Here is a 140,523-nt window from a genome sequence, read left to right on the forward strand (position 1 = left end):
ACATTGGGTTCAATGTGCCTGCACCAACCAAACTGTTTGAAACGGTGAAATACTTGCGCCAAGCTTGGACGGTGGGGTGAAGCCCCCACCTTAGCACAACAGCTCCAAATCCACGTTCGCACCTACAAAGTCCCCCGTGAATCGAGCTCCTGCCGCTGGCTGTACCAGTGGGGGAAGACAGTGAGAAGCAAATCCACAAAAACAACCTAGAACGAGGAGTGACTTTGTACTGAAGAAAGAAAGATCAGAGTATTTTCTAAATGGTGGGAAGCTAGGAACTGTGGAAGAGCAGAGAGATTTAGGGGTTCCAAGTGCAGGAATCAGTCAAAGCTGGTGGACAGGTTATAAAAAAACTAAAAAGGCTAATGGAATGTTGGCCTTTTTCTCAAGAGCGTTGGAATACAAAGGGGTGGAAGTGATGTTACTGTTGTACTGAGCTCTGGTCAGACCCCACCTGGAGTCACTGTGTTCAGTTCTGGGCCCCACACCTCAGGAAGGCTATAGTGGCCTTGGAGGGGGGGCAGCGCAGATTCACCAGAATGATACCGGGGCTAAAAGGGTTAAATTATGAGGCTGCATAGACTAGGCGTGTATTCCCTTGAGTATAGAAGGTTAAGGAGTGATCGAATTGAGGTGTTTGAGATGATTAAAGGATTTGACAGGGTAGATGGAGAGAAACTATCTGGTGGGGGGAGTCCAGAACAAGGGGGCATTACCTTAAAATTAGAGCCAGGCCTTTCAGGGGTGATGGAAATCTGGAAATCGCTCCCCCCAAAAAGCTGTTGAGGCTGGGGATCAATTGAAAATGCCAAAATTGAGATTGATAGATTTTTGTTGGGCAAGGGGCATTAAGGGTTACGGAACCAAGTCAGGTAAATGGAATTAAGATACAGATCGGCCATGATCTAATTGAATGGCGGGACAGGCTCGAGGGGCTGAGTGGCCTCCTCCTGTTCCGATGGACCACTCACCAGTTTAACAGTGAGGGAGTGCCAAACGCCCTGGGAGCAGGAGCCTGGCCAGAGACTTGGGTTTTCTTTTGATCTGAAGGATAGAGAGAAAAAAACTTAAGGAATAGAACATGATTCACTCTTACTGACATAAATAACATTTTCACATCTTCTCATTAGTCAACACAAGTTCCAATAAATATGAATGAAAATATATCTCACTTTATTTTCTGAGGAAGAACAAAATTCAATGCATCATCTCAAATTTGATTGGATTCATTTCAAATATATTGTGCTTTCCAGTTATTGGTGTCCAAGGACTATTGCCCATCACTGGATTTAGAACAGTCCTTTCTACACTACATTCAGAGGCCGAGATCTCAACTTCCACTGCTTAACTCATCTAATTCTTCCCACCTTTTCTTTTAAGAAAACACTAGCTTTGTTTCTGTACTTCACTGATCAGAGAGAACCTCAAAAGGACCTAACAAAAATAATGCAGTACCTCATCCACTCTTCATAGCTGTGGGCACTGCCTGCACTGTAGAATCTTGGGTTGACCTGCGGAGGACTGCTTGTCATTTTCCTGGGATCTCAAATCAGAGTCAAGCCACTCAGGAGAGAAGATAGGAAACAGTAGATGCTAGCTCAGTTAATAATTTTGCATCTGAGATGGATAGACTTTTGCTGGCCAAGGATATTAAGGGATGTGGAGCCAAGACAGGTAAATGGAGTTAGGATACAGACCAGCCACAATCTCACTGAATGGCGGAACAGGCTCAAGGGGCTGATTGGCCTCCTCCTGTTCCTATGATCCCCCCTCGTCCATGATAGTTTCTTCACTCACGCAGCTCAATTGCATCTGTGTTGCTGTCTTCTGAATGTTAGCAGTTGGTGCGACTTGTCAAGAGGTCCCATGTTGCCTCACAACAGGTCTCCTCACTGCAAGCTCTTGTTCTTAGTAGCATCGTGCCAAGCTTGGAGGAGGGAATGGGACGGAGCTGAATGCACCCTGCAAGGAGACTGTCTACCAACCTCCTCAATCAGGAAATGTAGTGCATTCATAAAGAGACCCAGAGAAAACATTGAAGAATTGGGAGCTTGGGTTAAAGTGGAAAGTAACCATTTTTGAGATGGAGGTTTTGAATCTTGGACTTTCTAATGCATTTTGTTACTGCCCTGAAAAGTCTAATGATGTCTTGTCAAGTTGACACAGAGACTTGTTCCTCTCCTTCACTCACCCTTCCTCCCAAACTGCTACCCATCTTCACTGAGGAGCTGAAGGTCAGTCTGCACAAAGGCAGCTCCTCAGGCAGTATGAAGGGGGGGTCCCACAATCAGTTCATCAGGGACTGCAGCACTCTATAATGCGACAGGTGCACGTAGTTTCCATCCCTCCCTCTGACTCTGTTCGGTTATGAACTGGCCCCAATACTTAACGCTATATTCAAAGACTTTCTGCGAGCACAGTACATGAAGAGGAGTCAAAATATTATATACAGAATCAATAGACCTTCAGGGAAATTGTTGTCAAAGCAAACAAAAAGGTCATCAAATTCACAAGACAGAGACGGAGATCAAATGTAATATTTGTAACATGATGGAAGTGTACATCTTCCGGCTTACCGCCTTGCTCAAAGAACAACAGAAACTTTTTGTATATATAAAGATACTTCTCCTTTAAATAATAAACACATATTACAATGTACAGTAGCAATCTTGAAGTCTAGGTTCTTCAGAATGCCTGAACTTGTTTTCGTGCGCCACCATTACAGAGGGAAAATATCGCATCTTAAAGTAAAATATTAAACTAAAAATTGGAAAAATCCTCACTCCTTCACCAAGGGGTGTGCGTGTTTAGTTCTAATGGTTGGAATGGGGTGTGCAGACAACAACAAATTCCACTCCCAACTTGACTTCATTTATTGTACAAACCAGCCTTACTTTTCTCTTTAGCCCAATGTCTTTCCCAACAAACCAGCCTCCCCCTTCCCAATCGACATCAATGCCATGACAACAGGCAAGTCTATTGTTAAACTTAACGGGGGCTCCGACCTCACATTGGACACTGATCCTGACCGCAGAGTGTGGTATCCTGGCCTGATCGCTAATGTGTTCAAGGCCACAGCGCGTCTAAGCCCAAGGGAAAAACAAATCTGTTGGACACTTTGGGATAGAGATACTGCTCGGTTGCGCTGTGTACTTCGGCGCAATTTGCCCAAAATCGGCGTAACCAGCGCAAAAGAGCGCGTAATTTTAAGCGCAAATTACGTTCGGTGTAGATCGAGTTTCTGTGCTCTTTTGCGCCGGTGTAAAAAAATCATCCCTTGAAGCTGGCCCCGCCTACAATACAGGCCACGCCCCCAGATCGAATTAATCGCCGCGGCGAGTTTCCGCTAATTGCGCTCGTTTGCGGGCCTTCGAGGAGGCTGTAAAAATTAAGCCGGTTGTTTTGGGAACAAGGACACTTATAGGCACCTTTTAGAAGCTTTTCGTATGTAATTTTTTAATTCATTTACTAAGAAACTGACTGCTGTACCCCAATGTAACGAGCAAATGGTTCTGTATATTTTTTTAAAGTAATTTTCAATATTTAAAAATGGGGTTAATCACAGGTGGTGGCTTAAAAATGCTCATTTTTGGTGATAAACCTATTTCCAGCTGCATTAATCAAACGGCACCAGGTTACCGCTCTTAAATATATCAAGGAATACTTTTCAAAAGCTAATTTTTTTTTTAAATTGGGTTTTAAAACGCTGCCCGATCACGCTGGTTCATGGCAGATTTTGCATTCGGCGATATGCAAATGCGTTTGAACGGAAACTCGAGAAGAAAAAAAAAACGGCGCAATTTGCGCCCAGGTCGCTCAGTGGAAACTCTACCCTTGTAGGTCAAATTGGAAATCTTCACCGGGGCTTCAGGAAGGAGTGGGGAGCCTTGCACGCACAGAGCATATGAAGGTTGCACGCTAACAAACCGCGAGGATCTGAGGAAATTCGTACCATAACGCAACTTAAAATGGAGGAACCCCACAGACAGAAAAGGTTTGATTGTCTTAAGACCCGGGAAGTCTATCACCCTTTGGTAGATGAAGAATGTTTCTCCTTGTTGATTGAGTAAAGCTACACTTTAGGCAGATACTGTCTCTCTTTTTCGATAAACGTTTGCAGTGAGCGATGGGAGAAAGCCAGCTTCCCCAATGGCAGTCTTTTAGAGACCAGAGCTAACAATCTCGATCTGCAGCTGTCTGTGCGGTCAGTGCCGGTCCTTAGTTGCTGTAAGCCTGTAAAAGTCAAGTACAAGACGTTAGATCTGGGGAGGATACGCCTCAATAGAGTATGTTTCAACACCCAAATTTGCCCATTGTTTATAAAAATGGTCCCATTCTTATAGACTGGCAATGAGCGCTCCATGCAAAGTGATAACCCAGCGAGGACTCAATATAGACTGGGCCGGTGATTTCTGTATGGGGAACCCGCCCCCCAGGACCCTTCCCCCATCCCCAACAAATGCTACACTCTTAGTGACCTCTGTCCTAATGTAAAGAAGACAGCAGCAGCTACTCAAAAGAAAACACTGTGGCGGATCGCCACCTAAACGGGCGCAATCCACTTTTCCGTCCATGGACAATAAATCGGGCACCTTGCCTTTAAGAAGCATGCTGCCTTTAAGGCATGACAAAGGAGCGGGCGTCGCCCTCAGTGTGTACACAAAAGCGCGGGCGTCGCCCCATTCTGGTTTCGGTTTTAGCAGAGAGACGAGCTGGGGCAGCCATCTCTCAAGAGAATGTAATAAAAAGCCATGTGTTCCTCAGATCGGTTCGGCCTCCATTCGTGTTCCGCGGCAGCCTCAACATTGGTGACCCCGACGCTCAGAACGTATTCCGAGCACTGCAATGGCGGACACGAACGCAGTTTCTGTGAAACTGCTGGAGTTTTGGGAAAACCAGCCCGAAGCCTGGTTCCTCCAAGCTGAGTCCCGATTCCGGCTGCGACACATCACCACAGATGGGACGAAGTATGACTACCTCGTCGCATCACTCGGTAGCTCCACAGTCACGAAGGTCTGGATAGCGCTGCAGAACTCACCAGAGGAGGGCATGTATGCACATCTTAAGGCCGCGCTCCTTAAAAAATTTACGACCTCGACATACCAGAGAAACTGCCGCCTCCTCGACCTTCCAGGCCTCGGTGACGCCTCACCGTCAGACCTCCTCTCCCACATGCTCTCACTCACCGACGAGAGCCCACCCGGGTCCCTCTTCCGCACGCTGTTCATCCGCCAGCTACCTCCCAACATCCGCCCAGCGATTGTGGCGTCCGGCCTCACGGACCTAGAAGCCCTGGCTGACGAGGCCGACAAGCTGCTGTCCGCTCACTCCAGCCACGACGTCGCTCCGGACCTGGCAGCCACAGCCTGGGCTGCCCCTCACCGGCCACCACGCGGCCATAAGGCCCAGCCACGGGGCCCACGGGGCCTTCGCGCCCCACAAACCCGGGCTACTGTTACTACCACGCACGGTTCGGCGCCAGGGCACAACGGTGCACACCTCCCTGCTCCTTCAAGTCCGCCCCTGTACCAGCCCCCGCGAAAGCCGTGGGCCACGCGGGCTCCCTGCTGTACGTCACGGATGACAAAACCGGCCGCCGGTTCCTGTGCGACACTGGAGCTCAGCACAGCATCAGCCAGGCCTCCGCCCTCGACATCCAAAAGGGCGAACGAGGACAGGCGCTGGCTGCCGCTAACGGCTCGGACATCCGGACGTACGGCACCCGCACAGTCACCCTCGACCTCGCTGGTCGCCGCTACCGATGGGAGTTCATCACTGCCAAGGTACTCTCCCCTCTCATCGGCGCAGATTTCCTGTGCGCCCACGGCCTACTGGTAGACATCCCTCGACACCGCCTCGTGGACATGAACACCATGTCCCCCATCCTGGGCGCCATGGCCCCCCGTCAACCCGCCGACATGGCATCACAGTGCCACGCCCGGGCCACGGATGACTACTCGGCACTCCTGGCCGAATTCCCAGCCCTCACCAACCCGACCTTCTCCGCGGAGGTCGCCAAACACGGGGTGGAACACTTCATCCCCACCACAGGCCCCCCAGTGTACGCCCACGCCCGCAGGCTGGACCCGGCCAAACTGGAGATCGCGTGGACCGAGTTTGCCACTATGGAACAGTTCGGCATCATCCGCCGCTCCAACAGTCCCTGGGCCTCCCCACTCCACATCGCCCCCAAACCAGGCGGGGGTTGGCGCCCCTGCAGGGATTACCGCCGCCTCAACGACGCCACCACCCCTGATCGGTACCCCGTGCCGCACATTCAGGACTTCTCGGCTGGACTGGCCGGCCGCTCAGTCTTTTCCAAAGTCGACCTGGTGTGCGGCTACCACCAAGTCCCCGTCCACCCCGCGGACGTCCCCAAGACGGCCGTAATCACCCCCTTCGGGCTTTTTGAGTTCCTGCGGATGCCCTTCGGCCTCAAAAACGTGGCCCAGGCATTCCAACGGCTCATGGACTCGGTCCTTCGGGACCTGAAGTTCCTGTTCGTCTACCTGGACGACATCCTGGTAGCCAGTTCCTCCAAGCAGGAACACCTCGAACACCTTTGCATCCTGCTCGGGCGCCTCAGCGACCACGGGCTCATCCTCAGCCCAGCCAAGTGCCAGTTCGGCCTGGACAAGATCGACTTCCTCGGCCACCACATCCCCCATGCTGGGGCCATTCCCCTGCCCACCAAGGTGCAGGCCGTCCAGCAATTTCCCCGCCCCACCACCATCAAAGGACTCCAGGAGTTCCTCGGGATGGTGAATTTCTACAACCGCTTCATCCCCAAAGCGGCGTCCCTCATGAGGCCCATGTATGAAGCCCTCCGGGGCAGGAGCGGCAAGATGGTGGTCGAATGGACGGCAGACGTATCAGCCGCCTTCAACTCCACCAAGATCGCGCTCGCCGACGCCACCCTGCTCGCGCACCCACGGCCCAATGCCAGAGTAGCGCTCACCACGGACGCCTCCGACCACGCGGTCGGTGCCGTGTACGAGCAGTGGGTCGATGGCGCCTGGCAACCACTTGCCTTCTTCAGCCGCCAACTACGCCCCCTGGAGGTCAAGTACAGCACCTTCGACCGTGAGCTCCTCGCGCTGTACCTGGCGGGCCGCCATTTTCGGTTTTTGCTGGAGGGCCACCCCTTCACTGCGTTTGTCGACCACAAACCCCTGACATTCGCAATGGCAAAGACAACCGACCCCTGGTCCGCCAGGCAGCAGCGCCAGCTCGCGGCAGTGTCCGAGTTCACCACGGACATCCAACACGTCTCCGGCCGAGACAACGTGGTAGCCGACTGCCTCTCCTGCCCCGCCATCCACGCCGCACACCTGGCAGTCGACTACGCTCAACTCGCAGCAGACCAGCTCACGGACCCTGATCTGCTCTCCGCACCTACCAACCTACCAGGGCTTTGCCTGGCCGATGTCGCCTGCGGCCCGACCGCAGTCACGGTCAAGTGCGACATATCCCTATCTCAACCTCGGCCCGTCGTCCCTGCGTCCTGGCGCCACCGGGCATTCGAGATTCTCCACAACCTCTCCCACCCCGGCGCCCGCGCAGCCATCAAATTGGTAGCCAACCGCTTTGTCTGGCGCGGCCTTCGCAAGGATGTGCGTACTTGGGCCAACTCCTGCCTAGCCTGCCAACGGGCCAAGGTGCAGCAACACACGAAAGCACCCCTCGAGGAGTTCACCGTCCCTTCACGTAGATTCGACCACATCCACGTGGACATCGTCGGGCCCCTGCCACCGTCGCAAGGCCACACGCACTTGCTGACGATCGTCGACCGCACCACGTGCTGGCCCGAGGCAATTCCACTGACCTCTACCACCACCGCCGACATTGCCACAGCCTTCGTCAGCACCTGGGTTGCACGGTTCGGCGTCCCCTCCGACATGACGTCGGACAGAGGTCCGCAATTTACCTCTGAACTCTGGACCGCCATCGCACGCAATCTCGGGGTGACCATTCACCGCACCACAGCGTACCACCCCCAAGCCAATGGACTGTGTGACCGGTTCCACAGATCCTTGAAGGCATCTCTTCGAGCCAGCCTCCAGGACGGCGCCTGGACCGACCGACTCCCGTGGGTCCTCCTCGGCCTGCGCTCCGCGGTTAAAGAAGACCTTCATGCATCGGCAGCAGAGCTCGTGTAGGGCGAGCCGCTGTGTGTACCCGGCGAGTTCCTGCGCACCGCCACGACACCCTGGTCAGCCGACCAGCAACGCCACGACTTCACCTCACCGGCGCTACATTTCGCCACGGTGCCCATTGCCCGGCACGGCGAATCCACCTCACACGTCCCGCTAAGCCTGCACCAGGCACGGTTCATTTTCGTCCGGCACGACGCCCACCGCGGACCTCTTCAACCCCCGTACGACGGGCCCTACAAAGTGCTACAGGCGGGGGACAAATTTTTCGCCCTACAAGTGGGCGATGTGGTAAACCACTTTTATCGTTCACTATCGTTACACTATGGTTATCACTGTTTATATCGTTACACTATGGTTATCACTGTTTACACTGTTGTATCACTACACAAGGTCACCTCTTGTCACGCTGTTATACCTGGGCTGACCACAGCTGACTCCGCCCATGGCTCCGCCTGCTTGCCCAGGTATAAAGGTGGTCGACTGGCTGGTATTCCTCCTTGTTGGATCCGATCACCCATGAGGGTGGGCTCTGTTATTTAGCCAATAAAAACCTATAGTTACTAACTTAACTCGTCGCTTTTCATGAACTGAATTGATAGGTATATCAATTTTATTGGCTAAATTTTGAAATGTACACAACGGAGCAGCCAAACGACCAGTCAGACGTACAGCCTCAGCCAAACGGCCATCTACAACAGCCCCAGCAGCCGGCCTGGCTACGAGCCCTCCGGCCGCCGTACCTGGATCTAAACCCACAGGCTGCGAATTCAGCCCTCGACTTCGAACACTGGCTGAGCTGCTTCGAAGCCTACCTGGGAGAATCCGGCATGCCTCCGGCATCCAAACTAAGAGTTCTGACCGCTCAGGTGAGCCCTAAAGTATTTGCACTCATCCGGGACATTGCCACATACGAGGACGCCCTCAACCTGCTAAAAGAACAGTATCGGAGCCCTGTAAACTCAATGTACGCCAGGCATCTCCTAAGATCCCGCTCGCAACAGCCAGGAGAGTCGGTTGATGATTTCTTACGGGCGCTGCAAATACTCGGCAGGGACTGTGACTTTAAAGCCGTAACAGCTGCAGAACATACAGATGGAAACATCCGAGATGCCTTCGTGAAAGGCCTTCGGTCAGACTACTCACGGCAAAGACTGCTGGAATCAAAGGACCTCGACCTGAAAACAGCTGCTACCCTCGCTCGCTCCTTGGAAGTGGCCCATCGGGACCTCGAGGCGTACTCCAGGTACTGTGCTGCACGACCCTGGGACTCGGGCCCGACATCGGCCGCAATACCCCTCGCACCGCCGCCTCTGGGACCTACCACAGCGTCGGTGTCCCGGAACCGATCGGGACCGCCACCCCCGGTACCGGCTGCGACATCGGAGCCCCGCGATCGGGCCGCCGGCTGCTTCTTCTGTGGCCAGGCGAAACACCCGAGGGCGCGCTGCCCTGCAAGAAACGCGACCTGCTACGACTGCCACAAGAAAGGCCACTTCGCGAAGGCCTGCAGGGGGAAAGCCACAGACGCCAGCAGTGCCTCATGTGAGTTGTGGGAGCGGCCATCTTCTCCGCCATTTTATTCAACGTCGTGGGCGCCGCCATTTTGTTCACCACACTCAACCGCCACCTTGTCTCCAGACCCGACCACCGCCTCACCCGCAGACTACAGCAGCTCGCTCAGCCATACACTGGCCTCCGTCACACTTGACCAAGCTCGCCCGCATCACCTGTCCAAGTCCATGATGGACATCAAAGTAAACGGCCACGCCACGACCTGCCTGTTCGACAGCGGAAGCACAGAGAGTTTCATCCATCCAGACATGGTGAGCCACTACTCCCTCACTGTCCGGCCAACACGCAACCGGATCTCGATGGCGTCGAGGTCCCATTCTATAGACATCAGCGGCTACTGTGTTGTGACCCTGTCGGTTAGGGGCACGGAGTATAAAAATTTTAAACTTCTCGTCCTGCCCCAGCTCTGCGCTGCCGTCCTACTAGGGCTGGATTTCCAATCCCACCTTCAAAGTGTCACTTTGGCATACGGTGGACCCCTCCCCCCACTCACAGTCGACAACCAGCAGCCTTTAAACCGCCCACCGCGTACCACCTGTGGCCTATCCACCCTCAAGGTCCCGCCCCCCCTCCCTGTTCGCTAACCTCACCCGCGACTGTAAACCCGTCGCTACCAAGAGCAGGCGGTACAGCGCCGGGGACAGAGCTTTTATTAGCTCTGAGGTGCAGCGTCTCCTGAAGGAGGGCATCATCGAGAGGAGCAACAGCCCCTGGCGTGCCCAGGTCGTAGTCGTTAAGACCGGCAATAAAAACCGCCTGGTCATCGACTACAGCCAAACCATAAACCGGTACACCCAGCTGGACGCATACCCCCTTCCCCGCATATCTGATATGGTCAATCAGATTGCACAGTACCGGGTATTCTCTACCATCGACCTTAAGTCGGCCTATCACCAACTCCCTATCCGCCCTGAGGACCGCCAGTATACTGCCTTCGAGGCGAATGGCCGCCTCTACCACTTCCTTAGGGTTCCCTTCGGCGTCACCAACAGGGTTTCGGTCTTCCAAAGGGAGATGGACCGGATGGTTGACCAGAACGGGCTGCATGCCACGTTCCCTTATCTAGATAACGTCACCATCTGCGGCCGCGGCCGGCAGGACCATGATGTTAATCTGGAGAGATTCCTCCGTACGGCCCAACGGCTGACCCTCACCTACAATAAGGAGAAATGTGTGTTTAACACCTCGCGTCTTGCCATCCTCGGCTACGTAGTAGAGAACGGAGTCATCGGCCCCGACCCCGAAAGAATGCGCCCCCTCATGGAGCTTCCCCTCCCCCACTGTCCAAAGGCGCTGAAGAGAACCCTGGGGCTCTTCGCCTACTATGCCCAATGGGTGCCCAATTATGCGGACAAAGCCAGACCCCTCATGAAGTCCACCTCCTTCCCCCTGACGGCAGAAGCATGCGCAGCCTTCTCCCTCATAAAGGGAGACATTGCTAAGGCCACAATGCACGCGGTGGATGAGTCTATCCCTTTCCAAGTGGAGAGCGATGCATCCGACTTCGCCCTAGCTGCAACCCTTAACCAGGCGGGGAGACCTGTGGCCTTCTTCTCAAGGACCCTCCAGGGCCCTGAGATCCGACACTCTTCGGTCGAGAAGGAGGCCCAGGCGATCGTGGAGGCAGTACGACGCTGGAGGCATTACCTGGCAGGCAAACGATTTACCCTCCTCACCGACCAGCGTTCGGTCGCTTTTATGTTTAATAACAAGCTGAGGGGCAAAATCAAGAACGACAAGATCTTGAGGTGGAGAATCGAGCTCTCCACCTATGATTATGATATCTTGTACCGGCCTGGTAAACTGAACGAACCCCCAGATGCTCTATCACGAAGTACATGCGCCAACGCGCAAATTGATAGACTGCAGACCCTCCACAACGACCTCTACCACCCCGGGGTCACCAGACTTTACCACTTCATTAAGGCCCGCAACCTGCCCTACTCCATCGAGGAGGTCAGGACCATGACCAGGAACTGCCAAACCTGTGCCGAATGCAAACCGCATTTCTTTAGGCCAGACAGAGCAAGCCTGATCAAGGCCACCCGCCCCTTCGAGCGCTTGAGCATCGATTTTAAGGGGCCCCTCCCGTCCTCTGACCGTAATGTGTACTTCCTCAACATTATTGATGAGTACTCCCGTTTCCCCTTTGCCTTGCCCTGCCCAGACATGACCAGTACCACGGTCATCAAATGCCTGAACGACCTCTTCGTCTTGTTCGGGTTCCCGAACTATATACACAGCGACCGGGGCTCATCCTTCATGAGCGAGGAACTTCGCCAGTTCCTACTAGCGAGAGGTATTGCTGCAAGCAGGACCACCAGCTACAACCCCCGAGGGAACGGCCAGGTGGAAAGAGAGAACGCGACTGTCTGGAAGGCCGTTCTCTTAGCCTTAAAGTCTAAGGGCTTCCCAACCTCTCGCTGGCAGGAAGTCCTCCCGGCAGCGCTGCATTCCATCCGGTCACTGCTTTGCACTGCCATTAACGCCACCCCCCATGAACGAATGTTTGTCTTCCCCAGGAAGTCGACTACGGGAACCTCGCTACCAACATGGCTGACTTCTCCGGGGCCCGTCTTGCTGCGAAAGCACGTGAGGGCCCATAAAATGGACCCCCTGGTAGAGAGGGTGGACCTCCTGCACGCCAACCCCCAGTACGCCTATGTGGCATACCCAGACGGGCAGGAGGACACAGTTTCCTTACGAGACCTCGCACCCTCGGGCACCCCTGAGACACCACCGTTACCCCCCACCACCCCCCCAAATCCAGCCCAGGTAGACGGCATGCCGGAACCCCACGAGCCTTCGCCGACCACGCAGACACCAGCATTAACATCGGATACTGCACCACCGCCGCCGCTGCTGCGCCGATCAGAAAGGCTTACGAGGCCTCCAGACAGACTGACATACCCGAACTGGTAGTACACTTCACCCCGCCGGACTCAAATTTAAACAAGGGGTGAATGTGGTAAACCACTTTTATCGTTCACTATCGTTACACTATGGTTATCACTGTTTATATCGTTACACTATGGTTATCACTGTTTACACTGTTGTATCACTACACAAGGTCACCTCTTGTCACGCTGTTATACCTGGGCTGACCACAGCTGACTCCGCCCATGGCTCCGCCTGCTTGCCCAGGTATAAAGGTGGTCGACTGGCTGGTATTCCTCCTTGTTGGATCCGATCACCCACGAGGGTGGGCTCTGTTATTTAGCCAATAAAAACCTATAGTTACTAACTTAACTCGTCGCTTTTCATGAACTGAATTGATAGGTATATCAGGCGACAGGACTGAAAAAGTGTCGGTTGACCGACTCAAGCCAGCACACTCGGAGCCCGGTGAGCAGGTCCCAGTAGCTCATCCACTGCCATGCGGCCGACCTGCCCTCAAGCCAGTACACCCGGCTGCTCCACGCCCGGCCGTTCCACGTCCACCGGCGTCCTACAAGAGCCGCTCCGGCCAGCCCATCAGACCGCCGCACCGTCTCGTCCACACCTCCTAAGCGGATTCTGGGGGGAGCTGTGTGGCGGATCGCCACCTAAATGGGCGCAATCCACTTTTCCGTCCGTGGACAATAAATCGGGCACCTTGCCTTTAAGAAGCATGCTGCCTTTAAGGCATGACAAAGGAGCGGGCGTCGCCCTCAGTGTGTACACAAAAGCGCGGGCGTCGCCCCATTCTGTTTCGGTTTTAGCAGAGAGAAGAGCTGGGGCAGCCATCTCTCAAGAGAATGTAATAAAAAGCCATGTGTTCCTCAGATCGGTTCGGCCTCCATTCGTGTTCCGCGGCAGCCTCAACAACACAGTTCTATTACATCAGAAAATTCAGCGACGGAAATAATGTACCAATAATCCCCGATTTTCACCACTCCACCATTGGCGGCCGTGCCTTCAACTGCTAAGGCCCCAAGCTCTGGAATTCCCCCCCTAAACCTCACCACCTCTCTAACTCTCCTCCTTTGAGACGCTCCTTAAAATCTACCTCTTTGACCAAGCCTTTGGTCACCTGTCCTAATGTCTCCTTATGTGGCTCGGTGTTAATATTTGTCTGATAATCGCTCCTGTGAAGCACCTCAGGGTGTTTTATTACATTAAAGGCGCTATATAAATGCAAGCTGTTATTGTAAGTCAACAGATGGAAAAACAGAGCAATCAGATGGCCTCATGACCTCCTGGGTTCCCCTCATGAACTCCCGAGGGTCCAGGGACCCCCGTTTGAAATCCTCTGGTCTAAGCATGTGTTTGTCCATTGACTGCATCGACCCTTTCCTTCCACAGCCTTTCACGGTCGATGACCACTATATGACCTTCACCTGCTTGCAGAATCAACATTACAGATGGCAGGCTAGCCTCACCTATATAGTGTTAAAGATCTTTGGTGTGCACGCACTCCCTTTCACCGCAATATTAGGTCACACTTTTATGTCAAGGTTTAACATTAAAACTGCCCATGCAAACATTTAGAATGGATTTTTTTTGTTGGGTAAGGGTATTAAGGGATATGGAACCAAGGCGGGTAGACGGAGTTAAGATACAGATCATCCATGATCTCATTGAATGGTGGAACAGGCTCGAGGGGCTGAATGGCCTCCTCCTGTTCCTCTGTAAATCCTGCAAGCAAATAGTTGCCTGTAATGCGGTAGTTGCAGGGTCTGGCTTAGAGGTTGCAGGGTGGCATGAGTTTCTGAAGTCTCCCAACTCCGGTAAATGTAAAAAAAAAAGTTATATCCCTCAACTGAATGTAGGCAATACACTGGCAATTTACTCACCACTGCTAGTATTGTATAGTCATTGAAAGAGAGGTAAAAATAAATGCTTCTCTTCTTCTTAGGCAGTCCTTCGGAACCGAGGTTGACTTGCTTCCACGTTAAAAATGAGTTCTCAGGTGACTGATGAGTCCAATGCGGGACCTACAGTCCCTGTCACAGGTGGGGCAGACGGTGGTTGAAGGGGCGGGTGAGTGGGGTGCTTGAGTTGATGTGCGCTCCTTGCCCTGCCTGCGCTTGGCTTCCGCTTGCTCCCGGCAAAGAGACTCGAGGTGTTCGGCGCCTTCCCGGATGCTTCTCCTCCACTTCGTGCAGTCTTGGACAGGGATTCCCAGGTGTCGGTGGGGATGTTGCACTTTTTCAAGGAGGCTTTGAGGGTGTCCTTGAAGCGTTTCCTCTGCCCACCTGGGGCTCTCTTGCCGTGTCGGAGCGCCGAGTAGAGTGCTTGTTTTGGGAGTCTCGTATCGGGCATGCGGACAATGTGACCCGTCCATCGGAGCTGATCGAGCGTGGTCAAAGCTTCGATGCTGGGGATGTTGGCCTGAGCAAGAACACTGACGTTGGTGCGCCTATCCTGCCAATGGATTTGCAGGATCTTGCGGAGGCAGCGTTGGTGGTACCTCTCCAGTGCTTTGAGGTGCCTGCTGCACATGGTCCATGTCTCTGAGGCATACAGCAGAGCGGGTATCACTGCTGCTCTGTAGACCATGAGCTTACTGCCGGGTCTGAGGTCCTGGTCTTCAAACACTCTCTTCCTCAGGTGACCGAAGGCTGCACTAGCACACTGAAGGCAGTGTTGGATTTCGTCATCGACATCCACCCCTGTTGACAGTGGGCTCCCGAGGTATGGAAAGTGGTCCACATTGTCCAAGGCCTTGTCGTGGATTTTGATAATCGGGGGGCAGTACTGTGTGGCGGGGGCAGTTTGTTAGAGGACCTTTGTCTTACGGATGTTTAGTGTAAGGCCCATGCTTCGTACGCTTCGGTGAAGGTGTTGATGATGGTTTGGAGTTCGACCTCCGAGTGAGCGCAGACGCAATCATCGTCTGCATACTGTAATTCGATGACAGAGGATGGGACGACCTTGGATCTGGACTGGAGGCGACGGAGGTTGAACAGTTTCCCGTTTGTTCTGTAAATTAGCTCCACTCCAGCGGGGAGCTTACTGAGGGTGAGATGGAGCATTGCAGCAAGGAAGATCGAGAAGAGCGTTGGTGCAATGACACAGCCTTGCTTGACCCCGGTTCGTACGTGAATTGGGTCTGTGGTTGGTCAGGATCATGGCTTGCATGTGGTCATGAAGCATGGTGACAAATTTTTGAGGGCAGCCGAATTTGAGGAGGACACTCCATAATCTCTCACGGTTGAGTGTCGAAGGCCTTTGTGAGATTAAAGAAGGCCATGTACAGCGGTTGGTGCTGTTCCCTGCATTTATATAGTGCCTTACACGTCATAGAAATATATCAAATTACTTCACACAGTACAATCATTGACACATAAGTAAATATGGTAGTCATTGTGTGACAAGGAGATGAATGCTTTATTGTGTTGCAATTTGACTCGGCAAAAATGTTGACCAGGGCACCAGGAGAACTTCCTCTTATTCAAATAGTGCCGTGCAATCCCAAACAACCACTGGGACGGCTTTACCCGTCTCAGCCGTAGTGTCAGCCGTGCTATGTCTCAGCACACTCGCCTCGGAGTCAGAAGGTTGTTGGTTCATAGTCCCACTCCAGGGACTTGAGCACAAAAATCCTGGCTGACACTCCCAGTGCCGTGCTCAGGGAGCGCCGCACTGTCGGAGGGGCCGTACTGAGGGAGTGCTGCACTGTCGGAGGTGTCGTCTTTCGGATGAGACGTTAAGCCGAGGCCCCGTCTGCCCTCTCAGGTGGATGTAAAAGATCCCATGGCACTATTTTGAGGAAGAGCAGGGGGAGTTCTCCCCGGTGTCCTGGGGCCAATATTTATCCCGCAATCAACATCACTAAAACAGATTATCTGGTCATTATCACATGGCTGTTTGTGGGAGCTTGCTGTGCATTTCCCTACATTACAACAGTGACTACACTTCAAAAAGTACTTCATTGGCTGTGAAGTGCATTGGGTCATAAAAGGCGCTATAAAAATGCAACTCTTTCTTTCTCATGGCAGGTCAATGCTGCTCTCCCTCGGCACGACACTGAAATTAAGTCCTTTAAATGCACATCGTGTAGGTACAGTCACAACAAGAGACTCCAGAGCAAGAACCCTTAAAGGGCTGTCCCCACTCCCAGTTCTTATAGGCATGAGCTCATCCAAAACTCTGCTGCCCGTGTCCTAACTCGCACCAAGTCCCGTTCACCCATCACCCCTTGTGCTCGCTGACCTACACTGGCTCCCGGTCCGGCAACGCCTCGATTAAAAAAATTCTCATCCTTGTGTTCAAATCCCTCCATGGCTCGCCCCTCCCTATCTCTGTAACCCCCCTCCAGCCCTACAACCCCTCTGAAATCTCCGCGCTCCTCCGATTCTGGCCTCTTGCGCATTCCCCGATTTTCTTCATCCCACCACTGTCTGATAACGCTCCTGTGAAGCACCTTGGGACATTTTACTGCGCTAACCAGGTGCTATATAAATGCAAGTTGTCGTTGTTAGGATTGTCCTTGTCGCAAAATATTTCCCCCAGTCACCATGGAAACGAGGGCCATTGTTACCTCCATTTGTGTGAAGATCCAGTCGGTGAGTTGATTCACCTGGGCGTAAACCCCTGGTTTGTATATCCGAGCACAGCCAATCCCCCAGCTGGTAACTCCTGCCAGGTACCAGGTACCAGATACTTCGCAAACAAGAGGCCCGCCACTGTCACCCTAGGGTTTAAAGAGAACAGTTTTGCAGTGAGTCTAAAGCTGGTTGGAGCACCGACCATGGTCCCTGCGCAAAGCCTTGGCGTTTGCTTTCAATGTATCGGTCATTTCTTCTCTGTGGAGGTGACGGGAAGATTAATCTTGTGCTCGAATCGTGGGATGCGAGTATTCAGACTGGTACAGTGGGGTAAATGCCATGAGACCACACACACACAGAGAATTGGTGCGGAGTGCCGTTTGTGTAACTCACAGTGTTCCTGACTTTCCTGGCCATCAAAATTAAACACTGGAAAAATCAGGAGTACCACAAATTGGGCGCAACCACCTGATTGGATGATCCAAGCTCCCACTGAGTGAGCCTCGGGCTTGGGCCTGGAGCCTTGATAAATTTACCCCAGGTCTTGTACTCAGTGTCTGCAAAGAAGTGTCAGTCTTGGCACAGTGGGTCCTTTCTGTTGAAACGTATAAAATTCTAACAGGACTGGACAGACTGGATGTAGGAAGGATGTTCCCGATGGCCGGGGAGTCCAGAACCAGGGGTCACAGTCTAAGGATAAGGGGTAAGCCATTTAGGACAGAAATGAGGAGGAATTTCTTCACCCAGAGAGTGGTGAACCTGTGGAATTATCTACCACAGAAGGCAGTAGAGGCCAATTCATTAAATATATTCAAGAAACAGTTGGATATATTTCTTAAGGCTAAAGGGATCAAGGGATATGGGGAGAAAGCAGGGACAGGGTACTGAATTTGGAAGATCAGCCATGATCACATTGAATGGCGGAGCAGGCTCGAGGGGCCGAATGGCCTACTCCTGCTCCTATCTTCTATGTTTCTATGTTTCTCACCTCTGAGTCAGATGGTTGTGGGTTTCGAGTCGCAGTCCAGGAGACTTGAGCATAAAATCTAGGCTGGCACTGCAGTGCCAGTGCTGAGGGAGTGCCGCACTGTCGGGTGCCATCTTTTGGATTAGACGTAAAACCGAGGCCCTGCCAAAGTGCCCTCTGCCACTCCCTCTGCAATGATACACGGTTTACCATTTCACGGTGCGCCCATCTCTGTGAATGAGATCACCGACTTGCAGCCCAGTTCTGCCCGCGCCCATTGCAATTAGGCCGAGGCAGTCTCCAGACTCAATTCATTTGGGGCTTTTATTGCCAATGGGAGAGACCTTTAGCCCATCAAGCTGATCCGTATTCCGATCTGGGGTACCAGGGGTTGACAGGATGGATCTGCTGGTTTCTGACTGTTACGCACCTGACAGGAATCGACTCCTCCGGCGAGTTTGCCGGCACAGATCATGTGCTGTGTTATTTTTCCATTGTAAACGCTTCTGTGGTTGCAGGTTGTGCTGCTGATTATGCGAACAGAAGCTTCTAGAAGGATGTCGGAGGCCGAAGCTGAAACACATTGCAGAAAGAGTTACGCTCAGGATGTCATGATGGGGGTGACTAGCAATGCTCCCTGTGGGCTGCACTATGTTCTGCGCGGCCTGTTTCTGTCAAAATGCGCGGATCCTTTACATTTCTGCGCACAAGCGGTATTTCCAGCGCAAGAGCGTGTGAGCGGCCTGCGCGGGACCTTGCGGTTTACTGCGCGGCCTCGCATTAGCGCAGTTTCGAGGGAACGTCGGTCACTGGCCAGCCCTGAATGTGAAGCGGACAGGCCAGTTTCTGGAGTGAGCTGTCCAGCGATTTCTGAAAATTAAACCAGACGCCAAAAGAACTGACACTTAACAACAACAACAACTTGTATTTATACAGCGCCTTTAACGTCCCAGGGCGCGTCACGGGAGCGATTATCAAACAAAATTTGACACCGAGCCACAGAAGGAGATGGTAGGATAGGTGACCAAAAGCTTGGTCAAAGAGGTAGGTTTTAAGGAGCGTCTTAAAGGAGGAAAGTTAGAGGGGCAGAGAGGTTTAGGGAGGATATTCCAGAGCTTAGGGCCCAGGCAGCTGAAGGCACGGCCGCCAATGGTGGAGCAATTAAAATCGGGGATGCGCACGAGGCCAGATCTGGGAGGGTTGTGGGGCTGGAGGTGAAACCCCATCCCGTCGCCCTTTAGTTTGATGTTGTTTTATTACTAAGATTCTCAATGCAATTTTTAACAGTGAAGTGAGACTGATGCCATTGAGAAGACCGAGAAGCTTCAATTACTGGCCAGAAATCAAGGGAAGATTTTGTACAACGAAAATTTCAGTTCTTTGTCAGATTAAAGGCTCAATCTAACGGGAATGCCAAGAGGTTGCTGCAACCCCCACAGAAAACACAACACTTCCTGGTGCAATGGCAGGGGCCCACAGACGTTCTAACAATGTTTTGAGGAGATAATTTTAAAAAACAAGTCGCATTACTTGTAAAAAATGTAGCTGTTTGTATCAAACCAAACTCCACTTGAGGGTGAACAATGTTTGCCTTGTGGAATGAAAGTTGCTGTGTTCCAAATTACTCGTGCCAAGTGGAAGAGATTGGTCTTGTGCGAGTCCCAGCAATGGGATAACAGGGCAGGGTAAATCGGGCTCCCCGATCCTTTGGCCCACCGGCAGTCATACTCTGACTTACTTGCACCTTCCTTGGTGAGACCGAATCCCGTAATCCAACAGGCCGTCCCCTGTGGGAATTGCTGGTCATAGCTCGGCAAACAGGCAGGTCTGACTTTATCTGGAAAAAATGTAAAGTCGGTCACTGCAAGAAATGCCAAAGTGATTTCACACAAACACACACACACCCTCACACACATACTCACTCACACACTCACTCACACACTCACACACTCACTCACACACACCCTCACACACATACTCACTCACTCACTCACTCACACACACTCACCGTCACACACACCCTCACTCACACACTCACTCACTCACTCACTCACGCACACACTCACACACACCCTCACACACTCACTCACACACATACTCACTCACTCACTCACACACACCCTCACACACATACTCACTCACACACACACTCACACACACTCACTCACACACTTACTCACACACTCACTCACACACTCACACTTACTCACACACTCACATACTCACTCACACACTCACAGTTTCACACTCACTCACTCGCACTCACTCACACACTCACATACTCACTCACACACTCACAGTTTCACACTCACTCACACTCACATACTCACTCACACACTCACAGTTTCACACTCACACACACTCACACACAGACACTCACACAATCACACATTCACTCACAATCACTCACACACACACATACACACATTCACTCACACACTCAGTCTCACACACACACACACTGACTCACACACTCACTCACACACAGTCACACACAGTCACACATTCACTCATTCACAGACTCACTCACTCACACTCACTCACACAGTCTCACACTCAGAGTCTCACACACACTCAGTCTCACACATATACTTACACACAAACAGTGGGAGCTTTACTCTGTATCTAACCCGTGCTGTACCTGCCCTGGGAGTGTTTGATGGGACAGTGTAGAGGGAGCTTTACTCTGTATCTAACCCGTGCTGTACCTGCCCTGGGAGTGTTTGACGGGACAGTGTAGAGGGAGCTTTACTCTGTATCTAACCCGTGCTGTACCTGCCCTGGGAGTGTTTGATGGGACAGTGTAGAGGGAGCTTTACTCTGTATCTAACCCGTGCTGTACCTGCCCTGGGAGTGTTTGATGGGACAGTGTAGAGGGAGATTTACTCTGTATCTAACCCGTGCTGTACAAGCCCTGGGAGTGTTTGATGGGACAGTGTAGAGGGAGCTTTACTCTGTATCTAACCCGTGCTGTGCCTGCCCTGGGAGTGTTTGATGGGACAGTGTAGAGGGAGCTTTACTCTGTATCTAACCTGTGCTGTACCTGCCCTGGGAGTGTTTGATGGGGACAGTGTAGAGGGAGCTTTACTCTGTATCTATCCCGTACTGTACCTGCCCTGGGAGTGTTTGATGGGACAGTGTAGAGGGAGCTTTACTCTGTATCTAACCTGTGCTGTACCTGCCCTGGGAGTGTTTGATGGGGACAGCGTAGAGGGAGCTTTACTCTGTATCTAACCCGTGCTGTACCTGCCCTGGGAGTGTTTGATGGGACAGTGTAGAGGGAGCTTTACTCTGTGTCTATCCCGTGCTGTACCTGCCCTGGGAGTGTTTGATGGAACAGTGTAGAGGTAGCTTTACTCTGTATCTAACCCGTGCTGTACTTGAACTGAGATGCTTTGTGACAAACATGGGTACAATATAGAAGGAAGAATCCATTCGCTAGCACCGATACCCCTCATCTTCATGAGCATGAAAAATACTTAGAATTATAAATAACTGTTCCAGTAATCAAATTGATTCAGGGCAGCAATTCGGCATCTTGAAAATGAGCCTTAAGTGGATTGTATCGTGATGCTGGAACTGGGAACGTGTGATGCTGCAGTGTTTTATTGGACCAGGGGCTTAGGAATAATGGTAAAAGATGTGATATTGGTCAGGGCCAAGCAGCCTCAATGGACATTAACCTGTAAACTGCAATGATCTTCTGAGCTTCATCAAAGCAATGTCATAATCATTTGTGTCTGAGCTGTAGCCGGTGTGAGTGATGATTTTCGAGACGGAACTCTTTGTGGCTCCAAAGAGTTGATTTTGAGAAATGAAGCCACTGAACACTTTCCAGTTGTACGGCTTAAAACTATCGTCCCTGGAAGAAAAAGATCAGTTACAGATATGAACGCCTCATTGAAACTTATAAAATTCTAACAGGACTAGACAGACTAGATGCAGGGAGGATGTTCCCGATGGTGGGGGAGTCCAGAACCAGGGGTCACAGTCTAAGGGTAAGGGGTAAGCCATTTAGGACAGAGATGAGGAGGAATTTCTTCACCCAGAGAGTGGTGAACCTGTGGAATTCTCTACCACAGAAGGCAGTTGAGGCCAATTCATTAAATATATTCAAGAAGGAGTTGGATATATTTCTTAAGGCTAAAGGGATCAAGGGATATGGGGAGACGGCAGGGACCGGGCACTGAGTTTGGATGATCAGCCATGATCGCATTGAATGGTGGAGCAGGCTCGAGGGGCCGAATGGCCTACTCCTGCTCCTATCTTCTATGTTTCTATGCCTCGATTTTAACTCCTCCACTGCCTGATTCCTGGCTTGCCCACTCATTTCCCGCCTCGATCTGGCCGACTACAATTGCAGGCAGCAAGGACACCCGTCCCCCAAGCCGATGGGGTCCTCATTGAACCTGCAGATTGGCCGCCGATGATATCATTGGGGTCTGATCCACTATTTTAACCCAAGGCATGAACAGGGGGGATCTGTGATGTCTTCCCCACCAAGCAGACCTTCCAGGAGCTGGATCAAGGGCCGGAAGAGGCCCAGAGGGATAAGTTTGCACAATTTTTTTTTAGTGTTTCCTTGTTGGGGCCAGGAGGTGTTGGGAGGCTCCTCCAGGCCCCACAAGCAAACCATGGACCTCTCCCTTACCGCGGTGTTTCTCAAACTGCAGTCCACGGACCCCTGAGGTCCGCAGAGACTTTTCAGGGAGGTCCGCGGCCGGAGGTCATTTCAAGCCGCCTCCTCGTTATTCTTGCAAATTATTCTCAACAGCTGGGCCCCACCTCCCCGCAGAGGCCCGCAGCTCTCACTCACTTCGCAACGAGCGCTCCCTGCCAGACGACCCGATACCTCTCCCTGGCGCCGCGACCCTGTGCCGTCCTCCCGACACGTGATCAGAGCGCCCGCGGGACCCTTCAAACACGCGCCTGAACGTGTTCACACATGTAATGACATGGTTTGTCACTTGGTTTGGTATGAGCATGCTCCGTTCGCTCTGGCCTAGTAAAGCGGGCACATGGACTAGCAGCTCATCGTGATTGACATGAATCAGTCATTCATGTGGAAATGACTTATGAAATAATACTGGGCGGCCTGCGGGTGGCGCTGTCCAGGGAGAGTATAAATACTCGAGCACGGGCCCAGCTTGCGCAGGACATTCTTTAACAGGAACTAGTGAAGGACACAACTAGACCTCCATGTTGTAAAACAGTTGATTAAAGCTTTGTTTAACGCTTAGACCAAGTGCTTAGTAGTTTTCTTACATCAGTGTCTCTGTCCTTCATTTGTTCTACTCACATATATTACATTTCTGGCATCGAGAAAGTGATCCCAAAGCCATTTTTAGGGATCATGGAAGGACACAGTGTTCAACCTTCGAGTGGAAAAGTTTAAGGTGAATTTGTGACATCTAAACTGAATTTTTGCCATGCTTTACTGTTAATGCTCGTACAGAATCGTCTGTGAGTCACCTTCACTTGTATGTATACACAGCAACAGCGGCCTTGATTCTCACAGGTACTGTACACAGGTAGTGTGCTGAGTCACTGTTCGACGGGATCGGGACAATCATGGCCGCGCCTACGGGATTCATCGGATGCCTCGGCACGTGTGACTGAGCTCGCGAACCATTCAGTTCTTACATTGAGCGGATGGAGATGTTTTTTAAGGCGAATAACATTATTGAGACCGAAGGTGCAGATGAGAATGTTCAAGCTCAAAATAAAGTAATACGTGAACGGAAGAAAGCAATTTTTCTAATGGAGATCGGGCCAGATGTCTACAGAATGTTGACAAACCTACTCGCGCCAGAGAAAGCGAAAGATGTGTCTTTTGAAGACATTGTCGAGAAACTCGAGGACCATTTCGACCCAAAGCCGTTAGAAATAGCAGAGAGCTATAAGTTTGGTACCAGAACCCAAAACAAAGTGAAACCATCAGTGAGTACATTGTAGCTCTTAAGAACCTGTCTTTCGGCACATTTTTGGATCGTGCATTGCGAGATAAGTTTGTGTGTGGACTGGTGGATGAGCGCACACAGTCCAAGTTACTGAACACTCCGAACCTAACGTTTGACATGGCATGCAAAATTGCCCGATCTATGGAGACGGCGTCTAAGAATGCTAGGGAGCTCCGTCCAACTCAAGTGACGAGTGTAGCTGAGGTCTACAGTCACAAAGCCACCACCGTACCTCAAGCTGTGAGACCGAGTCAAAAACATGTTGGTGAGAGCAGTTCAGTGAATTGTTATCGCTGTAATGGAAATCACTCACCACAGTCCTGCCAATACAGAAATGCAAAGTGTTTCACTGCCAGAAGCAAGACCAAATTTCAACAGCTTGCAGAGCTAGATCGAAAGCAGGAAGCGAGAACCATTCTAGTGGCAATGCAAAGCAGCAACAACAAAAGGGAGGAATTCACAATATTGAAGTGATGTTGAAGAACAAGGGGGGAGAAATTGTGTACCTTAGTGCCTCCCGTTATCGCCTCCGGGGGCGATAACAGGGCGCTAACCACTTACCGCCCGGACGCAGCGAGAAGATCGACTCCCGCGATATTCGGCGGGAGGTTTGCGGCGGCAGTCTGGCGCTGCGCCCCGATCTCCTTCGCCCGAAGATTGTGACGTCATCGCCGTGCGCATCGCCCCGGACCCGAACTTCGGCTCCGCCCCCGCACCAATGCCGGGTGAAAACACCGGCAGCTGCAGGAGGCGTTCATCGGGAGGCCGGGCTGGATCGCGGCTGCCGTCGGGGACCAGGTATGTTTTGCCCTTGCAGAGCCTGCAGCGATGGCCCTTCCCTTTAAGGGAGGGAAGGAGCCTTCCAACGCGGCAGCGCTGCACGGCCCAACACCTACCGCCCCGCCTGCTGCCTGTTGCGCTTGATTTAGCTCACCACTTCCTTCCGGGAGCCCAAAACAGAGGCCTAGAAATTCAGTATAGCCACTTTTGGGGCGCTAAAGTCGGGCGGCCGCTAAAGTTTGCACCCAGCGCAAAGTCGCGCCACCTTCGCCGATATTCAGTCGCATCGCCCCAAGAGGTTGCTGCTGCGCTAAAACAGGTGATGCACGACTATCTTTAGGCGCTAAGCCAGCGGTGCTGAGCGATACCCCCGAGGCCGGGCGCAGCGCAGGTGCGGCGAGTTGTTGATTGACGGCAGACACTCTGGCGCCGGTCAGCTCTTAAAGGGGGAGGGTGGATTTGTTTGCCTGCCACGCCCTGCACACTGCAGCCCTCAACCTAGGCCTGACCACTTCAGCTTCATCTGCACAACGCCCAGGGCTATGGAGAAGGCCAGGGAGAGAGCGCAGCGCTTCAGCGACGGTGACCTGAGGGTGCTGGTTGGCGGAGTGGAGCGCAGGCGCCATGTTCTGTTCCCAGAAGGTGGCAAGAGGCCGCTGCCCAGTGCCTACCGGAAAGCCTGGAGGGAGGTCTCAAACAGGGTGTCTTCCAACAGCGTGGTTGCCAGGACTCCTGTGCAATGCCGGAAAAAGTTCAACGACCTCACTCGGGTTGTCAGGGTGAGTACCCTTTCCAGTGTCCTCCTCATCCCTGCATGTGCACCTCACTTTATGGGCAAAGGGACCTGAAAGCCCTAATGGCCAGCCCTCATCCAGCAGCTATGGGACTGGCATGAAAATCACTTGCACATTCAGCACTTTACACACTGTACAAGCTATTCGACCATGGGAGGCAGTGCAGACAAGATCAGGGCTTCACACTGTCAGGGCCAGTCCACCATGGGAGGCATTGCAGACAAGATCAGGGCTTCACACTGTCAGGGCCAGTCCACCATGGGAGGCAGTGCAGACAAGATCAGGGCTTCACACTGTCAGGGCCAGTCCACCATGGGAGGCATTGCAGACAAGATCAGGGCTTCACACTGTACAAGCTATTCGACCATGGGAGGCAGTGCAGACAAGATCAGGGCTTCACACTGTACTTAGAGGCCGTCCTTTCTCTTGCAGGCCAAGGTGGCGCACAACCGGCAGAAACGAACTGAGACCGGGGGAGGCCGTCCTGACGTCAAAGAGCTCTCCGACCTCGACCAGTGTGTGGAGCGCATTATGGCAGACCGGCTGATTGACCCCGTCACCAGTGGAGATGCCGACCCTGTTCTGGGCACCAATGGTAAGGGCATCACCTTTTTGACCTCTCTCGTTCCACTTGCGCCTCAGATCAGCATCCTTTGCCACTGTCTGACCAATGCAGTGAATGGCAGCACTCATGCCTCCCTCGCTGCCGCCCTGTCCTCACTCTAAAGCTACTCTTGTGCCTTCCTGCTTTCAGATGGTGAATCGCCAGGTGAGGAGGCGGGCCTTCAAGCTGCCACTGTCAGCGCTTCCGAATTAGAGGAGGAGGAAGAGGAAGCCGGCCCATCAGTGCCACCCTCAGCCGCGCCAGCCCATGGCGATGAAGGGGACACGTCTTCCCTGGAGGGGAGCCGGGGGGAAGGGTCGGAGGAGAGTGAAGCTCCGGGGCCCAGCGGCCTGCAGCAACGCGGGAGGGGTGGGGAAGCTCGGCGGACTTCTCCCGAGAGGGTGAGTGCGGCCTCCAGTCCTGCGACGGTCAGCACAGAGGAGGTGCGGCTCCTGGAGGAAATGGCCGTCCAGGCTGAGCGCAGGCACAATGAGCTCATGGCTGCAGTGGCAAGGATGCCTGACTCCATTGAGTCTTTGTCAAGGAGTGTGCAGCAATTTGGAGCAGCACAGGCCAGGAGTCTGGATCAATTCAGTGCAGCACAGGCCAGGAGTCTACAGGACTTCGCGGCAGCACAGGCGGCTTCGAGCCAAGTGCTCAGTCGTGCCGTCCATTCACTGGCTGTTGTCATGCGGACACAGACCAGGGCCACACGGGCACTAACTGCTGCCACGCTCGCTGGATCAGCCAGGCATCGCCAGGGCACTCGCCGTGCAGCAGCAGCCCAGCAGTCTGTTCTTCAGCTGTTTGCTGCGCATGCTGCAGTGCTGGCCCGTGCGAGTGCCACTGTATCAGGCGACCAGCGAGCACCTGCGATCTGTCAGGTTGGCACCATTCCTGCAGCCGACACTGCCACTCCGCCATTGCAGCTGCCACGAGCCGCTGGACAGACTGCTGCCGCCCAAGCAGAGTTGCAGCAGTCAGCAGCCGGCCCCTCGAGGGCCAGAGCTGGTGCAGGCTGACCCCCAAGGGCATCTGCCGTCTCGCCATCTGACCCTCAGCAGCCTTCCCCCAGCCTTGCTGCAGCCACTGGGCTCCCATTGAGGAGGAGCTGCAGGGCGGGCAGGGGCCAGGCAAGGATGCGAAAGGCATCGCCCTTGCAGGGCAAAAAGTAGAAGGTCTGCACAAATGGTTTGTGGTTTTTGTAAGGCCGAGACTGGTGTCTTTCTTTGTTTTTGTAAGGCCGAGACTGGTGCCTTTCTTTGTTTTTGTAAGGCCGAGACTGGTGTCTTTTTTAGTTTTTGTAAGGCCGAGACTGTTAGTTTTGTGTTTTTGGAGGGGGCTTCTCCACATGAGGTTGTAATGTGGGAAGGGCAGAGGTTTGCAATAAATTAATGTTCTTAAATTGCACTGTGCATGGTTTTTTTGTCAAGTCCTGGTTGCCCTGCTCGGCTGAGGGCTTGTGGAGCGGCTACATTCATCTGCTGACATTGGCACAAGCCATTCCCTGAGAGGGGGCCTAGAACCGACGTTCAATAAGCCGGCGACGGGCGGCCCTTGCACTTTCTGCCTCCCTCCTGTGCTGGTCCTCCTCCTCCTCCTCCTCCTCCTCCTCCTCCTCAGGTGGTCCTCCAGTCTCTGGTGGCAGTGGCTGAGTCCTGCGGATAGCCAGGTTGTGCAGCATGCAGCAAACAACCACGAAATGGGAGACTCGCTCCGGCGAATATTGTAGGGCTCCACCGGAACGATCCAGACAGCGGAACCGTTGCTTCAGGACGCCGATTGTTTGCTCTATGATGTTCCTGGTCGCTTGATGGCTGTCGTTGTATCCCTCTTCAGCAGGGGTGCTGGGCGCACGGAGCGGGGTCATCAGCCAGGTACACAAAGGATAGCCTTTGTCCCCGATAAGCCATCCTCGTGGGTGAGGCTGGGCCTGGAACATGTCTGCCACAGAAGTCTGGCGCAGGATGAAGGCATCGTGGCTGCTGCCTGGAAAGTGGGCATTGACAGCTAGGATGAGCTGCCTGTGGTCACACACCAGCTGGACGTTGAGCGAATGGTAGCCCTTCGGGTTGTGGTAATCCTCGGAATTCTCCAGAGGTGCCCGCAAAGCCACATGCGTGCAGTCAATGGCGCCCTGCACCATCGGGAAGCCTGCGAATGCTGCAAAGCCCATTGCACGCTGTTGCTGCTTGGCAAGGGCCATGGAGAAGGAGATGAACTGACGTCTCCTTTTGAAAAGGGCATTGGTCACCTGGCGGATGCAGCAATGCACGGCGAACTGGGAGATGTTGGAAATGTCCCCAGTAGCGGATTGGAAGGAGCCAGTGGCATAGAAGTTGAGAGCCACCGTCACCTTCACTGCCACCGACAGAGACGTCCTGCTCCTCAGCTGTGGCTGCAGATCACCGCCAAGCAGGTGGCAGATCTCTGTGACCACCTCCCTTCGGAATCGCAGCCTCCGAACACACTGCTCGTCAGACATGTTGAGATAGGAGAACTGCTGGCGGTATACCCTGGGTGGGTAAGGCCTCCTTTCCCGACGCCTGTTGCCCCCTCTCCGTCTAGCCAGGGCTGCCACTCTCTCACGGCGTCTGTGAGCCCTTTGGATGCAATGGAGAAAGCCAGCATTTGCACCCATTGCAGCCCCCATAATATGTTAGCAAACAATGATATGTCAATGAAGGCAAAGACAAGTGGAAAGCTGTGGCCTGAAGCCACAAGTACCTGTCCGAGTGTTGAGCCAAAGCAGAAAGCTCTCTACCTTGGTCTCTCTGCAAAGATCCGTCTCTCAAGAAGGAGTGCTGCGAAATGGCAGCCTTTTCTAGTGCAGGAGGAGTGCCCTTTAATTTGCGCCCCTCGCGCCCCGCATCGACTGAGCACCGTTCCACTCTACCAGTCGCTAGGGGCACCAGGCGCACAATGGGGCGTCGCGACTGAATTTCCAGTTTGGGGCGCACAAAGGGCGTTGTACGAGGAAATGACGTCAGGATCTGCGTGCGCAGCTGAGCGCGCGCAAAGACTTTGCGCCGCCGCTAAATCGTGAGTGAAGTTGGGGAGAGGCGCAGATCGCGCTGCGCCCTGCCGCTAGCCGCCTAGCGCCCGACATCTACTCCTCCTAAGGCGCTACCGGCTGGCGCAACCAACTGAATTTCTAGGCCAGAATGTTTTAAAAGTTGAGAAACATTACGCCTGGCACTAATTATTTCAACTTTTAAAATTAAGCGCCCCAATCAGGGCTATAATTAATTTCTCCCATTAGGCATCTACAGTATCTATGCCACTAGTGACAACACCAGCAGTCGTGAGAAAGACTTCTGTACAAAACCCAACGAGCAAATATGTGTATTGACACAGCGGCGGACTGCTCTATCATGAGTAAGGACACATATGAGAATAAGTTTAATCAAATACCAGTTACAAAGAGTACCGTAGAGTTAAAAGCCTACTCTGGAGAAATCCTAGAGACATGTGGACAAATGGAATGTACAGTTCAGCACAATGGCCAGTCAGTAAAGCTGCCTATTATTGTAGCGAGCTACAACAGGCCAACCCTCATGGGCAAAGACTGGTTGAGAAAGTTGAAACGAGACTGGAAAAACATCTTCAGTGTAGATGCTTCAAAGAAGCGACTCAACACAATGCTGAACAAGTACGAAAGCATGTTCTCAGGCAGTTATGAGGACATCACTGGGTACGACGCACATATCCACATCAAGTCCAACGCGATGCCTGTCTATTGTAAGGCAAGGCCGGTCCCCTATACATTGAAAAGTCAGGTGGAGGAAGAGCTAGTGAAGCTCAGAGAGAACGGAGTGCTAGTGAAAACTGACAAAAGTCATATAAAAAAGGGCGAAAACCATATGTGGCTCAAACTTGAGAGGGAGATTATCTCAAACACCCAAGATGTTTACATTTGCGCACTTTATATCCCTCCAATCGATTCCCCGTACTTTAAAGAGGACACCTTCTCCAACATGGAGGGGGAAATTATCCAATACCAGGCCCAGGGGAACGTGTTGATCTGTGGGGACCTCAATTCAAGAACGGGCGAAGAACCAGACTTCACCAATAATCAGGGAAACAATTATGTTTTCGGGAATAACCACTTTGACATCCCTTCCCTTCCATACAGGCATAACTGCGACAAGCAGTCAAATACCAACGGAAAACAGCTACTACAGCTCTGTCGAAACCTGGGTCTGTACATTGTCAATGGTAGGTTCATAGGAGACCTCCTAGGAAGATCGACCTATTGCTCACCTCTTGGCTGCAGCACAGTAGACTATATGATTACAGACTTAGACCCATCCTCTTTCAGAGCATTCACAGTCAAACCACAAACAACACTGTCAGATCACAGTCAAATTACTATGTTCCTCAAAAAGACAGAAACAAACAACATAGAAACACAACCCAGTAAACTGTACAACACCAAAAAATCGTACAGATGGGCCAAAAACGACACGGAAAAATACCAGAAAACAATTAGCAATGCATCAACTCAAGCTCTCTTAGACACCTTTCTGGATAACATATACACTCACAATAAAGAAGGCGTAAACCGGGCAGTTAGTAAACTAAACAATATTTTTGATAATTTGGCAACAAATGCAAACTTGAAAGCTCGCAAGAACAAACCCAAAACAAAAAACTATGAAAAATGGTTTGACCGAGATTGCCATAACATGAGGAAAAAACTTAGAAAAATATCAAACCAAAAACACAGACATCCAGAAAACGAGGAATTACGCCTTACTTATTGTCAGACACTAACACAATACAGAAACACACTCAGAACCAAAAAAGAGCAATATATTAAGAATACACTCAGCTCCATGGAGGAATCCATTGATTCCAATTGTTTCTGGGAAAACTTGAAAACACTACACAAAAAACAACACGACGATTTGGCCATTCAAAATGGGGACACATGGGTAAACCACTTTGAAAAATTATACCAGAAAAAAACACTAAGACCAGAGCAACACCAAATATGCAAAAAACTGGAAAAGCTAGAAATGGCCATAAAAGATAACCAAAACCCGCTGGACGCCATAATAACAGAAAAAGAACTTCTTGAAAAACTCAAGGACCTGCGACCAGGAAAAGCCTGCGGGACAGATGGCATACTAAACGAGATGATTAAACACACAGACAACAAAATGAAACTGGCTATCCTAAAACTCTTCAACTTGGTTCTGAGTGTCGGTTATTTCCCTGATATCTGGAACAAAGGACTCATAACGCCCATATACAAAAGTGGGGACAAAATCGACCCAAACAACTATCGAGGCATCTGTGTAAACAGTAACCTGGGGAAGGTATTCTGTAGCATCATAAACAAAAGACTTATAAACTTCCTTGAGGAGCACAATGTCTTGAGTAAAAGCCAAATTGGATTCCTGCCAAACTATAGAACATCCGATCATATCTTCACCCTACAGACCCTAATTGACAAACACGTTCACAATAACAAAAGCAAAATCTACGCATGCTTTGTAGATTTCCAGAAGGCTTTCGACTCCATCTGGCATGACGGTTTATTCCTGAAACTTATCGAAAGTGGGGTAGGAGGGAAAACATATGATGTAATTAAATCAATGTATACAAACAACAAATGTGCAGTTAAAATTGGAGACAAACAAACAAAATACTTCCCACAGGGGCGGGGGGTGACGCAGGGCTCGCCAATCTCACCGACACTCTTTAATATTTACATAAATGGATTGGCAAAACTACTTGAACAATCTACAGCACCCGGCCTCACCCTATATGAATCCAAGGTTAAATTCCTCCTCTATGCAGACGACCTGGTTCTGCTGTCACCTACTAAAGAGGGGCTACAGCAAAACCTGGACCTGCTGGAGTCGTACTGCCAGACTTGGGCCCTGACAATAAATCCCCAAAAAACCAAAGTCCTTGTGTTCCAGCAAAGATCCAAACATCAGGGACCCAAAATAAATTTCACAGTAGGAACAACCAAAATTGAACAAACCACTAACTACACATACTTGGGCTTAAAAATCAGTTCTACGGGAAACTTCAAACTGGCTGTGAATGAACTGAAAGAGAAAGCAAGAAGGGCTTTCTATGCCATCAAAAAATCAATCCAAATAGAAATCCCAATTAGCATTTGGCTCAAAATTTTCAAATCAGTAATTGAACCAATTGCACTCTATGGCAGTGAGGTATGGGGACCGCTAACTCAACAAGAATTTGCAAAATGGGACAAACACCCAATTGAGATCCTACATGCAGAATTCTGTAAAAGTATCCTCCGGACTCAAAGGAAAACAGTAAACAATGCATGCAGGGCGGAACTAGGCCAATATCCATTAATAATCACTATCCAAAAAAGAGCCACCAAATTTTGGAATCACCTACAGATGAGCAATCCCCAATGCTATCACTACGACGCCCTGAAATGCCAAGAGCTGACCATAAAGAAGAATACCCTCAGTCAACTAGTCCTGGGACTCAGTGAAGTAACTACTAACAATACTAACAATAACCAGCCCCAGGACAGTGACAGGGTAACACAAAGAATTCGACCCAACACAATCGTCGCTAAGCAAAAGGAAAAATATCTGACATATTGGGCAGAAACAACAAAAACCCAAAGCAAACTCAATTGCTACTTGGCCCTAAACAGACAATACAACATAGCTGATTACCTGACCATGGTAAAGGATAACAAACTGAGAAGAACCTTGACAAGGTACAGACTTAGCGAACATAGCCTAGCGATCGAAAAAGGCAGACACAGGCAGACCAGGCTGCCAAGAGAGGACAGGATATGCTCTCACTGCAGTCAGGGAGTGGTGGAGACAGAGATGCACTTCCTCACAGCTTGTGGAAAATATCAGGGCATCAGGGAGAATTTCTACCAAAAATTCTCACAAATATGCCCTGATTTCAGAAATCTGAATGACAACCAAAAACTCCCATTCCTACTGGGAGAGGAGAGAAGCTGTATAACACTGGCGGCGCACTATGTTACAGCTTGCCATGAACAGAGGGACAACCAGTAAACTAAGAAAAAAATATATATAAACAATGCGAATGTATATTTATACACTCAGGGATATACCTGTTTATACACTGTATGAATAGAACTGCGTTTATGTGCTAAACCATAAATGTATTTTGATGCTTTGGCAACATAAGATGTAACTTATCATGCCAATAAAGCGATTTAAATTGTAAAATTGTAAATTGAATGGGCTACCCCAATTGTGGTAGTGCCCAAAGCAGACAAACTGTACGCTTGTCCGGTGACTACAAAGTTACTGTCAACCAAGCAGTTGATGATGAGCAGTACCCGTTACCTACATCACTCTCTGGGTCAAAGGTTTTCTCCAAGCTTGACCCGTTGCACGCTTACACTCAGTTGAATCTTGACGCCATCAACACACACGAGGGACTGTACTCACACACCAAGCTGCCGTATGGTGTAAAATCCTCCCCCAAAATCTTCCAGGCTACGATGGATAAGATTTTGCAAGGAATTCCAAATTGCTTATGTAATCAAGACGATGTGTTGATTGCAACAAACAGCGAGGAAGAAAATCTGGAAGTGTTAGATTTAGTGCTTCAAAGGTTGAATTCCCACAATGTCAAATTGAAAAGGAGCAAATGTGCTTTTGTGCAGCCTGAGGTTGTGTACCTTGGTTTGAAAGTTGATGCAAATGGCTTGCAACCAGTTAAGGCAAAGGTTGATGCTGTCATCAATGCTCCAAAGCCACAGAACGTGTCTGAGTTAAGATCTTTCCTTGGAATGGTCCAGTACTACGCACATTTCATACCCGAGTTAGCGACCATGTTAGATCCATTGCACGAGCTCCTCAAGAAGGATGTCCAGTGGAAGTGGACGAAAGCGCAACAGGAAGCTTATGACACTTGTAAGAGAAGTCTCTCTAGCGATGCTTTACTTGTGCATGACACAGACCGTGAGCTTAAGTTAGCGTGTGATGCTTCTAGCTACGGTGTGCGAGCTGTCATAAGCCACGTAATGGATGACAGCCAAGGGAAACTAATCGCATTCGCATCGTGAACTCTCACAAAGAGCGAAAGAAACTACGTGCAAATTGAAAAGGAAGCACTCGCCATAGTGTTTGGAATCAAGAAATTCCAATAGTTCCTGATCGGCAGAAAGTTTACCCTGATAACCGACCACAAACCGCTCCTAGCAATAGTGGAGCCCAAATCTGCCACCCCTGCAATGGCCGCATCAAGAATGCAACATTGGGCAGTGTTGTTGTCACAATATGACTACACGATTGAATATCGCACTTCAAAGCAAAACGCCTTGTCCATTTGTCCAGGTTGCCACATGAGGACTCTTGTGTTGGGAGTGAAGGTGAGATTTTCACGCTAGGTGCAGTTGACAAAGACTTTCCTGTGAATGCAACTGAGATTACAAAGACTCAAAAGGACTCAGTAATGAAAAGAATGTATGAAAACACCTTGACTGGATGGACTGATCATTGTATGGACACGGAATTGAAACCATTCCATAACCATTGTACTGAATTGTCTTGTGAGCAAGGTTGTATCAAGTGGGGAAACAGAGTGGTGGTACCTACTTTGCTAAGAGATAGAATTCTGGCCGAACTTCATATTGAACATCCAGGGATCGTCAGTATAAAATCAATTGCAAGAAGCTTTGTTTACTGGCCTGGATTGGACAGTGATCTTCAATCACTTGTCAGCAAATGCAGCGTTTGTCAAAATTGCAGAAACAAACCACCCAAACCTCCACAGCGACCCTGGTCATGGCCAAGTAGACCTTTTCAGAGAGTACATGTAGACTTCTGTGAGAAAGCAAATGATTATTTCCTGGTACTTGTAGATAGTCACTCAAAGTGAATTGAAGTGAAACACATGGGTTCAAATACAACACCTGAACGTACCATAGATGAGTTGAGGTCTATCTTCGCATGGCATGGCTTACCTGAAGAGCTTGTTTCTGACAATGGCCCTCAGTTCCGTTCTGCTCTTTTCCAAGAGTTCATGAAATGGAACGGTATCAAACACACTCTCGTTCCACCAAATCACCAAACGGAGCAGCCGAAAGGTCAGTCAGAATAGTGAAAGAAACTCTCAAAAAGCAAGTGTTGCCGGGTTGTTCGGGACTCAGCATGAAGCAACATTTGGCAAATTTCTTGCTGAAGTACAGAACTACTCCGCACACTACAACTGGATATAACCCAGCAGAACTCATGATGAAGAGGAGATTGAGAACACGATTGAGTCTTGTTCAACCAAATTTGGCCTCGAGAGTTGAACAGAAACAGTTGAGTCAGAAACGTTATTATGACAGCAATCGGAAAGAACGCAGTTTCAGACAAAATGAGTGTGCTCGTGTTCTCAGTCCCCCGAGAAAGTCAAGTTCACACAAGATATAGGAGCCATAGTAGAGGTTGGTGGAACCAAGAGATATTTGGTTGAGGTTGGTGACAACATCGAAGTATTCATGTAGATCACCAAAACCTTCTGTAAGGAGATCAGGAAGGCTCCGCAAACCTGTTATTAAACTGGATTGGTAGTACATTTAAAAGAAAAAAAGCCCGGAGGTTTTGTCATGTGGTACGTGTAGTGCTGGGAAAGGTGGGACCATCGCTTTGTTGTATTTGAGAGGGGATTCCGTGCATTTTTTTTTTAAGGGGAAAGCAGTGTAATGTATTATCACATGGTTTGTCACATGGTTTGGTATGAGCATACTCAGTTCGCTCTGGCCTCGTAAAGCAAGCACATGGACCAGCGACTCATCGTGTCTCTGTCCTTCATTTAATCTACCCACATATATTACAACTCAAACACGTACAATCCTACAGAACGTGCCAGTGGGACAGTATGGCGGTGAGCAATGTTTCCTCTCACTTTTTTGGGGGGGCCGCGGGGCCCATTCAAAAAAAAGCGCAAGTGTGGTTTTTTTTGCATTTAAAAGCCGGTGAGCCAGCGGCGCGGGAGCTCCAGAGCGCCATGCGGCCGTGCGGCTCAAAGGGAACACTGGCGGTGAGTCAAGCTTCCAGCAGCAGGTGCGCTGGTCCACGTGCCCGCACTCACCTTGGCCAGCCTGCTGACGGCGTTAAAAATTGTCTGGCACTAAGTGGCTGAGAGTGGCCGTCTGTTGCCATGGATTCCCCAGAATTGGCGTGAGAAGCAGGCACACCCATCTCACTGATCTGTCAGTAAAGCCCTGTTTTCTTTAAAGCATTATTAGAACACTCTTTACATGCCGCACTTTCATATTATGAGTATTATGTGGTAATATAAATTAGATTTGGGGGGGGAGGCCGTGATTACTAATCCATTTGTAAAGGGGTCCTTCAACCAAACAAGTTTGAGACCCACTGCCTTACCCCAGGGCTTCCCCCCACGCCCTACACCCCTGCAGCAACCGGGTTCCCCTCTCGACTATCGCCTGTTCTGCGCTACAGCTGAAGACCAAGTTCATCCCCATCTCTTCAACAAGACCTCAGGCTCTTACTCACTCGAAGAAGCAATGACTTGCAGTGATGACCCAGTCCTGTGAGATGATGGTTCCACCACACACATGCTGTGACTTGTAATGGAGACTAACTTGCCAAGGCCACTTGCCCAGTTGGGCTGGCACTCCACCCACGATTCTCGATGAGGTCTTGATCCTTTTGCCACAGTCTACACGCAAAGAGATTGTATTCAAGGTGACGTTCAAAAAAAGACTGTTTCTGATCTTTGTTACTGGAAATTCTTCCTATGACATCGACAGCCTACAAATAGAAACCAGCTTCCGGACTGACCGGACTAGGTCATTGCAGACAAGAATTTCACACACATCTTTCCAAATTAAAGGAATACTCCAGGACATTGCACATCACACAATGTGGGACACATGTCCCTTCACTATGGCCCTCAGTAGAGTTCCTGTTCATGGTGAGCCTTCATTCACCAACCATCTAGCTTTGGGGTGTTCCCAGTCCAGTATGATTATTGCTTTTGGCTCAGTAGTAATATTGGACCAGCAAAATTAAGAGTCCTATAGAATGTAGAATGATGTGTACCCACAGGCCTGTATTATTGTTACTATCACCCATGTAGTTGGCCCTGTAATATTTCAGAGAAGCATTATTAATATTATATCAATCCAATAACATTATTAGTACAATTGGCCCTGTTGTATTAATAATTTGATTGACCCTGTAGAATTATTAAAACTATTGGTCCAGTAGTATTAACAGCATTAGTGTTTGATGGGACAGTGTAGAGGGAGCTTTACTCTGTATCTAACCCGTGCTGTTCTGCCCTGGGAGTGTTTGATGGGGCAGTGTAGAGGGAGCTTTACTCTGTATCTAACCCGTGCTGTTCTGCCCTGGGAGTGTTTGATGGGGCAGTGTAGAGGGAGCTTTACTCTGTACCTAACTTGTGCTGTACCTGCCCTGGGAGTGTTTGATGGGACAGTGTAGAGGGAGCTTTACTCTGTATCTAACCCGTGCTGTACCTGCCCTGGGAGTGTTTGATGGGACAGTGTAGAGGGAGCTTTACTCTGTATCTAACCCTGTGCTGTACCTGCCCTGGGAATGTTTGGGACAGTGTAGAGGGAGCTTTACTCTGTACCTAACCTGTGCTGTACCTGTCCTGGGAGTGTTTGATGCCGACACTGACTGTCTAAGACTGAAAGAATCCGATTCTCCAGCACTGATATCATTTAATAAACATAATTAAGATACATTTGGTTTGAACAGAATTATTCTTACCAATGCATTTGAGAGAGACGGTATCTTTGGTCGTGCATCGGGAGCTGAAACACAAAGCAGGTCATTACGGATCAGTGTAACATAGGGATAGGTAATTGCAGATCAACGTGACATAGCCTTGGATTTTTGAAGTAAGATGGATCCAGGCCCTCGAATGAAAATGAAGACCCTTCAATGTTTTGTCAGCATCCTAAGGATAATGGCTACATTCAAATTGTGCCAAGATGTCTATGACTCTTTTGACTCTATGGGGGAGAAATTGGGTGAGTAGTGCCACCTGTTAGCGCCTAAAGAGGCAGTCAGTGCCTGTAGCGCCACTGGCTGCGTCTCCCGCGATATTCAGTAGGGGCGCTAATGGTGGTGTTAGGCTTTTGCGCTGCGCTGCCACCGATGACGTCATCGGTGTGCGCAGCGCCCCACTCGTGCCCCGTTCGCGATATTTGGTAGCGAATGCCGCAGTTGCGCCGCTCGCTACCCGCGCCCGGTTCACGGGGCCTTACTGTGCCGGCAGCGGCGCAAGTTAAGGTGGAGGTGCGGGGCGGCCGCTTTTTCGACGGCCGCCTGCCAGCACCTCCGTCTCCGGCCTCCTAACCCCCCCCGCGGCATTGCCGGCTGTTTCCCGAGAGCCCGGCACTTCTCCTTGGTGCCGGGCTCATTTGCCGGCACTCGCAATCGGGGATCGCGCTGTTGCAGGCACCTCCCCCTTAACAGTGGGAGGAAGGCCTGCAGTACCGCAGCATGCCGTGCCGCAGCATGTGGCGCTGCGGCACGTTGCGCTGCGATAATCAGTTTCAGCGCCCTAAGAGGGACGCGGAGCGCCTCGAGCCTCGCCCCGTGTCCCTCGAGCGGCACTGAAACTGAATTTCTGGCGATCGGAATTACTCCGATCGCTGCGCTAAATCCTGCGCTCAGGCGACTTTTGCGCCACTTTGGCGCCCCAACCCAATTTCTAGGCCTATGTCTATCATGAGAAACAATCTGATTACTTGTGCAATCCTACACACAACTTACTCCCCTTCCCTCTGCTCCTCCCCTGCAGACACTGATTCTGCTGGAGTTTAGTTCTATGGGCTGCATTTACCTGCCTCACTCTCGTAGTCAAATTTAATATACCATCGTGGAGAGTGAGGTGAAGGGGCATTGGTGCTGAGCCCAGCCACTGTCTGTTGTCTTCACCTCAACTCCTGCACACACGTTTGGAACTAGAGGCCTCAGAGGTTACCAGGGGGCATAGTTTCAAGGTAAGGGGCGGGAGGTTTAGAGGGGATTTAAGGAAAATCTATTTCACCCAGAGGGTTGTTGGAATCTGGAACTCACTGCCTGAAAGGGTGGTAGAGGCAGAAACCCTCACAACATTCAAGAAGCATTTAGATGAGCACTTGAAACGCCATAGCATACAAGGCTAAGGACCAAGTGCTGGAAAATGGGATTAGAATAGACAGGGCTTGATGGCCGGCGCGGACAAGATGGGCTGAAGGGCCTCTTTCTGTGTTGTATAACTCTATGACACGATGGGCCGAAAGGTCTCTTTCTGTGCTATATAACTCTATGACTCGACTCTCTGAATACAATGCAGAGCGGTAATTGGATCCGAAATTTGCTGGTCTCTGTGGGGCCCAGTCCCACACTGGGCAGTGCTCTCCCGGTCTGTGGGGCTCAGTCCCACACCGGGCGGTCCACTCCTGGTCTGTGGGGCCCAGTCCCACACCAGGCGGTCCACTCCTGGTCTGTGGGGCTCAGTCCCACACCGGGCGGTGTTCTCCTGGTCTGTGGGGCTCAGTCCCACACTGGGCATCCACTCCTGGTCTGTGGGGCTCAGTCCCACACTGGGCGTCCACTCCTGGTCTGTGGGGCTCAGTCCCATACTGGGTGGTCCACTCCTGGTCTGTGGGGCTCAGTCCCACACCGGGCAGTGTTCTCCTGGTCTGTGGGGCTCAGTCCCACACTGGGTGGTCCACTCCTGGTCTGTGGGGCTCAGTTCCACACCGGGCAGTGTTCTCCTGGTCTGTGGGGCCCAGTCCCACACCGGGCGGTGTTCTCCTGGTCTGTGGGGCCCAGTCCCACACCGGGCGGTGTTCTCCCGGTCTGTGGGGCCCAGTCCCACACCGGGCGGTGTTCTCCTGGTCTGTGGGGCCCAGTCCCACACCGGGCGGTGTTCTCCCGGTCTGTGGGGCCCAGTCCCACACCGGGCGGTGTTCTCCTGGTCTCTGTGGGGCTCAGTCCCACACCGGGCGGTGTTCTCCTGGTCTCTGTGGGGCCCAGTCGCACACCGGGTGGTGTTCTCCTGGTCTCTGGGGCTCAGTCCTGTAAAGTCTGTAGGTATTATGGCGAATTAATACACAGACTACAAGAGTAACTTTAACAGGACTTTACTATTCGAAGGTCAGGGCGAATCTGCCCAATAAATCCTGACACAGCACTTATATACCGGTGTGGTCACTGTCGGTATTACAGTATACAGCAGCCAAGATAAAGTAGTGCCACACCTAAAATAGTTCTCTTAAAGGTGGACGGTTACATACAATAGTTCTCTTAAAGGTAGAACAGTTACATACACTACAATCCTCCCTTTTTAGCTTACAACATACTTGTTCCCCATTAACATAACATCATAACATATATACAACTTATGCAAAACAGTTCACAGATTCAGTCTCTCTGGAGGCTTCCTGACTCTGTCCGGATAACGCCTCGGTGGTGTAGTAGTTTTCGGCGGGGTAGTAGGTTCTTCTGGCAAGGTCGATTCGGCTTGAAGGACAGTGTCAGGTTCATCTGATTCCAGTATTACCAGATCGGAGGTAGGTGCTCTGGGTATCTCTGCTTCAACATTAGCCGTGTAAGGTTGTGGAGTAGGTTGGTCCTTTGTGGATAACCCTATGATCTGGTCAACATGGCGCCTTATTATGCTGTCACCAATGTCCACGGTATATATCAGCGGCCCTAGCCTTTTTCCAATAGTTCCAGGCTGCCATTTCTCGGTACGGTAGTCCCGGGCCAAAACTTGTTGACCTATCTGAAAGGATCTAGTTGGCCTTTCATTCATGCCCTGAAATTGCCGGTTCTCTACGTCCCTTCTGACGTTTGGCTTAATCAAATCCAGCCGGCATCTTAGTCTTCTATTGAAAACATCATGGCGGGAGTTTGGTTTGTGACCGCATGTGTTGCATTCCTGTACGCCAACAAGAAGTTATCTACCTTATGTTGTAGGTTGATGTCTTCATTACCCATGGCCTTTATGGCCTTCTTGAAGGTCTGGACAAACCTTTCAGCTAATCCATTGGTGGCGGGATAGTATGGGGCTGACGTGTAGTGCTTGACCCCATTCCTTTTTAAGAACTTCCTGAATTCTTCGGACACAAATTGCGGTCCATTATCAGAACAGGTCTGTTCCGGCAGCCCATTCCTGGCAAATATGGTCCTTAATACTGTGATGGTTTTTTCCGTGGTGGTGGAGGACATCTTTATTACCTCCGGCCACTTGGAGTGTGCATCCACCGCGATTAGAAACATTGAGTCCATAAATGGACCAGCAAAGTCGACGTGTACCCTTTGCCAAGGAGATGAGGGCCACTCCCATGAATGCAGAGGAGCTTGTGGTGGCGCGTTTTGGACCTTCTGGCATCCTAGACAGCTCTTGGTTATTTCTTCGATGTCTCCATCAATACCTGGCCACCACACAAACGCTCTTGCTAGGTTCTTCATTTTCACTCCACCCAGATGCCCGTCGTGAAGCTCCTTTAGCACCTTATGCTGAAGTTTGGGTGGAATCACCACTCTAGATCCACACATCAAGGTTCCTCGGCACACTGACAGCTGTTCTTTTCTTTGCGAAAATGCGGGCAGCGTTGGTTCGCCATGTGCTGGCCATCCCTCCACTGTTAAATCGTAGACTCACGAGAGAGTCGGGTCATTTCTTGTTTCATTTTCGATCATCGAATTTGTTACTGGTAGACATTCCACTATGGATGAGTGGAACATCTCTACCGGGTCCACTGTAGCCGCCTCTTCTACTACTGGCAACGGTAGGCGCGATAACCCATCAGCATTTCCATGCTGTTTGGACCTTTTGTATTCGATGTCATATTGGTGCGCTCCAAGTAACACGGACCACCTCTGTAGCCTTTGCGCTGTCATAGTGGAAACGGCCTTGGTAGGGTTGAATATGGACACCAATGGTTGGTGGTCTGTCAGTAATGTGAACTTCTTGCCCTGCAGGTAATGATTGAATTTCTTTACTCCCCACACAAGGCTGAGGGCCTCCCTATCTATCTGAGCATAATTTCGCTCAGCGGAGGTCAATGATCGGGACGCAAATGCGACTGGCCTTTCCGAGCCATTTGGTAACTTGTGTGAAAGTACTGCTCCAATTCCATAAGGGGAAGCATCACAAGCTAGACGAAGAGGTAACGTTGGGTTGAAATGAGCCAACACTTCCTCAGAGGTAATCAACGCCTTGCTTCTGCGAAAGGCCTTCTTACAGTCCTCGCTCCACTTCCATGGTACGTCTTTCCGCAACAGAGCATTCAGTGGATGCAGCACCGTGGATAGATTTGGCAGAAACTTGTGGTAATAATTAATCAACCCCAGAAACGATCTCAACTGTGATACATTTTCCGGAGCGGGGGCCTTCACGACAGCTTCTATCTTGTCAGGTGACTTGTGCAGCCCCTCTTGGCCAATGACATGACCGCAGTACGAGATCCGTTTCTGGAAGAACTCACATTTCTGGCGATTAACTCGAAGGCCATATTCCTTCAACCTGGTGAGCACCAGTTTCAAATTTGTGAGGTGTTCCTCCTCGTCTTCTCCCGTAATCTGGATATCGACCAAGTAACACTGCGTGCTTGGAATACCCTGTAAGACCTGCTCCATGGCCCTCTGCCAAATTGCTGGAGCCGAAGCTACTCCAAAAACCAGTCTATTATAACGATACAAGCCTCTGTGCGTGTTGATTGTGAGATACTGGCGCGACTCTTCCTCGACTTCCATTTGTAAGTATGCTTGTGCCAGGTCTATCTTGGTGAAGTGTTTCCCGCCAGACAATGAAGCAAAGATATCCTCAATCTGCGGGAGCGGGTATTGTACCGTGTGAAGCACCGGATTAACTGTGATCTTGAAGTCTCCGCAGATGCGGACCTTTCCCGGTCCCCCTGGCTTGTTACTCGACGAAGGCTTCATGACGGGAACAATGGGCGTGGCCCACTCACTCCAGTCCACCTTAGACAGTACCCCTGAACGTTCAAGCTCTTCCAGTTCTGCCTCCACAGCAGGTCGTATCGCGTAAGGTACCGATCTGGCTTTGAAAAATTTTGGGCTTGCATGTTCTGCAATCTTGATTTTTGCTTTAATTCCTCTCAGTGTTCCCAGTCCTTGCTGGAATACCTCTTTAGCTTCGTCCAATATTCTGGACAACCGTTCAGGTTTGACATCTTCCTTTCCGGAATCTACCGTCATTGTGTTTAGTGAATGCCAGTCTATCTTTATTTTCCTGATCCACTCCCGTCCCAGAAGTGGTGGACCTCCCTTGGGCAGCACATACATGTCCATCCCTTGGTGATCTTTGTCCTTGTATCTCACCTTGACTTTTATCTTTCCGATGGGGTATACTTTGTGCCCCGTGTATGTCTGCAATACTATCTCCGTATCCCGTAGGGGAATATGTTTGAATAACTTTTTGTAATCTTGCTTATTCATGACCGTCAACGCCGATCCGGTGTCCACTTCCATCTTCACTTGGACTTTTGCAATCTGTAGTGTGACCCAGATAGTTTGTCGGTCAGCTTCTTTACTCACATTGTGAATCCTCAGACTACCCAGTTCCTTGCTGTTGGAGTCTGAGTCCGAATTCTGTTCATCTGGACTCTTCCCAGTCACCTTATGTACCTTTCTGTACTTCTTCTGCGGTGACTTATTATTGCTGGTCTTCTTTCCTGACCGGCATACCTTAGCTATGTGACCAAGCTTGCCACATTTTCTACATTCCTGGTTTTTAAACCAGCATTGGTTCTGGTCGTGTGTTGTCTTCCCACAACGATAACATTTCGTTGTACCCGAAGTCATTTGATCCACACTGAGTACCGCTGTCTTCCGCTGCATTTCCGCCGTGCCTCTCACTGCGGCTTCGTGCGATGCTGCAATAAGGACAGCCTTATCAAGTGTAAGATCGTTCTCTTCGAGCAGTCGTTTTTGTGTTCCTTCCTTCGACATCCCGCACACGAACTTGTCTCTCAGTGCCTCTGTCAGATTTACCCCAAACTGACAGTATTTTGCTAGCCTACGCAGTTCAACCAGGTACTCCGCGTTGCTTTCCTCTTTTCGTTGCGTTCTCACGTAAAATTTTGATCGTTCTGCTAACATCAGCGGTGCGGGGTTAAAATGATCCTTCAGGACAGCAACAATATTAGCGAAAGACTGATCCGCCGGTTTAGCTGGTGATAGAAGATGCTTCAATAACCCGTATGTCTTCGCACCCATTGAGTTTAGTAAGGTTAGAGCTTTGTCATCATTTGCTATCTTATTGACCTTACAATATATCTCGATGCGTTCTACATACGTGGCCCAATCTTCCACATCGGAATCGAAACCGTTGATGTTACTACGCTTAGGCATCTTCACACTCTTCCTGAGAAACAACAACGAAATATTTCTTTAACTTTTTTTTTTTCAAAATGGCGGTTTCCCGCGCTTGTCTTCTTTCCCCGCCCACTTTCAAAATGGCGGTTTCCCGCTTCTGTCTTCTTCCCCGCCTACTGGCGGCTTCCCGCGTTTCTTCCCCTGGCGGGAGGGGTAAGCTTTTCCCTCGGGCGACGACCGCTGGCTTTCAGGGTTCGCAGCCTGTGCGTCGGCTTCAGTGCGTTCCTTGTTCCCTTTTCTCGGCAGGGCAACCGGCGCTGGGTACAACCCATTGACGGCGAACAGTTTCAGCCGCTGGGCTGGATCTCGCTCAGTCTCCCTCGCTCGGGCTCTGTCTCTCCCGCTCGCTCGGGCTCTGTCTCTCCCTCAGCGGCTTCCAATCGCGCCTCCCAGCCCTCTCGCAGTCCGGTGCTTTCCTCCCCGGCTGCGGCTGAGTTCTCCGTGATTTATTTATTTTTATATCTTCCCGCGCCTTACGATCCTGGTCGCAGCGCTTCGTGGCCTCGGTCGCTGCCCGGCCTTTTTCACTCCAATCGCGCCTCCCAGCCCTCTCGCAGTCCGGTGCTTTCCTCCCCGGCTGCGGCTGAGTTCCCCGCGGTTTATTTATTTTTATATCTTCCCGCGCCTTACGATCCCGGTCGCAGCGCCTCGTGGCCTCGGTAGCTGCCCGGCCTTTTTCGCCGGTCGCGGTCTAGCTGTCTCACGACGCCGTTGCGTCTCCCAGCCCGCTTGTACCGCGGCTTCCGTGCTCCACGCTGCCCCAGTCTCAGCGTCTCTGGGCCCGACTTCTGTCCGGCTCCTTTCCCCCGACCGTGGTCGAGTTCACCGCCCTTATCCTCCATTTATTTTTTTATTTTCCCTTTACTCACAGTCACCGTGGCCGACTTGCTTCTCGTGCTGATCGGCTCACTCACCACCGTGGCAGAAGGGACAATCAGTGCCTGTTGCTGATGGAAGGCTTCGTGTCTGAATTCTTCCTTCTTCCTTGCTCTGCAGACTCGAGTTTTCTCTCAGCAGAACGACGAGGGCGGGTGCCTCTTCGACGCTCGTTAACTGCTTCGGAAGTATTGTTGCCGCAGGGTAAGATCGAACTCGTCGCCACTGTAAGGTCTGTAGGTATTATGGCGAATTAATACACAGACTACAAGAGTAACTTTAACAGGACTTTACTATTCGAAGGTCAGGGCGAATCTGCCCAATAAATCCTGACACAGCACTTATATACCGGTGTGGTCACCGTTGGTATTACAGTATACAGCAGCCAAGATAAAGTAGTGCCACACCTAAAATAGTTCTCTTAAAGGTGCACGGATACATACAATAGTTCTCTTAAAGGTAGAACAGTTACATACACTACAAGTCCCACACTGGTCGGTGCTCTCCTGGTCTCGGTGGGGCCCAGTCCCACACCGGGTGGTCCACTCCTGGTCTGTGGGGCTCAGTCCGACACCGGGCGGTCCACTCCTGGTCTGTGGGGCTCAGTCCCACACTGGGTGGTCCACTCCTGGTCTGTGGGGCTCAGTCCCACACTGGGCGTCCACTCCTGGTCTGTGGGGCTCAGTCCCACACCGGGTGGTCCACTCCTGGTCTGTGGGGCTCAGTCCCACACCAGGCAGTGTTCTCCCGGTCTGTGGGGCCCAGTCCCACACCGGGCGGTGTTCTCCTGGTCTGTGGGGCCCAGTCCCACACCGGGCGGTGTTCTCCCGGTCTGTGGGGCTCAGTCCCACACCGGGTGGTGTTCTCCTGGTCTCTGGGGCTCAGTCCCACACTGGTCGGTGCTCTCCTGGTCTCTGTGGGGCCCAGTCCCACACCGGGCGGTCCACTCCCGGTCTGTGGGGCTCAGTCCCACACCGGGCGGTCCACTCCTGGTCTGTGGGGCCCAGTCCCACACCGGGCGGTCCACTCCTGGTCTGTGGGGCTCAGTCCCACACCGGGCGGTCCACTCCTGATCTGTGGGGCCCAGTCCCACACCGGGCGATCCACTCCTGGTCTGTGGGGCTCAGTCCCACACTGGGCGTCTACTCCTGGTCTGTGGGGCCCAGTCCCATACCAGGCGGTCCACTCCCGGTCTGTGGGGCCCAGTCCCACACCGGGCGGTCCACTCCTGGTCTGTGGGGCTCAGTCCCACACCGGGCGGTCCACTCCTGGTCTGTGGGGCTCAGTCCCACACCGGGCGGTCCACTCCTGGTCTGTGGGGCCCAGTCCCACACTGGGCATCCACTCCTGGTCTGTGGGGCTCAGTCCCACACCGGGCGGTGTTCTCCTGGTCTGTGGGGCTCAGTCCCACACCGGGCGGTCCACTCCCGGTCTGTGGGGCTCAGTCCCACACCGGGCAGTGTTCTCCTGGTCTGTGGGGCCCAGTCCCACACCGGGCGGTGTTCTCCCGGTCTGTGGGGCCCAGTCCCACACTGGGTGGTGCTCTCCCGGTCTCTGTGGGGCCCAGTCCCACACTGGGCGGTCCACTCCTGGTCTGTGGGGCCCAGTCCCACACTGGGTGGTGCTCTCCCGGTCTCTGTGGGGCCCAGTCCCACACTGGGCGTCCACTCCTGGTCTGTGGGGCCCAGTCCCACACTGGGCGGTCCACTCCTGGTCTGTGGGGCTCAGTCCCACACTGGGCGGTCCACTCCCGGTCTGTGAGGCCCAGTCCCACACCGGGCGGTGCTCTCCCGGTCTCTGTGGGGCCCAGTCCCACACTGGGTGGTGCTCTCCCGGTCTCTGTGGGGCCCAGTCCCACACTGGGCGGTCCACTCCTGGTCTGTGGGGCCCAGTCCCACACCGGGCGGTCCACTCCCGGTGTGTGAGGCCCAGTCCCACACCGGGCGGTGCTCTCCCGGTCTCTGTGGGGCTCAGTCCCACACCGGGCGGTGCTCTCCTGGTCTGTTCTGATTCTCATGGAGATAATTTAACTTAATTTAACTTCTTGTGATTACTGATCTGAACTGTTATTTCTTTTAATTTACCCAGTTGTACGTCATTCCTTGATGTAGACAATCCTCTCTCACTGCTCCATGACCCCCAAACCTTGTTTTATTTAACATCTGATAACAAACCTGGTGCTCAGGATACTTTGGATTTTGGTCCCTTGCGCTGTGGTGTTGACGACGAGGCTTGACGACTGATCTCCGGCCATCCTCTCAGTGCGGTACGAACTGTCAAACAATTACACAAGCTGATCATTGCTGGCCTCAGGAGGCAGGACATTGTTGTGTCCCCTGTAAAAGACTCTGTTATTTACAACAACAACAACTTGCATTTATATAGTGTCTTTAACGTAGTAAAACATCCCAAGGTGCTTCACAAGAGCATTATAAAACACAATTTGACACTGAGCCACATAAGGAGATATTCGGACAGACGGCCAAAAGCTTGGTCAAAGAGGTAGTGACGTAAGAAAACTACGAGGCACTTGGTCTGAGTATTAAACAAGGCTTTAATCGACTGTTTTTCAACATGGAGATCTAGTTGTGTCCTTCACTAGTTCCTGTTAAAGGATGCCCTGAGCAAGCTGGGCCCATGCCCGAGTATTTATACTCTCCCTGGACAACGCCACCAGCAGGCCACCCAGTATTTCATAAGTCATTTCCACATGAATGACAAGATTCATGTCAGGTAGGTTTTAAGGAGCATCTTTAAAGGAGGTGGAGCGGCGGAGAGGTTTAGGGAGGGAATTCCAGAGCTTAGGGCCCAGGCAGCTGAAGGCACGGCCGCCAATGGTGTAGCGATGGAAATCGGGGATGCGTAAGAGGGCAGAATTGGAATAACGCAGAGATCTCGGAGGGTTGTGGGGGCTGGAAGAGGTTACAGAGATAGGGAGGGGGGCGAGACCATGGAGGGATTTGAACACAAGGATGAGAATTTTAAAATTGAGGCATTGCCGGACTGGGAGCCAATGTAGGTCAGCGAGGACAGGGGTGATGGGTGAACAGGACTTGGACAATGCAAATATCACCAGTGTTTCAAACGATAAAAGTTGCAAACCTTAATTTCTAGTAACACATGCTCTACTACACCATGTGACTCAGCATTGTCTGACAGAGAGGAAGAAAGGACATACATTCAAAGGTCCCACCTTAGATATCAACCCCTCCTTCTCTCATAGCCCTCAATCCTTTCTTTCTCCAATTGCCTCCTGACTGTATTTATACCATGCAGTTCAAAGTCCTTTCCTGTAAATTATTACACAACTCTATTCACTTTTGGGTGAGGAAGTTGCCGTTGACGTCTCCTCTTTATCCGAACGTCCTTATTTTAACCTGGTGTTTGGAGCCCGTCACTGTAGGGAATGAGATAGTGGTTCATGGAATGTTAACTTTTATAACTAAAGGGGAGGAAGTCTTGCTGCAGCTGTACAAAAGCCTGGTTCGACCATGTCTGAAGTACTGTGTCCGGTTCTGGGCACTGCACCTTAGAAAGGCCTTGGAAGGTTCAAGCCCCACACCAGAGACATGAGCACAAAATCTAGGCTGAGACTCCAGGGAGTGCTGCACTGTCGGAGGTGCCGTCTTTTGGATGAAACTGTAAGCCGAGACCCCCCACCTGCTCTCTCAGGTGGATGTAGAAGATCCCACGGCACTATTTCCAAGAAGAGCAGGGGGAGTTCTCCCCGGTGCCCTGGCCAATATTTATCCTTCAATCAGCATCAGTAAAAACAGATTATCCGGTCATTTATCTCATTGCTGCTTGTGGGATCTGTAAAGTCTGTGGGTTGTATAGCGAAGTAATACACAGACTACAAGAGTAACTTAAACAGGACTTTACTATTCGAAGGTCAGGGCGAATCTGCCCAATAAATTCTGCCACAGCACTTATATACCGGTGTGGTCACCGTCGGTATTACAGTATACAGCAGCCAGGATAAAGTAGTGCCACACCTAAAATAGTTCTCTTAAAGGTGGACGGTTACATACAATAGTTCTCTTAAAGGTAGAACAGTTACATACACTACAATCCTCCCTTTTTAGCTTACAACATACTTATTCCCCATTAAACATAACCTCCTAACATATATCCAACTTTGTTAAAACAGTTCACAGATGTAATCTCTGCGGAAACAGTTCACAGATTCAGTCTCTGCGGGAAACAGTTCATAGATTTAGTCTCTGCGGGAAACAGTTCACAGATTCAATCTCGGTGGATGCGCCTTCCGTGCTTCTTGACTCGGTCCTGACAACGCCTCAGTGGTGCAGCAGTTCCCCGTGGTGTAGTCGGTTCACGTTGCTGGAGTGACTCATCCAATAGTCCTTCACTGGGCTTAACAGCTTGAACTTCCGTCCTTCTGAACCAGCATTGTTGGCTTGTAAAACTTGAGTACCTTGGGAAGTTTTCTACTTCCAAACTGATTTGGCTCCGTTCGCAGGGACCCCGTGCGTGATCTAATAGTGATGATGATGGTCCAGATGATCATCATCTTCTGCTTCGTCTTTTCCTTTTCTGTGGTTCAGATGGTTATCATCTTCTGCTTCGTCTTTTCCTTTTCTGCTTCTTGGAGACTCTCGGGGCTCCATTGTCAGCTGCCAGCTGCCTGCACAGTTCCTCCCGTAGTAGCGCCACCATCTCCCGATGTTCCTTAGACTTTTTGTGATTCATCAAGGTTTCTGCACTTTGGGAGTTTTCATCACAAGCTGGGCAGAACAGGTCCTCGTAATATTCGGTGTCGCTCAACAGGTCATGGTAATATTCGGTGTCGTCCTGAGCTAAGCCAGCGGGAGGATCTTTTATTTCCTCCTTGCCCAGCTGAACGTTAGCCGACTTTTGTTCTAAATCCCGACATCTGTCCTGAAGAGACTTCATCATGCATTCAGCTTCATCCCGCTTTTTCTGGGCTTCCTGCAAGTCTTTTACTAATGACCTCATTTGTAATTTCAATACTTCAACTTCATTTGGAGATTGATTGATCGGACCATTCAATCCCTCTACTGAAGTAGCTGTTTCAGCATTCTGTTGTTCTGCATTGACGTGAGGCAGCGTACTTTCGGCATCCAAGAGCGGCTCTGCTGCAGTCTTCTCAGTCTGTGTTGCCACCTCAGCTATTTCAATAACCTTTGAGAGTTCCGAACCCCTTTTCTTTGAAGATTGAGGCTCGTGTTCAAGTTTTTCCCATTTCAGGGTCTTGTCCCTCAGCCTATGAAGAAGTTGGCTGACTGTTAACTCTTCTGCCATCATCCGTTTCCCATTAGCTGCAGGGCTGTTTATAAACTTGCCCTGGGGCTCCTTTGCTGTTTCTACTTTGCCATCATCCGCAGCCTCCACCATTCGAATTTCCACAAATGAATCGTCCGGTGATGCTGCACCCAACTTCAGTAGGAGCTCGGAAGTCATGTCGACCAAATCAGCCTTTTCTGCCTGCAACCTGCTAACAAGCGCCTTCAGTTGCTGCACATCTTGTTCCACCAGATTAGAGCACGCACCTTCAGAAACCGAATCAGCTTTGATTCGTTTGGCCTCCTCTCGCAGACGGTTTGTGTGCTCCTGCTCCCTTTTCTCCCTCAGCTGCTTCTGTTGTCTTTCCAGATTCTCCCATTCGGTGTCATAGAACTTTTTCATTGCTTTCATCTCTTGTTCGAGGCGGCAACTCAATTGCTCTAATTGCTGTCGTAATTTGAAATAAGTTTGAGTTCGAGCTCGGTGTTCCTCAGTAATGTATATGTCTGTAAACTGAACAGACTCAGAATTCTCTGTCAAACTATGTTGTTGTTGTTCAGTGGAGTTCTGTTCTGAAACTTTGTTCTCCTCTGGAGCATAAGCCTTTATGCACGCCTTCGTTTTTCCAACCTTAGTCAGCAAGTCCATTTTAGCCTTGTCTTTCATACTTGGGCTGGACTTATCGTCATCCGTTTCAGAGTCTGAGCTGATTGTCCGCACCGAGTCCTCACTCGTTATTGCTTTTAGGTAGTGCCATCCCATGTCTATTTTCTTGATCCACTCCCGTCCTAGAAGTGGTGGTCCTCCCTCAGGTAGTACATATAAGTCCATTCCTGGGTGTTCTTTGCCCCTGTCTCTCACCTTGACTCTTATCTTTCCCATGGGGTATACTTTATGCCCCATGTATGTCTGCAATATGAACTTGGTATCTCTCAAGGGTATATGTGAGAATAGCCGGTTGTAATCCCTTCGATTTATGACTGATAGGGCTGATCCAGTGTCCAACTCCATTTTTACTTGGACTCCAGCTATTTTTAGCATGACCCAGATAGTTTGTAGGTCAGCTTCCTTACTCACATTGTGAATTCTCAGACTACCCAGTTCCTGGCCGTTTGGGTCTGAATCCGAATTCGGTTCATCTGAACTCTTCTCAGCCACCTTGTGTACTTTGTTGTACTTTTCCTGTGATGGTTTTCTTTGGTTGTTGGTCTTCTTCCCTGACCGGCATACTTTAGCTATGTGACCCAGTTTGCCACATTTTCTACATTCCTGGTTTTTAAACCAGCATTGGTTCTGATCGTGTGTTGTCTTCCCACAACAATAACATTTCGTTGTACCCGAAGTAATTTGATCCACACTGAGTACCGCTGCCTTGAGCTGCATTTCCGCAGTTCCTTTCGCTGCGGCTTCGTGTGATGCTGCAATAAGAACAGCCCTCTCAAGTGTAAGGTCGTTCTCTTCGAGCAGTCGCTTTTGCGTTCCTTCCTTCAACAACCCGCACACGAACTTGTCTCGCAATGCCTCTGTCAGATTTCCTCCAAACTGGCAGTATTTCGATAATCTACGCAGTTCGGCCAAGTATTCCGCGTTGCTTTCCTCTTTCCGTTGCGTTCTCGCATAAAATTTGAATCGTTCCGCCAACATCAGCGGTGTGGGGTTCAAGTGATCCTTCAGAACAGCAACAATATTATCGAAAGTCTGATCCGCCGGTTTAGCTGGTGATAGAAGATGCTTCAATAACCCGTATGTCTTCGCGCCCATCGAGTTTAGCAAGGTTATAGCTTTATCATCATCTTCTATTTTATTGGCCTCACAATATATCTCGATACGTTCTATGTACGTGGCCCAATCTTCCACCTCGGCATCGAAGTTGTTGATGTTACCATGCTTAGGCATCTTCACTATCTCCCACTATCTTTCTGCGAAACAGGATTTCTCTTTAACTTTTTCTTTTTTTTTTCCAAAAATGGCGGTTTCCCGCGCTTGTCTTCTTCCCCCCTACTGGCAAAATGGCGGTTTTCCGCTCCTGACTTCTTCCTCTGGTGGGAGGGGTAAGCTTTGCCCTCGGGCGACGACCGCTGGTTTACGGGGTTTGTAGCCTGTGCGCCGGCTTCAGTTTATTCTGAAGCGCGCGCTAGAAAAGCCGATCGCGTTCCTTGTTCCCCCCCCCCTTCTTTTCGGCAGGGGCAACCGGCGCTGGGGACAACCAGTTGGCGTCGGACAGATCCAGCTCCTGGTCCTTCACGGCAGCTGCTGCAAGCCGCTGGCCGGAACCTCGCTCGGTCTCTCTCTCGGGCTCTGTCTCTCCCGCTCGCGCGGCTCTCGCTCGCTCTCTCTCGGGCTCTGTCTCTCCCGCTCGCACGGCTCTCCCTCAGCGGCTTTAAACGCCTCTCCCAGACCTCCCGCAGTCCGGTCCTTTCCTCCCCGGCTGCGGCTGATTCTTCGCGGGTTATTTAGTTATTTATTTATTTATTGCCTCCGCGCCTTATGATCCCGGTCGCAGCGCCTCGCGGCCTCGGTAGGTGCCCGGCCTTTTTCGCTCCAATCGCGCCTCCCAGCCCTCTCGCAGTCCGGTGCTTTCCTCCCCGGCTGCGGCTGAGTTCTCCGTGGCTTATTTATGTTTATATCTTCCCGCGCCTTACGATCCCGGTCGCAGCGCCTCGTGGTCGCGGTATTTGTCCGGCCTTTTTCGCCGTCGCGGTCTAGTCGTCTCACGACGCTCCCCAGCCCGCTTGTACCGCGGCTTCTGCTCCACGCTGCTCCAGTCTCAGCGCCTCTGGGCCTGACTTCTGTCCGGCTCCTTTCCCACTCGACCGTGGTCGAGTGCACCGCCCTTATCCTCCGTTTATTTGTTTCTATTTTCCCTTTACTCAGTCACCGTGGCCGTCTTGCTTCTCGTGTTGATCGGCTCACTCACCACTGTGGCAGAAGGGACAATCCGTGCCTGTTGCTGATGGAAGACTTCATGTTTGAAATCTTCCTCCTTTCTTGGTCTGCAGACTCGAGTTTTCTCTCAGCAAAACGACGAGGGCGGGTGCCTCTTCTCGACGCTCGTTTACTTCTTCAGAAGTATTGTTGCCGCAGGGTAAGATCGAACTCGTCGCCACTGTAAAGTCTGTGGGTTGTATAGCGAAGTAATACACAGACTACAAGAGTAACTTAAACAGGACTTTACTATTCGAAGGTCAGGGCGAATCTGCCCAATAAATTCTGCCACAGCACTTATATACCGGTGTGGTCACCGTCAGTATTACAGTATACAGCAGCCAGGATAAAGTAGTGCCACACCTAAAATAGTTCTCTTAAAGGTGGACGGTTACATACAATAGTTCTCTTAAAGGTAGAACAGTTACATACACTACAGGATCCTAACGGTGACTACACTTCAAAAGTACTTCATTGGCTGTAAAGCGCTTTGGGACATTCCGAGGTTGTGAAAGGCGCTATATAAATGCAAGTTCTTTCTTTTCTTTAACATATATTTTGCTCCTACTTTCCCTCCTGAAGACGCTGACTCTCGCTGGGATTACGACCGAATGGCGCCCACCGCCCCTTGTCGTTTTCACGCGTAAACTGACACAGCGGATGTTGGCAGAATACTTGGGCCATGTGAGGGCCCAGGGGTTTCACTGGCCATGTACACGCGGACACTCTTCAGCAGGGGGCCCTGCACAGTGACCAGTTGGGCTTGTTTTCTCTTCCCCGCTCAGTGTTGATTGGCCAATGCAGCAGAGACCAGGACCGAACAATCTACCCACTTTTAAACTACAATTTTGTCAAATAATAAATTTTGTTTTGAGTGGACCTTTGACACACGTACCTCCATTTAAAGACTCTCAACGCTCGTACCTCCTGTACCCCAGTTCCAAGTCCTTAACGCTCCCTTAGCTCCTGTACCCCAGTTCCCAGTCCTTAACCCCCCCATAGCTCCTGTACCCCAGTTCCCAGTCCTTAACCCCACCTTAGCTCCTGTACCCCAGTTCCAGGTCCTTAACTCCCCCCCTTAGCTCCTGTACCCCAGTTCCATGTCCTTAACCCCCCCCTTAGCTCCTGTACCCCAGTTCCATGTCCTTAACCCCCCCTTAGCTCCTGTACCCCAGTTCCATGTCCTTAACCCCCCCCCTTAGCTCCTGTACCCCAGTTCCAAGCCCTTGGCCATCATACCTCTTGTATCCCAGTTGTTGACATGTCTTGACTGCCAAAGATGTGTTCCAGTCCGTGTAACAAACGGGCAACCATCGTTTTGCTTGCCACCCGTAGACCTCCAGCTCTGATATGGCTCCACTGAATCGCACTGGGGAGGGGTTGGGGGTGAAATCAGGTAGCAGTTCATTTATTTAATTTCATTAAAATGTAAGGGCCTAGAAATTCGGTGGGGTTAGCGCCCAATTAGAGGCGTTAGAGGGTCTTGCGCCGGAATTATAGCTGGTAACGAAATTGCGTTGGGCCCTACCATCGGCGTTAGCCGGTAGCGCTGCGCCGGCACCGATGACGTCATCGGTGTGCGCAGCGTCCCGGTTGCCGTGGTAACCCGGCCCCAAGCCCAAATTCAGTTGCGGCCGCCTCGCCCGTGGCAGCCGCAACCAACGATTGTTGAAAGGGATGTTACACACCTTTGCGCCGGCGCATAAAGGTGGAGCGGTGGCCCGCCGCTTTCCCGGCGGCCGCCTGCCCGCACCTCCCTCCCCGGACTCCTCCACCACCCCCCCGCAGCACTGACGTGTGTGGCCCGCGAGCCCGGCTCTTCCCCGAGGTGCCGGGCTCATTTGTCGGGCGAATCGACCGGCCAGCGGTCGGCTGCAGGCAGCTCCTCCTTAACAGAAGGAGGAGGCCTGCAGTACCCCAGCCTGCCGCACCGCCTCGGGTGCCGCAGTGGGGGATTAGCGCCTCAAAACTGCACTGAACGCCCATAGTGAGGCGCAAAAACCCTCCATTAGCGCCCGCCGCCGTCTGGGCCCGGGGCAACCGAATTTTCGTCGGGCGCAGCGGCATTAACGCCGGCGCAAAATTTCGGGCGCTAAAGCCCTGGCGGACCCACAACCGAATTTCTAGGCCAAGGTGTTTGTTGAGTAACTGAGGGTCGAGAGATCTTACCACATCCCAGTTCATCGCTGTTGTCCGTACACTCGCCGATCCCATCGCATCTGGTCACCACGGCCGGGCAGTGACTGTTGAAGCTGCCTGCTGGACTATCCTTCATAAACTTAACTAGCAGGAATAAGCAAAAAAACCTGCTCAATGCACTTGGAGACACACACCTACTCGTGAGATTATACAAAGAACAGGGCTAAAAGGGTTAAATTATGAGGCCAGGTCGCACAGATTAGCCTTGTATTCCCTCGAGTTTAGAAGATTAAGGAGTGACCTAATTGATGTGTTTAAGATGATTAAAGGATTCGATCGGGTCGATAGAGAGAAACTATTTCCTCTGGTGGGGGGAGTCCAGAACAAGGGGGCAGAACCTTAAAATTAGAGCCAGGCCGTTCAGGGGTGATGTCAGGAAACACTTCTTCACACAAGGGGTGGTGGAAATCTGGAACTCGCTCCCCCAAAAGGCTGTTGAGGCTGGGGGTCAATTGAAAATTTCAAGACAAAGATTGATCGGTTTTTGTTAGGTAAGGGATATTCAGGGTTACAGAACCAAGGCGGGAAATGGAGTTAAGATACAGATCAGCCGCGATCTAATTGAATGGCAGAACGGGCTCGAGCGGCTGAATGGCCTCCTCCTGTTCCTATGTTCCTCATTCCCTCTTTACCATTATACCGTGCCAGTCAACAGATTCACCTGTGGGACTGTTGTGAGTTTTCCTGTAGAGTTGAACCTATATATTTTACCCCCACCCCCTTTAGTGACCTTTGCCATCCACCCAGAGTTTCACGTCTCACCAATGGGACTAGGTGCTGTGGTTACTTACAAATGAGCCAAGCTCCAAAGCCCAGCGCAGAAAGGATCACAAACAGGGAGATGACACAACAGTAGGTCTTCTTCTTTGGGCTGCAGGATTGTTCAGGCTTCCTACGTGGAACTGTAAGGAAGGAGGGGAGACACATGAGGACTGTGCACCAAGAACTGACACATCGCTCGAGTCCATTGAACACAAGAGGGGCTGAATCTCCCAGGAGGCTTTCCCGCTTGTCCGACGTACGTGTGACGTAAGAGCCGCGGAAACCTTGGAAAAATGGCGTAAAGTTACGGCAGACAAGAGGGAAAATCGCCAAAGAAGTTCACCTCTAAAGTGTATGGAGGGAAACCGGAAGCTAACAACATTACATTACAGCACAGAAAGAGGCCATTCGGCCCAACTTCTCTGTGCTCTGTGATCCACACGAGCCTCCTCCCACCCTACTTCATCTCACCCCTAGCAACATAACCTTCTATTCTTTTCTCCCTCATGTATCTATCTAGCTTCCCCATAAATGCATCGATACTATTCGCTTCAAACACGCCCTGTGGGAGCGAGTTCCACATTCTCACCACTCCCTGGGTAAATATGTTTCTCCTGAATTCCTTATTGGATTTATTAGTGACTATCTTATATTTATGGCCCCTACAAGTGAAACATCTTCTCTACGTCTACCCTATCGAACACTTTCTTAATTTTAAAGACCTCTATCAGGTCGCCCCCCAGCCTTCTCCTTTCTAGACAACAGGGCCCCAGCCTGTTCAATCATTGCTGATAGTTATAACCTCAGAGTTCCGGTAACATGCCATAGCAACTGAGTGCGTCGTAGAGTCAGTGCCTGTCAATTTTCAATAGTGTAACGTGCAATTAATGCAGCACTCAACTCAATGTGGGGCAACAACGTTGGTTGTGAGTTATAGCGCTACGTCACTCACTGAACACTCTGGGTTTCCCCCTCACACACTCCTGCCCACAGATTACATCACTGAACACCTCGGTGTGCAAATCCCGGTAAAAGGATGCCTCATTCATGAACACACATTTAAAAAGTAAGAATTTATCATGAAATACTCTTTAACTGAAGTTTGATCAAACAGGCCCAGTCTGGAACAAACAGCGGGGGCGCTACAGTCGGTGATGTGTCTGTAGGAGGCGTCCAGGTGCTGTCGAGGTTTAAAGGTATCACTTGTAGAAAAACATTCATGACCAGGGCTGCCAGCTTTTACCTCACTGAGTACAACGCACACTCACGCATGCACTGACACACGCACACACTCACTTACACACGCACACACTCACTTACACATGCACACACTCACATACACACGCACACACTCATAAACACACATGCACACACTCACATACACACGCACACACTCATAAACACACATGCACACACTCACATACACACGCACACACTCATAAACACACAGGCACATACATATCCACACACACAAACACTCATTCACACTCGCACACAAACACTCATATACACAAACTCATCCACTATCAGGCATACACATATTCACACATATATGAACTCATAATCAGGAACACACTTACATTTGTGCACTCGTATATGCACACAATCACTCATACGCATACATGCATTCACATACACTCACGTGCACACACTCGCATACAGATGCACATTCAGTCATGGACACGCAAACACTCACATACAGGAGAACACATTCGCGTAGAGACATGCAACCACACACAAAGATTAGCATACTCACACACACACACTCTCACACACACACAGTCACAGTCACACACACAGTCACACTCACACAGTCACACACACACAGTCACACTCACACAGTCACACACACAGTCACACACGCACACACAGTCACACACACAGTCACACTCACACACAGTCACACACACACTCACACACACACAGTCACACACATGCACAGTCACACTCACACACATAGTCTCACACACACACAGTCACTCACACACACATACACACAGTCACACACACAGTCTCACACACAGTCTCACACACAGTCACACACACAGTCACACACACACAGCCTCACACACAGTCACACAGTCATACACATGCACAGTCACACTCACACACATAGTCTCACACACACAATCACACACACACACGCACACAGTCACACTCACACACCCACACAGTCTCACACACACACACACACACACCCTCACACACAGTCACACACACGCACAGTCACACACATGCACAGTCACACTCACACACATAGTCTCACACACACACAGTCACACACACTCACACACTCACAAGCACCCACACCACCCACACAGACAAACGTACACCAATGTTCCCTGTGAGCTGCGCTTTGTTCTGCGCGGCCTGTTTCTTTTAGTGCGCGGTCCCTTTAAATTTCCGCACCTACGCGGTGATTACAATGGAGAAGCCGGTGAGCGGCCTGTGCGGGATCTTTCCCATTACTGTGCTTAGAGGAAACATTGACGTACACACCCACACACACACAGACTACCGTACTCACGCAGAGGCCGATACGAAATAACCTACCATTACTCTGGGTGATTTGAGTTGGAGGACGCGTTGGGCCTGGAGCAGGAATGTAATACGGTTGGTACTGTCCCGGCCCTGCGCTGGGGTACGGGTGAGCCGGATACTGTCCAACGCTGGAGTACGGCGGGGGGCGGTCTCCTCCTGTGTTGGGATAAGGTGGCTGCGGGTAGTGTCCTTGTGTGCTGCTGTTTGCAGATGGCTGAATGTGCTCTGGCACATAATTTTCATAAATATTCTGAAATGAAAGAAAGGGATTCAACTTTTTAAAAAATATATATTTTTCACTGCCTTCCTACCATCCCCCAGTCTGTGCGAGAGGGATGTGCTGCCCGTATGTGGTGCCTGACATGAATCAACTGCGGGTGGCGCTGTCCAGGGAGAGTATAAATACTCGGGCACGGGCCCAGCTTGCGCAGGACATTCTTAACAGGAACTAGTGAAGGACACAACTAGATCTCCATGTTGTAAAACAGTTGATTAAAGCCTTGTTTAACGCTTAGACCAAGTGCCTTGTAGTTCTCTTACATCAGTGCCCATCGCAATGGTATCTCACACAGCTACAACTTATTGCCCTTTGTAAGGCGTTGATGCTTGGACATAGCCGGGAACGTTTGGGCTGAAAACTCCCCTGCTTTAACCAGCCTGATGAAGAGATGACAAAAACCCTCAAGGAGAAGGTAGCCAAGGCTAGGATACAAAGCCCAGGCCTCTGACTGAGAGGCCAATGATCTAGCTACAAGACCCCAGGGCTACAGTGCTTCTCGGGCCTGTGAACTAGGCCTCAACATCCTAACACTGCTCAAAAAAAAAAACGACTCTTTAAAATCTCCGCCCAAATTGCTCACAATTTTTTGAGGTGAATGGGATGAATGCACATATCTCCCCAAAGGCATACACAATCATGCCGGGTGTTCGCATCAATGGAAACAGAACCTCCAGCAAGAAAAGAGAGAATAATCAATATCCCAATTATGGGGAGTTTCCGAATTCAAAGATTGGAGACCGTTCTGCCAATCTCTCTGGCCTAAGCCCCTTCAAATGGAGCAAAATCTGCTGCCAGATTAAAGTCGTCTTCTTTCGTATGGTGACGTAATAAAACTCACTACACACTTGGTTTGAGTATAAAGCAAGGCTTTAATCAACTTGTTTCAGAACATGGAAGTCTAGTTGTACTTCACTAGTTCCTTGTCTTACAAAATGTCCCTGGCAAGCTGGGGCCGACGCCCGAGTATTTATACTCCTTGGACGGCGCCACCAGCTGGCCGTCCAGCGTTATTTCATAAGTAGTTTCTTGATGATGAGATTTATAACATATGGTAGTAGCAAAAAAAAAACCCGAATCAGATGTCAATATCTAAGACAGATATCCAGGCCAAAGCTTCAGGTGTAACAGCGGGGATATCTTGTAGGCTGCCTGCGAATTTCCTCTGAGGGCAGCGCTCAATAGATTGGGAAAAGGGGACGTGCAACGAGACCTGGGTGTCCTTGTGCACCAGTCGCTGAAGGTAAGCATGCAGGTGCAGCAGGCGGTTAAGAAGGCAAATGGTATGTTGGCCTTCGCAGCGAGAGGGTTCGAGTACAGGAACAAGGATGTCTTGCTGCAGTTGTACAGGGTCTTGGTGAGACCACACCTTGAGTATTATGTGCAGTTTTGGTCGCCTTATCTGAGGAAGGATGTTCTTGCCATGGAGAGAGTGCAGCGAAGATTCACCAGACTGATACCTGGGATGGCAGGAATGACGTATGAGGAGAGATTGGGTCGATTGGGCTTATACTTGCTGGAGTTCAGAAGAATGAGAGGGGATCTCATTGAAACTTATAAAATTCTAACAGGACTGGACAGACTAGATGCAGAAAAGATGTTCCTGATGGCGTGGGAGTCCAGAACCATTGGTCACAGTCTAAGGATAAGGGGTAAGCCATTTAGGACAGAGATGAGGAGGAATTTCTTCACCCAGAGAGTGGTGAACCTGTGGAATTCTCTACCACAGAAGGCAGTTGAGGCCAATTCATTAAATATATTCAAGAAGGAGTTGGATATATTTCTTAAGGCTAAAGGGATCAAGGGATATGGGGAGAAGGCAGGGACAGGGTACTGAATTTGGATGATCAGCCATGATCGCATTGAATGGCGGAGCAGGCTCAAGGGGCCGAATAGCCGACTCCTGCTCCTGTCTTCTATGTTTCTATGTTTCTGTGTTTCTGCGTTTTCTATGTGCTCCAGGGTCTGATTAGGAGCTCCACAGTCGCATGATGGGGATGCTTTATTCTTCCATCTATGGAGAAGGTGGCAGCATCTACCATGACCATTTCTGAGGCGGTTGCTGGTTGGCCACTGTTTGCGAGGAAGGTTTGATCCTACAGGTTGTACGGTGGGCTCCTTGATAAGGAATCCATTTGGGATGTCCAGATTAGAGTCCAAACTTCTTCCATTATCCAGAAACAGAAAATGCCATGACACAATTCTGGGCCTGGTTTGAAGCAGTAAAGTAAAGACCTCACCAAACCTGACACCAAAACCACTCCTTTGGACCCACATGAGAAAATTGAAATGCTAATGTGCCAACGCACTCTTGGCTCTCCGCCCACCTTGCAACCTCTGTAAACTTGAGCTCATCCAAAACTCTGCTGCCCCGTGCCCCAACTTGCACCCAGTCCCGTTCACCCATCACCCCCTGTGCTCACTGCCCCGTGCCCTAACTCACACCCAGTCCCGTTCACCCATCACCCCCTGTGCTCACTGCCTGTGCCCTAACTCGCACCCAGTCCCGTTCACCCATCACCCCCTGTGCTCACTGCCCCGTGTCCTAACTCGCACCCAGTCCCGTTCACCCATTGCCCCCTGTGCTCACTGCCCCGTGCCCCAACTCGCACCCAGTCCCGTTCACCCATCACCCCCTGTGCTCACTGCCTGTGCCCTAACTCGCACCCAGTCCCGTTCACCCATTACCCACTGTGCTCACTGCCCCGTGTCCTAACTCGCACCCAGTCCCGTTCACCCATTGCCCCCTGTGCTCACTGCCCCGTGCCCCAACTCGCACCCAGTCCCGTTCACCCATCACCCCCTGTGCTCACTGCCTGTGCCCTAACTCGCACCCAGTCCCATTCACCCATCACCCCCTGTGCTCACTGCCCCGTGCCCCAACTCGCACCCAGTCCCGTTCACCCATCACCCCCTGTGCTCACTGCCCCGTGCCCCAACTCGCACCCAGTCCCGTTCACCCATCACCCCCTGTGCTCACTGCCCCGTGCCCTAACTCGCACCCAGTCCCATTCACCCATCACCCCCTGTGCTCACTGCCCCGTGTCCTAACTCACACCCAGTCCCGTTCACCCATCACCCCCTGTGCTCACTGCCCCGTGTCCTAACTCGCACCCAGTCCCGTTCACCCATCACCCCCTGTGCTCACTGCCCCGTGTCCTAACTCGCACCCAGTCCCGTTCACCCATCACCCCCTGTGCTCACTGCCCCGTGTCCTAACTCACACCCAGTCCCGTTGACCCATCACCCCCTGTGCTCACTGCCCCGTGTCCTAACTCACACCCAGTCCCGTTCACCCCTCACCCCCTGTGCTCACTGTCCCGTGTCCGAACTCGCACCCAGTCCCGTTCACCCATCACCCCCTGTGCTCACTGCCCCGTGTCCTAACTCACACCCAGACCCGTTCACCCCTCACCCCCTGTGCTCACTGCCCCGTGTCCGAACTCGCACCCAGTCCCGTTCACCCATCACCCCCTGTGCTCACTGCCCCGTGTCTTAACTCTCACCCAGTCCCGTTCACCCATCACCCCCTGTGCTCACTGCCCTGTGCCCCAACTCGCACCCAGTCCCGTTCACCCATCACCCCCTGTGCTCACTGCCCCGTGCCCCAACTCGCACCCAGTCCCGTTCACCCATCGCCCCCTGTGCTCACTGCCTGTGCCCCAACTCGCACCCAGTCCCGTTCACCCATCACCCCCTGTGCTCACTGCCCCGTGCCCCAACTCGCACCCAGTCCCGTTCACCCATCACCCCCTGTGCTCACTGCCCCGTGTCCTAACTCGCACCCAGTCCCGTTCACCCATCACCCCCTGTGCTCACTGCCCCATGTCCTAACTCGCACCCAGTCCCGTTCACCCATCACCCCCTGTGCTCACTGCCCCGTGTCCTAACTCACACCCAGTCCCGTTCACCCATCACCCCCTGTGCTCGCTGCCCCGTGTCCTAACTCACACCCAGTCCCGTTCACCCATCACCCCTGTGCTCACTGCCCCGTGTCCTAACTCACACCCAGCCCCATTCACCCATCACCCCCTGTGCTCACTGCCCCGTGTCCTAACTCGCACCCAGTCCCGTTCACCCATCACCCCCTGTGCTCGCTGCCTGTGCCCTAACTCGCACCCAGTCCCGTTCACCCATCACCCCCTGTGCTCACTGCCCCGTGCCCCAACTCGCACCCAGTCCCGTTCACCCATCACCCCCTGTGCTCGCTGCCTGTGCCCCAACTCGCACCCAGTCCCGTTCACCCATCACCCCCTGTGCTCACTGCCCCGTGTCCTAACTCGCACCCAGTCCCGTTCACCCATCACCCCCTGTGCTCACTGCCCCGTGTCCTAACTCACACCCAGTCCCGTTCACCCATCACCCCCTGTGCTCGCTGCCTGTGCCCTAACTCGCACCCAGTCCCGTTCACCCATCACCCCCTGTGCTCACTGCCCCGTGTCCTAACTCGCACCCAGTCCCGTTCACCCATCACCCCCTGTGCTCACTGCCCCATGTCCTAACTCGCACCCAGTCCCGTTCACCCATCACCCCCTGTGCTCACTGCCCCGTGTCCTAACTCGCACCCAGTCCCGTTCACCCATCACCCCCTGTGCTCGCTGCCCCGTGTCCTAACTCACACCCAGTCCCGTTCACCCATCACCCCCTGTGCACACTGCCCCGTGTCCTAACTCACACCCAGTCCCGTTCACCCATCACCCCCTGTGCTCACTGCCCCATGTCCTAACTCACACCCAGCCCCATTCACCCATCACCCCCTGTGCTCACTGCCCCGTGTCCTAACTCGCACCCAGTCCCGTTCACCCATCACCCCCTGTGCTCACTGCCCCGTGTCCTAACTCACACCCAGTCCCGTTCACCCATCACCCCCTGTGCTCGCTGCCTGTGCCCTAACTCGCACCCAGTCCCGTTCACCCATCACCCCCTGTGCTCACTGCCCCGTGCCCCAACTCGCACCCAGTCCCGTTCACCCATCACCCCCTGTGCTCGCTGCCTGTGCCCCAACTCGCACCCAGTCCCGTTCACCCATCACCCCCTGTGCTCACTGCCCTGTGCCCCAACTCGCACCCAGTCCCGTTCACCCATCACCCCCTGTGCTCACTGCCCCGTGTCCTAACTCGCACCCAGTCCCGTTCACCCATCACCCCCTGTGCTCACTGCCCCGTGTCCTAACTCACACCCAGTCCCGTTCACCCATCACCCCCTGTGCTCACTGCCCCGTGTCCTAACTCACACCCAGTCCCGTTCACCCATCACCCCCTGTGCTCACTGCCCCATGTCCTAACTCACACCCAGTCCCGTTCACCCATCACCCCCTGTGCTCACTGCCCCGTGTCCTAACTCGCACCCAGTCCCGTTCACCCATCACCCCCTGTGCTCACTGCCCCGTGCCCCAACTCGCACCCAGTCCCGTTCACCCATCACCCCCAGTGCTCGCTGCCTGTGCCCCAACTCGCACCCAGTCCCGTTCACCCATCACCCCCTGTGCTCACTGCCCCGTGCCCCAACTCGCACCCAGTCCCGTTCACCCATCACCCCCTGTGCTCGCAGATCTCTGCGCACCACCAATTCTGGCCTCTTGCGCATCCCCTGATTTCCATCGCTCCACCATTGGCGGCCGTGCCTTCAGCTGCCTGGGCCCTGAGCTCTGGAATTCCCTCCCTAAACCTCTCTCTCCTCCTTTAAGACACTCCTTAAAACCTACCCCATCCTAATATCTTCTTATGTGGTTCGGAGTCAAATTTAGTTTGATAACGCTCCCATGAAGCGCCTTGGGAGGTTTTACTAGGTTAAAGGCGCTGTATAAATGCAAGTTGTTGCTGTAATATAGCTCAGCGAGGGCCCCCACTGGCAGGAGCTAGGTGCTGCAGCTTTAGGTTATAAAGCAAATCAATTAATCACCCGCAGGCAATTGATCTCACAAAGTTCTTTAATAGCATCAGAGTTTTGTTGATGAAAAGATTGCTTGATGCAAATCAACACTCAGTTGCTACATACAAGGATTGAGAAATCCACAGATAACTGTAGGCACATTCTGGAAGCTAATTTTGAATTGTTTTGCATGTCAGGATGAGGGATGTTAATGGTGAGGAATAGGACATTGTTCAACATTAACTTCAAGTGCTCGCTGGTCAGGTACAGCATGGGTTACACACCGAAGAAAGGCTCCTCTAAACCCCAAACTTCAAAGGTCGTGCTTTTGTGCCAAGTCCCACTCCAGACACTTGAGCACATAATCCAGGCTGACACTCCCAGTGCAGTACTGAGGGAGCGCCACACAGTCGGCGGGGCAGTACTGAGGGAGCGCCGCACTGTTGGAGGGGCAGTACTGAGGGAGTGCCGCACTGTCGGAGAGGCAGTACTGAGGGAGCGCTGCACTGTCGGAGGGGCAGTACTGAGGGAGCGCTGCACTGTCGGAGGGGCAGTACTGAGGGAGCGCCGCACTGTTGGAGGGGCAGTACTAAGGGAGCGCCGCACTGTCAGAGGGGCAGTACTGAGGGAGCGCCGCACTGTCGGAGGGGCAGCACTGAGGGAGTGCTGCACTGTCAGAGGGGCAGTACTGAGGGAGCGCCGCACTGTCGGAGGGGCAGCACTGAGGGAGTGCTGCACTGTCAGAGGGGCAGTACTGAGGGAGCGCCGCACTGTCAGAGGGGCAGTACTGAGGGAGTGCCGCACCGTCAGAGGGGCAGTACTGAGGGAGCGCCGCACTGTCGAAGGGGCAGTGCTGAGGGAGTGCTGCGCTGTCGGAGGGGCAGTGCTGAGGGAGTGCTGTACTGTCGGAGGGGCAGTACTTAGGGAGCGCCGCACTGTCGGAGGGGCAGCACTGAGGGAGTGCTGCACTGTCAGAGGGGCAGTACTGAGGGAGCGCCGCACTGTCGGAGGGGCAGCACTGAGGGAGTGCTGCACTGTCAGAGGGGCAGTACTGAGGGAGCGCCGCACTGTCGGAGGGGCAGTACTGAGGGAGCGCTGCACTGTTGAAAGTGCCGTCTTGCAAATGAGACGTTAAACCGAGGCCCTGTCTACTCTCTAAGGTGGATCCCATGGCACTATTTCGAAGAAGAGCAGGGGAGTTCTCCCCGGTGTCCTGGCCAATATTTATCCCTCAACCAACATCACTAAAACAGACTAGCTGGCCATTATCGTATTGCTGTTTGTGGGAGCTTGCTGTGCGCAGATTGGCTGCCGTGTTTCCTACATTACAACAGTGACTGCACTTCAAAAAGTACTTCATTGGCTGTAAAGCACTTTGGGTCGTCCCATGGTAGTGTAAGGCGCTATAGAAATGCAGGTCATCCTCTGCTGGTTGGGGACTCTAGGACTGGGGGCATAGTCTAAAAATTAGAGCCAGACCTTTCAGGAGTGAAATTAGGAAACACTTCTACACACAAAGGGTGGTAGAAGTTTGGAACTCTCTTCTGCAAACGGCAATTGATGCTAGATGAATTATGAATTTTAAATCGGAGATCGATAGATTTTTGTTTACCAAAGGTAGTAAGGGATATGTGGCAAAGGCGGGTATGTGGAGTTCGGTCGCAGATTAGCCATGATCTCATTGAATGGCGGAACAGGCGCGAGGGGCTGAATGTTCTTCTGCTCCACTAATATGGCATTTGTCCACACTCCACTCCGCGCCTTTCTGAGCGAGTTTGATTATTTTGTCGGAAGTTGGAGCAACTCTGTGCTGTGGGTTGAGGTCATGTAGGACCCGGAAACCCAGCAGAGAGAGGAGGCTTTCATTCCGTCTATCTGGGCGGGATCTGAACTCAGGTCCCAGGGGTTCAAGACCTGTAATGCACTGCACCCTTGATTGGAATTTTGACAGAAAGGAAATGCTTTTGTTTACACAATATTGATATATCACAGAAATTGGCTACAGGATTTTATTTGACGTGATCACAGAGACATTGAGATTGGACACGGCAGGTGGGAAATTTCTGAGTTAGTCAACAGTTTGAGATCTGTAGGCCCAACGTCAATGAGAAAAAGACCAGGCAGTAAAGAATAAACATACTTTTCACAAAGAAAATCAACAAATGAACTACATGTAATTAACCCTCACCGACAGGTCCTAGACTGACACACTCACACCGACAGACCCTAAACAATCCCAGAGCACTGATTGAATAGCAGGGTAGTTCTCCCGATGTTCTGACCAATATTTCTCCCTCAAACAACACCTCCAGAAACAGATTAACTGGCCATTTATGTCATCGCTTTGCTGCATGATCTGACTGTGGGCAAATTAGCCACAATATTTGCCAAAATAACTTCAGAGTCTTCTAATAATTCCTAGTATGTGACTCACTGTGAGAAGTTATGCTAAACCTGTATCGAACCTTGGTTAGACCACACTTGGAGTACTGCGTGCAGTTCTGGTCGCCATATTATAAAAAGGATACAGAGGCACTGGAGAGGGTGCAGAGAAGATTTACAAGGATGATACCAGAAATGCGAGGGTACACATATCAGGAAAGGATGAACAGGCTGGGTCTCTTTTCCCTTGAAAAGCGAAGGCTGAGGGGTGACCTAATAGAGATCTTTAAAATTATGAAAGGTTTTGATAGAGTGGATACAGAGAGAATGTTTCCACTTGTGGGGAAGAGCATAACTAGAGGCCATCAATATAAGATAATCACCAAAAAATCCAATAGGGAATTCAGAAGAAACCTCTTTACCCAGAGAGTGGTGAGAATGTGGAACTCGCTGCCACAGGGAGTGGTCGAAGCGAATAGTAGAGATGCATTTAAGGGGAGGCTGGACAAACATATGAGGGAGAAGGGAATAGAGGGTTATGCTGATAGTTAGATGAGGAAAGACAGGAGGAGGCTCGAGTGGATTAAACGCCGGCATGGACTGGTTGAGCCGAATGGCCTGTTTCTGTGCTGTATATCCGATGTAGTTCTGTGTAAGGTTTGGTAAGGCACAAGGAAGTCAGAAGGCAGCTCTACAATCCAGCAAAGCTCCAGAGCAAGAGGAGGACGGGAAATGGATATGAATTCATCCGATGACGCAACTGTTACAGTGACTAGTCAACAATGCACAAGCAATGAAAGAGAAAAGAGCATTTAGGGGAGGCAGTAACATTAAGCAGCAAGGTAATGAAGTCATGCCTTAAATCTATGTCCACCTTACCCTCGAGCTACCATGGAAACCAGCAGCCTGGTTTAATTAACTGCAGTTAATACACATCTAATTAAATGCTAGGGGTCAGTGAGATTAAGTTGGAGTTTTCATAAAGGCAAATCCCAGGCCATGCTTTGTAAATCTATGTTTAGTGCCCGCAGGTGATTGGCTACAAACAGACACAAGTATAATATTCATCACACAAGCTGGAGGAACCCAATCAGGTGCACATTACACAGGCAGCATAGGTGACAGTGAGCACAGCACAATAGGAGTCCTGAGTGGCAGCCATGGCTCAGTGGGCAGCACTCTCGCCTCCTGAGGCCAGAAGGTTGTGGGTTCAAGTCCCACTCCAGGAACTTTGAGCACAATAATCCAGGCTGACACTCCCGGTGCAGTGCTGAAGGAGTGCTGCACTGTCAGAGGTGCTGTCGTTTGGATGAAATGATAAACCGAGGTCCCATCCGCTCTCTCTTTTGGACGTAAAAGATCCCGCGGCACTATTTCGAAGAAGGGCAGGGGAGCTCTCCAATATTTATCCTTCATCCAATACGTAAAAAAGATGATCTGGTCATTTATCACATTGCTGTTTGTGGGAGCTTGCTGTGCACAAATTGGCTGCTGCGTTTCCTACATTACAACAGTGCCCACACTTCAAAAAGTACTTCATTGGCTGTAAAGCATTTTGGGACGTCCGGTGGTCGTGAATGGTGCTATAGAAATGCAGGTTTTGCTCTTTAAAAATAAATAACACAAGCAATGGTAATGAGTAATGAATAAATATCATATGAGGGAGAAGGGAATAGCAGGTTACGCTGATAGAGTTAGATGAGGAAAGACGGGAGGAGGCTCGAGTGGATTAAACACCTGCATGGACTGGTTGGGCCGAATGGCCTGTTTCTGTGGCGGATATCCTATGTAACCCTGTATAAATGTCTCTCTCAGTTTTTGAACCATCTTATGGTTTAAAAAAAATCTTCACGAAGACACAAGATAATGCAGATATTACCCACGAATCCGTACAATGATCAGTGGTGTATTGATCGGCTTTGTGTTGTGTATCAGACACTTGCTGTAGCATATTGATCCATTCTATGTACATGAAAGGGAATGTCTGTCCAGGATAGGGTTGTCCAATACATCAGTCCCCAGCCACATGTGGCTAATTGGGATTCTAGATGTAGTTTTGAAAGAGTGGATACAGAGAGAATGTTTCCACTTGTGGGGAAGAGCAAAACTAGAGGCCATCAATATAAGATAGTCACCAAGAAATCAAAGAAGGAATTCAGAAGAAACTTTTTTACCCAGAGAGTGGTGAGAATGTGGAACTCGATACCACAGGGAGTGGTTGAAGCGAATAGTATAGATGCATTGAAGGGGAGGCTAGACAAGCATACGAGGGAGAAGGGAACAGAGGGTTACTCTGATAGATTTAGATGAGGAAAGACGGGAGGAGGCTCGAGTGGAGCATAAACGCCGGCATGGACTGGTGGGGCCGAATGGCCTGTTTCTGTGCCGTATATCCTCTGTAATACTATGGCTAATGGCATTTCTGATCAGTAAATTTAAAAAATGAGTAATTGACACTGTAGTTGCTCATGCGAGCTCAATACTCAAGCTCGCACGGAGTATGCAGGTGAAATTTAACCTTAAATAAACACGGGTGAAGTACATTTACCTGTATTGTGCCCAAGGCGTTTTTTTACTAAAATGAGTGCATGTAGCCAAAACGGGGTTGCAATAAACACACCTGTGGCTAGTCAGCGATTTCTATCTGATAACACTGGCCTAAGTAAGAGCTGGGAGGTGGGAGCCAGTTATTACAGGCTGGGCTTTGATGGTTGTTGCAACAAAGAACTGTTCTGGGTTAGAACTTATGGCAAGTTGGGTGTTTTTGTCAAGTTTCTAGAAAGAAACTGCTTATTGTAAATATCATTGCCCTGGGAGACTGGCAGTCATTTCAAATATTGCTCCTCATACTGTAGGGAACTCACACAAACATAAGAACATAAGAACAAAAGAAATAGGAGCAGGAGTCGGCCATTCGGCCCCTCGAGCCTGCTCTGCCATTCAATAAGATCATGGCTGATCTTCGACCTCAACTCCACTTTCCTGCACTATCCCCATATCCCTTGATTCCCTTAATATCCAAAAATCTATCGATCTCTGTCTTGAATATACTCAACGACTGAGCCTCCACAGCCCTCTGGGGTAGAGAATTCCAAAGTTTCACCACCCTCTGAGTGAAGAAATTTCTCCTCATCTCAGTCCTAAATGGCCGGCTCCTTATTCCGAGACTGTGACCCCTGGTTCTGGACTCCCCAGCCAGGGGAAACATCCTCCCTGCATCTACCCTGTCAAGCCCTGTAAGAATTGTATATGTTTCAATGAGATCAGCTCTCATTCTTCAAAACTCTAGAGAATATAGGCCTCGTCTACTCAATCTCTCCTCATAGGACAATCCCCCCATCCCAGGAACCAGCCTGGTGAACCTTCGCTGCACTCCCTCTATGGCAAGTATATCCTTCCTTAGGTAAGGAGACCAAAACTGTACACAATACTCCAGGTGTGGTCTCACCAGGGCCCTATATAATTGCAGTAAGATGTCTTTACTCTTATACTCAATGACGTAAGAAAACTACGAGGCACTTGGTCTGAGTATTAAACAAGGCTTTAATCAACTGTTTCACAACATGGAGGTCTAGTTGTGTCCTTCACTAGTTCCTGTTAAAGAATGTCCTGAGTAAGCTGGGCCCATGCCCGAGTATTTATACTCTCCCTGGACAGTGCCACCAGCAGGCCGCCCAGTACTTTTACATAGGTCATTTTCACATGCATGACAAGATTTATGTCACTCAAACCCTCTTGTAATAAAGGCCAACATACCATTTGCCTTCCTAATTGCTTGCTGTACCTGCATGTTAACTTTCAGTGATACATGTACAACACCCAAGTCTCTCTGAACAACAATATTTCCCAATCTCTCAACATTAAAAAAATACTCTGCTTTTTTATTTTTCCTACCAAAGTGGATAACTTCACATTTCTCCACATTATATTCCAATTGCCATGTTCTTGCCCACTCACTTAGCCTGTCTATATCCCCTTGAACCTCAAAAAGCTCTAACTGATTCATAAATCCGTGTTGACTCTGCCCAATCCTATTCTTATTTTCTAAGTGCCCTGTTACCACATCCTTAATAATAGATTCTAGCATTTTCCCTACTACTGATGTCAGGCTAACTGGTCTGTAGTTCCCCATTTTCTCTCTCCCTCCTTTCTTAAATAGTGGGATTACATTTGCTACCTTCCAATCCACGGGAACCATTCCAGAACCTATGGAATTTTGGAAAATGACAACCAATGCATCCACTATCTCTATAGCTACCTCTTTCAAAACCTTAGGATGTAGGCCATCAGGTCCTGGGGATTTATCGGCTTTCAGTCCCATTAATTTCTCCAGTACTATTTTTTTACTAATACTCATTTCTTTCAGTTCCTCATTCTCGCTAGACCTTTGGTTCTCCACTATTTCCAGGAAGTTTTTTGTGTCTTCTTCCGTGAAGACAGACACAAAGGGCTAGATTTTCGTGGAGCCGTCAGATGGGGTTTCAGGCGTGTGGGGGGGGGGGAAAGTCGCGAATTTGGGGGTCCCAACACCATCCCGCCCAAAACCCCGCCCCACGGAAGTTTCAGGGGTGGCGGGTACCTGCCCCGCACTGGGACCCGCCGAAACCAGGCGGGAAGGGACTAGTGCCAATTAACTGCCTGTTAACAGGTAGTTAACAGGCAGTTTTGAGCCTGATCCCTATTTTGAGGGGTTTCGTGTGGGATTCCCGACGGCTCCAAACCACGTCAGGTTAGAGCAGGTGGGCCGTCGGGTTGAAGGGGTTGGAGGGGTCGCGATGTTGGCACTCAGGTGAGTGATGGGTGCATGAGTGTAAAGGTAAGTGTGTTTGGTGTGTCTAAAGTGTGTAAAGAACTTTTACTTACCTGTACTTACCTTCACAGCCTTTCTTCCTGTAGCCGTCGGGAGCCCATCACTCAGCCGGTACTTAAAGCTGAACGGCTGCGATCTGTGAAAAGTGACAGCCTTCAGCTTTGAGTGCCGGTGAGAGTTCTAACTGAGTCTGTGCAGAATGACTCATGTCAGAACTCAGACTGTCAGTGTTTCACAGCTTCAAACAGCTGTCAAACACTGATATTTCACCTGTCAAGAATTCTTGGCAGATGAAATTTCAGTCTGTGATGTCACCTGTTGCCGGATGGCCCTTAATTGGCCTGCTGAGTCCGCTGGGCGGGCTCAACAAGGTCAATCAAGGGAAAATCGCGCGGATTGGCCGGACGTCGAAGTAGGCGGGTCAAAAACCCGAAAGGGGAAGTCCCGCCTTCTTCCCGACAGGCTCGGGAAAATCTACCCCAAAGTATTTGTTTAAAATCTCTGCTATTTCCTTATTCCCCATTATAACTTCTCCTGTCTCAGCCTGTAAGGGACCAACATTTACTTTTGCTAATCTTTTCCTTTTCACATACCTATAGAAGCTTTTACAGTCTGTTTTTATGTCTGTCACTAGTTTACTCTCATATTCTGTTTTCTCTTTCTTTATCAATTTCTTGGTCCTCCTTTACTGAATTCGAAAATCCTCCCAATTCTCAGGCTTACTACTCTTTTTGACAAAATGTGTCAGCAGTGGCTCAGTGGGTAGCACTCTCGCCTCTGAGTCGAAACCTGAGCACAAAAATCCAGGCTGACACTCCCAGTGCAGTACTGAGGGAGCGCTGCACTGCCAGAGGGGCAGTACTGAGGGAGCGCCGCACTGTCGGAGGGGCAGTACTGAGGGAGCGCCGCACTGTCGGAGGGGCAGTACTGAGGGAGCGCCGCACTGTCGGAGGGGCAGTACTGAGGGAGCGTCGCACTGTCGGAGGGTCAGTACTGAGGGAGCGCCGCACTGTCGGAGGGGCAGTACTGAGGGAGTGCCGCACTGTCGGAGGGGCAGTACTGAGGGAGTGCTACGCTGTCGGAGGGGCAGTACTGAGGGAGCACTGTACTGTCAGAGGGGCAGCACTGAGGGAGCGCTGCATTGTTGGAGGGCAGTACTGAGGGAGCGCTGCACTGTTGAAGGGGCAGTACTGAGGGAGTGCTGCACTGTCGGAGGGTCAGTACTGAGGGAGTGCTGCAGTGTCAGAGGGGCAGTACTGAGGGAGTGCTACACTGTCGGAGGGGCAGTACTGAGGGAGCGCTGCACTGTCGGAGGGTCAGTACTGAGGGAGTGCTGCACTGTCAGAGGTGCTGTTTTTCAGATGAGATGTTAAACCAAACCCCGTCTGACCTGTCAGGTAAGAGATCCCATTTTTAAGAAGGGATGGGGGAGTTCTCCCCGGTGTCCTGGGGCCAATATTTATCCCTCAACCAACATCACTAAAAACTGATTATCTGGTCATTATCACGATGCTGTTTGTGGGAGCTTACTGTGCATAAATTGGCAGGATTAAGACACTTCAAAAGAACGTCATTGGCTGTAAAAGGCTTTGGGACGTCCTGAGGTCGTGAAAGGTGCAATATAAATGGAAGGCCTTTTTTTTCATTTACAGAAACGGTCACTATAAAGACACTAGGAATGATTAGTTTTCTTTCTGCCCCCACCCCCCCCCCCACCAGCCCCACCGTGCTTGCCTGTTTTAGGGGCGCAAAGCAGAACAAAAGTTGACCCGTTACCCTGGGGCTGCACCGTGTTAGCACCTCTGGTCTCCAGTCAGGATAGGGCTGCTCTGTCACACCTCAAACAGATGTTAGTATTTAAATTATTATATATGTGAGGTCGTTGAGTCATATTCCCCCGAGAGTGAGGGCTTCTTCCACTTCAGGTGGTTGCAGATCAGGTGTAGGCTGTGAAATAAAGAATAGATTTGCCTTTCTAATCTAGGCTTTATTAACTTAAAAATCCTGTAGCACATCTTTCAACACCCAGTCCCAACTAAAGGCTGGAAAGAACTGAATTTAAGATGGCCACCACAAATCACATGACATCAACTACCAATGAGATTACAGCATATATCCCAAGGCAGGAAACAAACAACCAATCACAATACTTCTTACTAAACATAAAGAATAATCACCACATTCACCCCTCCTTTTAAAATATACTCCAACCTAAATAACCTTTACAATTTATAATTAATTATTTACAACTAAAACTATGTACAGACAAAATAAAACTATTCAACATGACACAATACTAAGTGAGCAACAACAAATAGTAACATTGCACATAAGTATTAAGTATCTCTCAACTAAAACAATATAATATAATATTTCAACAATTTTAAAACATTACTATCAATTTAAAAGTCCATTTTCAATCGGTCGACCGGATATCTTGTTCGTGTCGACCTTCTTAACCTTGGTGAAATTCCTTGCCCTCCCACACCAGGAGACACAAAAGTATCTTCTGCAGGAAGGCTATCCATATCCCGATTTTCAACGGTTTCCGGATTAGAAATCCCATCAGGAGGTAAACTGGGACGGTCATGAACATCCATCGAGGGCTGACTAATAGAAGTATAATTATCTGCAGTCGGATTGGAAATATTCGTAGTATCTGTAACAGCATCCACATTATCTGAATCATGACTATTGTTAATATCCTCAGAAGAGGGCTGGCCACCACAAGGAGCCAAGTCTTTAATTGAAATGGTACTTTCTTTCCCATCTTGGAATCGAATATGAGCATATTGGGAATTTGCCTCCAACAGCTCCACCTCCTCCACTAAAGGATCATATTTTGACAATCTAACATGGTGTCGAAGCAGCACAGATCCCTGCATAGTAAGCCATGAAGGTACCGAATATCCTGTAGTAGATCTCCGCGGATAGTTAAAGAGCCTTTCATGGGGGGTCACATTAGTAGCCGTTGAAAGCAATGATCTAATGGAATGCAGGGCATCAGGCAGTACCATTTCCCACTGTGTATTCTTAAGGTTCCGGGATGTCAAAGCCAACATAACTGCCTTCCAGATCACCCCATTGTATTGTTCGCACTGTCCATTACCCTGGGGATTATACGGGGTAGTTCTGCTAGTAGAAATTACCCGACTCTGAAGGTATTCCTTCAACTGGGAAGACATAAAAGAACTTCCCTGATCCGAATGGATATACGCAGGCATCCCAAAGATGACAAAAAGTTGAGTCAGACATTTGATAACTGTAGCAGCTGATACATCTGCGCAAGGAAAAGCAAAAGGGAACCTTGAAAACTCATCCACAACTGTAAATATATATCGGTTTTGAGTAGTTGAAGGAAGAGGCCCCTTAAAATCGACGCTCAAACGTTCAAAAGGAGAAGTAGCCTTTATAAGATGAGCTCGTTGAGGCTTAAAGAAATTCGGTTTACACCGAGCACAGATAGAACATGATGAAGTCATCCGCTTGACGTCTTCAACTGAAAAGGGCAAATTCTTACTGCGTACAAAGTGTATCATCCTCGTAACCCCAGGATGGCATAAGGCATTGTGAAGATTAATAAGCGTATCTCCGTGAATCACAGAACAATAAGCCCTCGACAGCGCATCAGCAGCAACATTATCCTTCCCCGGACGATAAACTATATCAAAATGGTAACATGCCAACTCAATCCTCCACCTCATTATTTTATCATTCTTAATCTTTCCAAAATGTTTGACATCAAACATAAAGGACACAGACTTTTGATCAGTTACCAACGTAAAATGTCACCCCGATAAATAATGTCTCCATTTACGCAGTGCTTCTACTATTGCATGTACGCCTCTTTCTCTATTGAAGAATGCCTTTTTTCACTATTGTTCAAGGTATGTGAGAAAAAGGCCACAGGTCTTCCATTTTGGTTCAGAGTAGCCCCAATTGCAAAATCAGAAGCGTCCATCTCAATCACAAAAGGAACCTGCTCACCAATAGAATGCACAACTGCTCCAAGGATATCCTTTTTAAAATTATCAAAACACGTCCTGGCCTCCCATGATAGAGGATATGTCGTAACCCGAATAAGAGGCCGGATCTTCTGTGAAAAATTTGCAATCCAATTAGAATAGTAAGAAAACAGTCCAACAACTCGTTGCAAAGCCTTAGAATTAGTAGGACAAGGTAAATCAATCAATGGTCGCAGACGTTCTGGGTCTGGTTTAATCTTGTTTCCCGAGATAATGTACCCCAGTAGATTTACCTCAGTGGTCGAAAAGGTACACTTCTCTTTATTGAAAGTTAAACCAACTTTTTCCGCAGCTTGAAGGAATCTTTCTAAATTAGAATCATGCTCCATCCTTGATTTGCCACACACCGTGATGCCATCTAAGTATGAAAAGGTGTCAGAGAGAGAGTTATCACTTATAAAAGCATCCATTGCCCGTTGAAAACAAGCAACACCATTAGTAACACCAAATGGTATTCGGCAAAACTGATACAGCTTTCCACCAGCCTCAAAGGCCGTATATGGTTGATCCTTCTTAACAATAGGAATCTGATGATAAGCACTCTTTAGGTCAATAGTGCTAAAAACCTTATACTGAGATACTTTATTGATAAGCTCATCAATCTTAGGCAAAGGGTACGCATCTAATTGAGTATACCTATTAATAGTTTGGGAATAGTCTATCACCATTCGTTTCTTATGTCTCTCGTTAGTCGTGACAACTACCTGTGCCCGCCAAGGCGAACAACTAGGTTCAATGATTCCTTCCAATAAGAGACGTTGAACTTCAGAATTAATAAATTCTCTATCCTGACTGCTATACCTTCTTGACTTGGTAGCAATTGGCTTACAATCCGGCATCAAATTGGAAAAAAGTGATAATGGAGAAATGGATAAAGAGGTTAATCCACAAATAGATAAAGGTGGCTTAGTCCCTCCAAATGAAAGACTGAGAGACTCGTGTAACTGAAGCACATCATGACCAATCAAAATATCCGCACAGAGATTAGGCAAAACAGATAGGCATATATCAGTATACGTATTACCTAGAAGAATCAATTTCACAAGGCAACAACCAGCTACTTGTGAAGTGAGAGTTGTCTGAGCCATACACACCTGATAGGAAACAGGCGAAATTTTCAAATGCTTCTCCTTTGCAAACTGAAGACTTATAAAACTCTCGGTACTGCCCGTATCTATAAGGGCCTTCACTTCCAACCCATTAACTTGGGCCGTAACTATAGCTTTGTTTAGGCCATGAGCAAATGCAGCAGAAATTGATGCAATAAACGCCCTATCTAAAGGCTGAATAGTCACAGAGGAGGTAATTGAACCTGATGATTTACACACACGTGCGTAATGACCTCTCTTGCCGCATTTACTACACACAGCCTCCCGAGCAGGACACTTCAGACGAGGGTGCCGGACGTTCCCACAAAAATAACACTTCTGAATCCTAGAGGCAACAGCCGCTGAAGTAGAAACTGTTTCAGAATCTAGTAAACCACTCCTATTAAGTCCACATAATTCCTTTTCATCCGGAACTGCCGAAACCACAGTCACAGGCCGATTAAAAAGAGCATAAGAATCCGAACTTCTCTGAGCCACATCCAATGTAGAAGCTTGCTCAAAAGCACTCTTAAGATCCAAAGTCTTATTTTCTAACAACCGCTGACGAATTGATCTAGACAGTAATCCATTAATAAAAGCATCCCGTACCGATTCTTCCTTATATTCTTCAGCCGTCATGGCCTTATAATTACAGTTAACACTAAGGCACCGAAGTGCTTGTAAATAAGTATCCAAAGATTCTCCCACCTGCTGCCTACGGGCAGATAGAAGGTGACGTGCAAATACCTCATTCTTTGGTTTAACAAAAATCTTTTCCAATGTAGAAATAGCCACTTCGTAAGTTTTACAGTCCAAAATATACTTATACACATCCGGAGCAATGTAGTTGATCAGCATATTCAGCTTATTTAGAGATTCTTGATCCAACACGCCCAAAAAGTTTTTAAATGTACAATACCAGTGTTTCCATTTATCATCCACTCCTGCAGAATTAGGGTCAACATTGAATCATTCTGGTTGAAGATATCGCTCCATTCTGACATAAAGTTAATAAATTGAAATAAAGAATAGATTTGCCTTTCTAATCTAGGCTTTATTAACTTAAAAATCCTGTAGCACATCTTTCAACACCCAGTCCCAACTAAAGGCTGGAAAGAAATGAATTTAAGATGGCCACCACAAATCACATGACATCAACTACCAATGAGATTACAGCATATATCCCAAGGCAGGAAACAAACAACCAATCACAATACTTCTTACTAAACATAAAGAATAATCACCACAGGCTGTCGGCCATTTAAATAGCTCACGGAGTTTCACTGTGCTGTTTCATAGGCCGACACGCTTAAAGGGACAGGCCGCAAGTTGGTCACAAAGGCACTAATCCAGTTTTTGAACTGGGGTGAACTCCCCTGCTTTTCTTCCAATAGTGCAATGGGATCTTCTGCATTCACCTGAGAGAGCAGTCGGGGCCCTCCTGTTAACAATTGGGAGGCTTGCTGTACTGTGGATAGAACTTAAGGAGACTTGGATAGTTCTTAGATCCGACCATGCTCTTTAGCAGAGTGGGCTTCCACTTGACATTCCCTTCTCCTGGTGCCATTTGGAAGAGGGAGGGGGCTCCTACCTTCAGTGCGGTACTGAGGGAGTGCTGCACTGTCAGAGGTGCCCACCTTCAGATCAGCCATTAAACCAAGGCCCCGTCTGCTCTCTCGGGTGGACGTAAAATATCCCACAGCCACTTTTGGAAGCAGAGCAGGGGAGTTCTCCCCGGTGTCCTGGGGCCAATATTTATCCCTCAACCAACATCACCAAAACTGATTAACTGATCATTTATCGCATTGATGTTTGTGGGAGCTTGCTGTGCGCAAATTGGCGGCCGCGTTTCCTACATTTTGACACTTCAGAAGCACTTCGCCGGTTGTAGAGCACCTGTGGTTGTGAAAGGTGCTATATAAATGCAAGTTCTTTCTTTCTATTCAACCTGGAGCTGAACTTCTGACCTATTATCTTCTCCATCACAAAGAACGCCTACTCCCACCTCCCTAATCTCCCACCTCCCTAATCTCCCACCTCCCTAACATCTCCCACCTCCCTAACATCTCCCACCTCCAACATCTCCCACCTCCCTAAAATCTCCCACCTCCCTAATCTCCCACCTCCCTAACATCTCCCACCTCCCTAACATCTCCCACCTCCCTAACACCTCCCACCTCACTAACATCTCCCACCTCCCTAATCTCCCACCTCCCTAACATCTCCCACCTGCCCAATCTCCCACCTCCCTAACATCTCCCACCTCCCTAACACCTCCCACCTCACTAACATCTCCCACCTCCCTAACACCTCCCACCTCACTAACATCTCCCACCTCCCTAATCTCCCACCTGCCTAATCTCCCACCTCCCTAATATCTCCCACCTCCCTAACATCTCCCACCTCCCTAATCTCCCACCTCCCTAACATCTCCCACCTGCCCAATCTCCCACCTCCCTAACACCTCCCACCTCCCTAATCTCCCACCTCCCTAATCTCCCACCTCCCTAACATCTCCCACCTGCCTAATCTCCCACCTCCCTAACACCTCCCACCTCCCTAATCTCCCACCTCCCTAATCTCCCACCTCCCTAACATCTCCCACCTGCCTAATCTCCCACCTCCCTAATCTCCCGCCTCCCTAACACCACCCACCTCCCTAACATCTCCCACCTCCCTAACACCTCCCACCTCACTAACATCTCCCACCTCCCTAACACCACCCACCTCCCTAACATCTCCCACCTCCCTAACATTTCCCACCTGCCCAATCTCCCACCTCCCTAATCTCCCACCTCCCTAACATCTCCCACCTGCCCAATCTCCCACCTCCCTAACACCACCCACCTCCCTAACATCTCCCACCTCCCTAACACCTCCCACCTCCCTAATCTCCCACCTCCCTAACACCTCCCACCTCCCTAACACCTCCCACCTCCGCCACTACCTCAGCCCATCAGTTGCTGAAACCCTGATCTGTACCTTTACCGTCTCCATCCATGATTCTTCCAATGATCTCCTGGACACCTCCTGTCCTCCACCCTCTGCAAACTTAAGCCCAGCCAAAACTCTGCTTCCTGTATTCTATCCTGCACTAAGAAAGGACTTGCATTTATATAGCACCTTTCATGACCTCCGAATGTCTCAAAGCGCTTTACAGCCAATGAAGTACTTTTGAAGTGTAGTCACTGTTGTAATGTAGGAAACGTGGCAGAAAATTTGCGCGCAGCAAGCTCCCACAAGCTGCTATGTGATATTGACCAGATAATCAATTTTTTAGTGATGTTGGTTGAGGGATAAACATTGGCCAGGACAATGGGGAGAACTCCCCTGCTCTTCTTTGAATAGTGCTGTGGGATATTTTACATCCATCTTAGAGGGCAGGCGGGGCCTCGGTTTAACATCTCATCCCAAAGACGGCGCCTCCGACAGCGCAGCGGAGGCTCCCTCAGATACTGGCACTGAGAGTGTCAGCCTGGATTATGTGCTCAATTCACAGGAGTGGGACTGTGAACCCACAACCTTCTGACTCAGAGGGTGAGAAGTGCTACCGACTGAGCCAAACTGACAGAGCGAGCAGATAAACCCGCAATGGCCAACGGTGACAGAAGATGGAAGGACTTGTTCCTTCACTGGACCTTCGTATCTCCTGTCCCAAGCTTCTCGCTCAGCTACCAAGCAGGAATGATGCCCAAACAGGACGTGTGGAACCAGTTGAGATCCTAATGGGCAACAATGGCCTTTACAGTTCGTTAGTTTTGTTAGTTCATGTATAAAGTTTCCAAAAATGTTACAGTATGCAGAAACTCCGAATGGTTGACATTTGACCAGAGTTACAAGGCTCCCAGGGGATAATGAACTTGGCAACACCAACATCAAACAAAACACCCAGAACACTGACAAACAATTCATAACCGTACAAGTGTTCTTGAACCTATGACCTATGGAGTTTACACGAGCTCTGACTGCAGCAATGAACCAACACTAGCCATTGTCTTCTGTTGCAATGCAATCGGACACACCTTTCTCTGAGTTAACGTACAAATATATTAGCAACATACTTGCCGTGTCACAGCTTGTCTTTGTATAAACACACCTTGGGTGTGAGTAGGGTTGCCAAATGCCAATCATAAGAACATAGGAAATAGGAGCAGGAGTCGGCCATTCGGCCCCTCGAGCCTGTTCCGCCATTCGATAAGATCATGGCTGATCTGATCTTGGCCACAACTCCACTTTCCCGCTCTCTCCCAATACCCCTTGACTCCCCGTAGCTCAAATATCGGTCTATCTCCGCCTTGAATATATTCACTGACTCCGCCTCCACAGCTCTCTGGGGTAGAGAATTCCAAAGATTCACGACCCTCTGAGAAAAGAAATTCATCCTCATCCCGTTTAAAATGGGCGACCCCTTAACCTGAAACTATGCCCCCCTAGTTCTAGATTCCCCCACGAGGGGAAACATCCTCTCAGCAACTACCCGGTCGAGCACCCCTCAGAATCTTATGGGGGAAAAATTCGGTTGCTTTGCACCTCCCGTTAATGCCCTGAGACGGCGCTAACAGGGTGCAAAGCAACTAGCGCCCGCGAAATTCAGCGGGAGGTTAGCGGCGGCGGTAACCGAGAGCGCCCCATAGTGCTGCACCACCGGCGATGACATCATCACCATGCATAGCGCCCCGCTCGCGATCTTCGGTAGCGCCCCCTGACTTACCGCCGGACGCTATGTCCAACGGGGTCAGGGGGACCTACCTGTGGCCGGGGCAGCACTATTTAAAGGGGAGGTGCTGGGCGGCCATTTTTGTTGCTAGCCGCCTGCCAGCACCTGCCCGCTTTGCCCTCCCCGACCTCCTGTGAAGCACCCCCCGCGGAGTGCCGGCTGCGCTCCGTGAGCCCGGCACTTCTCTTGAGTGCCGAGCTCTTTTGCCGGCACTCCGATCCCTGGTAGAAACATAGAAACATAGAAGATAGGAGCAGGAGTAGGCCATTCGGCCCCTTGAGCCTGCTCCGCCATTTAATGAGATCATGGCTGATCATCCAAATTCAGTACCCTGTCCCTGCTTTCTCCCCATATCCCTTGATCCCTTTAGCCTTAAGAAATATATCCAACTCCTTCTTGAATATATTTAATGAATTAGCCTCCACCGCCTTCTGTGGTAGAGAGTTCCACAGGTTCACCACTCTCTGGGTGAAGAAATTCCTCCTCATCTCAGTCCTAAATGGCTTACCCCTTATCCTTAGACTTTGTCCCCTGGTTCTGGACTCCCCGACCATCGGGAATATCCTTCCTGCATCTAGTCTGTCCAGTCCTGTCAGAATTTTATACGTTTCAATGAGATCACCTCTCATTCTTCTAAACTCCAGCGAGTACAAGCCCAATTGACCCAATCTCTCCTCATACGCCATTCCTGCCATCCCAGGTATCAGCCTGGTGAATCTTCGCTGAACTCCTTCCATGGCAAGAACATCCTTCCTCAGATAAGGCGACCAAAACTGCACACAATACTCAAGATGTGGTCTCACCAAGGCCCTGTATAACTGCAGCAAGACATCCTTGTTCCTGTACTCAAACTCTCTCGCTACGAAGGCCAACATATGGGTTATGGGGTTATGGGGATAGGGCTTGGGTGGGATGGCTGTCGGTGTAGGGACCGGGTGCTAGGGTTTGGATGATCAGCCATGATCTCGTTGAATGGCGGAGCAGGCTCGAAGGGCCGAATGGCCTACTCCTGCTCCTATCTTCTATGTTTCTATGTTTCTATACCATTTGCCTTCTTAACCGCCTGCTGCACCTGCATGCTTACCTTCAGCGACTGGTGCACAAGGACACCCAGGCCTCGTTGCACTTCCCCTTCTCCCAATCTATTGCCATTTAGATAATAATCTGCCTTCCTGTTTTTGCCACCAAAGTGGACAACCTCACATTTATCCACATTATATTGCATCTGCCATGTTTCTGCCCAATCACCCAACATGTCCAAATCATCCTGGAGTTTCTCAACATCCTCCTCACAGCACACACGCCCACCCAGTTTTGTGTTGTCTGCAAATTTGGAGATATTACATCTAGTTCCCTTGTCTAGATCATTAATATATATTGTGAATAGCTGGGGTCCAAGGACCGATCCCTGCGGTACCCCACTAGTCACTGCCTGCCACTCGGAAAAGGACCCGTTTATTCCAACTCTTTGCTTTCTGTCTGCCAACCAGTTCTCTATCCAAGTCAATACCTTGCCCCCAATCCCATGTGCCTTAACTTTACACGCTAATCTCTTATGCGGGACCTTATCGAAGGCCTTCTGAAAGTCCAGATACACCACATCCACTGGTTCTCCCTTATCTATTTTACCAGTTACATCCTCAAAAAATTCCAGTAGATTAGTCAAGCACAATTTACCTTTTGTAAATCCATGTTGACTTTGTCCGATCCTGTCACTGTTTTTCAAGTGCTCTGCTATTACATCTTTTATAATGGACTCTAGCATTTTCCCCACTACCGATGTCAGGCTTACCGGTCTGTAATTCCCTGTTTTCTCTCTACCACCTTCTTTGAATAGTGGGGTAACATTAGCTGCCCTCCAATCCATGGGTACTGTTCCAGATTCCATCGAATGTTGGAAGATGATCAGCAATGCATCTACTATTTCTAGGGCCACTTTCTTAAGTACCCTAGGATATAGATTATCAGGCCCTGGGATTTATCGGCCTTCAATCCCATCAATTTCCCTAACACCATTTCCCTACAAATACTGATTTCTTTCAGTTCCTCCCTTTCATCAGACCCTATGTTCCCCGGCATCTCTGGGAGGTTATTTGTGTCCTCCTTTGTGAAGACAGAACAAAAATATGTATTTAGTTGGTCTGCCATTTCTTTGTTCCCCTTTATAAATTCCCCTGATTCTGACTGCAAGGGACCTACGCTTGACTTCACCAATCGTTTTCTCTTCACATATCTATAAAAGCTTTTACAGTCAATTTTTATGTTCCCTGCAAGCTTACTCTCATATTCTATTTTCCCCTTCTTAATTAATCCCTTTGTCCTCCTTTGTTGAATCCTAAATTGCTCCCAATCCTCAGGATTATTGCTTTTTCTGGCCAATTTATATGTCCTCTCCTTGGATCTTATGCTATCCCTAATTTCCCTTGTTAGCCACGGTTGAGTCACCTTTTTTGTTTTATTTTTGTGCCAAACTGGGATGAACATTTTCTGTAGTTCATCCATGCGGTCTTTGAATGTTTGCCATTGCCTATCCACCGCCAACCCTTTGAGTGACATTCCCCAATCAAACGTACCCAACTCGCGCCTCAGACCATCGTAGTTTCCTTTATTTAAATTTAGGACCCTAGTCTCTGAGTCAACTACTTCATTCTCCATCTTAATGAAGAATTTGTTCATATTATGATCGCTCCGACCCAAGGGGCCTCGTACAACAAGATTGCTAATTAATCCTTTCTCGTTACATAATACCCAGTCTAAGATGGCCTGATCTCTGATTGGTTCCTCGACAAATTGGACCCAGCTGGGCCCCGGGTCGCGCTGCGCTAGGCCCCTCCCCTTTAAGAAGTGGAGGAAGGCCTGCAGTACCGCGGCACGTAGCGCCGCGATATTCCCTTGCAGTGCCCCAAGAGGGAAGTGGGGCGCTTCCAGTAGCGCCCACCACTAAATTTTGGCTGCGGGGGCGCTAATTTTTTTTGGGCGCTACTGAAGTTAGCATCCCAAAGGGGGCGCGACTCAATTTTCCCCCCATTTTGTTTCAATAAGATCACCTCTCATTCTTCTAAACTCCAATGAGTATAGGCCCAATCTGCTCAACCTTTCTTCATAAGACAACCCTTTCATCTCCGGAATCAACCTCGTGAACCTTCTCTGAACTGCCTCCAATGCGAGTATATCCCTCCTTAAATCCTGCCAGATTGTCCTGGAGTCTCCAAAGAATTAAAGATAATCTCCAGGACACGGCTGCCAGCAAAATCATAAGGGCGTTAAAAAAAAGAATGTTTGACTGACAGTCTTTATAGGAAGGGACATAGGAACAGGAGGAGGCCATTCAGCCCCTCGAGCCTATTCTGCCATTCAATGAGATCATGGCTGATCTGTGAACTCAACTCCATATACCTGCCTTTGCCCCATATCCCTTAATACCTTTGGTTAACAAAAATCGATCGATCTCTGATTTAAATTTAACAATTGTTCTAGCATCAATTGCTGTTTGCAGAAGAGAGTTCCAAACTTCTACCACCCTTTGTGTGTAGAAGTGTTTCCTAATTTCACTCCTGACATTTTTAGACTATGCCTCCTAGTCTTAGACTCCCCAACCAGCGGAAATAGTTTCTCTCTATCTACCCTATCTGTTCCCCTTAATTTCTTGAAAACTTTGATCAAAAACTTAACCTCCAAAATTCCGGGGTATACAACCCTAGTTTGTGTAATCTCTCCTCGTAATTTAACCCTTGGAGTCCGGGTATCATTTTGGTAAACCTACGCTGCACTCCCTCCAAGGCCAATATATCCTTCCTAAGGTGTGGTGCCAGAACTGCTCACCGTGCTCCAGGTGTGGTCTAACCAGGGTTTTGTACAGCTGCAGCATAACTTCTACCCGCTTGTATTCTAGTCCTCGAGATATAAAGGCCAGCATTTCGTTAGCCTTTTTGATTATTTTCGGTACCTGTCCCTGACAGTCAAGAATCACTCAATCGTGTAAAGGAAGAGTCTCTTCGTTTTGCAGTGGGTGGGTCGCCGCGAGGATTGATGCGTTAGGCGACCAATGACGGGAGCGTGGGGGCGTGGCCAGTTGGAAGCAGGAGGTCATGTGATGAAACCTCTTGGAATACGTCCAATCAGAGTTGGTGACCTGTGCACTGTTCGCTCATTAATAGAGAAGCCGGCTACACTCCCTGTATCTGGGCACCTTTACATTGCACGAAGGGATCCCGCGAAGGCAGCATTCAGCCAACAACGACAATAACTTGCATTTATATAGCGCCTTTAACCGAACTAAAGCATCCCAAGGTGCTTCACAGGAGCGTTATCGAGCAACATTTGACACCGAGCCACACAAGGAGATATTAGGACAGGTGACCTAAAGCTTGGTCAAAGAGGTAGTTTTTAAGGAGCATCTTAAAGGAGGAGAGTTAGAGAGGCGGAGAGGTTTAGGGAGGGAATTCCAGAGCTTAGGGCCCAGGCAGCTGAAGGCACGGCCGCCAATGGTGGGACGAAGGAAGTCAGGAATGCATGTTGGCCAGAATTGGAGGAAGGCAGAGTTCTCGGAGGGTTGTAGGGCTGGAGGAGGTTATATAGATAGGGAGGGGCCTTGCCTTCGGCTCTCTAAGCTCTTGAATTCCTTTCTAAATCTCTCCACTTTTCCTCTCTCTCCTCCTTTAAGACCCTACTTATAACCTGCCTCATCACTTGTCCTAATGCTTCCCTATGTGCCTCGGTGTCAAATTTTGTTTGATAATGCTCCTGTGAAGCACCTTGGGTGGTTTTAATACATTAAAGGTGCTATATAAATGCAAGTTGTTGTTGTTGTTCATTGACTGTACTCTAATGAGTACTAAGCATTTACAAACAGCTTTTACAGATTCTCTATGGGTTGGACTGGTATTTGGGTTCCCAGTCCGGGCCCTGGGACAGCACAGAGATTCCTGTGGACAGAGGAAAACATCACTAAAAACTTTTTCTGCAGAGGAACATTTTTACCCGCTAATGGTCCAATTCAACCAGCCAGAAAACATGGACTGATGGCTATGTCGCTCAGATGGGGCTGTGTTTTGCAAAGTATTTACAGCACAGAAATAGGCCATTCAACCCCAAAGGTCCGTGCCAGTGTTTATGCTCCACATGAGCCTCCTCCCACCCCTCTTCATCTAAACCCATCAACCTATCCTTCTATTCCTTTCTCCCTCATGTGTTTATCTAGCTTCCTCTTAAATGCATCTATACTATTCGCCTCAACCACTCCCTGTGGTAGCGAGTTCCACATTCTCACCACTCTCTGGGTAAAGAAGTTTCTCCTGAATTCCCTATTGGATTTATTAGTGACTATCTTATATTTATGGCCCCTAGTTCTGGTTTCCCCTACAAGTGGAAACATTTTCTCTACGTCGACCCTATCTCTTGATTGTGAATAATAGTTAGCAATGAAACACAATATTCATGGATAAAATAGAATTACGTAGAAATTCTTCCACACAATCTGTCTCCTAATCCCATGTGTCCATCCTGTATCCATATTCCATTATCCCCCTTTTCCCTCAACCTTCTATCAAACCTATTCTTAAATGTTGACATGGTCTCTGCTTCAATCATTAACTTTGGTCGTGCACTCCGCCACCTCACAAGCCTCTGTGTTAAAAAAAAAAGTTTCTCCTGCTCTCTGTCCTAAATCTCAATCTTGTATCTATTTTTTTATTCATTCATGGTCTGTGGGTGTCGCTGGCAAGGCTAGCATTTATTGCCCATCCTTAGTTGCCCTTGAGAAGGTGGTGGTGAGCCACCTTCTTGAACCGCTGCAGTCCGTGTGGTGAGGGTACTCCCACAGTGCTGTTAGGGAGGGAGTTCCAGGATTTTGACCCAGCGATGAAGGAATGGCGATATACTTCCAAGTCAGGATGGTGTGTGACTTGGAGGGGAACTTGGAGGTGGTGGTGTTCCCATGCATCTGCTGCCCTTGTCCTTCTAGGTGGAAGAGGTCGCGGGCTTGGGAGGTGCTGCTGAAGAAGCCTTGGCGAGTTGCTGCAGTGCATCTTGTAGATGGTACACACTGCAGCCATGGTAACATAAGAACATAAGAAATAGGAGCAGGAGTAGGCCAATCGGCCCCTCGAGCCTGCTCCGCCATTCAATAAGATCATGGCTGATCTGATCCTAACCGCCAATCTACTATCACAGAACCATCTCCTGAATCTAGCAGAATTAGACACACGAAATAGGAGCAGGATCAGGCTACACGGCCCCTGGGCCCGCTCCGCTACCCACAGGGCCATGACCGATCCGAACCTAGACTCATGTCCAAATTCCTGCCCGCTCCCCGTAACCCTTAATTCCCTTTACTTCTAGGAAACTGTCTATTTCTGTTTAAAATTTATGTAATGATGTAGCTTCTACAGCTTTTTGGGGCAGCATATTCCATGGACCTACCACCCTCTGAGTGAAGTAGTTCTTCCTCATCTCAGTTTTGAAAGAGCAGCCCCTTATTCTAAGAATATGCCCCCTAGTCCTAGTTTCATCCATCATCGGGAACATTCTCCCCGCATCCACCCGATCCAACCCCTTCACAATCTTATATGTTTCAATAAGACCGCCTCTCATTCTTCTGAACTCCAATGAGCAGTCCCAATCTACTCAATCACTCCTCATATGTCCATCCCCTCATCCCCGGGATTAACCGAGTGAACCTTCTTTGCACTGACTCGAGAGCAAGTATGTCTTTTCTTAAGTATGGACACCAAAACTGTATGCAGTATTCCAGGTGCGGTCTCACCAATACCTTGTACAACTGAAGCAATACCTCCCTATTTTTATATTCTAGCCCCTAGCAATGAAAGCCAACATTCCATTGGCCTTCTTAATCACTTGCTGCACCTGCATACTAACCTTTTGAGTTTCGTGCACCAGGACTTCCAGATCCCTTTGTACTTCAGTACTTTCCAGTTTCTTGCCATTAAGATAATAACTTGCTCTACGATTTTTCCTGCCAAAGTGCATAACCTCACACTTTCCAGTATTGTACGCCGGTGGTGGAGGGAGTGAATGTTTAAGGTGGTGGATGGGGTGCCAATCAAGTGGGCTGCTTTGTCCTGGATGGTGTCGAGCTTCTTGAGTGTTGTTGGAGCTGCACTCATCCAGGCAAGTGGAGAGCATTCCATCACACTCCTTACTTGTGCCTTGTAGATGGTGGAAAGGCTTTGGGGAGTCAGGAGGTGAGACACTCACCGCAGAAAACCCAGCAGAATGTCTAGACCTCCTCAACCACTGGACACAGTCTGTTTCTATCTGCCCTCTCCCATCCCTGCATCATTTTACAATCACCTGTAATCTCCTCAATTTTTCCAAGTCTTTCTTTGTATTTCCTCGGACCGGGCAGCATCCTGGTGAATCTGTGCTGCACCCTCTCTATTGCCTCAACATCCTTCCTATAGTGTCGAGCCCAAAACTGCACGCAATGCTCCAAGTGTGGTCTTACTAAGGTTTTATACAGATTCACCATTACATCATGACTTTCATGTTTTATATTCCTTGCCACAAAACCCATTGTTCCATTAGCTTTTTGTTAATGGTCTTATCCACTTGAGGTGGTGCTTTGAATGTCTTATGAACTTGCATCCTCTAATTCCTCTGCTCATCCACTTCAAGCAGCCTCCCCCCAATCAAACTATAATTATTACTTTATTTTTGAATCAAAATGCACCACTCACATTTACTGACATTGAATTCCATCTGCCACATTCTATCCAATCAATATCCCCTTTGGTCCTCAGAATTATTTACTCTGCCTCTTATTTTGGTATCATTTGCAAACTTGGACCCCACTTCCTCCAGCTCCATATCCAAATCATTGATGGGCATATTGAACAGAAGCCGTCCCAGACTGAATCCTGTGGGACACTGCCACCCACTCCTAACCACAGCCCTTAACTCCAAAACTTTCTTCCCTTCCAACCAGTTTTTAATCCAATTTTCCACTCTCCCATTAAATTAATACCCCTTTACTAGCACCATGGTTACGTCGTAAAGGCTGCATTTTGTTTTTGACAATTCGGGGAGGCTGTTTAAACCAGAGGAATGCAGCACCCCATGTAATCTCTCCCAGATATTGCGGTATTTACCCTGTCACGGGTTCTGCACAACCAACTTGAGCAATGGAAGGAAGCAAATAGCATCGGTAAATCTGCAAATGAGAAAGCCCCAGAGACAATGGAACGAAGCTTCAGGATGTTGGCCTAACCCACGCAAGATTTGCATTTCTATAGCGCCTGTCACAACCTCACGATGTCCCAAAGCACTTTACAGCCAATAAATTACTTTTTGAAGTGTAGTCACTATTGTAATGTAGGAAACACAGCAACCAATTTGTGCACAGCAAGGTCCCACAAACAGCAATGTGATAATGATTAGATCATCTGTTTTTTAGTGATGTTGAGTTTGAGGGAAAGATATTGGCCCAGGACACCGGGGTGAGCTCCCCTGCTCTTCTTCAAAATCGAATCATGGGATCTTTAACGTCCACCGGAGAGGGCAGACGGGGCCTCAGTTTAACGTCTCATAGAAAGACGGCACCTCCGACAGTGTAGCACTCCCTCAGTACTGACCCTCCGAGAGTGCGGCGCTCCCTCAGTACTGCCCCTTCGACAGTGCGGCGCTCCCTCAGTACTGCCCCTCCGACAGTGCGGCGCTCCCTCAGTACTGCCCCTCCGACGTGCGGCGCTCCCTCAGTACTGCCCCTTCGACAGTGCGGCGCTCCCTCAGTACTGCCCCTCCGACAGTGCAGTGCTCCCTCAGCACTGCCCCTCCGACAGTGCAGCACTCCCTCAGTACTGACCCTCCGACGTGCGGCGCTCCCTCAGTACTGACCCTCCGACAGTGCAGCGCTCCCTCAGTACTGCCCCTCCGACAGTGCAGTGCTCCCTCAGCACTGCCCCTCCGACAGTGCAGCACTCCCTCAGTACTGACCCTCCGACATTGCGGCCTTCCCTCGGTACTGCCCCTCCGACAGTGCGGCGCTCCCTCAGTACTGCCCATCTGACATTGCGGCCTTCCCTCGGTACTGCCCCTCCGACAGTGCAGCGCTCCCTCAGTACTGCCCATCCGACAGTGCGGCGCTCCCTCAGTACTGCCCCTCCGACAGTGCGGCGCTCCCTCAGTACTGCCCCTCCGACAGTGCGGTGCTCCCTCAGTACTGCCCCTCTGACAGTGCGGCGCTCCCTCAGTACTGCCCCTCCGACATTGCGGCGCTCCCTCAGTACTGCCCCTCCGACAGTGCGGCACTCCCATAGTACTGCCCCTTTGACAGTGCGGCGCTCCCTCAGTACTGCCCCTCCGACATTGCGGCGCTCCCTCAGTACTGCCCCTCCGACATTGCGGCGCTCCCTCAGTACTGCCCCTCCGACAGTGCGGCACTCCCATAGTACTGCCCCTCTGACAGTGCGGCGCTCCCTCAGTACTGCCCCTCCGACATTGCGGCGCTCCCTCAGTACTGCCCCTCCGACATTGCGGCGCTCCCTCAGTACTGTCCCTCCGACAGCGCGGTGCTCCCTCAGTACTGCCCCTCCGACAGTGCGGCACTCCCTCAGTACTGCCCCTCCGACAGTGCAGCACTCCCTCAGTACTGCCCCTCCGACAGTGCGGCGCTCCCTCAGTACTGCCCCTCCAACAGTGCGGCACTCCCTCAGTACTGCCCCTCCGACAGTGCAGCACTCCCTCAGTACTGCCCCTCCGACAGTGCAGTGCTCCCTCAGTACTGCCCATCCGACAGTGCAGCACTCCCTCAGTACTGCCCCTCCGACAGTGTGGCGCTCCCTCAGTACTGCCCCTCCGACAGTGCGGCACTCCCTCAGTACTGCCCCTCCGACAGTGCAGCACTCCCTCAGTACTGCCCCTCCGACAGTGTAGCACTCCCTCAGTACTGACCCTCCGAGAGTGCGGCGCTCCCTCAGTACTGCCCCTCCGACATTGCGGCGCTCCCTCAGTACTGCCCCTCCGACAGTGCGGCACTCCCTCAGTACTGCCCCTCCGACAGTGCAGCACTCCCTCAGTACTGCCCCTCCGACAGTGCGGTGCTCCCTCAGTACTGCCCCTCCGACAGTGCGGTGCTCCCTCAGTACAGCACTGGAGTGTCAGCCTGGATTATGTGCTCATGTCTCTGCAGTGGGGATCAAACCCAAAACCTTCTGACCCATTGGTGCGAGAGTGCTACCCACTGAGCCACGGCTAAGGTTTTGGTAAGTATGGATAGGTACAAATGGCTTCGAAAAAAGTTACGGGTTAAATCACAGCACACCAATTATGAGCAAACATTCACCTGCAGAGAGCTACCATAAATCACAGAACAACTTCCAATAATTACACCTCAGACAACACACACAGATTGGAATGTCCCAAAGGCCGTGCTCCAATGTGATTCCATCTGTCGCCACCACCTGCTCATGTACCACAGGCACACATAACAACATAAGAATTAGGAGCAGGATTAGGCCATTCGGCCCCTCGAGCCTGCTCCACCATTCAATGAGATCATGGCTCATCAACTCCACTTTCCCGCCCGATCCCCATATCCCTTGATTCCCCTAGAGTCCAAAAATCTATCGATCTCAGCCTTAGAATATACTCAACGCACAGCTTTTGAAACCACACTCACCAGTGACCCAACACTTGACCCAACCCCTGGGGCCGAGGGATCAGGACACGAATTGTACCCTGGCTCCGATTTTAACCACACACCTCCCGCCACCCCCGCCACCCCAGCCTGGTGGAAACCAAGCTGGGGGGTGAGGGGGTTAAAATGGAGTGTTGGGGGGGAGATTTAACCGCCTCAATCTGACCAACTGCAATTTTAATTTGCAGGTAGCAAGGACCCCTGCCCCAAACCAGTGGGTTCCCTTTAAATATGGTGTAATCGCAACACAATCTGTTATTTTAACTTGAAGCCTGAGTGGGGAGCAGTGATGTATAAACTAGTCACGTGTACAGACTCTCTCCTGAGCACAGACTCTATCCCGTGTACAGACTCTATCCTGTGTACAGACTCTCTCCTGAGCACAGACTCTATCCCGTGTACAGACTCTATCCTGTGTACAGACTCTCTCCTGAGCACAGACTCTATCCCATGTACAGACTCTATCCTGTGTACAGACTCTATCCTGTGTACAGACTCTCTCCTGTGTACAGACTCTATCCTGTGTACAGACTCTATCCTGTGTACAGACTCTCTCCTGTGTACAGACTCTATCCTGTGTACAGGCTCTATCCTGTGTACAGACTCTCTCCTGAGCACAGACTCTATCCCGTGTACAGACTCTCTCCTGTGTACAGACTCTATCCTGTGTACAGACTCTATCCCATGTACAGACTCTCTCCTGAGCCCAGACTCTCTCCTGAGCACAGACTCTATCCCGTGTACAGACTCTATCCTGTGTACAGACTCTCTCCTGTGTACAGACTCTCTCCTGTGTACAGACTCTCTCCTGTGTACAGACTCTCTCCTGAACACAGACTCTCTCCTGTGTACAGACTCTATCCCGTGTACAGACTCTATCCTGTGTACAGACTCTATCCCATGTACAGACTCTATCCCATGTACAGACTCTATCCTGTGTACAGACTCTCTCCTGTGTACAGACTCTATCCTGTGTACAGGCTCTATCCTGTGTACAGACTCTATCCTGTGTACAGACTCTATCCTGTGTACAGACTCTCTCCTGTGTACAGACTCTATCCTGTGTACAGACTCTATTCTGTGTACAGACTCTATCCTGTGTACAGACTCTATCCCATGTACAGACTCTCTCCTGTGTACAGACTCTATCCTGTGTACAGACTCTATCCTGTGTACAGACTCTATCCTGTGTACAGACTCTAATCCTGTGTACAGACTCTCTCCTGAGCACAGACTCTATCCCGTGTACAGACTCTCTCCTGAACACAGACTCTATCCCGTGTACAGACTCTCTCCTGTGTACAGACTCTCTCCTGTGTACAGACTCTATCCTGTGTACAGACTCTATCCTGTGTACAGACTCTATCCTGTGTACAGACTCTATCCTGTGTACAGACTCTATCCTGTGCACAGACTCTATCCTGTGTACAGACTCTAATCCTGTGTACAGACTCTCTCCTGAGCACAGACTCTATCCCGTGTACAGACTCTATCCTGTGTACAGACTCTATCCCGTGTACAGACTCTATCCTGTGTACAGACTCTATCCCATGTAAAGACTCTCTCCTGTGTACAGACTCTATCCCGTGTACAGACTCTCTCCTGAACACAGACTCTCTCCTGTGCACAGACTCTATCCCGTGTACAGACTCTATCCTGTGTACAGACTCTATCCCGTGTACAGACCCTCTCCTGAGCACAGACTCTATCCCGCGTACAGACTCTCTCCTGTTCACAGACTCTCTCCTGAACACAGACTCTATCCTGTGTACAGACTCTCTCCTGAGCACAGACTCTCTCCTGAACACAGACTCTATCCTGTGTACAGACTCTCTCCTGAGCACAGACTCTATCCTGTGTACAGACTCTCTCCTGTTCACAGACTCTATCCCGTGTACTGACTCTCTCCTGAGCACAGACTCTATCCTGTGTACAGACTCTCTCCTGTTCACAGACTCTATCCTGTGTACAGACTCTATCCCATGTACAGACTCTATCCCATGTACAGACTCTATCCCGTGTACAGACTCTCTCCTGTTCACAGACTCTCTCCTGTGCACAGACTCTATCCCGTGTACAGACTCTATCCCGTGTACAGACTCTATCCCGTGTACAGACTCTATCCCGTGTACAGACTCTATCCTGTGTACAGACTCTCTCCTGAGCACAGGCTCTATCCCATGTACAGACTCTCTCCTGAACACAGACTCTATCCTGTGTACAGACTCTCTCCTGAACACAGACTCTATCCCATGTACAGACTCTCTCCTGAACACAGACTCTATCCCATGTACAGACTCTCTCCTGAGCACAGACTCTATCCTGTGTACAGACTCTCTCCTGTTCACAGACTCTATCCCGTGTACAGACTCTATCCTGTGTACAGACTCTCTCCTGTTCACAGACTCTATCCCGTGTACAGACTCTCTCCTGTGTACAGACTCTATCCTGAGCACAGACTCTATCCCATGTACAGACTCTCTCCTGAGCACAGACTCTATCCTGTGTACAGACTCTCTCCTGTTCACAGACTCTATCCCATGTACAGACTCTATCCTGTGTACAGACTCTCTCCTGTTCACAGACTCTCTCCTGAACACAGACTCGATCCCATGTACAGACTCTATCCTGAGCACAGACTCTATCCCATGTACAGACTCTATCCTGTGTACAGACTCTATCCCGTGTACAGACTCTATCCCGTGTACAGACTCTATCCCGTGTACAGACTCTATCCTGTGTACAGACTCTCTCCTGTTCACAGACTCTCTCCTGAACACAGACTCTATCCTGTGTACAGACTCTATCCTGTGTACAGACTCTATCCCGTGTACAGACTCTATCCCGTGTACAGACTCTATCCTGTGTACAGACTCTCTCCTGAACACAGACTCTATCCCATGTACAGACTCTCTCCTGAACACAGACTCTATCCCATGTACAGACTCTCTCCTGAACACAGACTCTATCCTGTGTACAGACTCTCTCCTGAACACAGACTCTATCCCATGTGCAGACTCTCTCCTGAACACAGACTCTATCCCATGTACAGACTCTCTCCTGAACACAGACTCTATCCCATGTACAGACTCTCTCCTGAACACAGACTCTATCCTGTTCACAGACTCTCTCCTGAACACAGACTCTATCCCGTGTACAGACTCTCTCCTGTTCACAGACTCTATCCCGTGTACAGACTCTATCCCGTGTACAGACTCTCTCCTGTTCACAGACTCTCTCCTGTTCACAGACTCTCTCCTGTTCACAGACTCTATCCCGTGTACAGACTCTATCCTGTGTACAGACCCTCTCCTGAGCACAGACTCTATCCCGTGTACAGACTCTATCCTGTGTACAGACTCTCTCCTGAGCACAGACTCTATCCCATGTACAGACTCTATCCTGTGTACAGACCCTCTCCTGAGCACAGACTCTATCCCGTGTACAGACTCTCTCCTGTGTACAGACCCTCTCCTGAGCACAGACTCTATCCCGTGTACAGACTCTGTCCTGTGTACAGACCCTCTCCTGAGCACAGACTCTATCCCGTGTACAGACTCTCTCCTGTGCACAGAAGCTAAATCCATTGCGGCAAACACTAAGTTTAGAAAGAGCGGTTCCTGATTTAATGCACAATGGCAGATGGAACATTTCTATCTTTAAGTAGCGACCTGCTAATGAACTCCCATTTTCAGAAATCGCACATTTCAAAACCCCGCTGAATTTTGGAGTAAAATCCATTGCCTCATTTTTTGTTAAACCAGGAATTTTGCGCTGCAAGTGTATTAGACACCAGACAGAGTACAAGCACCTACTGGGAATGAAGTCATTCCTGCTCCAGAGGTTTTGTTGGTTTTCAAGGTAGTTTCAGAGACAGTCCCGACGCCTGGAATATCTCACTTCACTTCCGACGTTTTACATGAAACTCAGGAACCGCAAAGACTTGTTGGGTATTCCCAGCGCTGGAGACTCTTCACAGACTGTGTGAGGACTACGGACTGGTGTCCTTAGTTTCAGCTGAATAAAAGTTGGCAAACTAGTTTGACGTGATAAGCTTGCTTTTGTGTGATGTGCAGCCTGCCACTCCTATTAGAGTTTCACCTGTGATAAGCTGAGCCAAGAAGGAAGTAGTTAGCCTGTACATTGAATATTTCACAGATGCTAGTAGTGACATCAGCAACTTGCATTTATATAGCGCCTTTAACGTAGTAAAATGCCCCAAGGTGCTTCACAGGAGCGTAAACAGACAGAATTTTACATCGAGCCGCGTGAGGAGATATTAGGGCAGTTGAAGAGGTTGGTTTTAAGGAACATTTTAAAGGAAGAGAGAGAGGTAGAGAGGCGGAGAGGTTTAGGGAGGGAATTCCAGAGCTCGAGGCCCAGGCAGCTGAAGGCACGGCCGCCAATGGTGGGGCGAAGGAAATCGGGGAAGCCAGAATGGGAGTGATGCAGAATTCTGGAGGGTTGTTGGCTGAAGGAGGGTTACAGAGATAGGGAGGGCGAGGACATGGAGGGATTTGAAAACAAGGATAAGAATTTTTAAATCGAGGCGTTGCCGGACCGGGAGCCAACGTTGGTCAGCGAGGGCAGTGGGCGATGGGCGAATGGGACTTGATGCGAGTTAGGACACGGGGCGGCCGAGTTTTGGATGACCTCAAGTTTACGGAGGGTGGAAGTTGTGAGGTTGGCCAGGAGAGCGTTGGAATAGTTGAGACTGTAGGTATCAGAGGCATGGATGAGGGTTTCAGCAGTAGATGGGCTGAGGCAAGGGCGGAGACGGACGATGTTATGAGGGTGGATGTAGGCGGTCTTAGTGATGGAGAGAATATTGGGTTGAAAGCTCAACTCAGGGCCAGTTAGGACGCCGAGGTTGTGAACAATCAGAACATCTTTAAAAAAAAAATCCACTTGGACGGAGTCCTTTAGGAAAGGGGCTGCAGTTCCATGACACCATTCAAGAGCTCAGGATGTCCCAAAGCGCTTTGCAGCCAATGAATTACTTTTAAAGTGTAGTCACGGTTGTAATGCAGGAAACGCGGAAACCAATGTGTGCACAGCAAGATCCCAGCCCATCCTGGGGGGTGGGGGGGGTGGTTGGGATTAAATATACTCCCATAGAGTCTACAGCACAGACCAACTGGTCCATGGTGATGTTTATGCTTCACACGAGCCTCCTCCCACCCCTACCTCATCTCACCCCATCAGCACATCATAAGAACATAAGAAATCGGAGCAGGAGTCGGCCATTCGGCCCCTCAAGCCTGCTCCGCCATTCAATAAGATCCTGGCTGATCTTCTACCTCAACTCCACTTTCCTGCACTATCCCCATATCCCTTGATTCCCTTAATATTCAAAAATCTATCGATCTGTCTTGAATGTACTCAACGACTGAGCCTCCACAGCCCTGTGGGGTAGAGAATTCCAAAGATTCACCACCCTCTGAGTGAAGAAATTTCTCCTCCTCTCAGTCCTAAATGGCCGACCCCTTATTCTGAGACTGTGACCCCTGGTTCTAGACTCTCCTGCCAGGGGAAACATCCTCCCTGCATCTACCCTGTCAACGCCTTAAGAATTTTGTATGTTTCAATGAGATCACCTCTCATTCTTCTAAACTCTAGAGAATAAAGGCCTAGTTTACTCAATCTCTCCTCAAAGGACAGTCCCCCATCCCAGGAACCAGTCTGGTGAACCTTCGCTGCATTCCCTCTATGGCGAGTATATCCTTCCTTAGGTAAGGAGACCAAAACTGTACACAATACTCCAGGTGTGGTCTCACCAGGGCCCTATGTAATTGCAGTAAGATGTCTTTACTCTTATACTCAAATCCTCTTGTAATAAAGGCCAACATACCATTTGCTTTCCTAATTGCTTGCTGTATCTGCATGTTAACTTTCAGTGATTCGTGTACAAGGACACCCAGGTCCCTCTGAACACCAACATTTCCCAATCTCTCACCATTTAAAAAATACTCAGCTTTTTTATTTTTCTGACCAAAGTGGATAACTTCACATTTCTCCACATTATATTCCATTTGCCATGTTCTTGCCCACTCACTTAGCCTGTCTATATCCCCTTGAAGCCTCCTTGCATCCTCCTCACAACTTACATTCCCAGCTTTGTATCATCAGCAAACTTGGATATATTACATTTGGTCCCCTCATCCAAATCACTGATGTCGATTGTGAATAGCTGAGGCCCACGCACTGATCCTTGTGGTACATCACTAGTTACAGCCTGCCAATCCAAAAATGACCCATTTATTCCTACTCTCTGGTTTCTGTCCGTTAACCAATCCTCAATCCATGCTAGTATATTACCCCCAACCCCATGAGCTCTAATTTTGTTTAATAACCTCTTGTATAGCACCTTATCGAATGCCTTCTGAAAATCCAAATCTCTGCTATTCGCTTTAACCACTCCCTGTGTTAGCGAGTTCGACATTCTAGCCACTCTCTGGGTAAGGAAGTTCCTCCTGAAATCTTTTTCGGATTTATTAGTGACTATCTTATATTTATGACTCCTAGTTTTGGATTCCCACCCAGAAGCGGAAACATCTTCTCTACGTCTGTAATATCTTTACATCAACGCCCTTCACTGCTTATAAACATAAACAGGTCCCTGACTCAAGAGTCAGATGCAATTGTTGCTAGGCAGCAATCCTTAGAACTGTAAGCTGGGGCTTCGTTTAAAAAAAATTCATTCCCGGAATGTGTGCGTCACTGGCAAGGCCGGCATTTATTGCCCATCCTTAGTTGCCCTTGAGAAGGTGGTGGTGAGCCGCCTTCTTGAACCACTGCAGTCCGTGTGGTGAAGGTACTCCCACAGTGCTGTTAGGGAGGGAGTTTCAGGATTTTGACCCAGCGACGATGAAGGAATGGCGATATATTTCCAAGTCAGGATGGTGTGTAACTTGATGGGGAACTTGGAGGTGGTGGTGTTCCCATGCGCCTGCTGCCCTTGTCCTTCTAGGTGGAAGAGGTCGCGGGTTTGGGAGGTGCTGCCGAAGAAGCCTTGGCGAGTTGCTGCAGTGCATCTTGTAGATGGTGCACACTGCAGCCACGGGACGCCGGTGGTGGAGGGAGTGAATGTTTAAGGTGGTGGATGGGGTGCCAATCAAGCGGGCTGCTTTGTCCTGGATGGTGTCAAGCTTCTTGAGTGTTGTTGGAGCTGCACTCGTCCAGGCAAGTGGAGAGTATTCCATCACACTCCTGACTTGTGCCTTGTAGATGGTGGTTCAATGAGACGACATCAGGTGAGGTGCTGCCGGACTGGCCCAGGGGCGAAGCCCAGGCTGTTGCCTGTTGGGTTTTCCACAGACTGTCCAGCGCAGACCTCAACAAATGTAAACCAGAAACAAGACACTTCGTTCATGAAAAGATAACATCTTTTTCCTCTCAGTGTCCAATTGCAGCCATCATCTGAAATGTAACTGAACTCCTCCTGACATCCCATGGTAGTGCTACAGATTTGAAATTTGCTTTACTGCATTTTTCATCCTTCCCCATGGCCTTGGAGGATGGTCAGGTTTTACAGCCCCACTGATGTGGGGACTGTGGAAGCGAAAGGCTGCATTACCTGTGTGCCTCAGACGTTCTTTCTGGCCAGTCTGTGGGATCAGCACGGCACGTATTGTAAATAGGATTAAAAAGCAAGGATATCCTCACAGGAAAATAAAATAGTAGAATGTGTGAGAGTCATTCAGCCATATCTGTAAAAGTCTGGAGTATGTCAGCTTGGTCGCTTGTGTTCAGGGGAATGAATCAATGGTTACAGCACAGAAGGAGGCCATTCGGCCCGTCGAGCCCGTGCCGGCTCTCTGCAAGAGCACTTCAGCTAGTCCCACTCCCCCGCCCTTTCCCCGTAGCCCTGCAAATTTCTTTCCTTCAGGTACTTATCCAATTCCCTTTTGAAAGCCACGACTGAATCTGCCTCCAGCACCCTCTCAGGCAGTGCATTCCAGATCCTAACCACTCGCTGCGTAAAAACGTTTTTCCTCATGTCGCCTTTGGTTCTTTTGCCAATCACCTTAAATCTGTGTCCTCAGGTTCTCAACCCTTCTGCCAATGGGAACAGTTTCCCTCTATCTACTCTGTCTAGGCCCCTCCTGATTTTGAACACCTCTAGCAAATCTCAACTGGGAAGAGTGATGGAAATTAGGTCCCTTGTGTTTCTGGAAGTGCCTGTTTGTTTAGTTCATGTTGTTATTCTGTTGGCGTTTGTATGTATCTTTGATGTACTGTGATTTATTGCCGGTATGCATGGAATGTCGTGATCAAAGGTGAAATTTGGTATGAGAGATGGGAGTGAACCACTGTCTAGCAGCTCATACTGCACTCGTGGATAGTGTGATGTCTCACAGAGCCTATCTTGGTTGTGGACGGTATGAGGTTTCAATAAAGACTGATCCCGCATTGCTACAACTGAGTGTGAGTGCAATCTGGTGTTTAAAGTAACGAGATGACAAAGAACCACGAAGCAGTCTCACAAAGACCAGAGTCAGACTGAGCAGGCTCGAAGGGCCATATGGCCGACTCCTGCTCCTAATTCTTATCTTCTTATGTAATTATCGTCGGGCTATTTGACTATGGAAGGCCATCACAGCAGATCCTAATCCCGTCCTCACCCAATGTCTCCACACACACGCACCTTCCAGCTGGGCTGGGGGAGGGGGCAGTTGGGGTGGCTAGATCATGATCGGGAGAGGATCTTCTCCCCGCATCCACCCAGGGAGCTACAGCTCACCGCTTGTGCTCTCAGGATTGCTACGGAATGAGTTGGGCAGCCTCTGACTTTCAGTACACAACAGCTCCGAGCAGTGGCAGATTCGTGGAGTGCAGGGCCTTGCCTGGAATGTAGAGAATGGAGGCATCAGTCTTTGCAAGGATTCGCTCACCTTGACATTTGAGTTGTAGGTCAATTCGGGCGAGTCCTACAGTGACGTTAATTGGAGCATTTTTCCAATATTAACATTCTTCTCACTGGGTACTAGGATCCTTCCAACTCAACAGGTACGAATGCACCTATCACCTGTGCAGGTATGTACACACCTCCTGCCCCAGAGCTGCACTCCTAGCTGCTGTGGTGTTCCCTGTTCTGTATTGAGTCGCAGCCGTAAAGGACAAAAATGAACCATTTCTCTCTGTGTTATACCATTGTTCGGTTTCTATATTGATGGCCACAGCACGCGCAGGGTTAGTATCAGTTCCAGGGCTGTATCTACAAGCTCAAGGGATATCCATGACAGTCTGGGGGTGGCAGAAGGGGTCTGTCAGATGCATTAATCCTTTGAAAGGTTCCACGACACTTTGATCAGGTACAGAAAGAAAGACTTGCATTTCTATAGCGCCTTTCACAAACACTGGATGTTCCCAAAGCGATTTACAGCCAATGAAGTACTTTTTGAAGTGTGGTCACTGTCATAATGTAGGAACAGAGATACAATAAAGTGTTCACACAAAAGCAGCACGGATTGTAATTTCTGCCTCGAATATATTGATACTGCGGGGCCTAATTAAACCTCACTTCATATTTCTGGCATTCATAAGTAGTTGCCAACATTTCACCACTGTAATATGCAAAAGATCTTTGAAGTTAATTTGCTGCTGGGCTTTTCATTAAGATGTATGTAATAATTTTTATCCTAGCAAAGTAAGTTCTATGGTCTTTTAAGTAGAGGGATGGTTTATTTGCAGATGCTTTGCGTTTTTGAATTTTAGGCTTGCATTGAAAATACACTCTGCTAATTATTGTTCTTCTTCTTCTTCTTAGGCAGTCCCTCGGAACCGAGGATAACTTGCTTCCACATTAAAAATGAGTTCTCAGGTGACTGATGAGTCCAATGCGGGACCTACAGTCTCTGTCACAGGTGGGGCAGACGGTGGTTGAAGGGGCGGGTGGGTGGGGTGCTTGGGTTGACGTGCGCTCCTTGCGCTGCCTGCGCTTGGCTTCCGCTTGCTCCCGGCGAAGAGACTCAAGGTGTTCGGCGCCTTCCCGGATGCTTCTCCTCCACTTTGTGCGGTCTTGGGCCAGGGATTCCCAGGTGTCGGTGGGGATGTTACACTTTTTCAAGGAGGCTTTGAGGGTGCTCTTAAAGCGTTTCCTCTGCCCACCTGGGGCTCTCTTGCCATGTCGGAGCTCCGAGTAAAGCGTTTGTTTTGGGAGTCTCGTATCGGGCATGCGGACAATGTGACCCTTCCATCGGAGCTGACATTATTGTTGTTAGTCTCACCCTCACCACCAGGTGGCGCAGCTCACCGAGGAGAGCGACGGAAACACTGCTCTGGACTGCCTGGCTCAGCCACATCCTTAACGCAGCCTTTAGAGTTGCCCCAGCAGTCTCCCAGAATTAAAGATCAATGCTCCTGCGAGCAACCGGGGAGAAAGATCACAGGCATCTTTCCTTGTCTACCGTGGCTCAGTGGGTAGCACTCTCGCCTCTGAGTCAAAAGGTTGTGGGTTCCAGACACTTGAGCACATAATCTAGGCTGACACCCCCCCCAGTGCAGTGCTGAGGGAGTGCCGCACTGTCGGAGGGGCAGTACTGAGGGAGCGCCGCACTGTCGGAGGGGCAGTACTGAGGGAGCGCCGCACTGTCGGAGGGGCAGTACTGAGGGAGCGCCACACTATCGGAGGGGCAGTACTGAGGGAGCGCCACACTATCGGAGGGGCAGTACTGAGGGAGCGCCGCATTGTCGGGGGGGCAGTACTGAGGGAGCGCCGCACTGTCGGAGGGGCAGTACTGAGGGAGCGCCGCACTGTCGGAGGGGCAGTACTGAGGGAGTGCCGCAGTGTCGGAGGGACAGTACTGAGGGAGCGCCGCACTGTCGGAGGGGCAGTACTGAGGGAGCGCCGCACTGTCGGAGGGGCAGTACTGAGGGAACGCCACACTATCGGAGGGGCAGTACTGAGGGAGCGCCGCACTGTCGGAGGGGCAGTACTGAGGGAGTGCTGCACTGTCGGAGGGGCAGTACTGAGGGTGCGCCACACCTAGAAACATAGAAACATAGAAGATAGGAGCAGGAGTAGGCCATTCGGCCCCTCGAGCCTGCTCCGCCATTCAATGACATCATGGCTGATCATCCAAATTCAGTACCCTGTCCCTGCCTTCTCCCCATATCCCTTGATTCCTTTAGCCTTAAGAAGTATATCTAACTCCTTCTTGAATATATTTAATGAATTGGCCTCAACTGCCTTCTGTGGTAGAGAATTCCACAGGTTCACCACTCTCTGGGTGAAGAAATTCCTCCTCATTTCAGTCCTAAATGGCTTACCCCTTATCCTTAGACTATGACCCCTAGTTCTGGACTCCCCCGCCATCGGGAACATCCTTCCTGCATCTAGTTTGTCCAGGCCTGACAGAATTTTATAGGTTTCGATGAGATCCCCTCTCAATCTTCTAAACTCCAGTGAGTACAAGCCCAATCGACCCAATCTCTCCTCGTACGTCATTCCTGCCATCCCAGGTATTAGCCTGGTGAATCTTCACTGCACACCTTCCATGGCAAGAACATCCTTCCTCAGATAAGGCGACCAAAACTGCACACAATACTCAAGGTGCGGTCTCACCAAGGCCCTGTACAACTGCAGCAAGACATCCTTGTTCCTGTACTCGAACCCTCTTGCTACGAAGGCCAACATACCATTTGCATTGTTGAGGGGTAGTACTAAGGGAGTGCTGCACTGTCGGAGGTGCCACCTTTTGGATGAGATGTTAAACCGAGGCCCCGTCTGCTCTCTCAGGTGAACGTAAAAGATCCCATGGCACTATTTCGAAGAAGAGCAGGGGAGTTCTCCCCGGTGTTCTGGTCAATATTTATCCCTCAAACAACATCGCTAAAACTGTTATCTGGTCATGATCACATTGCTGTTTGTGGGAGCTTGCTGTGCACAAATTGGCTGTCGCGTTTCTCTACAGTACAACAGTGACTACATAGGAGCAGGAGTAGGCCATTTATCCCCTCGAGCCTGTTCCGCCATTTCCTGACTACATTTCAAAAGTACTCGATTGGCTGTAAAGTGCTTTGGGATGTCCTGAGGTCGTGAAAGGCGCTGTAGAAATGCAAGTTCTTTCTTTGTCCTACCATTTTGCCCGAACTGGACTTACAACAAACAGCGGAGCTGCAACGCACCCAGGATGCATTCCAGCTTTGGCGCATGCGTCAAACCAGGCGATGGATAGAGTGGTTTCTGGAGTGCAAAGTGTCATGAATCTTACCATTCATGTAGAAATGACTCATGAGATAACACTGGGCGGCCAGCTGGTGGCGCCGTCCAAGGAAAGTATAAATACTCAGGCATGGGCCCAGCTTGCTCAGGACGTTTTTGTAATCAGGAACTAGTGATGTAACTAGAACTCATGGTTGTGAAACAGTTGATTAAAGCCGTGTTTTATACTCAAACTAAGTGCCTAGTAGTTTTCTTACATCACAAAGGATTGTGGGTATTGCAGCCACCATGATTTCCACTAGGATTGCCGTGTCAGCCGGCCGGTGCGGGAAGCACGGGGGCAGGGCAGTTGAAGGCAGGAGGACATGTGATGAAACCTCCCAGAATTCCGTCTGAACCCTAGCGGGCTCGGAGCTAGACGAGTGCCGATGGTGTCAAGGGAACGCAATTAGACGTTTTGAAATAAGCTTTTCACAATGTGAAGGCGGAAAAGCGAGGGGACCCTGGAAGCAGGATGATGTTTATAACTGGATGACTGGCAAAGGACATTGGTCTCAACTGGGGCCATAGTTGGAGGTGCTACAATTTTTTTTTATGGGATGTGGACGTCGCTGGCAAGGCCGGCATTTATTGCCCATCCCTAATTGCCCTTGAGAAGGTGGTGGTGAGCTGCCTTCTTGAACCGCTGCAGTCCGTGTGGTGAAGGTGCTCCCACAGTGCTGTTAGGTAGGGAGTTCCAGAATTTTGACCCAGCGACGATGAAGGAACGGCGATATACTTCCAAGTCAGGATGGTGTGTGACTTGGAGGGGAACTTGGAGGTGGTGGTGTTCCCATGTGCCTGCTGCCCTTGTCCTTCGAGGTGGAAGAGGTCGCGGGTTTGGGAGGTGCTGCCGAAGAAGCCTTGGCGAGTTGCTGCAGTGCATCTTGTAGATGGTACACACTGCAGCCACGGTGCACCGGTGGTGGAGGGAGTGAATGTTTAAGGTGGTGGATGGGGTGCCATTCAAGCGGGCTGCTTTGTCCTGGATGGTGTCGAGCTTCTTGAGTGTTGTTGGAGCTGCACTCATCCAGGAAAGTGGAGAGTATTCCATCACACTCCTTACTTGTGCCTTGTAGATGGTGGAAAGGCTTGGTGTCAAGTGACCCAAGATTGGGGGGTGGTGGCTGGAGGGAAGAATACATTTTCCTTGGTTCTTGCTGCTGACCACCATCCAATGACCCCGTTTGGAAAGTGGAAGTGGATGTCAAGCGAGGACAGGGCTGTGATTCCCCCCATGGTAAAGCAGTCCGTCAACACTCACTATCTAGGCTGACACGTGAAGAACAGTCACTTGAGTGAGGTACTGGAAAAAAGAGAGCGAGAAATACTTGCATTTGTATAGCGCCTTTCACCTCCTCAGGACTTCCCAAAGTATTTACAGTCAATGAAGTATTTTTGAAGTGTAGTCACTGTTGTAATGTAGGAAATGTGACAGCCAATTTGAGCACAGCAAGCTCCCACAAACAGCAGAGTCCAGGCTCAGCCCTGTTAGCGATTCCTCTTGCCATTTACTGAGGGGTGGCAGCAGGTACGGTGAGTGTTCAGGCAGTGGGCACGGTGAGTGTTCGGGGAGTGGGCATGGTGAGTGTTCAGGGACTGGGCACGGTGAGTATTCAGGCAGTGGGCACGGTGAGTGTTCAGGCAGTGGGCACAGTGAGTGTTCAGGCAGTGGGCACGGTGAGTGTTCAGGCAGTGGGCACGGTGAGTGTTCGGGGAGTGGGCACGGTGAGTGTTCAGACCGCGTGCACGGTGAGTGTTCGGGGAGCGGGCACGGTGAGTGTTCAGGGAGTGGGCACGGTGAGTGTTCGGGGAGTGGGCACGGTGAGTGTTCGGGGAGCGGGCACGGTGAGTGTTCAGGGAGTGGGCACGGTGAGTGTTCGGGGAGCGGGCACGGTGAGTGTTCAGGGAGTGGGCACGGTGAGTGTTCGGGGAGTCGGCACGGTGAGTGTTTAGGGAGTGGGCACAGTGAGTGTTCAGACCGCGGGCATGGTGAGTGTTCGGGGAGCGGGCATGGTGAGTGTTCGGGGAGCGGGCACGGTGAGTGTTCGGGGAGTGGGCACGGTGAGTGTTCAGGCTGTGGGCACGGTGAGTGTTCAGGCAGTAGGCACGGTGAGTGTTCAGGCAGTGGGCACGGTGAGTGTTCGGGCCACGGGCACGGTGAGTGTTCGGGGAGCGGGTACAGTGAGTGTTCAGGGAGCGGGCACGGTGAGTGTTTGGGGAGTGGGCACGGTAAGTGTTCAGGGAGTGGGTACAGTGAGTGTTCAGGGAGTGGGCACGGTGAGTGTTCAGGCCGCGGGCATGGTGAGTGTTCGGGGAGTGGGCACGGTGCGTGTTCAGGCCGCGGGCACGGTGAGTGTTCAGGCCGCGGGCACGGTGAGCGTTCGGGGAGCGGGCACGGTGAGTGTTTGGGGAGTGGGCACGGTGAGTGTTCAGGCTGTGGGCATGGTGAGTGATCAGGCAGTGGGCACAGTGAGTGTTCGGGCCGCGGGCACGGTGAGTGTTCGGGGAGCGGGCACGGTGAGTGTTTGGGGAGTGGGTACAGTGAGTGTTCAGGGAGTGGGCACGGTGAGTGTTCAGGCCGTGGGCATGGTGAGTGTTCGGGGAGCGGGCACGGTGAGTGTTCGGGGAGTGGGCACGGTGAGTGTTCAGGCCGTGGGCACGGTGAGTGTTCAGGCCGTGGGCATGGTGAGTGTTCGGGGAGCGGGCACGGTGAGTGTTCGGGGAGTGGGCACGGTGAGTGTTCAGGCCGTGGGCACGGTGAGTGTTCGGGCCGCGGGTACAGTGAGTGTTCGGGGAGCGGGCACAGTGAGTGTTTGGGGAGCGGGTCCGGTGAGTGTTCAGGGAGTGGGCACGGTGAGTGTTCAGGCCGTGGGCATGGTGAGTGTTCAGGGAGCGGGCACGGTGAGTGTTCGGGGAGCGGGCACGGTGAGTGTTCAGGCGGCGGGCACGGTGAGTGTTCGGGGAGCAGGCACGGTGAGTATTCGGGGAGTGGGCACGGTGAGTGTTCAGGCCGTGGGCACGGTGAGTGTTCAGGCAGTGGGCATGATGAGTGATCAGGCCGCGGGCACGGTGAGTGTTCGGACCGCGGGCATGGTGAGTGTTCGGGGAGCGGGTACGGTGAGTGTTCGGGGAGCGGGCACGGTGAGTGTTCGGGGAGCAGGTACGGTGAGTGTTCGGGGAGCTGGCACGGTGAGTGTTCGGGGAGCGGGTGATATACCTATCAATTCATTCCATGAAAAGCGACGAGTTAAGATAGTAACTATAGGTTTTTATTGGCTAAATAACAGAGCCCACCCTCGTGGGCGATCGGTTCCAACAAGGGAGAATACTAGCCAAGCGGTCACCTTTATACCTGGGCAAGCAGGCGGAGCCATGGGCGGAGTCAGCTGAGGTAAGCCCAGGTATAGCAGCGTGCGTGGCAAGAGGTAACCTTGTGTAGCGATAACAACAGAGTAAACAGTGATAACAACAGTGTAACAATAGTGAACGGTTGTGAACGGTAACAGTGGTTTACCACATTCACCCCTTGTTTAAAATTGAGTCCGGCGGGGTGAAGTGTACTACCAGTTCGTGTATGTCAGTCTCTCAGGAGGCCTCGTAAGCCTTTCTGATCGGCGCAGCAGCGGCGGCGGTGGTGCAGTATCCGATGGTAATGCTGGTGTCTGCGTGGTCGACGAAGGCTCCTGGGGTTCCAGCATGCTGTCTACAGGAGCTGGATTTGGGGGAGTTGTGGGGGGTAACGGTGGTATCTCAGGGGTGCCCGAGGGTGCGAGGTCTCGCAAGGAGACAGTGTCCTCCCGCCCGTCTGGGTATGCCACATAGGCGTACTGGGGGTTGGCGTGCAGGAGGTCCACCCTCTCGACCAGGGGGTCCATTTTATGGGCCCTCACGTGCTTCCGCAGCAAGACGGGCCCCGGAGAAGTCAGCCATGTTGGTAGCGAGGTTCCCGTAGTCGACTTCCTGGGGGAAACAAACATTCGTTCATGGGGGGAGACCTGTGGCCTTGAGAAGAAGGCCACAGGTCTCCCCGCCTGGTTAAGGGTTGCCGCTAGGGCGAAGTCGGAGGCATCGCTCTCCACTTGGAAAGGGATGGACTCATCCACTGCGTGCATTGTGGCCTTCGCAATGTCTCCTTTTATGAGGGAGAAGGCTGCGCCTGCTTCTGCTGTCAGGGGGAAGGAGGTGGACTTCATGAGGGGTCTGGCTTTGTCCGCATAATTCGGCACCCATTGGGCATAGTAAGCGAAGAGCCCCAGGGTTCTCTTCAGCGCCTTTGGACAGTGGGGGAGGGGAAGCTCCATGAGGGGGCGCATTCTTTCGGGGTCAGGGCCGATGACTCCGTTCTCTACTACGCAGCCGAGGATGGCAAGGCGCGAGGTATTAAACACACATTTATCCTTATTGTAAGTGAGATTCAGCCGTTGGGCCGTACGGAGGAATTTCTCCAGATTAACATCATGGTCCTGCTGGTCGTGGCCGCAGATGGTGACGTTATCTAGATAAGGGAACGTGGCCTGAAGCGCGTTCTGGTCGACCATCCGGTCCATCTCCCTTTGGAAGACCGAGACTCCGTTGGTGACGCCGAAGGGAACCCTAAGGAAGTGGTAGAGGCGGCCGTTCGCCTCGAAGGCGGTATACTGGCGGTCCTCAGGGCGGATAGGGAGTTGGTGATAGGCTGACTTGAGGTCGATGGTGGAGAATACCCGGTACTGTGCAATCTGGTTGACCATATCAGATATGCGGGGAAGGGGGTATGCGTCCAGCTGGGTGTACCGGTTTATGGTTTGGCTGTAGTCGATGACCAGGCGGTGTTTATCGCCGGTCTTAACGACTACGACCTGGGCACGCCAGGGGCTGGTGCTCCCCTCGATGATGCCCTCCTTCAGGAGTCGCTGCACCTCAGAGCTAATAAAAGCTCTGTCCCCGGCGCTGTACCGCCTGCTCTTGGTGGCGACGGGTTTACAGTCACGGGTGAGGTTAGCGAACAAGGAGGGGGGCGGGACTTTGAGGGTGGAGAGGCCGCAGGTGGTACGCGGTGGGCGGTTTAAAATTTGCTGGTTGTAGACTGTGAGTGGGGGGAGGGGTCCACCGTAAGCCAAAGTGACACTTTGAAGGTGGCATTGGAAATCCAGCCCTAGTAGGACGGCAGCGCAGAGCTGGGGCAGGACGAGAAGTTTAAAATTTTTATATTCCGTGCCCCTAACCAACAGGGTCACTACACAGTAGCCGCTAATGTCTGTTGAATGGGACTTCGCCGCCATCGAGATCCGATGGCGCGCTGGCCGGACAGTGAGGGAGTAGCAGCTCACCGTGTCTGGATGAATAAAACTCTCCGTGCTTCCGCTGTCGAACAGGCAGGACGTGGCGTGGCCGTTTACTTCGATGTCCATCATGGACTTGGGCAGATGATGCGGGAGAGCTTGGTCAAGCGTGACGGAGGCCAGTGTATGGCTGAGCGAGCTGCTGTAGTCTGCAGGCGAGGCGGTGGTCGGGTCTGGAGACAAAACGGCGGCCGAGTGCGGTGAACAAAATGGCGGCGCCCATGACGCGGGTCCCCACGAAGTTGGACAAAATGGCGGAGAAGATGGCCGCCCCCACAACTCACATGAGGCAATGCTGGCGTCTGTGGCCTTGATCAAAGATGGCCACCCCCACAACTCACATGAGGCAATGCTGGCGTCTGTGGCTTTCCCCCTGCAGGCGTTTACAAAGTGGCCTTTCTTTTTGCAGCCGGAGCAGGTCACGTTCCTTGCAGGGCAGCGCGCCCTTTGATGTTTCGCCTGGCCACAGAAGAAGCAGCTGGTGGCCCGATCGCGGAGGTCCGCTGCCACAGCGGGTTCCGGGGGTGGTGGTCCTGATCGATTCCGGGACACCGACGCCGTGGTGGGTCCCGGGGCGGCGGTGCGAGGGGAATTGCGGCCGGAGTCGGGCCCGAGTCCCAGGGTCGCGCAGCACAGTACCTGGAGTACGCCTCGAGGTCCCGATGGGCCACTTCCAGAGAGCGAGCGAGGGCTGCAGTTGTATTCAAGTCGAGGTCCTTTGATTCGAGCAGTCTTTGCCGTGAGTAGTCGGACCGAAGGCCTTTCACGAAGGCATCGCGGATATTTCCTTCAGTATTTTCTGCAGCCGTTACAGCTTTAAAGTCACAGTCCCTGCCGAGTGTTTGTAGCGCCCGTAAAAATTCATCTACAGACTCTCCTGGCTGTTGCGAGCGGGATCTTAGGAGATGTCTGGCATACATAGAATTTACAGGGCTCCGGTACTGCTCTTTTAGCAGGTTGAGGGCGTCCTCGTAAGTAGCAAGGTCCCGGATGAATGCAAATACTTTAGGGCTCACCTGGGCGGTCAGAACTCTTAGTTTGGATCCCGGAGGCACGCCGGATTCTCCCAGGTATGATTCGAAACAGCTCAGCCAGTGTTCGAAGTCGAGGGCTGAGTTCGCTGCCTGTGGGTTTAGATCCAGGTATGGCGGTCGGAGGGCTCGCAGCCAGGCCGGCTGCTGTGGCTGTTGTAGCTGGCCGTTTGGCTGGTCGTTTGGCTGCTCCGATCCACTCATTTCAAAATTTAGCCAATAAAATTGATATACCTATCAATTCATTCCATGAAAAGCAACGAGTTAAGATAGTAACTATAGGTTTTTATTGGCTAAATAACAGAGCCCACCCTCGTGGGCGATCGGTTCCAACAAGGGAGAATACTAGCCAAGCGGTCACCTTTATACCTGGGCAAGCAGGCGGAGCCATGGGCGGAGTCAGCTGAGGTAAGCCCAGGTATAGCAGCGTGCGTGGCAAGAGGTAACCTTGTGTAGCGATAACAACAGAGTAAACAGTGATAACAACAGTGTAACAATAGTGAACGGTTGTGAACGGTAACAGTGGTTTACCACAGCGGGTACGGTGAGTGTTCGGGGAGCAGGCACGGTGAGTGTTCGGGGAGTCGGCACGGTGAGTGTTCGGGGAGTGGGTACAGTGAGTGTTCAGGGAGTGGGCACGGTGAGTGTTCAGGCCGCGGGCACGGTGAGTGTTCGGGGAGTGGTCACGGTGTGTGTTCAGGCCGCGGGCACGGTGAGTGTTCAGGCCGCGGGCACGGTGAGCGTTCAGGCTCTGTGGCTGCACATAAACACACAGGCGATGTTTGCTGGATCGACGCACCCTGGCAGAAATCCAGCTGTACAGAGAAAACAGAAAGGTCCCCACCCACATAATAGCCAGTACTAAACCTCAGTCCATTATTACTGGAATATGCGTAGGCGGTAATCCCAATTAATATTTTAAATAAATAACCGCAACCAGAACTGGAGGTGATTCAGCATCTTAAACACCCTGATGAATACTTACCTGTCATGCGGTTTTCTTTCATTTTATTGCTATAATAATGCAAAATAAGACATTTTCTAATCCAGGTGTTAAGAATTCTCTGGCCAGATACAATGCAGTAAAAGAGTAAAGCTCCCTTTACACTGTCCCATCAAACACTCCCAGGGCAGGTACAGCACGGGTTAGATACAGAGTAAAGCTCCCTTTACACTGTCCCATCAAACACTCCCAGGGCAGGTACAGCACGGGTTAGATACAGAGTGAAGCTCCCTCTACACTGTCCCATCAAACACTCCCAGGGCAGGTACAGCACGGGTTAGATACAGAGTAAAGCTCCCTTTACACTGTCCCATCAAACACTCCCAGGGCAGGTACAGCACGGGTTAGATACAGAGTAAAGCTCCCTCTACACTGTCCAATCAAACACTCCCAGGGCAGGTACAGCACGGGTTAGATACAGAGTAAAGCTCCCTCTACACTGTCCAATCAAACACTCCCAGGGCAGGTACAGCACGGGTTAGATACAGAGTAAAGCTCCCTCTACACTGTCCCATCAAACACTCCCAGGGCAGGTACAGCACGGGTTAGATACAGAGTAAAGCTCCCTCTACACTGTCCAATCAAACACTCCCAGGGCAGGTACAGTGCGGGTTAGATACAGAGTAAAGCGCCCTTTACACTGTCCCATCTCCAACCTCAAACCTCATTGTATCAGGTGAAATTCCCAATTTGGTGCCAATTAATACCAAATTGGGGCCAGGTTAGGAACTAGAGTCGGCCCTAACTCATTTAACCTCTCTGTGCTGGCAGGACCCGCTGAGGCCCCCATGCTAGGGTTGCTGTTGGATGCTGCTTTGGAAGGCTAATGTGGGAAACGGCCCCTGGGATCACTCGGGGACCTCAGGTTGTAACAGTGATCACAATTAGTTCTTCAAGAACAACAACAACAGAGTAAAACATCCCAAGACGCTTCACAGCAGCGATTAGCAAACAACATTTGAGACCGACCCACATAAGGAGATATTGGGACAGGTGACCAAAAGCTTGGTCAAAGAGAGAGGTTTTAAGCAGCGTCTTAAAGGAGGAGAGAGAGGTAGAGAGGCAGAGAGGTTTAGGGAGGGAATCCTGTTATGTTCATTAATAACTAGTCGTTTTTATTAAGAACAGCTAGCTTTTGCTAGACACTTTATTGAGCACATGTGGACTAGGTACAGTATCTGTAGAGGCATCCATCTTGACTGCTGCCTTGTGGGTAGCCTAGTGCATTGTGGGTAGCCCACTCTTATATACATACAGCACCACCTAGTGTACCATTCCAGAATGACAGGTTACTGATCATTACATCCCCCTTTCTTTGAGGTTAAACAAAATCAGTATCAATCAATATCAATCAATAACAACATAAACATCTTCAACAGTCAATACATTTTCAATGTAGTTTAATTTGTACTCAAAGATTAAGTCTATCAGGCTTTTTTACTTCACGTGTGGATCTTCTCAGCACAGGTAAGTCTGATGTGTTTTCATGAGAGCCTGTATGTGTATTTGTGTTAGATTGTTCTGGTGGTGAGTGACAAGATTCAGTTGCAGCATTGTCATCGATTTGCTCTTCCATAGTCTCTTGTGTTTTTAGGAGGGAACGGCGGTTCCTCCTGAGAATCTGTCCTTCCTCAGTTCTAACAGTGTATGACCTTGGTCCTACTTCCTCAAGAAATGTAGCTTTCCTGTTCCATGCATCTGGATCCTCAATCCTGACAACATCATCCCTTGTCAATGGTTTCAGAGTTTTGGATGACTTGTCATAGTATGATTTCTGTTTCAGCTTTAACAGTTGAAGTCTCTGTCTCAGTTCCTTACTCTGCTTTTCTTTTGCACAGCAGAGTAGCGTGGTACGCAACTTGCGACCCATTAGGAGTTCAGCAGGCGATTAACCAGAGTCTAAAGGTAAGGCTCGGTAGCTCAGCAGGGCGAGATAAGGATCAGACTTGCTTTCTGTCGCTTTCTTCAGTAGCTGCTTGAGAACTTGAACACCTTTCTCTGCCTTACCATTCGACTGAGCATACAAAGGACTGGATGTGATGTGTTGAAAGTCATAATGTGCTGCAAACTGTTGCCACTCCTTACAGTTGAAGCACGGACCATTGTCGCTAACGGCAATCCTGGGAATTCCATGTCTGGCGAAGACGGATTTCACATGCATTATGACACTGCTTGCTGTGGTGCTTGAGAGCAGCGCCATCTCAGGATAGTTAGAATAGTAGTCAATCACTATTAGATAGTCTTTACCATTTAAATGAAAAAGGTCCATGCCAACCTTTTGCCATGGTGCAGTTGGTATGTCAGCTACTATCATTGGTTCCTTTGCTTGTTTGTTTTGGTGTTTCTGACATGTCTCACATTTGCCTATCATGTTCTCAATGTCCTTATTTATGCCAGGCCAATAAACAGTGTCTCTTGCTCTCCTTTTGCATTTTTCAATTCCGAGGTGTCCCTCATGAATCCTTTTGAGCATGTCTTGACGTAAAGCCTGTGGAATGATTATTCTGTTCTGTTTTAGTAATAGTCCACTTGTGACACTCAATTCTGACCTTATATGAAAATATTTTGGACAGGAACCTTTTGGCCAACCATTGTTCTCTATTACTGTTTGTAATACTGTATCTTTTACTGTTTCTTCTGCTATTTGCTTTGATTTTGTGTCTGACACGGGCAGCGCAGCAGTGACCATACTCATATGAACATCCACGTCTTCTTCAGTAGAGCTCACACGACTCATTGTGGGTGCTCGGGATAGTGCATCTGCTAACACTATGTATTTGCCTGGTGTGTAGATCAGTTCAAAGTCATATCTTTGCAGCTTCATCATGAGTTGTTGAATCCTTGGAGACATCTCATTCAGGTTCTTTTTTATGATGGCAACCAGTGGGCTGTGGTCTGTCTCAACTGTGAAGGTGGAAAGTCCATATATGTAGCCATGAAACTTTTCTAGTCCAACTACCAAGCCTAGACATTCCTTTTCAATCTGGGCATATCGACACTCAGTATCAGTCATAGACCTGGAGGCATAGGCAACAGGCTTCCAATCTTCACCCTCTGCTTGTAGCAAGACCGCACCTAGGCCATCTTTTGATGCATCCGTTGACACTTTGATTCTTTTTGTTGGGTCAAAGAAGGTGAGTACAGGTGTGGTTGTCAGCACTGTTTTGAGGTTTATCCACTCTTGTTCATGTCTTTCTGTCCATGCGAACTCATTTGTTTTACGTAGCAGGTCTCGCAGACAGGCTGTCTTGGCTGACAAGTTAGGAATGAACTTTCCAATGAAGTTTATCATCCCCATGATGCGTAGCACTCCTTTTTTGTCAGTGGGTCGGGGCATTTTGAGTATGGCTTTTACTTTTTCCATATCTGGCTCTATTCCTTTGCCAGATAGATTATCTCCTAGGAAAGTGACTTCCTGGATGCCAAACTGACACTTGGCTTTGTTGAGCTTCAGTCCATTCCGGCGTATGCTCTGTAGCACTTTAGTCAGTCTCTCATTGTGTTCTTTCAGTGTGGAGCCCCAGATGATGATGTCATCAACATAGACCTGAACTCCTTCCAGACCTTCAATTATGTGTTCCATCACTCTATGAAAGATTTCAGGTGCAGATATTATCCCGAAAGGCATTCTGAGGAAACAATACCTGCCAAATGGTGTGTTGAAGGTACAGTATTTGGTGCTCTCTTCATCCAGTTTTAGTTGCCAAAATCCTTGTGAGGCATCGAGCTTTGTAAAGTATCTGGCACCTGACATTTCACTGGTGATTTCTTCTCGCTTGGGAATCTGGTAGTGTTCACGTTTTATGTTTGCAATTTAAGTCCTTTGGATCCATGCATATTCTTAGATCATTGTTCTTTTTCTTTACACATACCATTGAGTTAACCGAGTCTGTTGGCTCTTCGACTTTCCTGATGACTCCTAGTGTGGTCATTCTGTCCAGTTCATTCTTGAGCCGGTCACGCAGGGGTGCTGGAACTCTTCGTGGAGCATGTACCACTGGCTGAGCATCCTCCTTTAGCTGGATCTTGTAAGTGAATGGTAGAACTCCAAATCCTTTGAACACATCCTGGAAATTATTTACTACAGAATCCACTGAGTCATCTGGTCTGCTTATGGCACAGTTTATACGGTATACTCTCTTGACCAGTTCTAAGTCCTCACAAGCTTTGTCACCCAGTAATGAATCAAGTCCTTCAGCCACAACAGAAAACATGAGATGATGCACTTTGTCTTTGACTGTCACTTTAAATCTGCATACACCTAAGCTATCTATTTTCTGTCCATTATAGTCCTTCAGTAGTACTGACTTTTTCTGTATTTTGGGTTTTTCTTTCATGTTTTTAATGTCACTCATACTGATTAAGTTTGCTTTTGCCCCAGTGTCCTGTTTCAATGTAACTAATGCTCCATTTATCTGCAGTGGGATCATCCTTTTGTCCTCTTTTACTGCATTAATTTTATGTTCAGCATTGTCCATATCTGAGGGCTGCACATTTTCTGTATCATTTTTGACATTGTCACATGACACCATTCGTACAAAAAATGTCTCACTTAAATCAGTGTCCTCAATCACATTAACTCGTTGCCCTTTCTTTGTTTTTACTTTTGAAAAGCATTGTTTGGCAAAGTGATTCTTTCCATTACACTTTGTGCATATTTTTCCAAACGCTGGGCATTGTCTTAACTGGTGTTTGTAACCACAGCGTTTACAATTAAAAATGTCATCCTCCGATTGCTTTTCATTTCTGTTCTGCCCACATTTCTTCCCTTTGTAGGACACAGCACCGACAGCAGCATTATCACTCATTACAATCGCATCATTATTGATTTCACTGAAAGTCTTCGTGTGCTTTCGAGCTAGCTCACTTGCTTGGCATATTTTCACAGCAATTTCCAATGTTAGTTCGGTTTCTCTCAACAGATGTTCCCTGACTTTTTTATCATGAATACCAAACACAATCTGGTCACGAATCATGGATGCTTTCAGCTCAGAGAAATTACATGTCTGTGCTTTCAGTTTCAGATCAGTTATAAAGCTATCAAAAGTCTCATTTTGCTGCTGTGTCCGAGAACAGAAGATGTACCTCTCATAGGTTTAATTCTTTTTGGGAGAACAATGTGTATCAAACTTCTTTAGCACATCGTCTAATTTTCCTCTGTTCTCCTCTGGATTAAATACAAATGTATTAAATACCTCTATCACCTGTGGGCCTGCAACCGTGAGCAGCAACGCTATTTTCCTTGCGTCTGGCTTCGTACTGTACCCGATGGCAGCAATGTAGAGTTCGAAATGTTGTTTAAAAGTCTGCCAATTGTAGTCGATATTTCCTGTGAGTTTCAAACACTCTGGTGGCTTCAAATTCTCCATGTCGCATTGCACAATATTCAGCAGATCTTTCCAATCCTGGTACCATGTTATGTTCATTAATAACTAGTCGTTTTTATTAAGAGCAGCTAGCTTTTGCTAGACACTTTATTGAGCACATGTGGACTAGGTACAGTATCGGTAGAGGCCTCCATCTTGACTGCTGCCTTGTGGGTAGCCTAGTGCATCGTGGGTAGCCCACTCTTATATACATACAGCACCACCTAGTGTACCATTCCAGAATGACAGGTTACTGATCATTACACTTAGGGCCCAGGCAGCAGAAGGCACGGCCGCCAATGGTGGAGCCGTATCAGTATGTCTGACAAAGTTTGTTCAACACTGAGAGATGATTCCCAGAAGATAGTTATGGTGTTACTGCACACGGGAACGACAGGAATTCTACTCTTTTAAAAGGAAGTTGGTTTTATTTGCAAGAAAATGCTAAAATGTCCCATTTTCTTTTAATAGACAGCAGAATTCCCCTCACGAACAACAGGGGAAATTCCATCCAAAGCGAGAACACACACAGCTCGACTTGTCCCTTGCAAAGGTTAATGCAATAATGAACGTGGGGGAGGGGAGGTAACCTAGGGTTGCCAACCCGCCAGGATTGCCCTGAAGTCTCCAGGAATTAACATAAGAAATAAGAGCAGGAGTCAGCCATTCGGCCCCTCGAGCCTGCTCCACCATTCTATAAGATCATGGCTGATCATTGACCTCAACTCCACTTCCCCCCCCTGATCCCCATATCCCTTGATTCCCCTCGAGTCCAACAATCTATCGATCTCAGCCTTGAATATACTCATCTGCTCAGCCTCCACAGCTCTCTGGGGCAGAGAATTCCAAAGATTCACAACCCTCTGAGTGAAGAAATTCCTCCTCATCTCAGTCTTAAATGGCCGACCCCTTATCCTGCGACTGTGACCCCTAGTTCTAGACTCTCCAGCCAGGGGGAAACAGCCTCTCAGCATCTACCCTGTCAATCCCCCTCAGAGTCTTGTATGTTTCAATGAGATCACCTCTCATTCTTCTAAACTCCAGAGAGTATCGGCCCATTCTACACAGTCTCTCCTCATAGGACAGCCCTCTCATCCCAGGAATCAATCTAGTGAACCTTCGCTGCACCGCCTCCAAGGCAAGTATATCCTTCCTTAGATAAGGAGTCCAAAACTGAGCACAGTACTCCAGGTGTGGTCTCACCAAGGCCCTGTACAATTGTAGCAAGAATTCCTTACTCTTATACTCCAACCCCTTGCAATAAAGGCCAACATGCCATGTGCCTTCCTTATTGCTTGCTGTACCTGCGGGCTAGCTTTAAATTAAAGACTATTCTCCTGGACGCTGCTGTGGGCAAAACCCGGGAGAAAAATCATGGGGGCCATTAATAATTTTTTTTTAATTATTTGAACTCGTTGATTATTAGTAATAAAAATATCAGAGATTGAGGAAGAAAGGCTGTTTGACCGACAGTCAAGCATCATCCAATCAGGTAACGAAGGGTCTGTTCGCTTTCCGATTGGCCGTGGGGAAGGCGGGGCCCCGCGAGGATGGGCGTGTCGGGCGACCAATGGCGGGAGAGCGGGGCCGGGGTGACTGGCGGCAGGAGGTCACGTGACGACACCTCCAGGAATATCTCCAACTGGAGTTGGCAACCTGAAGGACAGTGGTGAGGACAAAGAAGCCAGGAGTAGGAATGGCTTGGAGCTCACGATCAGACGGGCAGGTGAGCGAGCAGTTGGTAACAGCTGTCCCACGTACAATATTCTGTCTCAGATGCATCTCAGCTAAATATGAAACTTAAAATGATGCAGACTCCTTTAAAGTTAACCCATTCTTCCCCAAGACTTTGGGACTGCTCACATCCCTCAGATTGCACAATCTACAGGCTGTTAAAACCCGAAGCTGACGTCATTTAATCGGCTAGATCGAGAGAAACTATTTCCTCTGGTGGGGGGGATTCCAGAACAAGGGGGTGTAACCTTAAAATTAGAGCCAGGCCGTTCAGGGGTGATGTCAGAAAGCACTTCTTCACACAAAGGGCAGTGGAAATCTGGAACTCTCCCCCACCAAACAGCTGTTGAGTCTGGCGGTCAATTGGAAATTTTAAGATGAGATTGAGAGATTTTTGTTAGGCAAGGTTATTCAGGGTTACGGAACCAAGGCGGGTGGACGGAGTTAAGATACAGATCAGTCATGATCTAATTGAATGGCGATAGAGGACCGTAGGGCTGAATGATCCTGAATGTTCCTATCTTGTAGAAGGATGGAAAAGGGTAGATTCAGAAGATTTACTTCAAACTAAACGAGGATCTATGCAAACAATCAAAATGCAAATTTAGGATTGATGTCAGGAAGTTCGGCATACACAAGAGAGTGATCGAAACGTGCAACGGACTCTGGAAAGTCTGTGCAGGCCGAGGCTCTGGGATTATTTCAGAAGTGGTTGGATCGTATGGGAGCCGTAGGGTTTTTCTTGATGGATATGCAAAGATGGGTTGAATGGCCTTCCTTGTCTATAGCCCCGATTTTAACTCGGGGTGCGTTCAGGTCTGGGGGTGGTGTAGGGCGCCTCGGGATCAGCTGCGGAGAGTTGAGTGTGAGGACCATGGACATTGTAACTCCTGGGCTACCAACACACACACACTGCCCACACTCACTGCCCACACTCACTGCCCACACACACACTGCCCACACACACTGCCCACACTCACTGCCCACACACACTGCCCACACACACACTGCCCACACACACTGCCCACACTCACTGCCCACACACACTGCCCACACACACACTGCCCACACTCACTGCCCACACTCACTGCCCACACACACTGCCCACACACACTGCCCACACACACACTGCCCACACTCACTGCCCACACTCACTGCCCACACACACTGCCCACACACACTGCCCACACTCACTGCCCACACACACTGCCCACACTCACTGCCCACACTCACTGCCCACACTCACTGCCCACACACACACTGCCCACACACACTGCCCACACTCACTGCCCACACTCACTGCCCACACACTCACTGCCCACACTCACTGCCCACACTCACTGCCCACACTCACTGCCCACACACACACTGCCCACACACACTGCCCACACTCACTGCCCACACTCACTGCCCACACACTCACTGCCCACACTCACTGCCCACACTCACTGCCCACACTCACTGCCCACACACACTGCCCACACACACTGCCCACACTCACTGCCCACACACACTGCCCACACTCACTGCCCACACTCACTGCCCACACTCACTGCCCACACACACACTGCCCACACACACTGCCCACACTCACTGCCCACACTCACTGCCCACACACTCACTGCCCACACTCACTGCCCACACTCACTGCCCACACTCACTGCCCACACTCACTGCCCACACACACACTGCCCACACACACTGCCCACACTCACTGCCCACACTCACTGCCCACACACTCACTGCCCACACTCACTGCCCACACTCACTGCCCACACTCACTGCCCACACACACTGCCCACACACACACTGCCCACACTCACTGCCCACACACACACTGTCCACACTCACTGCCCACACACACACTGCCCACACACACTGCCCACACACACTGCCCACACACTCACTGCCCACACACACACTGCCCACACACACTGCCCACACTCACTGCCCACACTCACTGCCCACACACACTGCCCACACACTCACTGCCCACACTCACTGCCCACACACACACTGCCCACACACACTGCCCACACTCACTGCCCACACACACTGCCCACACTCACTGCCCACACTCACTGCCCACACACACACTGCCCACACTCACTGCCCACACTCACTGCCCACACACACTGCCCACACACACTGCCCACACTCACTGCCCACACACAGACACATTGCCCACACTCACTGCCCACACTCACTGCCCACACACAGACACACTGCCCACACTCACTGCCCACACTCACTGCCCACACTCACTGCCCACACTCACTGCCCATACTCACTGCCCACATACAAGCACACTGCCCACACACACTGCCCACACACACTGCCCACACTCACTGCCCACACACACTGCCCACACACACTGCCCACATACAAACACACTGCCCACACACACTGCCCACACTCACTGCCCACATACAAACACACTGCCCACACTCACTGCCCACACACAGACACATTGCCCACACTCACTGCCCACACTCACTGTCCACACTCACTGCCCACACTCACTGCCCATACTCACTGCCCACATACAAACACACTGCCCACACTCACTGCCCACACACAGACACACTGCCCACACTCACTGCCCACACACACTGCCCACACACACTGCCCACACTCACTGCCCACACACACTGCCCACACTCACTGCCCACACTCTGCCCACACACACTGCCCACACACACTGCCCACACTCACTGCCCACACACACTGCCCACACTCACTGCCCACACACACTACCCACACACAGACACACTGCCCACACTCACTGCCCACATGCAGACACACTGCCCACACTCACTGCCCACACACACTGCCCACACTCACTGCCCACACACACTGCCCACACTCACTGCCCACACTCACTGCCCACACACAGACACACTGCCCACACTCACTGCCCACACACACTGCCCACACTCACTGCCCACACACAGACACACTGCCCACACTCACTGCCCACACACACTGCCCACACTCACTGCCCACACACACTGCCCACACTCACTGCCCACATACAGACACACTGCCCACACTCACTGCCCACATACAGACACACTGCCCACACTCACTGCCTACATACAGACACACTGCCCACACACACTGCCCACACACAGACACACTGCCCACACTCACTGCCCACATACAAACACACTGCCCACACACACACTGCCCAAACACTGCCTACACCACCCACACACTCTACCCAAACATGCTACCTACCCCAAATGCCACAACCGGGCATGTGTTTTGTTAAAAACAAAGTGAGTATTGACACCACTGTGTCAGTCAATGCGTTGGAGGTGGGGCGGGACTCATGGCAGGACTCACAGCAGACAGTCTATTTTACAGCAAACAGAGTCTATTTAAAAAGAGTCTCTGTGAACTACAGCAAAGGGAACTCGTGACCGAAACTACAGCAAAGTCTCCCGATAATAGCAGGTTGATTTCACCAGCAAAATGCAGTGAGTGGAGGATAGTTACACAATTCAAATTCTGTGCGTAAAATCAATCCCAGTCACTTACAGCAGGCGTGATTGATGAGGGAATTACCCAATCATCTCCATTCTGGCCGGGAATAGTGGTGTCACTACAGGCAGCCAATTAAAAATTGATAAACCCAATCGAAGGGCCAAAGTCCAAAGCATAGGGCAGCTCCAAGTTGAAAAGGGTCGGCGAGAAGTGGAGGTAAATCAAGGTCCCAGTTTGGTGCTGTCACACTTGGATATTGGAAGCCTGCAGATTGTAGCAAGTAGGGAAGACAGGGGGAGGTGAAGAGGTCCACGGCTTTGAGCTCCTGGGAAAGAATGAGTTAGAGCAGGGAAATTGCAAAGAGTCTTGATTTCATCACCGTGAGGATGGAGAGAGGAGGAGGAGCATGCACTTGGGGGCCTGGTAGAAACAAGAGAACAAAGTTAAAAAAAAACTTGCAGCGTCTTTCACGACCACTGGACGTTCCAAAGCGCTTTACAGCCAATTAAGTACTTTTTGAAGTGGAGTCACTGTTATAATGTAGGAAATGCAGCAGCCAATTTGTGCACAGCAAGCTCCCACAAACAGCAATGTGATAATGGCCAGATAATCTGTTTGTTATGTTGATTGTGGGATGAGTATTGGCCCAGGACACCATGGAGGACTCCCCTGCTCTTCTTCGAAATAGTGCCGTGGGATCTTTTACGTCCAACTGAGAGGGCAGATGAGGCCTCGGTTTAACGTCTCATCTGAAAGACGGCACCTCAGACAGTGCAGCACTCCCTCAGCACCGCACTGGGAGTGTCAGCCTAGATTATTGTGCTCAAGTCTCTGGAGTGGGACTTGAACCCACAACCTTCTGACTCAGAGGCAAGAGCGCTGCCCACTGAGCCGAAAGTAAAAGGATCACTCACCATTGTAACAGAGAGAGACAAGAACAGTTGTGACAGAGAGAGATTGGAGGTGAGGGAAGGAAGGCCAGTATGACAATCAAGTGATCGTATTTGAAGGAGAACTTATGAGAGAGAGACACATAGCATGGGAGTGAGAGTGAGTGAGCACTGTTTGGTAGAGTATTGAGACAGACCTCACTATCAACTAAGACTAGTGCAATCAGTCACAGAGATGATCCTTGCTGTGGACTGGCACTGGGCCAGAGAGAGTATTGGACCAAAACAGACAGAGAATGCTGGCCTGGCTCGAATCCCGCTGATTTACTGAAGGGCACATTACTATTTCCATCAAATGTATTTGCATTGTTTGAGGCCTGGGCTCACCCAGGATTCTCTGTCCCATCCTCCAGACTCGGTGCCCATAAGCCAGATCTTCCATTACTGTCACTTCCGACAATGAGATCATTTGTAGTTCCTGAATTGCAAAATACTGTTCTTATGTTATGTCGTGGAAATCTACAGAAGTTTAAAAAAGATGTGGGAATGAAAGTAATGACAAGTGGAAGATGGTCGGATGCTACACCGGACACACGTCAATCATTGGCCTCTTCAGGTCAGGTGACGGAAGTGATCTCATCAAATACCCATTGAATCTTTTCTGTTCAGTGTAAAACGTTTCCTACAATCTTCGTTTCTTTCTCATTTCTTGGTGACAAGAAAATACACAGCCCTATTACTGAAGGTTACACGCAGGATGCCTCTCCAGATGCCTCTCCTTCTCCCGATCATCTCCCCACTCCCCATCTCCTCCCCTCCCAATCATCTCCCGCTCTCCCAATCACCTGCCTCCTCTCCCTATCGCCTCCCCCTCTCCTGATCACCTCCCTCTCTCCCACTCTCCCTATTGCCTCCCCCTCTCCTGATCACCTCCCTCTCTCCCAATCACCTCCCCCTCTCCTGATCACCTCCCTCTCTCCCAATCGCCTCCCCCTCTCCTGATCACCTCCCACTCTCCTGATCACCTCCCTCTCTCCCAATCGCCTCCCCCTCTCCTGATCACCTCCCTCTCTCCCGATCACCCGATCATCTCCCCCTCTCCCGATCACCTGCCCCTCCCCCTCTCCCGATCACCTCCCCCTCTCCTGATCGACTACCCCAATCACATAAGAATATAAAAACATAAGAAATAGGAGCAGGAGTCGGCCATTCGGCCCCTCGAGCCTGCTCCGCCATTCAATGCGATCATGGTTGATCTGATCTTGGCCTCAACTCCACTTTCCCGCCCGCTCCCCATGACCCTCGACTCCCCTGTAGTTCAAAAATTTGTCTATCTCCGCCTTGAATATATTCAATGACTCAGCTTCCACAGCTCTCTGGGGCAGAGGATTCCAAAGATTCACGACCCCCTGAGGGAAGAAATTCCTCCTCATCTCCGTTTTAAATGGGCGACCCCTTATTCTGAAGCTATGCCACCTAGTTCTAGATTCCCCCACTAAGGGAAACATCCTCTCAGCATCCGCCCTGTTAAGCCCCCTCAGAATCTTATATGTTTCAATAAGATCACCTCTCCTTCTATACTCCAATGAGTATAGGCCCAACCTGCTCAACCTTTCGTCATACGTCAACCCCTTCATCCCAGGAGTCAACCTAGTGAACCTTCTCTGAACTGCCTCCAACGCAAGTATATCCCTTCGTAAATAAGGAGACCAAAACTGTACGCAGTGCTCCAGGTGTGGCCTCACCAACGCCCTGTACAGTTGCAGCAAGACTTCCCTACTTTTATACTCCATTCCATTTGCCTTCCTAATTCCTTGCTGTACCTGCATGCTAACTTTTTGTGTTTCATGTACGAGGACCCTCAGATCCCTCTGTACCGCAGCATTCTGTAGTCTCTCTCCATTTAAATAATATTTTGCTCACATTTCCCCACATTATACTCCATCTGCCAAATTTTTGCCCACTCACTTAACCTCTCTATATCCATTTGCAGACTCTGTGTCCTCCTCACAACTTGCTTACCCACCTATCTTTCTATCATCAGCAAATTTGGCAACAGTACACTCGGTCTCTTCGTCCAAGTCATTAATATAGATTGTAAATAGTTGAGGCCCCAGCACCGATCCCCGTGACACCCCACCAGTTGCAGTTTGCCAACTCTCTGTTTTCTGTTAGTTAGCCAATTCTCTATCCATGCTAATATATTCACAGAATCACAGAAACCCCACAGTGCAGATAGAGGCCATTTCGGCCCATCGAGCCTGCACCGACACATATCCCACCCGATCCTCGTAACCCCTCCACCAACACATATCCCACCCTATCCCCGTAACCCCACGTACTTAATCCCCCTAACACTAAGGGTCAATTTATCATAGCCAATCAACCTAACCTGCACATCTTTGGACTGTGGGAGGAAACCGGAGCACCCGGAGTAAACCCACGCAAACACGGGGAGAATGTGCAAACTCCACACAGACAGTCGCCCAAGGCCAGATTCGAACCCGGGTCCCTGGCGCTGTGAGGCAACAGTGCTAACCACTATGCCACCGTGCTGCCCATTACCCCTAACACCATGAGCTCTTATCTTGTGCAGTAACCTTTTATGTAGCACCTTGTCGAATGCCTTCTGGAAATCCAAATATACTACATCTACTGGTTCCCCTTTATCCACCCTGCTCGTTACATCCTCAAAGAATTCTAATAAGTTTGTCAAACATGATTTCCCTTTCATAAAACCATGTTGACTCTGTTTGATTGTATTATGATTTTCTAAATGTCCTGCTATTACTTCCTTAATAATGGATTCCAGCATTTTCCCAATGACAGATGTTAGGCTAACTGGCCTATAGTTTCCTGCTTTCTGTCTCACTCCTTGAATAGGAGCGTTACATTTGCGGTTTTCCAATCCTCTGGGACCTTTTCCAGAGTCACCTCGCCCTCCCCCAATCATCACCCCTCCCCCACCCCTCCCAATCTCCTCCTTCCTCCCAGGACCTACCCGGAAATTTAAATCCGTTTTGTTGGTGAGCTGCCTGGGGAAGCCCAGCAGATTCCTCAACTTGCATTATTAAATAGCATCATTGGAATAAGGGTGACTCGGTATAATTAAGACTGGCGTTGCTGATCAACCTGAGGTGCATTTCAAATCTTTTCTGTTTTCAAAAGCTTAAAATGCACAAGACTGGAAATCATTGGTGATGACAAAGGGTTTCGACCTGAAACGTTGACTCTATTTTCTCTCCACGGATGTTGCCTGGCCTGCTGAGTTTTTCCAGCATTTTCTGATTTTCTGTTGTTATTTCGGATTTCCAGTATCTGCAGTATTTTGCTATCGTATTAACATGACGTATCTGCAGTTAGATTCCCAGTGAAAGGAACCCCCGGGGAGTTGGATTGAAGGTCCTATAAGCTCCGTTCCCTAGCCACCAATTCCATCTCCGCTCCCTAGCCCCTGTCTCAGGCTTGGGCCAGACTGACCACAACCTCAGCACCCTCTTCAACCCTGAGCTGAGCTGACAAAGTATCAGCCTGGATTTTGCGCTGTGGGCGGGTCTCGGACCCATGACCTTCTGACTCAGAGGCGAGAGTGCTACCAACTGAGCCATGGCTGAGACTGGCGTCATCAGTGCCCAGGTTATTGCCTTAGGGGAAGTCATGTTAGTAGTACTAGAGGATTTAAATTAATTAAAGTAATTAAATATATATTAGAAATCCTCTTTATTCGAAGAATGATAATCGTTAGGAATAATAAAGGTAAAGGCGTGGAGTTGAAATACAATTGGATGCTAAATGGAAGCATTAGTGGGATGAGCTTTAATGGTCAGTCTGAAGAGGGAGCCCGCAATCCAACAAATGGAGCCATCCCAGGGCACAGGGGTGTCCTCAGGCCAGCGACATCATCGGAATGGCTTGAAGACAAAGAGACCCCAACAGGGTGGACCTCTTACCTGCTGAGGCAGGAATTTATTAAATCGAACTCTCCCTATATTTGAAGCATTTTATTTTCTCCATGGGGGAAAGACAACAACAACAACAACAATTTGCATTTACATAGTGCCTTTAATGCAGTAAAACATCCCAAGACGCTTCACGGGAGCAATTATCAAACAAAATTTTACATTGCGCTACATAAGAACACAAGAAATAAGAGCAGGAGCAGGCCATTCGGCCCCTCGAGCCTGCACCGCCATTCAATAAGATCATGGCTGATCATCGACCTCAACTCCACTTTCCCGCCAATCTCCGTATCCCTTGATTCCCCTAGAGTCCAAAAATCTAACGATCTCTATCTTGAATATACTCAAAGACTCAGCATTCATAGCCCTTTGGGGTAGAGAATTCCAAAGATTCACAACCCTCTGAGTGAAGAAATTCCTCATCTCAGTCCTAAATGGCCGACCCCTTATCCTGAGACTGTGACCCCCTAGTTCTAGACTAGGGGGTCACAACTCCAACCAGGGGAAACAACCTCTCAGCATCTACCCTGTCAATCCCCCTCAGAATCTTGTATGTTTCAATGAGATCACCTCTCATTCTTCTAAACTCCAGAGAGTATAGGAGTTAAGGTGACCAAAAGCTGGGTCATAGAGGTAGGTTTTAAGGAGCATCTTAAAGGATTAGAGAGAGGTAGAAAGGCGGAGAGGTTTAGGGAGGGAATTCCAGAGCTTGGGGCCTTGACAGCTGAAGGCACGGCCACAAATGGTGGAGCGATTAAAATCGGGGTTGCGCAGAGGTCAGAACTGGAGGAGTGCAGAGATCTCGGAGGGTAGTAGGGCTGGAGGAGATTATAGAGATAGGGAGGGGGCGAGTCCATGTAGGGATTTGCAAACAAGGCTGAGGATTTTAAAATCGAGGCATTGCCGGACCGGTAGTCAATGCAAGGACAAGGGTGGTGGTTGAACAGGACTTGGTGCGAGTTAGGACACAGGCAGCAGAGTGTTGGATGAGCTGAAGTTTACAGAGGGTGCGAGGTGGGAGGCAGGACAGGAGAACGTTGGAGCAGGAGATCAGTCCATCAGGGAGCCATTTCAGGGAGAGGAGAGGGAGTGCGGGGTCACCCGTAGTCCCGGTCATGTTGACATGTTTCTTCTGCCAGCTCTGTGTGGGTTAGAAAGCTTTGTCTCCAGGGCAACAATGAATTCAAACAACATTTGCTGACACTTCTCAACCTAGCTGTGGGTAATTTTAGTTGCCACGTGACCGTGTCTGATAGCAGGCTTCGAATTCTGGGCCGGCTTTGATTTGGCCACCTGCTGCTAACTGTAATTTTAGAGCACACACATTTAAAAAGATTTCTGTTTCTCCTCCCCTCCCACCCGCATTTTCTTTGGATCCATTTCCGATTCTGAGCCAAGGGCACGGTAAATCTGTTACTCTGATTTAATGCAAACTGAAGAAGGAAGAAAGACTTGCATTTCTACAGCGCCTTTCACGACCACCGGACGTCCCAAAGCGCTTTACAGCCAATGAAGTACTATTTGAAGTGTTAGTCACTGTTGTAATGTAGGAAACGCAACGGCCAATTTGCACACAGCATGATCCTACATACAGTAATGTGATAATGACCAGATAATCTGTTTTTTAATGGTGTTAGTTGAGAGATAAATATTGGCCAGGACACCGGGGATAACTCCCCTGCTCCTCTTCAAAATAGTGCCGTGGGATCTTTTACGTCCACCTGAGAGAGCAGACGGGGCCTCGGTTTAACGTCTCATCCGAAGGTCGGCACCTCAGAGAGTGCAGCACTGAAGTGTCAAGTCAAGATTGTGTGCTCAAGTCCCCGGAGTGACTCCGAGGCGAGAGTGCGACTAACTGAACTACAGCTGACACCAAAAACATCCCGGCGTTACAGGCGACAGGGCGCACGTTGCCAGCTGTGGAGCGAGTATCCCATCTCCGCCGCGCCGATAGTGGCCGCGCAAAATGTAAGGTGCGTCCCCATAGGAACAAGTGTAGACCATGCAGCCCCTCAAGCCTCTTCCGCCAATCAAGTAGATCATGGCTGGTTTGTATCGCAAACCTCTGAGGCCGATTTGTCCCAGGTAAAATGTTTCCCTTGTGGCTATGAATGGGATTAAGAACAGAAGAAATAGGAGCAGGAATAGACCATATGGCACCTCGTGCCTCCAATTCTGGCCTCTTGAACAGCCTCGATTTTAACCGCTCCACCAGTGACGGCCGTGCCTTCAGCTGCCAAGCCCATTAAGCTCTGGAATTCCCTCCCTAAACATCTCCGCCTCTCTACCTCTCTTTCCTTCTTTAAGACACTCCTTACCATGCTGTTAGTCATCTGCCCTAATATCTCCTTATGTGGCTCGGTGTCGAATTTTGTTTGGTAACGCTCCTGTGAAGAGCCTTGGGATGTTCTACTACATTAAAGGTGCCGTATAAATACAAGTTGTTGTTGTTGCTCATTCAATAAGATCATGGTTGATCTTCTGCCTCAACTCCACATTCCCGCCCTGTCCCCATACCCCTTGATTTCCAAATCCCTTGATTGAATGGGCTGAGATACGACGGCCTGAACAGGACTCAACCCCTCGCGAATACCTGACTCACTCTGCACCGTATCCACCAGCGATCAGTTAACCATTTGAAGGAAAGAATGATGACCTCAGTTATCAACATGAACAATTTGACTACTCAGAGGTGACCACTGTGCTGTTGGGACCTCTTCCGTCTTGTGTTTATTTTCAATTCCTTCTTGGGATGTGGGCGTCGCTGGCAAGGCCGACATTTATTGCCCATCCCTAATCGCCACTGAGAAATTGGTGTTGGTGGGCCTTCTTGAACTACTGCAGTCCGTGTGTTATTCTTTGTAGTGGTTTGGTACATCTGAGTGTCTCGCTCGGCCATTACAGAGGGGCAGTTAAGAGTCAACCACGTTGGTGTGGGACTGGAGTCACATATAGGCCCAGACCGGGTAAAGACGGCAGGTTTCCTTCCCTAAAGGGACACCAGTGAACCAGTTGGGATTTTATGACAATCCGACAGCTTCAAGGTCACATTTACTGAGACCAGCTTTTTATATCCAGATATAATTTTAAACTAAATTCAAATTCTCAAACTGTCATGGCAGGCATTCTCTGGATTACTAGTCCAGTAACATTACTCCTACGCTACCAAACCCATTATGTGCATATTTTTTGTTGGCCACGACTGCTGTCGACCCAAGAACTCTACTGGCAGTGGATGATTCTGTGGAGTGGGTTGTGGTTAACCCTGGTGATTCCTCACATGACAACAGATTCCTGTCTCGACTGTTACACTTTGAAGAGTCCTGGAACTTTCCAGAGAGAGTGAAGGACAGTGGGGAACTGACTGTTAGCCAGGGTGAATTCCTCTTTTAATAAAAGATGGGAAACGTCTGCTTCTCTCTATCCTCTGGCTATCCTCCACTACCTTATCCAAGAGGTAATGTGGTAACAAGGTGACAGAAACATTTTGCTATGAAACGTGATTTTGGACTTCGCAGCGGGTTATTAATTAGAAAAAATTGCGCATTCTCCTGTTTTTATTTTGCTAGAATGGAACTTAATTCCTGAAATTATTAGGAATGATAAAAGCCCCAGAGATCTTCTAGCCACCCCCCACCCACTCACCATAACCCTGCTCTCCAGAACTGGGGTGAGTTGCTTCTTGAACAGATTCACACTTCAAAGCCCTTCAGAGCAGTATAGATGGGGATCAAAGACCGGGTCCCAGATGGTCCCAGGTGGAGGGAACAGAGAGAAAAGAAAGACAAAGAGCTGGGCTGAAACCAGTTTAATAGCGCGTATAACGCAGGAGGATGTTGGGGACAAGTATCTTCCCTCCTCCAACGCCCAACATTCCTGTCCTCTTCTTAGGATGAAGACTCCTGCTGAGATACAGATCCCCAGGCACTGGCTATCCTCCACTATCTCATCCAAGAGGCATAAACCTAGAGAGTGAAGGACAGAAGGATATTCAACTTTGGGAGAAGTGATAAAAAAGACTTACATTTATAGCACCTTTCACGACCACCAGACATCCCAAAGCGCTTCACAGCCAATGAAGTACTTTTTGAAGTGGTGTAATGTAGCAGCCAATTTGCACACAGCAAGCTCCCACAAACAGCAATGTGATAATGACCACATAATCTGTTTTTAGTGATGTTGATTGAGGAATAAATATTGGCCAGGACACCAGGGATAACTCCCCGGCTCTTCTTTGAATTAGTGCCATGGGATCTTTTGTATCCAGCTGAGAGAGCAGACAGGGCCTTAGGTTAACATCTCATGGCACCACCAACAGTGCAGCACTCCCTCAGTACTGCACTGCAGTGTCAGCCTAGATTTTTGTGCTCAAGTCTCTGGAGTGGGACTTGAACCAACAACCTTCTGACTCAGAGGTAAGAGTGCTGCCCCCTGAGCCACGACAGATAGCGGGAGAATATTTGTGTGGAGTCTGCTCCTGCCCTGTTGTGACACTCACGCACACACTGAAGGAACAAAGTTTGAGCCATGGAGCCCAACAGTGAGACCTCAACAAACCTGAAGCAGTTTCAGTTTTTAATTTGAAAAATATTCTTATCAAGAAACAGAGAAATGATTTTAAACATTCTATTCCCTGGGCTCGATGAAAGCCTCAGGAACAAGGTCACTAAAATGACAACGTGTTAATGAAGCGTACTGTAACTGTCAGACTCAGCCAAGCTTTGCACACTTTCTACCTCAGTCTCTTTGGCACAAGACGGGGTATGTTTGCAAATGGCATAATCTGAATTTGGTTCTTTTACAATCCCACGCAACAGGAGACAGGATTAGAGAGTACCACCGTAGGTTAGGGGTGGGAGAGTTTCCCTTTCCCGATGAATGTGTGTTGAGGGGGATCCCTGAGTGTGGGCAATTGTGCTTTCTATAATGCAAATGTAATGAGTCAGATTGTGCACAGGGAGGAAGTTATTTTGCTGCCATCTGCAATATTTAGAGGTTATTAAAATCCTTGTCTTGCACGCGCACTACCCACTGTCACGATTTTTGGTCACATCTTTCTGTGGTGAATTGCTAGTTGAAATATTTCCCATTTGGTTAGCATGCATGGGGATGGTACTATAGTGGTTATGGTACTGGACTAGTAATCCAGTGATATGAGTTCAAGTCCCACCATAACAACTGGGGAATTTAAGTTTTTTATTCGTTCATGGGATGTGGGCATCGCTGGCAAGGCCAGCATTTATTGCCCATCCCTAATTGCCCTTGAGAAGGTGGTGGTGAGCCGCCTTCTTGAACTGTGTGGTGGAGGTACTCCCACAGTGCTGTTAGGGAGGAAGATCCAGGATTTTGACCCAGCAATGATGAAGGAATGGCGATATACTTCCAAGTCAGGATGGTGAGTGTCTTGGAGGGGAACTTGGAGGTGGTGGTGTTCCCATGCGCCTGCTGCCCTTGCCCTTCTAGGTGGTAGAGGTCGCGGGTTTGGGAGGTGCTGCCAAAGAAGCCTTGGTGAGTTGCTGCAGTGCATCTTGTAGATGGTAAATTCAGTTAAATAAATCTGGAATAAAAAGCTAGTATCAGTAATGTCCTTTAGGGAAGGAGATCTGCCATCCTTACCTGGTCTGGCCTATATGTAACTCCAGACCCACAGCAATGTGGTTGACACTCAACTGCCCTCTGAAATGGCCTAGCAAGCACCTCAGTTGCATCAAACTGCTTTAGGGATGGGCAATAAATGCTGGCCTTGCCAGTGATGCCCACTTCTAATGAATAAAAATGTTTGGCTGGGTCAGTTAGATGCTTTCGATATTAGGTTGTGAAGGAATAAGACATATAACCTATTCAGAAAAAGACACCATTCTATGAAAGAATTCTGGCCTCATTAGAACATGACAAACTGGGTCTGGAAACTTAGAAACCTAACTATGAAAAAGCTGTGATAGCATTCTGGCTATTGAGATAAGATAAGTTGTTGACACTGAATCAATAACCTTATTGAAACAGAAGGTTAAAGGCTCCTGACAGTCTGAACCTTTGGGAACAAGACAATAGTTCACCCTGTATAATGTGTTCTAATTTACACCTCATAAAGGAGCACATAAAAGTAACAAACGTCTGCCTTCATAAAAATGATACCAAGTAAAACACACCTGCTGTTACACCATTTTTTATGATAAATTTAGAACACCTAGAGGAGAGACATGGTTCTGTAGTGCTACCAGCTGAGGTGACTGTAAGAACTGCAGGGGTCAGCAGAAAAATGGCTAGAGATAATTAGCTTACATCAGCAGAAAACCTTAAAGGAAATACCACTGGAAAAGGGTATAAATATTGAACTCTCAAATGGGATAGTAGACTCGCTTAAAGGGGCAAAGCGATTCTCAGCTTCAGAGCCAGCTCTGTAAGTCTCCAACTCTTTGTACCTCAGGGATCAAAGGTACTGTATTTGATTTTGGTGGATATCCTGAATAAGACTTTAAGAACTGTAAAACTAACGAAGTTAAGATTTGAGAGTAGGTTCTCTGATAATAAGATTATTAAGCTTTCTCTTTTTATGGAACTGTTAATGTTGCGATTGACTCACCAACTGTAAATTATATGTCGGTTCTTTAATAAATCTATATATTTTTAGAATACTTCACATAATACTTCTGTATCAAACTCGCGAACTCAATCTCTGTACACTCTTTGGTGAGGAGTTGCAGAATTCTGGGGGAGTTTTCCGGACCCTCATAATATCCGGAACGTTACAGTCTAGCTAAACTTATTAAAAGTGCTATCTGGAGGACAGTAACATTTTCAGGCTGTTCCTTTCCTTTAGGGAGAGATAGTCCGGACCTTTAGACCCAATTAAGCATCATTAAGCTACCTTAAACTTTAGTTGAAAGTGAATGTCTGAGGAATACACCTGATCCGGGGTAGCCCTAAAGGGGCTAGGACTAGTAATTATCCCTTCAAGGTGGCTCGGTGGAGCCAATTTCTCAAATCTATCTCCCACTTCCATCACCACAGGTGAGTAACTAGTTTCAAATAATTAGCCTGGTTGCCAGTCTTCAGTCCCGCAACACCCAAGGTTGGGGTCACCCATTCACTACTTTCTGGTTTACCTCATCTCCACCGTGACTCTTTTCAACCTTGGTGGTTTCCGGCTTTCGGTCATGGCCCCTTCCCCGAGATTTCTCAGTTTAAAAAAAGGTAACCATTTTCACGAGCACCTGTATCACCGACTTTTGTAGAGTTAGAGGGTGCGAGGATGATGCTATCTGTTAGAAAGGTTTGAAAGTCGATACTGAGTCCTGGTAATGTTGGGTAAATAAAGCAGCAGTATGGAGGGAGTCAGGCTAGAATCAGGAACAAAACAGTGACACCTTTGCAGTATTTGGTATTCAACTTGATATTATTGGTTGTTATACAGTGCATGATATATTATACAGTGAAATTATATAGAATAGTGCATTGTACAATATGAACTTGGTAAAATCAAATGTAATAATTAGGATAAGGGGTCGGTCATTTAGGACTGAGATGAGGAGAAATTTCTTCACCCAGAGTGCTGTGAATCTTTGGAATTCTCTACCCCAGAGAATGATCAGTCATTGAGTATGTCCAAGGCTGAGAGCGATAGATTTTGGATACTGAGGGATTCAAGGGATATGGGGATTTGGCGGGAAGGTTGAGATGAGGTAGAAGATCAGCCATGATCTTATTGAATGGCGGAGCTGGCTCGAGGGGCCGTATGGCCGACTCCTGCTCCTATTTCTTATGTTCTTATGTTCTTATGTAATATATTCTATGGTGTATATAAACTTATTAAAAGTGCTATCTGGAGGACAGTAACGTTTTCAGGCTGTTCCTTTCCTTTAGGGAGAGATAGTCCGGACCTTTAGACCCAATTAAGCATCATTAAGCTACCTTAAACTTTAGTTGAAAGTGAACGTCTGAGGAATACACCTGATCCGGGGTAGCCCTAAAGGGGCTATTTTATAGCGCAGGTTAAGTTTGATTATTGAGTCTTCCCTTCTTCCTATGAGCTACAGGTTTTAAAAGACAAGCTTGGTGTTACCTAATCATTATTTCTAGTCTTCTCTTTTGCACTTTTCAATCTTGGTGCTGTCTGCGACTCCGACCCTATGAAACACAAGCATGGCCTCATCCAGTCACTATTTCCTGATTTCTCTTATCTCCACTGCTTCTCTTTTCAAGCCTGGTGCTCTCTGGCACTCTGGGCCTTGCCCCTTCACCTAGCTTCCTCAGGAAAAGAGCACCATACATATTACACCAGGTTCAGAAGGAGAGGGAGTGTGCCTTTGGCTTAGTGGTAGAAGGTGAAGGATTCAAGCCCCGCTCCGTAGACGGTCCCACAATGAGTGGAGTTGGTCTCTAATTGTCAGCCATGGCTCAGTAGGTAGCACTCTCACCTCTGAGTCAGACAGTTGTGGGTTAAAATCCCACTCCTGAGACTTGAGCTCAAAATCTAGGTTGGCAGTACTGAGGGAGTGCTGCACTGTCAGAGTGTGCTGTCTTTCAGATAAGACATTAATCTAAGGCTTCTCTCAGGTGGACATAAAGATCCCATGGCACTATTTGGAAGAAGAGCAGGGGAGGTTTCCCTGGCCAATATTTATCCCTCAATCAACATCATTAAAACAGATGATAAACAAATTATCACATTGCTGTTTGTGGGAGCTTGCTGTGATTTCTATATTGCAAAACTTCAAAAGATGTTTTGGGATGTCATGAAAGGCATTGTATAAATGCAAATCTTTCTTTTTTCTTTAAATATTGGGTTGGCATCCAGCGGGGGATTTGCATCTGGGCAGAGTGACCATTGGCTCAGGAGTAGCAATCTCGCCCCTGAGTCAGAAGGGTTGGGTTTGCCCTGGCGAGTGGAGAATGGAGTGCTGGCTTTGAATACTGGATTAATGTCCAGCGCGGGTACTTGTGTCCGAAGGGTTCATCGTAAAATGGTGGGTGGGGCTCTTTACCCTTGGCACCTTGGAGAAGATATTCCCAAGATAAAAAAACTGTAAGGAATGGAATGGGGAAACCACCTGAGCTACTCTTCCCCTAGTAAGTGGCTGAAGAATCACGAGTGAGACTTGAGATCGGGCCTTTTCTGGGGCAGAACGTAATGGAAGTCAGTCAGAGAGAAACATTGTGCAGTTCACTAGGCTGAGCTGCAGCCACAAAAATGGTACAGGAAGCATCCGGGAAGGCGCCGAACACCTCGAGTCTCTTCGCCAGGAGCAAGCGCAGGCAGCGCAAGGAGCGCACATCAACCCAAGCACCCCACCCACCCGCCCCTTCAACCACCGTCTGCCCCACCTGTGACAGAGACTGTAGGTCCCACATTGGACTCATCAGTCACCTGAGAGCTCATCTTTAGTGTGGAAGCAAGTCATCCTCGGTTCCGAGGGACTGCCGAAGAAGAACAGGCAGAAGTCAGCCTCTTACTAACAGGCTGTTTGCCCAGAGATTCATCACCATCACTTTGAGATTTCACGACTCTAGATCTGTGATTGTCTAATTGGGATGTGGGCATTGCTGGCAAGGTCAGCATTTATTGCCCATTGCTAGTTGTCCTGAGAAGTAGGGTTGCCAACTCTGGTTGGACATATTCCTGGAGCTTTCATCACATGACCTCCCACCTCTACTAACGCTGCACAGTCAAACAGCCTTTATTCCCATTCCAATATTTCTATAACTAGTAAACGAAAGTGTTCAAAGAAAATGTAATAAATCACTTTATTTTTTTTAATGCTCCCTATGATTTTTCCCCCGGGTGTTGCTCGGAGCAGTGTCTGGGAGATTAATCTTCAATTCCTGGAGACTCCAGGACAATTCTGGAGGGTTGGCAACCCCTACTGAGAAGGTGGTGGTGGGCCTTCTCTTTCAACCACTATAGTTCTTGTTGTGATGGTGTTCCCATGATGGTGCTCGTATCTGTTGGCTTTCTTTCCTGATTAAAAACAACTTGCATTTATACAGCACCTTTAACATAGTGAAACAACCCAAGGAGCTTCACAGGAGCGATTATTAAACAAAAGTTGACACCGAGCCACATGAAGAGATATTAAGGCAGGTAACCAAAAGCTTGGTCAAAGAGGTAGATTTTAAGGAGCATCTTAAAGGAGGAGAGAGAGGTAGCGAGGCGGAGAGGTAATTCCAAATCTTAGAGCCTAGACAGCTGAAGGCCCGGCCGTCAATGGTGAAGCGATTAAAATCGGGGAGGCGCAAGAGGCCAGAATTGGAGGAGCACAGAGATATGTTTCTATATTTCTTAAGGCTAAGGGGATCAAGGGATATGAGGAGAAAGCAGGGACAGGGTACATATGGCAAATAAAATTGAATTGAATTGAATTGAATTGAATTTGGATGATCAGCCATGATCGCATTGAATGGCAGAGCAGGCTCGAGGGGCCGAATGGCCTACTCCTGCTCCTATCTTCTATGCTTCTATGAGTTGTAGGGGCTGGAGGAGATTACAGAGATAAGGAGGGGCGAGGCCATGGAGGGATTTGAAAACAAGGATGAGAATTTTGAAATCGAGGCATTGCCGGACCGGGAGCCAATGTAGCTCAGCGAGCACAGGGGGTGATGGGTGAACGGGACTGGGTGTGAGTTAGGACACGGGTCAGTGAGCACAGGGGGTGATGGGTGAACGGGACTGGGTGTGAGTTAGGACACGGGTCAGTGAGCACAGGGGGTGATGGGTGAACGGGACTGGGTGCCAGTTAGGACACGGGGCAGTGAGCACAGGAGGTGATGGGTGAACGGGACTGGGTGCGAGTTAGGACACGGGGCAGTGAGCACAGGAGGTGATGGGTGAATGGGACTGGGTGCCAGTTAGGACACGGGGCAGTGAGCACAGGGGGTGATGGGTGAACGGGACTGGGTGTGAGTTAGGACACGGGGCAGTGAGCACAGGGGGTGATGGGTGAACGGGACTTGGTGCGAGTTAGGACACGGGGCAGTGAGCACAGGGGGTGATGGGTGAACGGGACTGGGTGCGAGTTAGGACACGGGGCAGTGAGCACAGGGGGTGAGGGGTGAACGGGACTGGGTGTGAGTTAGGACACGGGGCAGTGAGCACAGGGGGTGATGGGTGAATGGGACTTGGTGCGAGTTAGGACACGGGGCAGTGAGCACAGGGGGTGATGGGTGAACGGGACTTGGTGTGAGTTAGGACACGGGGCAGTGAGCACAGGGGGTGATGGGTGAACGGGACGTGGTGCGAGTTGGGACACGGGGCAGGAGAGCTTTGGATGAGCTGAAGTTTAGGAGGGTGGAATGTGGGAGGCAGGCCAGGAATGCATGGAAGAGTCGAGTCTGGAGGTAATAAAGGAACAGATGGGCTGTATTTTATAATCTTTTCTTAATTTTTAATCCTGTATTTTTCGATTGCCACTATTTTAACTCTGGCTCAAACTCATTTTTTTTAAACGGTGAAAACGCTGCCAAACGGAGAATCCAGACTCATGTCATAGAGTCATAGAGTCATAGAGTTTTACAGCACAGAAAGAGGCCCTTCGGCCCATCGTGTCTGCGCCGCCCATCCATCCCTGTCCAGTTTAATCCCATTTTCCAGCATTTGGTCCATAGCCTTGTATGCAATGGCATTTCAAGTGCTCATCCAAATGCTTCTTGAATGTTGTGAGGGTTCCTGCCTCCACCACCCTTTCAGGCATTGAGTTCCACATTCCAACCACCCTCTGGGTGAAAAAGTTCCTCCTCAAATCCCCTCTAAATCTCCTGCCCCTTACCCTGAATCTATGCCCCCTTGTTATTGACCCCCCCACTAAGGGGAAAAGTTCCTCTTTATCTACCCTATCTATGCCCCTCATTATTTTGTACACCTCAATCAGGTCCCCCCTCAGCCTTCTCTGCTCCAAGGAAAACAACTCCAGCCTGTCCAGCCTCTCTTCATAGCTGAGGCGCTCCATCCCAGGTAACATCCTGGTGAATCTTCTCTGCACCCTCTCCAAAGCAATCACATCCTTCCTATAGTGAGGCGACCAGAACTGCACACAGTACTCCAGCTGTGGCCTCACCAGCGTTTTGTACAGCTCCTTCATAACCTCCCTGCTCTTATATTCTATGCCTCGGCTAATGAAGGCAAGTATCCAATATGCCTTTTTAACCACCTTATCTACCTGCTCCGCTGCCTTCAGGGATCTATGTACATGTACACCAAGGTCCCTCTGACCCTCTGTACTTCCTAGGGTCCTACCACTCATTGTGTATTCCCTTGCCTTATTTGTCCGTCCAAAATGCATCACCTCGCACTTTTCAGGGTTAAATTCCATTTGCCACTTTTCCGCCCATCTGACCAACCCGTTTATATCGTCCTGTAGCCGGAGGCTTTCCTCCTCGCAATTTACCACCCCACCAATTTTCGTGTCATCTGCGAACTTACTGATCATACCTTTTACATTCTCATCCAAATCATTTA

At 49.9% G+C, this 140,523-nt stretch overlaps 1 protein-coding gene across 1 annotated transcript; it reads right to left on the reverse strand.

Moving 5' to 3' along the window:
* Nucleotides 1–1,156: 1,156 nt before the first annotated feature.
* Nucleotides 1,157–97,101, reverse strand: LOC147100252 (transmembrane protease serine 2-like). Its single transcript, XM_085967755.1, has 13 exons — nucleotides 96,887–97,101; nucleotides 59,260–59,497; nucleotides 56,736–56,846; nucleotides 55,915–56,028; nucleotides 54,985–55,114; nucleotides 47,730–47,828; nucleotides 38,047–38,090; nucleotides 36,805–36,970; nucleotides 21,851–22,029; nucleotides 19,906–20,004; nucleotides 18,598–18,740; nucleotides 17,194–17,346; nucleotides 1,157–4,233 (listed from the first exon to the last, which is right to left on the reverse strand). The coding sequence occupies exons 1-13, from the start codon at nucleotides 96,899–96,901 to the stop codon at nucleotides 4,219–4,221; spliced, it is 1,506 nt and encodes a 501-aa protein (XP_085823881.1). The 5' UTR covers nucleotides 96,902–97,101; the 3' UTR covers nucleotides 1,157–4,218.
* Nucleotides 97,102–140,523: the final 43,422 nt, after the last annotated feature.

This window comes from Somniosus microcephalus, chromosome 26 (assembly GCF_052327205.1).
Source record: "Somniosus microcephalus isolate GS21.2 chromosome 26, FLI_Smic_1.0, whole genome shotgun sequence".
In the NCBI taxonomy this organism is placed as follows: domain Eukaryota; kingdom Metazoa; phylum Chordata; class Chondrichthyes; order Squaliformes; family Somniosidae; genus Somniosus; species Somniosus microcephalus.

Bases quoted from the DNA above. Each gene is read 5' to 3' on its own strand.
- LOC147100252 (XM_085967755.1), bottom strand. The intron at 36,971-38,046 runs GTAAGAATAATT...CTTTGCGTGTAG, and splicing joins CGTCTCTCTCAAATGCATTG to ACTGTGGCAAAAGGATCAAG. The intron at 17,347-18,597 runs GTGCGTAACAGT...TTTAAACCCTAG, and splicing joins GAGGAGTCGATTCCTGTCAG to GGTGACAGTGGCGGGCCTCT.